Genomic DNA, 144,179 nt, shown 5'->3' with positions numbered 1-144,179 from the left:
GAAAGCGAGGGCAGAGAACTACCAGGTGACCCATAGAAGCACATAATTCAATTTCCCACCAAAATTCAAACTTCCCACCAGGGGCAGCATGGCACTTTCCCACCAAAAACGGCCATCTTGGATAATGGTACTCGCGTCATCAGCTGACGTCATGGCTGCCATCTTCGATGACGTCATGTGCTGTTGCCAAGTGTACAGGCCTCCATCTTGGATGACATCATCGCCGCCATCTTGGATACATCTGGCAACAATGCACTCTGCCCTAAAAAAAAACCTACCCTACTACTCCCGAGTGCCTCCCAGTTGAGTTCGCCCCAAAGGATGAAGCTGGCCTCCCATATCGACAGGCGTCTTTTGTCAAATCACGACGAGCATGGAACTTGGCACACCATTCCACATTATTTTTTGATAGTGATGCTACCTTATACACTCTTTTCCTTCTCGAATGGATGTCTACCAGTGAAGAAAAGAATAACAGCATGTTGATCCTGTTTGGACACATTTGGTTATAACAGCATGACAGTTCATTTCTCCGCATTTATTACACACTCGTCAGAAAGACACGAATGTCACAATAATCCCTTGCCTATATGTTAGTTCTTATATACCCACTTTGGAGTCGCATTACATTGCATATGCGTTGCAGCAACGCTCTTACGTGGAAACCTGTTGATCGCCCCTTGTACTAAAATACTTAAAAAGTATCCCTGGAAAACCTCCGAAATACTGTCGATGGAGTTCTGATTCGCTAAGTACTCATGAGGGTAAACTTCACTGGTTGCTATAGCGTTCAGTAAATGTCCTTCCAGTTACACCATGTTAAGGTCGCACACCCAAAACATATTATTTAGAACTAGGCCGTGTGCTCCTAGTGATACAAATCTTATACTTGTTGTAGATATTAGAAATATCATCGGACCAATCTTCTTACGGAAGACAACAATGGCAATAATGAATTGACAGATTTAGTAATATAAATAATTAACTTTTATCGATTTAGATTCTAATTATTTTAGTCTCTCAGATCCCCCACCTATTTACCCGATATTGATACCACACTCTCGTAAAGTTGATCTCGACCCGAGGCTAACAGACTCGAGGAAGTAATCGCCGCCCGTTTTTGGCCGACGAGGGGAGGACCGGTGGTGGTGCAAAGTTGCTGCTCTTCTCACTTTGAGCCAATGTTAGGAATTAATTTTATTAATTAATTACAACCACCTCAGCTGTGTTGTTACACATTTATTGTGTAACGACGGGTTTCGTTTTAGAACTTTTTCAATTTGCCGCATTGTGTTAAACACTAGATATAAATGGTCTGGTTATCGTAGGTAATGTTAAACTCCAGATCCAGAAACAAACATTATTCCTATCACCTCGCGGAAGTATGGAGAACAGACACGCCATGCTGCATACATTAGTCGCTAGATCAAGATCAAGGTTAAGAATCAAACTAACTTCCCATGAACGAGGACTTGTGACTCTGCTCATTTTGACCCGTCACTTACACTGAGGTGACAAAAGTCGTGTGACAGCGATACGCACGTGTACAAATGGCGGTAGTATCGCTTGCACAGGGTATAAAAGGGCGATGCATTGGTGGAGCTATCATTTTTACTCAGGTGATTCATGTGCAAATCTTTCCGACGTGACTGTAGCCACACGACGGGAATTATCGGAGTTTGAACGCGTAATGGTAGTTGGAGCTAGACGCATACGACATTCCATTTCGGAAATCGGTAGGAAATTCAATATTCCGCGACCCACAGTCTCAAGAGTGTGCCGAGAATACCAAATTTCATGCACTACCTCTCACAACGGACAATGCAATGGCAAACGGCCTTCACTTAGCGACCAAGAGCGGCGCCGTTTGCGTAGAGTTGTCAGTGCTAAACACAAGCAACACTCAGTAAAAAAGCCGCAGAAATCAATGCGATACGTACGACGAACATATCTATTTGTAGTCTGGTGAAATGTAGCAGAGCTATAGCAGAAGACGGCCGATGCGAGTGCCTTTGCTATCAGCACGACATCGTCTGCAGCACCTCTCCTGGGCTCGTGACAAATGGAAAACCGTAGCCTGGTCAGATAAGTCCCGATTTCGGTTGGTAAGAGCGAGTGATAGGGTTCTAATGTGGTGCAGACCCCACAGAGTCATGGACCCAAGTCATCAACATGGCAGTGTGTAAGCTGAAGGTGGCTCCATAATGGTGTGGGCTGTTTATATGGAATTGACTAGGTCCTCTGGTCCAGCCGAACCGTTCATTAACTGGAAATGGTTATTTTCGGGTGCTTGGAGACCATCGGGCAACCATTCATGGACTACATGTTCCCAAACAAAGATGGAAGTTTTATTAATGACAATGCGCTATGTCACTGGGCCGCAATTTTTGTGATTCGTTTGAAGAACGTTCTGGCCAGTTCGAGCCAATGATTTGGCCATCCAGATCGTTTGGCATGAATCTCATCGAACATTTACGGGACATAGGCGAGAGATCAGTCCGTGCACAAAATCTTTCATCGGCAAACTTTCGCGACTATGGGCGGCTATAGAGTCAGCATGGCTCAATATTTCCGCAGGGAACGTCCAATGACTTGTTGTGTCCATGCCACGTGGAGTTGCTGCCCTACTCCAGGCAGAAGGAGGTCCAACACGATATTAGCAGGTATTCCATGACTTTTGTCGCCTCAGTGTATACACAGTGGAGTTCTGGCCAAACGAATTCAGCGATCGCTCAGCAAGAAAGGAATTCGTGGTACGCCGCATCAAAGCAATCAGACGTCTGAGGACACTATTACAGGCAGCTCATATTTGACGTAACAAAAACTGTTAGTGACTAAACGACCCCAGATTTTTTTTAAAGTAATGCGTCTTTGGATTGGTCGGATGTCTTCCTCCATCTCTTTTTATCTAGTAATAACATACCGTCTGAATCCGACACTCCCATAATTACAGGGTGTTACAAAAAGGTACGGCCAAACTTTCAGGAAACATTCCTCACACGCAAAGAAAGAAAATATGTTATGTGGACATGTGTCCAGAAACGCTTACTTTCCATGTTAGAGCTCATTTTATTACTTCTCTTCAAATTACATTAACCATGGAACAGCAACAAAACGTACCAGCGTGACTTCAAACACTTTGTTACAGGAAATGCTCAAAATATCCTCCTTTAGCGAGGATACATGCATCCACCCTCCGTCGCATGGAATCCCTGATGCGCTGATGCAGCCCTGGAGAATGGCGTATTGTGTCAAAGCCGTCAACAATACGAGCACGAAGAGTCTCTACATTTGGTACCGGGGTTGCGTAGACAAGAGCTTTCAAATGCCCCCATAAATGAAAGTCAAGAGGGTTGAGAAGCGTACCAACACTTCGACTGCAATGTGCAGGAGCTCCATCGTGCATGAACCACATGTTGTGTCGTACTTGTAAAGGCACATGTTCTAGCAGCACAGGTAGAGTATCCCGTATGAAATCATGATAACGTGCTCCATTGAGCGTAGGTGGAAGAACATGGGGCCCAATCAAGAGATCACCAACAATGCCTGCCCAAACGTTCACAGAAAATCTGTGTTGATGACGTGATTGCACAATTGCGTGCGGATTCTCGTCAGCCCACACATGTTGATTGTGAAAATTTACAATTTGATCACGTTGGAATGAAGCCTCATCCGTAAAGAGAACATTTGCTCTGAAATGAGGATTGACACATTGTTGGATGAACCATTCGCAGAAGTGTACCCGTGGAGGCCAATCAGCTGCTGATAGTGCCTGCACACGCTGTACATGGTACGGAAACAACTGGTTCTCCCGTATCACTCTCCATACAGTGACGTGGTCAACGTTACCTTGTACAGCAGCAACTTCTCTGACGCTGACATTAGGGCTATCGTCAACTGCACGAAGAATTGCCTCGTCCATTGCAGGTGTCCTCGTCGTTCTAGGTCTTCCCCAGTCGCGAGTCATAGGCTGGAATGTTCCGTGCTCCCTAAGACGCCGATCAATTGCTTCTAACGTCTTCCTGTCGGGACACCTTCGTTCTGAAAATCTGTCTCGATACAAACGTACCGCGCCACGGCTATTGCCCCGTGCTAATCCATACATCAAATGGGCATCTGCCAACTCCGCATTTGTAAACATTGCACTGACTGCAAAACCACGTTCGTGATGAACACTAATCTGTTGATGCTACGTACTGATGTGCTTGATGCGTATTGTAGAGCAATGAGTCGCATGTCAACACAAGCACTGAAGTCAACATTACCTTCTTTCAATTGGGCCAACTGGCGGTGAATCGAGGAAGTACAGTACATACTGACGAAACTAAAATGAACTCTAACATGGAAATTAAGCGTTTCCGGACATATGTCCACGTAACATCTTTTCTTTATTTGTGTGTGAGGAATGTTTCTTGAAAGTTTGGCCGCACCTTTTTGTAATACTCTGTATACTTAGTAGTACTGTCTGCAACGACAGTTTGCTCTGTACTGTTGCTCCCTGTTACATGGAAACGGTTCCTTGATGTCTTAGCAGAAGTCCCACTAACTTATCCTTATATTTGTTGAGAGTTTCTATTTACAGTACTTTTTCCTGTCCTGTTATTATTAGTAGTTTTTCACTTCGTGCGTAATCTGCTGAGTTTGCTTCTTCTTCTTATTCTTTAAATTTCCCATATAATGTTAAGCTCCTTACATATAGCTTCATGCGCCTTTTTCTTCAACTTTAGTCAATATTTGAACGCATACGACTCTTTCCCATGAAATAAAGCATTCGTCAATTTATTTATGATATATTCCTTGATTTACGCATTTTATATTATTTTCAAGAATGAATAATTGCTCACTTTTTCCATTGTGTGTTTGCAAGCGCTCACGCCTTGACCAGGACAGCGTGCGGAGTTCCCGTACTGTTCCAAACGCTTACTGGTCAAGCATGAGACTGACCTTGACTTTGGATCCAGTAAGTAGCTACATTGATGACGACAGATACTCCATTGCGAAATAGAAACTGGCTTCCTGATATGGTAGATGCGACATTTCAGTTCTCAGCGCCGTTTGCAGTTCACTCCTGCAAAATGAGTAAATACTGTTGCTTACTTTTTTGTTTCATTCATTAATTTAAATGTAAAAACGACGTAATACAAGCTTGGAATTTGTTCGCCCTACGAATTTAATTTTTAAATTTAATATACACACTGAACATGAGTAATCTGCTTACCGAAAAACACAAATGTGAATAACTGGGAGTCTGCAGTACTGATTATCACGCGAATTAAAAGCGGAGCAAGTGTGCGAAAATTTCCCGTTAATTTTTAATTCTTCACTTCAGTAACATTACATAACATTCTCTACACAGCAAGGGCAATCTGCTTTAACTAACCTCATATAGCTCCACATTGAAAATAATGTTAGTTACGCGCAGTCTCAATGAAGTCTGTAAATTTCAGAACAATTATATATTATAAATTCTATAAATTACTTGTCGTGCAGTTATAACTGCTTAATCAAGACAATATTTGTTTTATAAATTTAAACGCCTTTTTCTTGCTACTGTTTGTTTACACTCCAGATGGTTTCACTTTTTATGTTGAAGGCTTTTCTGTGGACCCTTTTAATTAGTTTTATACACGTCGAAACGCGGATGGAATATAAATAAATACTATATTTCAAAAAGAAAAAGACGTCCGAAGTTGTAAAAAAAATATTTATATACTTCCATCGAAAAATGGCCTTGTCAAGACATTTGTTTCAACAGAACTTATGCTGTAACTGCCCATTTGGATGTTCGCATTGCTATCTTACCTTATACATTTCAGATGGTATTTATACACAGTTTATCGTCTTCAGCTAATAAGGATTTTTTATATTCTTGTACTTTCTATTAAACGAACTGCTATATTAATTTACTTTTTTTTCACTTGTTATAAGGTTTTAGTATCTGTAAAAAATGTGCCTGCTTTTGAGGTATTATACAGTGTTGCTTGAGTTGGGGTTTGAAAAGTTTTGAGTGTTTTAGTTGTTCGTTTAATTCGATTTTATTGTTGGCGGTGGTTTTCATGGAACCACAACTCTACAAAGTGTATTCACAACGTGCACTGTTTCAGTGTTTACTACAGTGACCATACAGCTTTACAGTATCAATGTTTGCAGGTGCAAAATGAATGTTAAGAAAGTAGTAAAATTTCGATCTGGGAGGCCAGCTTCTTCCATTACGGACAACGACAAGAAGTTGGTTAATGATGCGACTGGGGCATACCAGCGCATAGCCAAAGGATCTCATAACCATCTTCGATAGCATGCAGCACTTTATCCGATAGGAGTTAGGCTACCGTCGCGTCTGCAGCCAGTGGATACCACGGGGGTTGAATGCCAAACAAAAAGCAAACTGGATGGCTGTTTGCCTACACCATTTGACGCGTTTGATTGTTGGAAGGCAACACGTTCCCTGAGCATATTGCTGCAAGCGATGAAAGCCGGTGCCACCATGGGGAACCGGAGTCGAAAGCGTCGACGATGCAGTGGTGTCATCCATCGGTCCCTCGTCCCAAGAAGTTCAAGAGCAAGCAGTCTGCTGGAAAGGAAATGCTCATGTTGTTCTTTGATTACTGGGGCCAGTTCCTTACTGATTTCAAGGAACCTGGTGTCTCCATCAGTGGCGAATGGTATTGCACAACGGTGGAGAAATTGTGGTGTGCAATTAAGGTGAAGCATCCGGGGAAAATGCGACAGTGGGTGCTGCTGCTTCATGACAACGCACTCCTCGTATCGCCAATGTCGCAATGCAGAAGTTACAACACAAGTGGGAGACACTCGAGTACCCGCCCTATAGTCCTGATCTGTTCCCATGCGATTATCACGCCTTCAGTCCGTAAAAGGCCTTTGGAGGGTCAACGATCGTGTCGGACGATGATGTGCAGCATGTAGTTGCAGGCTTCTTCATACAGTGGAACACTGTGTTTTACCAAACGGATATGTTCAACCTGGTGCGTCGGTGGAATGTTTACCTCAATGCGCACGGCGATTTTGCCTGATTGGCATACCGATTCAGGACCGTACTGTCTTCGAACAGAAACTTTTTGATCGCTCCTTTTAAAACCGAGTGAACATCCCAACTTGTCTGGTTTTAAGGGTAGCTGTCATACGTCATGTTTAACACCTGTCAGGTGCACAATTTGCTGCCTTTCTGGCTACGGATTGCCATGCACGAAGGCTGTACCAGCCAAATGTTTCAATTGTCGACGCTGGGGTCATTCGGCACGAGATCGTAGAGAATGAATGAATGTAGACGTGCTACATACGCCGCGAGAACAAGAGTAGCTTGTATATTGTGTACTCTGTTGTGTGAACCTGATGTTCATTTCCTTTTGTACTGTACATTCTTTTATTGTTTGGAGAGTAGCAGAATACACAAGATGACGGCAGAAACACGTGCCACTGATGCGGGTGATTCTGTTACCTACCGCTACGACAGAGCTATTGTTTGGTTACAAGCTGCTCTTGAAGAGAAAGCTGGTGAAGTACTACATACACAAGCACCAGGCAGAGGTACTAGCGAAGAGTGTGAATATGCTTAAAATGATACAGGCTGCGAAGGCACATAACGTAGCTTTAAAGGAGGAAAAAAAGACCGAAAAGGAGACGAAACACAATTAATGGTATTCTGCAAAAGAGTCGTGAGGAAGAATGCGATGGCTTGTGGATGATACATGCTGATATATATTCCTGACATGGTCAGTCTGGAGGCGATCGGCAATGCATGGTAACTGAAGAAAACTTCACAAGCTAAGATCGCTGTAACATAATTTTCTTGTATGACTGTTGAGACAGGGCTATGCTGCCATCATAGAATCTTATGCTTTTACATTTTTACAACATTGACAGATGATATGTTGTAAAAATGTAAAAGCATAAGATCCGATCATGGCACTGTTGAAACTGGTCATCCAATAAAACGCTTTTCAGCGGTCTTGGCTTGTGAAGTTTCCTTCAGTTACAAAACACGCTGTTTGGCTAGGAATCAAAAGTTGTGAAGGTCCACGTAAGTTTATTTGCGACGCGAAGTATGGGACACTGGGTACAGTTGAAACACAGGACGGTTGAAACAAAGCTAATATCTCTGGAACTGTTATTCAGGGTGTGAGGGGCCTAAGGGGCATCCTGCACTGGGATGCCATGGCATCTCTGCTGGCATCTCTGCTGGCAGCACGCGGTCTGCTGGTGCGGCTGCCAGCAGGGACACCACAGGGGGGACTCCTTCAGTCTGCACTCAGTGTCGAAATGGACGATGGACGTATAGGAGCTAGTAGCTGTGCTTTGTGTGCGTCGTCGACAGAGAAAGAGAATGTAGAGAAAGAAGAATTTCTGGGTACACCCCTTGCTCGCTGTGTGCGATGCTAACTATAGCTTTACTTTCGTAGACGTCGAAGCTTATGGAAAAAGTAATGATTCAGCAATTTTCAAAGACAGTTTGTTTTACAAGAAACTAATATTCCCTGAATATACCTTAAGCTTCACCACTGACAGAAAAACATTCAGCTGTTTTTCCTTATGTGTTGGTAGGAGATGAGGCTTTTGGCATGAGTGAAAATTTGATGTGTCCATATGGTGGAAATAATCTTAGTTACGAGAAGAAGATCTTCAATTAAAGATTATCCAGGGCTAGGCGTTATGTGGAAAATCTTTCATCGTCCACTAAAAGTGGGCATTGATTTTGCGCAAGATATAGTTAAAGCTTGTTGTGCTTTGCATAATTTTGTACGTGCAGGAGATGTATTCGTCTACGAAGACTCACTTGAAGTAATTGGTTTTGAGAACAATGAATATGCAGGCCATTAGGCAGAAGCGGTCGATCTGCACTTGCAGTGAGAGACAAATTTTCAGAGTATTTTGTTAATTGTGATCCCCTCAAGTGGCAAAGTACTTACGTTCAGTAAACTTTAGTAATGAAAAATAAAATGTTTTTGAAGCACTTACCGAGTTCTTTCTTCACTTCCAAAGACGATTCTTTTCCTCCGAAAATATCAGCAACTTGTTCCCAACACGTTTTCTTCAGTTCACAGTTCGAATAATCCACGGATGATGTGTCCCAAATTGCTGGTCTCGCCTGAATTTCACATATCGTATCGAAACTATCCATGGTGGCACACATGCAAAACTGCAACAAAACTGAGCACAGGTGAACGGCAGGTCGTCCGGGTGCGGCAGCTCCCATAAGCCGCCTTGTAGTGGTGGGCAGGAAATCGCGTATCTGTTAGAAATCGCAGTGACTGAGAAGTCACAGATATCACAGTAGCAACTTTACAGAATCTAACTGCGATTTCAGTCACAGTTAGCAGTCGCAAGTACTATTTCACATTCAAAGACGTGAGCCATCTATTGGTCGAATTTAGCACTGCTTTCTGCGATTTCAGTGACAAGTCGCAACTAAGAGTCGCAAGTAGCAACTAAAAAGCGCGGTTAACAGTGGCATCTGTTGGCCGAAGTTCGTACTACGTCCATCTCTGCGGTACGCTATGGAGTCTAACTGCGATTTTCGTGACAAGTCGCAACTAAGAGTCGCAAGTAGCAACTAAAATGCGCGGTTAACAGTGGCATCTGTTGGCCAAAGTTCGTACTACGTCCATCTCTGCGGTACGCTATGGAGTCTAACTGCGATTTCCGTGACAAGTCGCAACTAAGAGTCGCAAGTAGCAACTAGAAAGCGCGGTTAACAGTGCCATCTGTGGGTCAAAGTTCGTACTACGCCCATCTCTGCGGTACGCTATGGAGTCTAACTGCGATTTCCGTGACAAGTCGCAACTAAGAGTCGCAAGTAGCAACTAAAAAGCGCAGTTAGCACTGCCATCTGTTGAGCAAAGTTCATACTACGCTATTCGCTACCGAGTCAAACTGCGATTTCTGCGACAAATCGCAACTAAGAGTCGCAAGTAGCAACTAAAAAGCGCAGTTAACATACTTTTCCTAGTGTCATCTGTTGACCGACGTACGTACCTCGTTATGAGAGCCTTGTGCCTCACGAGATCGATGTGCTGTGTGTGCATATGAAGGGCTTATTTCAATAGTGGTACAAGTCCATTTTTGTTAATTTTGAGATATAACACTGCAGAACTCAGACATCTGTATAAGTGTAGAGAAATGAAAACAGTCATATGAATGCCTCACTTTTGTTCCGACACAGTTCAAGACTCGGGAGAAAAGTTTTACACCTGGTGTTCTACATGGCAACTTCACACACAAGAACTTTTTGCCGACACTACTACCACCTACATAAGTAAGCTTTTCCTGTGTCACTTTCAAGTAATGCACTTAAGCTATTCCTGATTTAACTGGAAGATCTGTACTTCCCACTTTCATATCAACAGCCTCAAAATGCATATTGTAGACTTCGGGATATGTTACAGGTCAGTGTCACACCAAGATTGTGGAGAAAGGGGGGGGGGGGGGGGGGGCACATCGGTATCCAACAAGTGTTTACCAATAAATAAGTGGCGGAAAATTACGGGTATAGGACGGCTTAACATGTGGAAAATGAGATTTTTATTATTCAGTCAATGTATTTAACATTTATTATTCCTTTAAAATCGCACAACAACTTCAATAAAACACTTTAATCAGTCACACACTTATTTCATAATTATTTCACTTTTAAGCTGCAAATCCTCTAAGAGCTGTCTTGAATCTTCACGAGTCTCTCTCAACAGCCTTGATGTGGATAGATATGTACAGCAACCAGTAATCAGTCAGAACTGCGTCAGCAAAAACACAAGGATTATTAAACAATTTTTGCTGTCACTAATTACTAGCAATATAATTGACAGAGTAGATTGCTAATATTTGCTATATCACATTTGCTAATATTTGCTATATCACATTCGCAAGAACGATCTCACTGAAGTAATTAAGTCCATCAAAACGTTTAGAAACTAACCTCTCGCCTGACGAAAACGGTCTAAAGACTGGCAATTTCTTCAGATTTGTTGACAATGATATTTTGAATTATCACTTTACTGAGTGACTGAAATGTAGTTCAGGTACCTATGAACATAACAATATGTTAGAAGTCATTTTCTAAACACGAACTATTACGGTACTGTGCGGCTACTTACATATTAATTACGCTATTAATATTTTCAAAGTTGTTTCTTTAATACAAAATTAAAGCCAACGGAAGAATAAACGTAAAACATACTTACCAATGACAGGTTTGTTGAGATGCAATTTTCTGTGTGGACAGATGTAACTTTTTCATACGGTGGTATGTCGCAGAAATCGCAGGAGTCACAGAAATCGCAGAAGTAGCAGAAGTCACAGAAATCGCAGAAGTAGCAGAAATCGCAGAAGTCGCAGAAGTAGCAGAAGTCGCAGAAATCGCGGAAGTAGCAGAAATAGCAGTGGCGGAGGGATACGCGACTTAGATTCCTTAACTGCGACTCTTAACTGCGACAAATCACAGTTAAGAATAACAGATACTGAAAAGTAGCATTCACAGAAATCACTGATATCGGAAAATCGCAGTTTAGCCCATCACGACCGCCTTGTGTTTCATTGGCAGCGCCGCCAGCCTGGCAGCGTTGCCAACAGAGGCTTGGAGCGGCGGGTCTGTTGGCAGCGCTGCCAGCGTCAAGCGGATGCCAGGTGCGGGAGGCCCCATTGAGCCCAGTGTATTGTATCGGGCGTCTCTGCCAGCAGAGATGCCGTGGCATCCCAGTGCGGCAGGGCCCTAATGGAAGAAAAGAGCGGACGACAATTCCGAACACGAATCTCAGTGTTGCGCTGCTCCCCGTGCATTGCCGTCGCGTAGAGGAGGCCGTATTGTTTTTCTACTCAGAAAAGTAAGTATATACACAATATTAGCATAAAAGCTAATGTTGTGTATTTTGTTTAAGTCAAAGTACTGAGGGTGTGTTTGTGCCTTTAATGAAGCTTGTAGAATTCGAAATAATGACTAGTTTTAATGCGTTATTATTACTACTGTTCCTATAAACTCTCTTGTTTCAGAGATGGGGTTGGGGACGGTTGAAACAATTTTTGTGGGTACGGTTGAAACAGTAAATATATTATTTCGTTTTGTTTTGTAGATGCCGAGGGTTGGGTGAGGAAGACTTCCAGAGGGCAGGTTGATTTGTCGAAGTATAAGGATGCATATGAAGAGGTGAAAGCAGGAAACTCACTACGTAAAGCAGCGGACAAGCATGAAATAAACCACTGTTCTCTACTCCGGTATACACGAAAGCGAGACGCAACTGGCCAGGACGATGAAGGTATGGGATACAGAGCCCTTTAAAGAAGGACAAGAACAAGAACTATCAAAATATTTGATGCGATGTGCTGATATATATTTTGGTCTGTCTAAAAAAGAGGTGAGAAAATTAACTTACGAACTTAGAATTAAGTATAATTTATCACGACCTCCAGCTTGGGACGACAACGAAATGGCTGGTGAGGAATGGTTTCGGATGTTTATGAGAAGAAACCCTTAACTGTCCGTACGTGCTGCGCAAGCTACAAGCCTATCAAGGGCGACTAGCTTTAATAAAACTAACGTCGATGCTTTCTATGACAATTTGGCCATTGTCATGGACCATCATAACTTTGAACCCCAATACATATATAACACCTATGAAACAGGCATAACCACTGTTCATAAACCAGACGGAGTTGTAGCCAGACGCGGTGCTCGTCAAGTAGGTTCAGTAACTTCAGCTGAAAGGGGTAGTTTAGTGACAGTAACCTTTGCAGCAAACGCCATTGGCAATGTTATTCCTCCATTCTTCGTTTTTCCACGAGTGCGTTATCAAGACCATTTTGTTAGGGGTGGGCCAGTACGGTCTGCTGGAACTGCAAATCCCTCTGGTCGGATGCAGGATGAATCATATATGAATTTCCTGGAACACTTCAAGAAGCACACGAATGTATCTCCGTCTCATAAAGTGTTACTCATACTTGATAACCACTCCTAACACACTCATATTGAGGCACTGGATTTTTGCAAGAACAATGGCATTGTCTTACTGTCTTTCCCTCCCCATTGTTCTCACAAACTCCAGCCACTCGACCGGTCTGCATATGGCCCTTTCAAGAAGGCTGTAAACTCGACCTCTTATGCGTGGACGCGAAACCATCCAGGAAAAACAATGTCAATCTACGACATTCCGGGGATTGTAGCATCTGCTATGCCCCTCGCTCTGACATCTTCCAACATTCAAGCCGGCTTTCGCAAAACGGGAATTTACCCATATAATTGGCAGCTGTTTAGTGAGCTCGATTTTGCTCCTGCATTTGTAACGGATAGACCCAATCCTGGAAATACAGTTGAGTCTGCAGTTGTTCCTGTAATTAATGAAAATCCACCTGAAGATGAAACACCACCATTAGGCTACAGGCCTTCTCTTTTAACTGAGGAACTAGGCCTAGTAGCACAGACAACAGTTCAACAACAGGCTATTAATAGCTCACCAGTTCCATCAACCCAGCAAGAAAACGTTGATGAACGTCAAGAAACTTCGAATAGACCTAAAACACCTACAATGCGCAGCAGCATTAGGCCTATCAATCAGGAAACTTCACTGAGATCCTCTACAAGCACACAAGCAATTTCTAATGATGCTATTTTATTTACACCGGAAGCAGTGCGGCCTTTACCGAAGGCACCCCCGAGGAAATGTAATAGGCCAAAAGGGCGAAAAACTAGAAAGTCAACAATTTACACCGACACGCCAGAGAAAGAGGAGATAAGAATAGAACATGAAGCAAGGTTGAAACGGAGAAGAGCTAAGCAAGTGAAGAAAAGATTGAATGGAAGAAAAGGAAAAAAAATTTCAAAACGAAGAAAAAATAATACTCAGCAGGAAATGTCATCAGAAGAAGAAGACTGCTACTGTGTTGTTTGCTTATCGCCATATTCAGAGAGCAGACCCGGAGAAAAGTGGATTCAGTGTATTACTTGTAATCAGTGGGCTCACGAAGAATGCACAGAAGGTGGACTTAGCTATGTTTGCCACAATTGTGACTCTGAATATTCAGATTGACCCCAAGCAAAAATTTTATTCTGTAAGTTTATTTGTTTGAAGAAATATTTCCTTTTAGTTTTTTCGTAATGTTCATTACTTGTCAAATGTTATTTGGAAATGTCTTTATAGATATTAAAACCTTGAAGACTGATTAATTTTATCATATAGTGCCATAATTATGCATATCACTAGAATTAGCCTACTTTTAAATAAAACAAGTTGCAATATTAGTCTATATTTTGTGTTATTTGCACGTGTTTCAACTGACCCCAACCACCGAGGAAAAATGTTTGTAAGGCTAGCTGACAAGGCTGGATTGGTTCAGAAATGTGTGCCTGAGCAACAGGGTAACTTTGACGACACTTTCAATGTTACAGGTAATAACGGCAAGAAAACACTCCGCGTTGTTGTTCTTAAACGGACAGTAAGTCTCGGGAGTCTGTTGCGGAAGGAGATAGATGCTATTGTTACTTCGTCGCAAAGGGTCTATTATCGTGAAAGCGGAACCACATAAATTGCACACGGAATCACTAAGAGTCAGAGCACAAGGTACATTGTTGAAAAGCACAAGGAAGTTGGTTGTAGAATGGGGAAGGTGCACCAAGTCATGGCGTTACAAGGTGTAGTCAATCTGTAAGTAACTGTGGAATAAGAGAAGTAACTGGAGCTACCGACCAGTATATTGGATGCGGTAGTACTATAAGTAGTTGTAGCGTAAGCATAATTTCAGGAATATATATTTTAAGAAAACGTAAGGGAAACTGTTGTTTCGAAGGCGGAGTTCTTGATGATATATCAAAACAGTTGGTTAAAAAGGCTCGTGACAGAATAAGAAAAACTGAAATTGGTGACAGCTGATAAGGACAAAAACGGATATAGCACAGCTGTGTTTCTTATAGCAACTGGCACCTGTGCTTAAGGTGTAAAGTTGTCATCCTCCGGACCTACCTTTGCAACCCATCGAATGGTTTGACGCCGTAACCAAGAAGAAGGGACCGAAACCAATCCACCGATACACGTAATTAAATTATAGCAAGTAGAACGAGAAAGATCATGACCATATTAGAGAGCAAAACATAGATGTAAATGGAAACAAGTAAGGTAATTCAATCTCGTGATGTAAACCGAGACTGTACAGTATAAACTTGTGTAAATACAATCTATGAAAAATGAAGGTGTTCTAGGGTGACGCCAGAGTAAAACTATGAACGTACTTTTTTTTTAAGAAGAGTTCCCCACAGTCGTTTAATAAACAAAATAAGAGCATATGGACTATCAGACCAATTGTGTGATTGGATTGAAGAGTTCCTAGATAACAGAACGTAGCATGTCATTCTCAATGGAGAGAAGTCTTCCGAAGTAAGAACGATTTCAGGTGTGCCACAGGGGAGTGTCGTAGGACCGTTGCTATTCACAATATATATAAATGACCTTGTGGATAACATCGGATTCTCCCATACGACTGCGCCGCCTGCAGATCATACAGAACAAGGTGCTACGAATCATCAGCAATGCTCCACGCTACACACGCACCGTGGATCTTCACCATGAATACCGCCTTGATACCCTCAAGGAAGTATTCAAGAAACACGCCACACGACTATACAGGAACTCGAGACACTCGAACAATCCTTTCATCCTCACTCTGGGAAACTACGATCACAACCACAGGTGGAAACACAAGCGGCCAAAGACACTGCTAGCTAGGGCATAACCACCTATGGTAAACTAACATACGCAAACAGCGACAAACGCCGGTAAGCCCCTGCATATCAGCAACACTGACTGGCAACTACCAGCTGCTATTAGAGCCAACCAATAGGCCACAGCAGGGGCACCGTCGAGCTCGCCCACAGACGCACGAACAATCTGCCAACACTCCCTCACACTGTGCCTCCGGTATATGACCTATCGGACACAAGACCGATAACAAACCTAACTGTTGCAGGCTGCAGGACGCTGAACGAGGACTCTGTACCAGCACCCAGCGCCAGCCGCCGAGCAGCACAAACGCACAACGTCAAGGTATCGACATGCATGATACCCAATACTAACAAAGCCTATCCTTACACAACCTATCGCAGGCAGCAAGACAACCGCTACTGCTCTTGCCGCCCGACCTAACTTTCGCAGAGGTTTTTTTCCCTTGGCTCTTGCTTTGGCACTTTTTTTCCTCTGCCCTTCAAACCGCTACCCTTCGTCAGATTTCGACTAATCTATCTCCATATGAGCGCGTATTAATGGTTAATCCTAACCAGACGTACGCAGACATCGCAGTACCCACATCCTGCGACACCTCACTTTAGTGAATACTAACCCTTATGCAGAGATGGCAGTAGACCTTTTGTGTTGGCCATCATGCCGGTGTGGGCGTGGAGGGGCTCCACCTCTTTAAAAAAAAAAGGATAACATCGGAAGTTCACTGAGGCTTTTTGCGGATGATGCTGTTGTATTTCGAGAGGTTGTAACAATGGAAAATAGTACTGAAATGCAGGAGGATCTGCAATGAATTGACGCATGGTGCAGGGAATGGCAATTGAATCTCAGTGTAGACAAGTATAAAGTGCTGCGAATACATAGAAAGAAAGATCCTCTATCATTTAGCTACAATATAGGAGGTCAGCAACTGGAAGCAGTTAATTTCATAAATTATCTGGGAGTAGGCATTAGAAGTGATTTAAAATGCAATGACCATACAAAATTAGTCGTCGGTAAAGCAGATGCCAGACTGAGATTCATTGGAAGAATCCTAAGGAAATGCAATCCGAAAACAAAGGAAGTAGGTTACAGTACACTTAGAGCCCACACAGAGGCATACCGACAATCTCTCTTTCCACGAACAATAAGAGACTGGAATAGAAGGGAAAACCGATAGAGGTACTCAAAGTACCCTCCGCCACACACCGTCAGGTGGCTTGCGGAGTATGGATGTAGATGTAGATGTAGAGGACTCGTGCATTCGCAGTTGCACATATAAATTTTTAACAAACAGAGAGAATCATATCCGGCTCATATCGTGTGTCACAGTCGTTACCAGAGGCACAAGAAAAGTGTCAGTGTTGCAGAAGGCAAGGCGCAGCTCATAACAAATTTCCACACAGACCCGAGCTGTAATCAAGCAGTGAAAACGGTGCAGTATGGCACCACCCAGTGTGTTATTCAGCGAGCCTTGCGATGCGGAGCCATAACATGTAAGCTCCGAGCTCGGCCGCCCCATGGCGTCCTATCACTGACGGGAAATGTGAAGACAAGTTGAAGGCAGTAATCACGCTGTACCCTGTAGAAATTCGATGGAAAGATCTGGGTTTCCGGATTGCCTATAGAATTATACCTGCCAAGTGAGACGCGAATGCGGAAGGATATGAACTCCTTTTACAGCTTTATACACTGCATACAGTTGAGGAACAGTTAGGAGACAATAAGTATTTGTGTCAGCATTACAGTGCACCCTGTCATACAGGGTGACTCCAATGGACCACCTCTGGGATGGCTTTCTAGAACGTCGACCTCGCTCCAGACCTCAGTGCCCAACATCACTACGTTCTCTGGTTGCAGCTGTTGAGAGCTGCCATTTTTCCACAGACATTCAAAAACGTCATTCAAAGCGTCGCCAGCAGAATACAAGCCGTTAGAAAGATAAAGGGTGAACACACGCCATATTAACGTCCACAGTAGATGTCCAGATAGATCAGATCAGATGGTGTAGTTGGTTAGAAATGAATCAAGGGTAGTACGATCATAAGAGATACCAAACGAAAATTTGAGGCTAGACTGACGGTATCTTGATAGGGATGACACAGCATTTTACCCTAAAAGCCAAGTCATCAGTGTGATATCGACCTGATCTTCATCGTCCCATCCAGCGCGCTGTGCGCAGCTCACAGCTAGACGAAAGAGACCACTTTTGAATCTCCGCCGGCTCGCTGCGGGTGAGCTTGCTCTTCCATTGCTCACTGCCTCCGACTGGACGCGCCACACGTACACGCCACCAGAGGGCGCAAAATTAACACTACCTCACTGCTTGCTACCCTGATTCGCCTGCGCGTCTTTCTAAGCAACAGAGTTCTGCGCAGACAGTCAGTGATTCTACAGACTTACCAACCTTAGTACGAAAGGCTACAGTGAGTAAAATTACATTGATTTAGCGAAACACTACCGTGCCTTATAAGCTATCAGTGACTCATACACTGAAGAGCCAAAGAAACTGGTACATACTCTTGTAGGGCCCACGTGAGCACACAGAAGTGCCATTACACAACGTGGCATGGACTCGACTAATGTCTGAAATAGTGCTGGAGGGATTGACAACATGAATCCTGCAGGGCTTCTCATAAATCCGTTGGAGTACTAGGGGGTGGAAATCTCTTCCGAACAGCATGTTGCAAAGCATCCCAGATGCGCTCAATAATGTTGATGTCTGGGGAGTTTGGTGGCCAGCGGAAGTGTTTAAACACAGAAGAGTGTTCCTGGAGACTGCACGTGTGGAGTGTCGCATTGTCCTGCCGAAATTGCCTAAATCCGTCGGAATGCACAATGAACATGAATCGATACAGATGATCAACAGGATACTTACGTATGTGTCACCTGTCAGAGTCGTATCTAGACGTATCAGGGGTCCCATATCACTCCTCCTGCACACGCTTCACACCATTACAGAGCCTCCACCAGCTTCAAAAATGGTTCAAATGGCTCTGAGCACTATGCGACTTAACTTCTGAGGTCATTAGTCGCCTAGAACTTAGAACTACTTAAACCTCACTAACCTAAGGACATCACACACATCCATGCCCGAGGCAGGATTCGAACCTGCGAGCGTAGCGGTGGCTCGGTTCCAGACTGTAGCGCCTAGAACCGCACGGCCACTCTGGCCGGCCTGCACCAGCTTGAACAGTCCCCTGTTGACATGCAGTGTCCATGGGTTCATGAGTTTCTCTCCATACCCGTACATGTCCATCCGCTCGATACAATCTGAAACGAGACTCGTTCGACCAGGCAACATATTTCCAGTCATCAAGAGTCCAATGCCGATGTTGACGGGCCCAGGCGAGGCGTGAGTCTTTGTGTCGTGCAGTCATCAAGGGCAAACGTGTGGGCCTTCGACTCCGAAAGCCCATATCGATGATGTTTCGTTGAATGGTTCGCACGCTGATAGTTGTTGATGGCCCTGCATTGAAATCTGCAGCAATTTGCGGAAGGGTTGCACCTTGTCACGTTGAACGATTCTCTTCAGTCGTCGTTGGTACCTTTCGTGCAGGGTCTTTTTCTGGCCGCAGCGATGTCGGAGATTTGATGTTTTACACTCGTGAAATGGTCGTACGGGAAAGTCCCCACTTCATCGCTACCTCGGAGATGCTGTGTCCGATCGCTCTTGCGCCGATTATAACACCACGTACAAACTCACTTAAATCTTGATAACCTACCATTGTAGCTGCAGTAACCGATCTAACAACTGCGCCAGATGCCTGTTGTCTCATATAGCCGTTGCCGACAGCAGCGCCTTATTCTGCCTGTTTAAATATCTCTGTATTTGAATACGCATGCCTATAACAATTCCTTTGGCGCTTCAATGTTATAACAGTATCACCATTCAAGACTATTTGTTTCTGTTAAGAACTTTGGGAGTTCACAACTGATTGGCACTGAATTTTTTTGTGATCACCGGAACTGTTTACTGAAAAAAAAAAAACTAATACAGATTGTATGACAAATATTCGCCACTGTCTATTCACTTTCGCCACCGTTTTGACAGCTTCCGTATTTGTGCAACAAACCATTCTTTGGGGATATCCCAGTGTCACTGGTGGACAACTGCATGAAAATAGTTGCTAGGAGCCAGATCTAGCAAACATGGAGCACGTGGCGGCTCAGCAAACCCTAGTTCAGGCATAGGCGCAATGATCTGGCAACTGGCACGTGGCTGCGCATTATCGCATTTGTGCAAAGTTCCATTGCCCCCTTTCCTGCAGCGGCGTTGGTGCAGTGAACTGCAGTACCGAATACTGCTGATGAATCGCATTGAGAGGGAGTCAGTCCATCAGCAGAATCTCTTCCTGATCCCAGAACACAGTTGTCATTTGTTTCTGCATAAATGTTGCGTCCATGACTTCTTAGGACGATGACTCCCAATATGCTTCCACTCCCTAGACTGTCATTCCTTTTCTGGAATCTCGTGAAAGAACCATGACTCATCAGTGGTGACCCAACACTCAAAGAACTCTGTTGGATCTGCACTGTTATGCTGCATAAACTGTTACCATATCTCCACAAACTTCCGTTTCAGCCCAGTGGTGAGGAAATGGGCACCCACTGGGCACGCACCTTCTTCATCTTCAAATCCTCGTGGATGATGTTGTCGAGGGTTGCCCATGACAGACTTGTTGCCTTCTCTAAATCATCAAACGTGATTCGCCTGTGCTTTATTATCAAGTCATTCACACTCTGGGTATTGTTTGGTTTGTGTGCAATTCTCTGGACGTCCATAGGTTTTGTGTCCTTCAACACAGTCCCTGCAGTGTCTTAACTTTGATATCCAAAGAATCTGTGCTGTTTCCCAATGTATCGCTACTAACCTGCTGTGGATGTCTGAAGCAGTCACTCCTTCCCTCTAAAGAAACCACATTCTCCACTGCTGCCCAAGCTTGTCTGCTTATATGTCATCTTATCAATGTCCTCCAGCGTGCTCGCAATCCGGAACAAGTGCTACTGCAATGCGCCACCTTTGGGAAGCAGAATACCATCTGGTAGCAGTAGATAGAACTCCAGCCTATCTTTAAACATACGTTGACACACATTTCAAACTGCTGCCTTGCAAGAGTTGTATCGGGAGTACCAGTCAATACTGAACGAAGTAAATACATAACTCAGCACCACAGAAGAACCTACAGCTATACAAAGTTACGTATATCTCTGTAATTATGAGTCCATAATGTAATTAAGTTTATTAACGTGCTACCTTTTTGTAGACGTCTGTCTTTATCTGGCCACCTCAACAACCGACGCACCAAACAATACACATAGAAGTAATTTCATGCCTTTTGCAATGAAGTGTGTTGGGACCCTTGCTGTTTATTTTATAAGTTAATGATCCAGCAGATAATGCTGATCGTAACCTCAGACCTTTTGTAGATATGCAGTCATCCACAGTGGAGCAATTATATTACATTATTTTCATAAATATCTAGTCATATCATTTTAAATGTTTCAGCTATGCGTTCTTGGTGAAACTTTGTATTTTGTTCAAATTAAACGAAACACCTGTTTTGCTTTGTTTCACAAATCTTTATTTTCGTACGATCTATGTTTCGGTTTGTAAGCCAATTTACTCTAGAACAACTGATTATAATAATAGCATCCAAACAAAGATAAAAACATGTCATCTTCTTCACATATCGCTTCTTGACTTAAACTATAACATGCAATCAGACCTTTGTATGATTTTAAAGTGGTATTAAGATTAGCAAATTGCTTCAAATATTCAGAAACTTAGAACTTCGCGCTTCACCAAGCACAGAAAAGCACTGTTCTATGAATACAACATCGACGAGTCACAACTTGAAACAGTCAACTCATACAAGTAACCTGGTGTAATAACTTGTGGTCACATGAAATAGAATGATCGCATGACCTCAGTCAATGTTAAAGTAGGTAGCATACAGCGGAGAGACAAAAATATGAAAAGACTGAAAATATAAGACATTACCTTGCCTAAATACGGTGTAGAAATGAAAATGAAATGATCGTATGGGATTTATTGGTTGGGATACCACCTTTGGGGTTCGGCCGCCGTATTGCAAGTCTTTTTAGTTGACGACACTTTGGGGACTTGCATGTCAATTAAATTCAATTCGATTTATTTGCGTCCTTGTAGTACATCATCAAAATGAGATAAGACTTTTCAATAAACATTACAATTTAAAATACATGTACATGAAAATTTATAATTAAATTTACTTGTCCCTTAGACATTACAATTTTAATAGAACTATAAGAACATTAACATAAAAATATACAAGTAGGATAACAACGTACAACAAGAAAAAAGCTACTGATTCTCACATCAAAGAATATTTCCATTCTTACATTAACACTGTTTCACACTTTCATAGAAACAGCAAGTATTTAAATGTGAGCAATTACACATATTTATTATGTCAGGGATATATTAACTGTGCTTTTATTGTCAACGATTCATAAACTCTTCAATACTGTAAAAACTATTGCTCAATAACATGTTTTTTAATTCTCTTTTAAATATGTGCAGTTTTGGTATTATTTTTAGTTCTTTGGGGAGAGTATTGTAGAGGATTTTGGGTTGGTATAGTACACTTTTTTGATACACAGTTGTTTTATGAATTTCTCTGTGGAAATCATTCCTATTCCTTGTTTCTTAGTTGTGAATGTCTCTGTTTAATGTAGAAAATTCCTCGTGTTCTTTTAAGGAACATATGCTTTCATATATGTATAAGGGTGGTAGTGTCATGATTTTTAATTCTTTGAAAGCATGCCTACAAGAGTCTCTACATCCTATACCTTTTATTATTCTGACTGCCTTCTTTTGTAGTCTAAATGAATGACAAACTGCCTATTGGCTTCTGTCTCGGGTTCTTCGGCCGACGTTCATCTAACGATTTTTCTGACGTTTCGCCAGCACGAGTGGCTGGCATTATCAAAGCTTCACCCTCCATTGCCGGTGGTGAACTGGAGGCCAGCTCGCGGCCGCAGACTATATGTACCTGGCGCGCCAACGTCCGAGGGCTTCTCCGCGGTCATTTCCGGTGCGGTTCTCCTCTTGCTACCTGCGACGGTCGTTCGATGCAGTACGGGAAGCCAGGATCCGTTTACCTTAAGGCTTTCCTCTTTCTTGTTGAAACTGTTCGCGTGTTTTTGGATTTCTACAGCTTCTCTGAACAAGCGCGTGTGATAGTGCTTCTCTACAGCCAGAACTTCCGTGTCGGCGAATTTTATTACGTGGTCGGTCTCATTCAGTGCGTGCTCTGCCACGGCCGATTTTCCACCTGCCCCAAACTGCAATGTCGCTTATGCTCTTTGATCCTGGTGTTAATGGATCGTCCAGTCATTCCGACATAAACTTTTCCGCATGTGCAAGGTATACGGTATATTCCCGACATTGCAAGTGGGTCTCTTTTCTCCTTCGCCGATCTAAGACACTCTTTGATCTTCCTTGTCGGTTTGAAAATCGTCTTTACGCCGTGTTTGCGCAATATACGGCCGATTCTGCCCGCCACTCTGGGAATGTATGGCAGAAAGGCCGTACCCGACATTTCTTTTTCTGGTTCCTTACTTCGCCGAGTACTGTTACATTTCTAATGTGATTTGTGGAGTAGTGTACTACTCCACAAATCACATTAGAAATGTAACAGCGCCAAACACTCGGCGAATTTCTAATGTGATTTGTGGAGTAGTGTACTACTCCACAAATCACATTAGAAATGTAACAGAGCCAAACACTCGGCGAAGTAAGGAACCAGAAAAAGAAATGTCGGGTACGGCCTTTCTGCCATACATTCCCAGAGTGGCGGGCAGAATCGGCCGTATATTGCGCAAACACGGCGTAAAGACGATTTTCAAACCGACAAGGAAGATCAAAGAGTGTCTTAGATCGGCGAAGGAGAAAAGAGACCCACTTGCAATGTCGGGAATATACCGTATACCTTGCACATGCGGAAAAGTTTATGTCGGAATGACTGGACGATCCATTAACACCAGGATCAAAGAGCATAAGCGACATTGCAGGTTGGGGCAGGTGGAAAATCGGCCGTGGCAGAGCACGCACTGAATGAGACCGACCACGTAATAAAATTCGCCGACACGGAAGTTCTGGCTGTAGAGAAGCACTATCACACGCGCTTGTTCAGAGAAGCTGTAGAAATCCAAAAACACGCGAACAGTTTCAACAAGAAAGAGGAAAGCCTTAAGGTAAACGGATCCTGGCTTCCCGTACTGCATCGAACGACCGTCGCAGGTAGCAAGAGGAGAACCGCACCGGAAATGACCGCGGAGAAGCCCTCGGACGTTGGCGCGCCAGGTACATATAGTCTGCGGCCGCGAGCTGGCCTCCAGTTCACCACCGGCAATGGAGGGTGAAGCTTTGATAATGCCAGCCACTCGTGCTGGCGAAACGTCAGAAAAATCGTTAGATGAACGTCGGCCGAAGAACCCGAGACAGAAGCCAATAGGCAGTTTGTCAACAAGTGGCCACAAAAGCCTTAACAATTTTGTATCTAAATGAATGTTTTGTTAGACTGATGTTCCCCCAAAACTGTACACCATATCTTAATAAACTGTGCATGAATGAGAAATAAACACATAACACTGTTTTAATATTACATGAGCTTTTAAGCATTCTAAGTATATAACATGCTTTTCCCATCTTAAGTGTTCATCAACCATACTCCCAAGAATTTAGTGTATGATGCTTGTTCAATCTTACACTTGCCCAGTTCTACTGTAAGGTTAGTTTTTATTTTATTTGTAATATGTCTGAAGTTGATCCACATTGTTTTTTTGGCATTCACAATGAGTCTGTTTTCATTAAACCATCTGTCTGCTTCGTCTGTTGCTAATGTGACTTTTTCCTGTAAGTCAGCTTCATTATTTGCCTTAACAAACAAACTTGTATCATCAGCAAACAGTACTGCCTCTGCTTCAGATAGGTGACTTGGTAGGTCATTGATAAATATTATAAACAGTAATGGCCCTAATATAGATCCCTGGGGTACTCCATACAAAACTCTCTCGAATCTTGATGAATATGTCCTATCTGCATGGCTTATCTCCAACTTCTGATACCTGTCCGACAGATATGAAGGACTCACAACAGCCAGTCGCTGCCAGGAATCGAACCCGGGCCCCCTTGTTTGGTAGGCGGTAACGGTACCGCTGCGCTATGGAGGCGGACACACGATGTAGAAAAACTGTTGGCACTCAAAACAGCTTCCAGTCGTCTCGGAGTGGAGTAATGCAAGTCCTGTATGGTTTTCAAGAGAATCTTATACCATTCTTCCTGCAAAATAGTGGCAAGTTCGGGTAATGATGGTGGATGACAGCGATCACGCACCTTCTCTCCAAAGCAGACAAAAAGGCTCAATAATATTGAGATCTGGTGACTAGTGGCAAGGGAGATGCGACATTTCATTATCGTACACACAGAATCAGCCCTGGACGATGCGAGATATGTGAACAGGGACACTGTCGTCTTGGATTGCATCATCACCGTTGGTGAATAAACAGTGTACCATGCGATGGACCTGACCAGCCAAAATGGTCACATAATCCCTGGCAGGAATGTGACCTTGCAAAGTAACCATGGGTCCATGGAATACCACCGCATGGCTGCCCAAATCATAATGGAATGCCAGCCATGTTTCACTCTTGGGACGTAAACTCGGTCAAAAGTTGGAAACAGTGTGAAACAAAATTCGTACGTCCAAGTGATATCCTACCATTGTTCCACAGTCCCGGTTTCTTGACTTAGACACCAAGTTATCCTGTTACGGGTAATTGCAGCACTGATGAGTGGGTTTGGAATTCTTATTCGCCCTGTATTTACCCGCTTGTAGAGCTTTTTCCGTCTTGTTATGTGCTGTAGGGTTCGCGAGTACGACTTTCAGCTCTGCCGTGATTTTTGCAGTTGTTGGCCTCTACAATGACAATCTGTCACTATCATTCAACACACATTTTCGTCCATGTTGTGACTTGGCGGATAATGTTTCTCTGCTTTCCTTGTATGCGGTATAAATCTTCGATGCGGTGCCTCTTCGAAACACCAAACACTTCGTTGCCCTTGGTTACGGAAGCACCCACCATACGAGCTCCAACAGTTTGCCTACTCGTTCTAATGCACTGAGGTCCGACATAATGCACTCACAACTACACAGAAGAACTTTCTGACCACGATGTGTTGAGCACATGGCACAGGGGCTGTTCATGGCCAAATACAACAGGGCAATCTGCAGTCTTGGCTAGCCTCTGAGTCATGTATTTATATCAGTGTTTCCGCATTTTTGTCCACCCCCTGTACTTCTTTCATTGGTAGGATACTGGATAAAGGAGGACTATACAAATGGTCACAGGTTTGTTTGAGGCAAGGGAAGCGTCACGGAAAACCTTGAAATAACTGAGCTTACAGACGACTGAAGGGAGACCGTGGCTATCCCACCAAAGGCTACTTACGAAATTTTAGGAACCGCTGTTAAGGGAGCTCTAAAGCCCGCTAGGTCTCGCCGCCGTACAAGACCACGAGGACAAAATGGTTCAAATGGCTCTGAGCACTATGGGACTTAACTTCTGAGGTCATCAGTCCCTAGAAGTTAGAACTACTTAAACCTAACTAACCTAAGGACATCACACACATCCATGCCCGAGGCCGGATTCGAACCTGCGACCGTAGCGGTCGCGCGATCCCAGACTGTAGCGCCTTGAACCGCTCGGCCACCCTGGCCGGCTTCCACGAGGACAAGATAAGACTAATTACACTGCACGAAGGGGCGTTTAAGCAGTCATTCTTCCTTTGTTCCGTACTTGGACGGCGAGGGAATAAATCTGAATATGTGATAGAATGCTGATACTCCTTAACATGAATTTCACAGTGGTTTGCACAGTATGAACGTAGATGTAGACTTAAACAATTACGAGCTGCACAGTAAAGTGCCTCTCCCCATGAACCATGGACCTTGCCGTTGGTGGGGAGGCTTGCGTGCCTCAGCGATACAGATAGCCGTACCGTAGGTGCAACCACAACGGAGGGGTATCTGTTGAGAGGCCAGACAAAAGTGTGGTTCCTGGAGAGGGGCAGCAGCCTTTTCAGTAGTTGCAAGGGCAACAGTCCGGATGATTGACTGATCTGGCCTTGTAACAATACCCAAAACGGCCTTGCTGTGCTGGTACTGCGAACGGCTGAAAGCAAGGGGAAACTATGGCCGTAATTTTGCCCGAGGGCATGCAGCTTTAATGTATGATTAAATGACGACGGCGTCCTCTTGGGTAAAATATTCTGGAGGTAAAATAGTTCCCCATTCGGATCTCCGGGCGGGGACTACTCAAGAAGATGTCGTTATCAGGAGAAAGAAAACTGGCGTTCTACGGATCGGAGCGTGGAATGTCAGATCCCTTAATCGGGCAGGTAGGTTAGAAAATTTAAAAAGGGAAATGGATAGGTTAAAGTTAGATATAGTGGGAATTAGTGAAGTTCGGTGGCAGGAGGAACAAGACTTCTGTTCAGGTGACTACAGGGTTATAAACACAAAATCAAATAGGGCTAAAGCAGGAGTAGGTTTAATAATGAATAGGAAAATAGGAATGCGGGTAAGCTACTACAAACAGCATAGTGAACGCATTATTGTTGCCAAGATAGATACGAAGCCCACACCTACTACAGTAGTACAAGTTTATATGCCAACTAGCTCTGCAGATGACGAAGAAATTGAAGAAATGTATGATGAAATTAAAGAAATTATTCACATAGTGAAGGGTGACGAAAATTTGATAGTCATGGGTGACTGGAATTCGATAGTAGGAAAAGGGAGAGAAGGAAACGTAGTAGGTGAATATGGATTGGGGCTAAGAAATGAAAGAGGAAGCCGACTGGTAGAATTTTCACAGAGCACAACTTAATCATAGCTAACACTTGGCTTAAGAATCATGAAAGAAGGTTGTATACATGGAAGAACCCTGGAGATACTAAAAGGTATCAGATAGATTATATAATGGTAAGACAGAGATTTATGAACCAGGTTTTAAATTGTAAGACATTTCCAGGGGCAGATGTGGGCTCTGACCACAATCTATTGGTTATGACCTGTAGATTAAAACTGAAGAAACTGCAAAAAGGTGGGAACTTAAGGAGATGGGACCTGGATAAACTGACTAAACCAGAGGTTGTACAGAGTTTCAGTGAGAGCATAAGGGAACAATTGACAGGAATGGGGGAAAGAAATACAGTAGAAGAAGAATGGGTAGCTTTGAGGGATGAAGTGGTGAAGGCAGCAGAGGATCAAGTAGGTAAAAAGACTAGGGCTAGTAGAAATCCTTGGGTGACAGAAGAAATACTGAATTTAATTGATGAAAGGAGAAAATATAAAAATGCAGTAAATGAAGCAGGCAAAAAGGAATACAAACGTCTCAAAAATAAGATCGACAGGAAGTGCAAAATGGCTAATTCAGGCATGGCTAGAGGACAAATGTAAGGATGTAGAGGCTTATCTCACTAGGGGTAAGATAGATACTGCCTACAGGAAAATTAGAGAGACCTTTGGAGATAAGAGAACCACTTGTATGAACATCAGAGCTCAGATGGAAACCCAGTTCTAGGAAAGCAGAAAGGTGGAAGGAGTATATAGAGGGTCTATACAAGGGCGATGTACTTGAGGACAATATTATGGAAATGGAAGAGGATGTAGATCAAGATGAAATGGGAGATACGATACTGCGTGAAGAGTTTGACAGAGCACTGAAAGACCTCAGTCGAACAAGGCCCCCGGAGTAGACAACATCCCATTGGAACTACTGACGGCCTTGGGAGAGCCAGTCCTGACAAAACTCTACCATCTGGTGAGCAAGATGTATGAAACAGGCGAAATACCCTCAGACTTCAAGAAGAATATAATAATTCCAATCCCAAAGAAAGCAGGTGTTGACAGATGTGAAAATTACCGAACAATCAGTTTAATAAGCCACAGCTGCAAAATACTAACACGAATTCTTTACAGACGAATGGAAAAACTAGTAGAAGCCGATCTCGGGGAAGATCAGTTTGGATTCCGTAGAAATACTGGAACACGTGAGGCAATACTAACCTTACGACTTATCTTAGAAGAAAGATTAAGGAAAGGCAAACCTACGTTTCTAGCGTTTGTAGACTTAGAGAAAGCTTTTGACAATGTTGACTGGAATACTCTGTTTCAAATTCTAAAGGTGGCAGGGGTAAAATACAGGGAGCGAAAGGCTATTTACAATTTGTTCAGAAACCAGATGGCAGTTGCAAGAGTCGAGGGACATGAAAGGGAAGCAGTGGTTGGGAAGGGAGTAAGACAGGGTTGTAGCCTTTCCCCGATGTTATTTAATCTGTATATTGAGCAAGTAGTAAAGGAAACAAAAGAAAAATTTGGAGTAGGTATTAAAATCCATGGAGAAGAAATAAAAACTTTGAGGTTCGCCGATGACATTGTAATTCTGTCGGACTCAGCATAGGACTTGGAAGAGCAGTTGAATGGAATGGATAGCGTCTTGAAAGGAGGATATAAGATGAACATCAACAAAAGTAAAACGAGGATAATGGAATGTAGTCGAATTAAGTCGGGTGGTGCTGAGGGAATTAGATTAGGAAATGAGACACTTAAAGTAGTAAAGGAGTTTTGCTATTTGTGGAGCAAAATAATTGATGATGGTCGAAGTAGAGAGGATATGAAATGTAGACTGGCAATGGCAAGGAAATCGTTTCTGAAGAAGAGAAATTTGTTAACATCGAGTATAGATTTAAGTGTCAGGAAGTCATTTCTGAAAGTATTTGTATGGAGTGTAGCCATGTATGGAAGTGAAACATGGACGATAAATAGTTTGGACGAGAAGAGAATATAAGCTTTCGAAATGTGGTGCTACAGAAGAATGCTGAGGATTAGATGGGTAGATCACATAACTAATGAGGAAGTATTGAATAGGATTGGGGAGAAGAGAAGTTTGTGGCACAACTTGACCAGAAGAAGGGATCGGTTGGTAGGACATGTTCTGAGGCATCAAGGGATCACCAATTTAGTATTGGAGGGCAGCGTGGAGGGTAAAAATCGTAGAGGGAGACCAAGAGATGAATACACTAAACAGATTCAGAAGGATGTAGGTTGCAGTAGGTACTGGGAGATGAAGAAGCTTGCACAGGGTAGAGTAGCATGGAGAGCTGCATCAATCCAATCTCAGGACTAAAGACCACAACAACAACAACAACAACAACAACAGTAAAGTGACATCGCTCTTTCAAACATCAGACCCGAGAGAATATCACGCTCTTCCTGTAGCGCGGATATCTTTCGTTTTCGAACATCGGAGCATGCTTAAATAATTATATACCAAAAGACCCGCGCATGTCCTAGGGAATTTAGAAACGTATAAACAACTTTCGTGAAACTTCCAGTGAAAATTTTAATTGTTTAGTAGGTTGATTTGGAGAAGGAGACCAAACAGCGAGGTCATCGGTCCTATCGGATTAGGGAAGGATGGGGAAGGAAGTCTGCAGTGCGCATTTAAAGGGATCATCCCGGCATTTGCCTGAAGTGATTTAGGGAAATCACGGAAAACCTAAATCAGGATAGCCGGATGAGAATTTGAATCGTCGTCCTCCCCTATGCGAGTCCAGTGTGCTAACCATTGTACCACCCCGCTCGGTAAAATTTAATTATAGATACCCAGTACCTATAAACGAGCTCAGGACAAAACACATTCAGGCAATAAACTAACATTAAACTATACAGTGTTTTTAACGCTGACGACGATAAACTTTACTGGTTTAAACTTTACATTTTGGAAAGGAAACACTGACAACGATAGACGCTACAAGTTTAAGCTTTTCGTTTTGAACAAAAGAGGAAGCGAAGCAGCCATATGCCAGACGCAGAAAATCATGGACACTTTCACTACGTGATAATGCGAAGTTTGCGGAAGACGAAGACTATACTCTGCCTTGTTTTAAAAGATGAGTTCTGTGCGACAGTATAGTGTATGACATTCAATTTGGTATTTACTTTGATTTTACAAGAAACTCTTTGTGTACCCATGATTAAATTAAAATTTTCGATGGACCAGATGTAAATTGGACTTTAAATATTTGGTAATAAAGTCATTTTAAATTCAAGGAAAAATGACTTCCCTTAGAAGGCGTAGAGAACCACAGACAACTATGATAGATGCCTCGGCGCCCTTGCCATTACGTTTTCATAATAACAAGAGATGTTAATGTGCTAAAATTTTTTTTTTCTGCGGCCAATCACGATATATTTTCAAGCAAGTCTAAGCGTTTACAAAGCTTCTCCTTCAATCTTTCCCACCCTATCTCTTTTTCACTCCTACTCTGTCTTCACTAGAAATTATAATTCGCTGAAGCTTATGAAAATAAAATGTAACAACGAACAGTAACTGAAATAACTAAAAACACTTAGAAGGTTTCGACTTGTAGAATAACCAAACGACAACAGTGCGAAATTCGGAAGGGTTGTGTATTATCGTCAGAAAGGTGAAGATCTGTTTCATTTCAGTTATATTTCAATTTCTTACTTTTGGTATTTCTCGCCAGAGAGACTGCAGACTGGCAGCAGTTAAGTTTCTCCGATGCTGAATGCGGTACATTTGACCCTCACCTTCGGCAGCGAAAATTACTCTAGGAATGCGTTACAGCGTAACCTGTCTTAGAACAGGACGTTCGCCTTGTCAGCAGCCTGTGCTATCGTGCGGGCCGCTAGCTGCCAACGCTTCTGTGGCACGAACGCCTGCCAAATACAGGAGCGGGCGTGCTTGCCATCTCAAACCGTCCGTATGCTTCGGACGTTGCGGAACTTAGTCTGCCGTCCTGTTTCGCAATAATGTCCATGTTTCTGCCTCTACGCAGCATTCATACTACAAAAATCCTATGGTCGGTGTTCCCCGGCTAAGTTAACTGTCAGCGCAGCCGTTGCAGGGACTAAACGTGAGAATGTTAGTCGCCTCAATACATTATTTAACATCCGCCAGGTGAAACGAGGGAGAACCACTGGAAAAAGTGACGATGTGCATCTAGTACACGGCATGATGATTTTTTATTTGTTCGGTCTGACGTTGTTCGTTGTGCACTTCCAGCCTTCCAGATTCATTTAATCGAACGTACTCATACTAGAACTGAATGACCCAAGTTGCTGTTGCATATGCAAGCTGAAAAAGACATCTAGTTTCCCTGTCAACACTGCTTCCATTGCATTCTTAGCTGTTCCTGAATACCGCGCGTTCTGCACAAAAATCATTGAAAACATATCTTGTCAGTCTATCTATTTAACAATCAGTCCACCTAATTTTCAACATTCGTCTGCCACACCATATCTCAAACGCTTCCATTCTCTTCTTTTCCGATTTCCCCACTGTACATGTTTCACAATTATACAATGCTGTGCTCCAAACGTACATTCTTAGAAATTTCTTACTCAATTTAAGGTCGATGTTCGATACTAAGTAGATTTTTTTTTTTTTTTGGATAGGAATGACCTCTTCGCCTGTGCTGGTCTGCTTTTTATTTCCCCCTCACTTCGTCCGTCATGTGTTATTTTGCTTGCGAAGTAGCAGAAATCATATGCTTCGCTTCCTTTGTGGTCTTCAATTTTGATGTTAAGGTTCACTCTAATTTAATTTCTCCTTCTCCTCATTACTTTCGTCTTTGTTCGGTTTACCTTCAACCCATATTCTATACTCTTTAGGCTGTGCATTTCATTCGACGGGTCTTATAGTTCTTGTTCACTTTCACTGAGGATAGCAATATCGCAGCGAATGTTATCACTGATATCCTTTCACCTGGAATTTTAATCCCTCTTTCGAAACTTTCGTTTATTTCCACCATTGCTTTCTCGACGTATGTATTGAATAGTAGGAGCGAAAGACTGCATCCCTGTCTTACATTTTTTTAATCCGAACACTTTGTCCTAGTCTCCCATTCTTATTTTTCTCTGTTGGTACTTATACACATTGTATATAACTCAGATACTTATACACATTGTATATAACTCACCTTTCCGTATAACTTATTCCTATATTCCTAACAATTTCGAACATCTTGGGTCATTTTACACTGTCTAATGTTTTTTCTAGGTCAAGATAAAACGTAAGGATCATTCATAGGCTGTGCCATATGCCTGTTCCGACTGGCCGAGTGCTGCATACGAGACAGTATGAGGAATGGCCTATGATGGTGGGACATGTGATGAGCATGCCGCCAATGCCTCCAGCTGTTATTGTTTTCTAGGTCGACAAGTCTTCATTTTTCTTAACTCTTGTTCCTAGTAGTAAGTTAGTTAATTGTTCCACAGATCATTTGAACGATTATTTTATCGAAATGATATGGAACGAGTCAGGTTGCGGGATATGTAGAGATGACTGATATTAACATTAATAAATACATTATTTTTATGTCTAGTCGTGTAACTACACTAAAAAAAAGTTTTTTCTGGCTACCGGTTTTTAGATGGTAATTCGTCCATGGAATAGGAGAAGCTGTCCATAAGAAATGATTTTAGGTTAGATTTAAAACTTCCTTTGGAACCTGTCATACATTTTACGTTTTTGGGCAAATGATAAAAAATTTTTGTTGCTGCATATGGGACTCCTTTCTTAGCCACTGACGGCTTTAGTGGGTAATAAAGGTCGTTTCTTCTTCTATATTCCGTTCATCATAAGAACAACCCTGATGTAAACAAACACAAACGCAGTCATTGGTCAGAAGCAGTAGCACACGTACACCGGTGTTGATACGCTCTTGGAAGTAATCAGGCGTATTATTACTAAGTTAGATCAAATGAAACTTTAAGAAACTCAAATGTATCAACAGTCATCAACGTTTTTCTTAATCACGCTTTAGATAGGTAGTTTTTATTTCAAAAATCGAGAACAATCGCAGACTCTGTACTATTGTGCTTTGATTGTCGCGCCATTAATGCGTAGTATGAAAACGGTTGAGGATGCTTATTGTTCCTTAGTAATACACGCGCGTGGAACACGGTTAAAATGAGCCGAGAAATAGGTTGTTCTTAATGTTTGTCATGAATTTCATGACTTTAAAGAGATGATCGGCTTTGAAGTTTTCCCAGGATTGTATTACAAACAATTGAAACAAACATTCGTCGTGGGCGTTTAGCGGAATCGGTAACATAATGCATAGATGACTTCTGACAGTTCATGTTTTGTTGGTTCAAATCTCGTTTGAGTAATTTTATTTCTCGCTTGGTTTGAAATACCTTCCTCTCGTAGTTGTAAATTTCATGATCATTTTCTATGAATAATGCACGTCTTCTTGTTGCTAATTACATATTGCACGCGAAATTCCTGTTTTTATTTCAAATATAAATTCTTAATTATCATTGTTTTGTGAAAGACTTAATAAAAGTTGTTTAAATTAAGAAAACATAACAATTTAATTTTTTAAGGCAAAATGAAAAACCAATACTCTTTATTTGGACTATGTGCATCGTTTTATACCATGGATGTAGATAAGTGTGGTAGAAACATGAAAAACAATCATTCTCACAGCATCGAGCACACCACCATATAAATGCTGCATTTTTACGTTTTCCACTGTACCATTACGATATGTGAACCCAACAGAACTGACCTGGAGCCAATTTAAGGGATTTGATCCGAGAAGTAACGACACTGTTAAGCCGCCAGACGTACTGTAACTAACGCACGCAGTTTTTTCACGTGTCACTGCCGAACATTTGCAAGATATAGATCGGTTCGTCATAAGAGGAGAAAATGCGGTTTCTGGTTGGCTTCGTAGATTCTGTTGTGGATAAGCTCATTATCAATGTAGCAGATGGCACTTCCAGAACTAAAATGTACTTTCTCGGATTCAGATAAGAAAGGAGCTAAGAGATTACCAGACAGCTGACAGTAATTAATACCTTCAGTGGCTTCAGTATTCAACCGTACGGTGAAATCCCTGTAATATGCATTAACATCACACACGGCTTGCTCGGAAAAACTACCCAGTGTTAGAAATTCACTCATTTTTGTAATTAGAATACTATATCGGATGAGAACGAGAGCATTCTATGCTTTCCGACTGGCCTCCGAAAAAGCTCGCGGTATTTCATTCTCTTTAAAAATTAAATGAGATTCGAAGCTATATTGCTGCTTTGCTCGTCTCTTTTTACACCTGAATTGCAACTGCTCACATCATTGCAGGTTAGCAACGTCAGACCTGCCTGTGTGGTGCCTTTTTTTTCCCCTAAAGCCAAACTGATCGTCATGTAACAGGATCTCAGTTTTATTTTCTATTGTCTATTCTTCTTGCCAACAACTTTGATGTGTAAGCTGTTAAGCTGATTGCACGACAGTTTTCGCTCTTCTTTGCCCTCGCTATCTTATGGACCGTGTGGACGATATTTTTGCCGAAAGTCTGACGGTATTTCTACAGCGTCATATATTCTAACAACTAAGCCGAGTAGTCGATTGGTTGCCACTTCCCCTAATTCTGAGGGAATTTATCCATCGCTTCTGCCTAATTTCATCACAAGTCTACCAGTGCTCTGTTAAACGCTGACTCTATAGTGCATCCGCTCTCTTCCATTTTGACTCCTGTTTTTCCTTCACGCTCGTCATGACACAAGTCCTCCCACTCATACAGTGGCCCTCAACGTGCTCTTTCTACTTATTTGCTCCCTCCTTTGTGTTTGGTGATGGAATTCCCACTGCGTTCTTAATGTTGACACCCTTGTTTTTAATTTCACCTAAGGTTGTTTTGGCTTTTTTAGACGTTGACTCAGTCCTTCCGATAACCATGTCTTTTTCGATTTCTTCACATTTTTCTTGCCGGCTTTTCGTTTCCTTTCCCTGCTCTTTCTGTTTATTCCAGTTCTAAGTGACTTCTCTGTTGTATTTCTGTCTTCCCTAATCGATGTTCTGTTTCCCTCTGTCGCCGTAAGCTTAAGTATTTTTTAGTTACCTAAGTTTTTTTCGCAGTTACCTTAGTTATACTTATATTTGTCTGTCCAGTTTCTGTGATTGCAGTGTTTATTTATATCCAATCCCCTTCACCTGAAATGCCTACCATCGTATTTACTACCACACTGTCTACAGCTTCAGAGAACTTCAACACAAAAATTTTCGTTTGATAAAAACAAAATAAAATAAATATTTCTCACTTGCCTTTATCAAAAATAATGAACTATTAAAACACTGAGATGGAAGTTAAAATTTCAGACCTCGGAAACATATCTGTTTGTTTCAGATGTCTATGTGCAAAGACAACCAAGCAACACACTCCCCCCGTTTCTTGTCTTTCTCTGGCCAAGTCTAAGATACTCCCCAGAATAACAGTCGCGCAATACTGTGAATGGAATCCCGTCTTTTCGGCTTGCTTTCATGTTTCCTTACAAGTAACACGCTATAATACGTCCACCCCATTTGTCAACAATTGTTTTAAAATATTTGCTTTCTAATATCGAGCAGTTATAAAGAATAATCCGCGACACAACTAAGCCGACTGTTACAGACTACCTCAATACTTTTTTTTTTTTAATGTAACAGCGGTGTGGTTTAAGATTTCAGTAAAATTGTTTTCACGTAATCTGAATTGCTAGCGATTTGTTGGTTGAGACAATGGCTTTGAAAGACACGAGAGCTTGTATTGTAGACAGAAGGGTTCTTACCGCATTAATAGCTAACACAAAGAAGAGGGCCAACTGACGGGATGCGTACAGCAAAAGCTCTTCGTCGGGCAAAAATTTTCGTCGCTTTCACACGTTGCCCGGTTACTGGACGCGTGAGAAAAGCTGGAACACCATATTGATTGTCGCTTCTATACATAATTTCGAATTCGAACGGTTTCCTAGTTGCTATAGATAAATTTGTCATACTTTGTCGTCATCGTCACAGGTGGATATTGGCAGGTCATGCCAAGAGGGATGTAAAAACACATTTCCTTGGATTCATTACGACAAAAGAATTGGACAAAGCGTTCTGTAGTGTATGTAAAAACGCATTTGATTTCAGTATAGTCCTTCCGTTGGCAGCTGTTACTTCCGCAGACAGAGAATCGTGTAACGCATTTGTTGGAAATGGATTTTCCCAGTGGCAAAGGCAGTTGAACGCTTCAGAGTTCGTGAATAATGTACACGTCACCGTTCGTCCGTAACTGCTCTGGCAACTACGAAATAAGGTACCAATGATCCCTTGTCTCAACACCTAAATTAGAATATATGAAAAATGCCTGCAAGGTAATTTTAAAGATAATAACGTCAGTCCAATTTTTAAGTCAACAAGGAATAGAAATTCGTGGTCACAACGATGAAGCATCAACTATTCATCAGTTTCTTCTGCTTAGAGCAGAAGATGCTCCTAACTTGAAATCTTGGCTACAGCAAACTTCATATAAGTGGGTTTCTCACAATATATTGAATGAAATTGTCTCGTTACTGTCTAGCTATATACAGGAAAACAGTGTGAAATCTATTAAGAAGGCACTATATTTTTCTCCTAGTGCAAATGAGACTTCGGACATGCCAGTGAAGGAACACTCCGTCTGTTTGAGATATGTCGACAAAAATCTTCATGGTGAAGAAGTTTTTACGGGTTTCTATAAAGTAGCTTCAACATGTTCTAGGACATTGTTTGAAGTTGTCCGGCATGTCATTAGGCGTTTATCCCTCGACGTAAAATACTGTCGTGGCCAATGCGCGAGCAAAGCTAGTGGACGTTTAACAGGACTACAAAGTAGGACTACTCAGTTGGAGCCGAGAGCTATATTAGTTCACTGTTCGGCACGTAATTTGAATATGGTAGTACAAAATGCTATGCAAGGTATTAGTTACGTGCGAGACTTTCTGGTGATTTTTCGTGAATTAATATCTTTTGTAAGAAATTTGCCAAAGACCCCCTAGCGGTGTTTCAATCGCTACAAGAAGACAACGAAGATAGTGTTGTAAAAAGCGTCCACAGACCGACTTTGCGACCATCAAATCCATCAGCTTGGAGGGAAGTGGTTCAAGATAGGAGGTGGCCAACTAGAAACATAGTGTGACACGAAACTATATGCAAGTCTGAAGGCAACGGTGTATTCAGTTTGTGCTGTAAGTAAACCACAGTTGACTCCGATGTGTATTCATAACTATATAAGGAAAAGTGAAAAAGTGTAAAAATAGGTGCTCGAGTTTATTTTGAATTTGACGATAACACTGGAATCCATTAGTCCAGCTTTTTGGGAACATAGGGATAAAATAAGAAAACCAAATACTGAAAACTCTACACTAACCATCAAACTTCTAGCAAGGTACAATCTGGTATTACGTGATCTAATAAATAAACAAAGTAAGTTTTACACGCAAAAATACCTTAGCCCTTCAATTTAAACTGTCCTGGCTCGTGCAGTTGAAAAAGAAATTATTAATGACATTAACACTGCCTCATTACATTCTATTATTATACATGCAACATAGGATATTACAAAAAGAGATCAATTAACTCCTTTAAGATATGATACAGTGGAAAGCCTTGTAACGTGAAGATAAATGAAAGCTTTTTAAGATTTCGTGAAACAAAAGATCAAAGTGCGTTAGGAACAGAAAAAGAAATACTAAGTAGAAGAGATGAAAAGGGACTTTGTAACCAAATGCTGAGGTCAGGGTTATGACGGTTATGTCTATATGTCAGGCATACACAAAGCTATCAAAACGAGAGTTCAACAAAGACAAAAGACTGTATGTATGTGCATTGTGCAGTGCGTACATTAAGTCCAGCACTTACCAATGCTACGTATGGAATTAAAGAAATCAGGTCCTTTTACGAAGCTGTAGAAATGTTGTATCATTTCGTCAGTAATAAAATTAAGGGGTGGGAACTTTGGTATCTTTCGTGTACCTTAAAAACGCTTGATCCAACACGTTCGTCTTCGAGAGACTAGTCTGTAAAAGCCCTTCGTTATGCTCACGTCCATTAGGCCACTTAAGGCTCTGTAAAAAAATAATATTGACATCTAAGTAAAGGGAAGAAAGAGAGCAAGCTATTGTTTTGAAAAACCATTAGAGAAATGTGATTTCATTTTTCAGATAGCGCTGCAATCAGAGCTTTGCTGTTTAGCATCTCAAATTATGCAACCGGAAAATGTAGAGCTTGATAAAGCGTGTTGTATTGTTCAGATGTAGCTGACAATTTATCTAGCTACAGACACAGTTTTTAAAAAGCAATGTCATCGGTTGCATCTTTGGCAAAGAAATGGAACATGTTAATGGCTGTTTGCATATCATTGTTGCCAAGTAAAAGAGCAAATCTGGTGGTATGCATAACGTTAACCATTTCTTCAAAATTATTTTCCCAAAATTTATAAATTCTGCTTCCAACGAAGAGAGTCACATTGCAGTAATAATTTGTGGCGACGTCATTTATCCACTGCGCCAAAAACAGCGGGTGAAAGCTGCAGCTGATAGATATTTATCTTTGCCGTAGTCGGCTTGGTTTACGAGTTGTTTATTCTTGTTAGTTTTTGATCTGTGCTTGAAAAATAAAATGTTTTCTCATCTCATGAAAAAGCTGTTACTTCATAAAATATAAAGGCTCCCATAGTGATGACCCCGAAAAATCGTAGCAGAAGCATAAAGAAAATATATATACCGACGAGAATAATGAATTCAGAGACAAAAGCATGGGGCAGTGGAATCAAGATTGAAGACTACAGTCTGTTCGACCAAGGATCGCGGTCCACGCCCTTTGATTCGCCACAAAACGGAACGACAGATGTTAGCGCAAAAGATGGGAGTACCTACGCGCGACACGGAAATGTTAAGCTTTCCGCGTTCTGGCCGACGCGCCCCCAGCTTTGGTTTACGCAGGCTGAATGCATATTTCGGCAGCGTGGGGTGTCTAACAACATTGACAAATTTAATATAGTGGTTTCACATCCAAATTTAGAAGTGATAGAGCAAGTAGAAGAAACCTTGTCGCAACAAAATTACTTTGTGCTAAAGGAAGCTCTCATACGTTGTCACCAGATTTGCGACTGCAAAAAATTTTCGCATATGAAGATTTGGGCGACAAGACTCCGTCACAAGTACTCAAAGCCTTGCGTACATTAGCCGGCCCGGAACTCCTACCTGAAGAGTCTTTACGTCTAATATGGCTTCGTAAACATCCTGCCAACATCCGTGCCGTCATTGCAGCAGAAACAGACTTACCATTGCAAGTCTTAGCAAAAAAGGCAGACACCATCGCAAACACCTTAACCGAAGTATCTGCGTGTTCCAAATTCAACTACAGCCAGGATAGAGGCCCAAGAACGTGTAGTGTGATGGAATCTGACGTCAGTGAGCCAGGAACATGCAATAATACTTCCCAACAGCAGTGCTCATCGACCAAACCCACCCTACAGCAACTGGCAGCGCAAGTGGCAAAACTCAACGTGCAAGTAACTTCACACCACCAGCAGCTACGAAGTCGCAGTTGGAAAAGACGAAGAAATGCTACCCAACAGGATTTGACAGATCAATGGTGCTGGTACCACAGACGCTTCGGTAACACTGCCCGTCAATGTATTCAACCCTGCAGCTACCCAAACTTAAAAGCGGGCGTTAAAGGGCGCTAACGTTCGTCAACAACAACATAGGCGCCCGAGTCATAGCGTGATTCAAAGAGGTAAAAACGCAACGGTATCTGCAGTCAACCAATCACACCGATTGTTCGTGTTGGACCTCTCTTCAGGTGAGAAGTTTCTGATTGACACAGGTTCAGAAGTCAGTGTTTATCCGAGAAAGAGAGGTGATATACTCACGACAACAACGCAATATGTGCTGACTGCGGCAAACAATTCCAGAATATCTACCTATGGTGAGAAACAGTTGGCATTACATCTGAATTCCAACTTCCATCCAAAATGGACTTATGTGGTTGCTGATGTGCCGAGTCCTATAATTGGAGCGGACTTTTTACAGAACTACCGACTTATGCCCGACCTGGTTAACCGTCGTTTGGTGACAGTTCCCACAGAAGGGATATTGCCTACTGCGTCTTCCGCGTCGGTTCAAGTGCAGTGCGATGTGCCCGTGTCTTTCTCAGGAAGATTTCCGGCTCCTCTATCGCGTCATCCGCGTCGGGATATTGTGATACGATTTCATACTCGCAACTAAGCGGGGCGCGCACACGTGTGCGTCACGCAAGAAGACACCCGACAGTCGTAACGATTCGTATGCTGTAAGCAATATCAGAGCACTGTCGGAGGAATCACTTTTTCGTAAACTGCTTCAAGACTTTCCAGCACTTACCGAACCCGTCAACGCAACCAGGAAATGCAGACACAATACTCAACACCACATCAGCACAAGGTCAACCCGTTGCCTTCCGCCAGCGGCGTCTGCCTCCAGAGAAGCTGCTCGCGGCGCGAGCTGAGTTCGACAGACTTCTAAAAACAGGTATTGTAAGTAGGTCTGATAGTTCATGGGCATCTCCAATTCACATGGTCCGTAAAAAAGACAATTCATGGAGAGTATGTGGAGACTACAGGGCACTTAATGCCCGCACAATTCCCGACCGCTACCCAGTACCCAATGTGACTGATTTTAACAGTACGATTAGCAATGCCAAAATATCTAGTGTGATTAATTGCGCCAAAACACTTTCCCAGATTCCCATGGCTCCATATGACATTAAAAAAACAGCAGTTATCACACCATTCGGTTTGTCTGAGTACAATTTTATGCCATTTGGCCTCAGAAACGCTGCCCAAACACGGCAAAGATTCAGGCATGAGGTGCTTCGAGAATTACCATTCGTATTTTGTTATATGGATGACATTTTAGTATTCTCTGGTTCTGTATATCAGCATGTCGAACATCTGCGATAGCTTTTCCGCCGTCTGACAGAGTATGGCATAATTATTAACGAAACAAAGTGCACGTTTGGAAAACGCAAGGTTAAGTTCCTGGGATATTTGGTTTCAGCAGCAGGCCTGTCACCTTTGCCTGAGCGGGTTGAAGCAGTACAACAGATGCCCCTTCCCACAACTTACAAAGGACTTCGCAGATTTTTAGGCATGCTCAACTATTACAGACGTCACTTACCTAAATTAGCTGCCGCCCAAGAGCCACTCACAATGTTACTTGCAGGTAAAAATACAACAGGAAATCGTAAAATTCCATGGAGTCCAGATGCTGAAGCAGCTTTCCATGACTTAAAGAAATGTCTTTCTCGGGCAACACTACTGGGACATCCAAGATTGAGCGCTCCTTACTGCTCATGGTTGATGCGAGCCAAACAGCAGTGGGTGCAGCGCTACAGCAAGAAGTTGATGGTAGATGGCAGCCGCTCGCATTTTTCTCTAAAAACCTGACTCGACAGCAGCAAAAATGGAGTGCTATTGACCGTGAGTTGCTTGCTATTTACTTAGCCATAAAGCATTTTCGCACGTCTGTCGAAGGGAGGCACTTTGCAATTTTTACCGATCACAAGCCGTTAGTAGCTATATTTCAACGAGACACAGAGCTCAATTCACCACGTCAGTGCAGGCAAGTCGAGTACATTGCACAGTTCACAACTGACGTGCGTCACATTTCAGGAAAAGACAACCTGGTCGCAGATTGCCTGTCTAGGAATTGTGCCAGTTTAAATTCAATTCGTTGGACCGAGTTAGCGTCTAAACAACGAGAAGATCCTTTCTTGCGCCGTCTAATAGAGGAACAGAAACTGCGCTGCAGCTCAGACGTGTGTCTGTCCCAAATGTTCCAGACGGAATTTGGTGTGATGTAGCAAAAGGAAAGGAGCGACCTTACATACCAGAACAATATCGTCGCGAGAGTTATAGTGCACTACATAACCTATCACATCCAGGAGTACGAGCTACAGCCAAGTTAGTTTCCTCCAAAGTAGTGTGGCCTGGAATACAAAAAGATTGTCGTGCATGGGCGCGTGCATGCCTAACATGCCAGCGTAATAAAATCAGCAGACATGTCTTTGCGCCTATTGCTGACTTCCCGACGCCATCTGCAAGATTTTCACATATACATGCGGACATTGTGGGCCCGCTATCATGCTCTTCAGAACAACGCTATTTGCTCACAATCATTGATCGTTTTACCAGGTGGCCAGAAGTAGTTGTAATACAAGACATTTCTGCGGAGTCGGTTGCAAAAGCACTGTTGCATTCATGGTTCTCCAGGTTTGACGTTCTGCAAAGCATAACAACAGATCGCGGAAGGCAGTTTGAAAGCCAACTTTTCAAGCTGTGCGGGTGCAACCACCTACGCACCACAAGCTATCATCCATCTAATAATGGAATGGTGGAACGACTACACCGCACGCTCAAAGCTGCATTAATGTGTAGTTCCACTTCATGGCCTGAAGCACTACCGCTGGTCCTACTCGGATTGAGAACGACCGTGAAGGAGGACTTACAGTGCTCTTCCGCAGAATTGGTTTATGGCGAGCAATTGAGGGTTCCTGGAGAATTTATCGTTCCAGCATCTACACAGCCGTTCGCCCCTGAGCTATGCACGCAGTTAGAATGAGAAACATCAAACCCACAAACCCTGTCAGACATGGAGACCGGAGAGTGTTTGTGCATAAAGACCTGCAAGCAACGTCCCACGTGTGGCTTAGGGATGATACGGTGCGCCCGCCGCTTGTTTCGCCTTACTCTGGACCATACAGGGTAATCACAAGAGGAAGCCACAGCTTCAAAATCGATAAGGATGGTAAAGAAGAGACAGTCTCAATTGAGCGGCTTAAACCTCCTTACACCGAAAAGGGTACACTCCTTCCTCGGTCTGCAAAATCACTCTCAAACGTGGAGGCCAAAGAAACAGCAGATAGTCTCGCCGAGCCCTCGGTTTCAGAAGAGGACAACGAAGCAGCAAGTGCAGAACAGGAGCAGCCATTGCCTGCACCAGGTGTTTTCACGAGAGCTGGTAGAAAAATCAAGTGCAAGTTTCCCCACATACCTGGTGCACCCGGTTTCAAAAGGAGGGGGGCTGATGTGGCGACGTCATTTATCCACTGCGCCAAAAAGCTGCAGCTGATAGATATTTATCTTTGCCGTAGTCGGCTTGGTTACGAGTTGTTTATTCTTGTTAGTTTTTGATCTGTGCTTGAAAAATAAAATGTTTTCTCATCTCATGAAAAAGCTGTTACTTCATAAAATATAAAGGCTGCCATAAATTCTTCAAAATGAATATGAGGAGGATTTATCCAGTACATTCCCAGACCAAAAAAGCTGTGAGAAAAGAAATAGCCTCATTAGCCTCGGTAGTTGAGTACCAAAATACCGTAAAGCAGGGTGACTTTGAACGGCGAGGCGACTTTGAACAGTAATTTAGCATCTTTTTAAAGTAAATGCTGACCTCTGTTGTGTAAATGTGGAACTAAGAGCAGAATCATTAAATATTGCCAAAAGTCGATACCTTCAGATGTTATGACAGTCAATATGAAATAACATTGTATACCAACGCCAGACAATAAAATAATTTTCTGGAAATGTAAGTTCCTTCGCAACAACAAAAACATTTGCCTATTATTATAAGCATTTTTTAGTTTAGAATTTGAAATGAGTTTTTATGGGGAAGGGTAACACTTGCATGAACATTTACATAAATCATAAACACCGGCACGGTAGCTCAGCGTGTTCGGTCAGATGGTTTGCTACCCTCTGTAATAAACGAACTGAGTGAACGGATCAACGAAGAACCTGAACGGGTGCCATCGGACGTCTGGATCGAACGAATTGAACTAACATTTTGGAACAAAATGAGATCTACCAGAAAAAAAGGAAAGATGCCCTCTGTAATAAAAAAACTGAGTTAATGGATCAACGATGAACTTAAAGAAGCGTCATTGGACGTCCGCCACGAACAAATACAACGAACAGCAATGAACAAAATAGGTGACTTGAACAGCGCCTTCCGTATTCTTTGACACATCAGCTCCATGGAAAATATTGTTTAGTGAAGTTTCCTTCAAAGGAAAGTGTAAAATATTATGTTGGACATGTTCTCACTGAGATGAAATTACACTTCTGAGGAAATGGCATTCCAAGGTGGAATCAGGTGAAGTTTACACAAAGATAATTTTTGTAGGATTCTACCTGATTCTAAGGTAGATAGAAGGGGAAGGCTTCAGTTTGAGTTTAAATTTGATGTGTATGACATCTGCTAGAGTGGACACACTTTCCTGGCAGCGTCGTTCCTTGTAGAGTGTTTACAAATGTATTTCTTTAAAAATGTGATAACTTTTTTCATTCCTTTTATTAAAGTCATACAGACTGTTCTGAAAAGATATGTTTTTAAATAATTTTCTCATTTCATAAGTAGCTCAGCACTTGTGGTGTCACCGCCAGACACCACACTTGCTAGGTGGTAGCTTTTAAATCGCCCGCGGTCCATTAGTATACGACGGACCCGCGTGTCGCCACTGTCAGTGAGAGCAGACCGAGCGCCGCCACACGGAAGGTCTAGAGAGACTTACTAGCACTCGACCCCAGTTGTACAGCCGACGTTGCTAGCCATGGTTCACTGAGAATTATGCTCTCAATTGCCGAGACGATAGTTAGCATAGCCTTCAGCTAAGTCAATTGCTACGACCTAGCAAGGCGCCGTCACCAAGTTATATTGAGATGATAATACTGTATCAACAAGACCAATGTTCACCAATTGTGGATTAAAGTTAAGTATTCCAGCAGCTACATACTTTTCTTTATAGCATTCATTACGTTTCCTGTTTCAGACCTCACGCCAGCCTGCGTGAGCTTATAGTGTGCATTTCGGCCTTCTCTAGCTATACAGCAGCACTCATTTCCATTACGGTATTAGCAAAATTAAGCTGTAATCATAGAAGCAGTTTCAGATGATTAAAGAAAACTCATAAAAAATACTCAATTTTTTCTGAATATGTTACTTTGGAAATTATATTTATATAAAAAATACCATACTGTTTCATATGATGTTGTTGTTGTTGTGGTCTTAGTCCTGAGACTGGTTTGATGCAGCTCTCCATGCTACTCTATCCTGTGCAAGCTTCTTCATCTCCCAATACGTACTGCAGGCTACATCCTTCTGAATCTGTTAAGTGTATTCATCTCTCGGTCTCCCTCTATGATTTTTACCCTCCACAATGCCCTCCAATACTAAATTGGTGATCCCTTGACGCCTCAGAACATGTCCTACCAACCGATCCCTTCTTCTGGTCAAGTTGTGCCACAAACTCCTCTTCTCCCCAATCCTATTCAGTACTTCCTCATTAATTACGTGATCTACCCATCTAATCATCAGCATTCTTCTGTAGCACCACATTTCAAAGGCTTCTATTCTCTTCTTGCCCAAACTATTTATCGTCCATGTTTCACTTCCATACATGGCTACACTCCATACAAATACTTTCAGAAACGACTTCCTGACATTTAAATCTATACTCGATGTTAACAAATTTCTCATCTTCAGAAACGCTTTCCTTGTTATTGCCAGTCTACATTTTAAATCCTCTCTACTTCGACCATCTACAGTTATTTTGCTCCCCAAATAGCAAAACTCCCTTACTACTTTGTCTCATTTCCTAATCTACACACCTGGAAATGGAAAAAAGAACACATTGACACCGGTGTGTCAAACCCACCATACTTGCTCCGGACACTGCGAGAGGGCTGTACAAGCAATGATCACACGCACGGCACAGCAGACACACCAGGAACCGCGGTGTTGGCCGTCGAATGGCGCTAGCTGCGCATCATTTGTGCACCGCCGCCGTCAGTGTCAGCCAGTTTGCCGTGGCATACGGAGCTCCATCGCAGTCTTTAACACTGGTAGCATGCCGCGACAGCGTGGACGTGAACCGTATGTGCAGTTGACGGACTTTGAGCGAGGGCGTATAGTGGGCATGCGGGAGGCCGGGTGGACGTACCGCCGAATTGCTCAACACGTGGGGCATGAGGTCTCCACAGTACATCAATGTTGTCGCCAGTGATCGGCGGAAGGTGCACGTGCCCATCGACCTGGGACCGGACCGCAGCGATGCACGGATGCACGCCAAGACCGTAGGATCCTACGCAGTGCCTTAGGGGACTGCACCGCCACTTCCCAGCAAATTAGGGACACTGTTGCTCCTGGGGTATCGGCGAGGACCATTCGCAACTGTCTCCATGAAGCTGGGCTACGGTCCCGCACACCGTTAGGCCGTCTTCCGCTCACACCCCAACATCGTGCAGCCCGCCTCCAGTGGTGTCGCGACAGGCGTGAATGGAGGGACGAATGGAGATGTGTCGTCTTCAGCGATGAGAGTCGCTTCTGCCTTGGTGCCAATGATGGTCGTATGCGTGTTTGGCGCCGTGCAGGTGAGCGCCACAATCAGGACTGCATACGACCGAGGCACACAGGGCCAACACCCGGCATCATGGTGTGGGGAGCGATCTCCTACACTGGCCGTACACCACTGGTGATCGTCGAGGGGACACTGAATAGTGCACAGTACATCCAAACCGTCATCAAACCCATCGTTCTACCATTCCTAGACCGGCAAGGGAACTTGCTGTTCCAACAGGACAATGCACGTCCGCATGTATCCCGTGCCACAAAACGTGCTCTAGAAGGTGTAAGTCAACTACCCTGGCCAGCAAGATCTCCGGATCTGTCCCCCATTGAGCATGTTTGGGACTGGATGAAGCGTCGTCTTACGGTCTGCACGTCCAGCACGAACGCTGGTCCAACTGAGGCGCCAGGTGGAAATGGCATGGCAAGCCGTTCCACAGGACTACATCCAGCATCTCTACGATCGTCTCCATGGGAGAATAGCAGCCTGCATTGCTGCGAAAGGTGGATATACACTGTACTAGTGCCGACATTGTGCATGCTCTGTTGCCTGTGTCTATGTGCCTGTGGTTCTGTCAGTGTGATCATGTGATGTATCTGACCCCAGGAATGTGTCAATAAAGTATCCCCTTCCTGGGACAATGAATTCACGGTGTTCTTATTTCAATTTCCAGGAGTGTAATTCCCTCAGCATCACCTGATTTAATTCGACTACATTCCATTCTCCTCGTTTTGCTTTTGTTGATGTTCATCTTATATCCTCCCTTCAAGACACTGTCCATTCCGTTCAACTGCTCTTCCAAGTCCTTTGCTGTCTCTGACAGAATTACAATCTCATCGGCGAACCTCAAAGTTTTTACTTCTTCTCCATGGATTTTAATACCTACTCCGAGTTTTTCCTTTACTGCTTGCTCAATATACAGATTGAATAACATTGGGGAGGGGCTACAACCCTATCTCACTCCCTTCCCAACCACTGCTTCCCTTTCATGTCCCTCAACTCTTACAACTGCCATCTGGTTTCTGTACAAATTGTAAATAGCCTTTCGCTCCCTTTATTTTACCCCTGCCACTATCAGAATTTGAAAGAGATTATTCCAGTCAACATTGTCAAAAGCTTTCTCCAAGTCTACAAATGCTAGAAACGTAGATTTGCCTTTTCTTAATCTAGCTTCTAAGATAAGTCGTAGGGTCAGTATTGCCTCACGTGTTCCCATATTTCTACGGAATCCAAACAGATCTTCCCCGAGGTTGGCTTCTACCAGTTTTTCCATTTGTTTGTACAGAATTCGTGTTAGTGTTTTGCAGCCGTGACTTATTAAACTGACAGTTCGGTAATTTTCACATCTGTCAACACCTGCTTGGTTTGGGATTGGAATTATTATATTTTTCTTGAAGTCTGAGGGTATATCGCCTGTTTCATACATCTTGCTCACCAGATGGTAGAGTTTTGTCAGGACTGGCTCTCCCAAGGCTGTCAGCAGTTCTAATGGAATGTTGTCCACTCCTGGGGCCTTGTTTCGACTTAGGTCTTTCAGTGCTCTATCAAATTCTTCACGCCGTATCATATCTCCCATTTCATCTTCATCTACTTCCTCTTCCATTTCCATAATATTGTCCTCAAGAACATTGCCCTTGTATAGTCCCTCTATATACTCCTTCCACCTTTCTGCTTTCTCTTCTTTGCTTAGAACTGGGTTTCCATCTGAACCCTTGATATTCATACCAGTGGTTCTCTTTTCTCCAAAGGTCTCTTTAATTTTCCTGTAGGCAGTATCTATCTTAACCCTAGTGAGGTAACCCTCTACATCTTTACATTTGTCCTCTAGCCATGCCTGCTTAGCCATTTTACACTTCCTGTCGACCTCATTTTTGGGACGTTTCTATTCTTTTTTGCCTGCTTCATTTACTGCATTTTTATATTTTCTCCTTTCATCAATTAAATTCAGTATTTCTTCTGTCACCCAAGGATTTCTACTAGCCCTAGTCTTTTTACCTACTTGATCCTCTGCTGCCTTCACCACTTCATCCCTCAAAGCTATCCATTCTTCTTCTACTGTATTTCTTTCCCCCATTCTTGTCAATTGTTCCTTTATGCTCTTCCTGAAACTCTCTACAACCTCTGGTTCTTTCAGTTTATCCAGGTCCCATCTCCTCAAATTCCCACCTTTTTGCAGTTTCTTCAGTTTTAATCTACAGTTCATAACCAATGATTGTGGTCAGAGTCCACATCTGTCCCTGGAAATGTCTTAGAATTTACAACCTGGTTCCTAAATCTCTGTCTTACCATTATATAATCTATCTGATATCTTCTAGTATCTCCAGGGTTCTTCCATGTATACAACCTTCTTTCATGATTCTTGAACCAAGTGTTAGCTATGATTAAGTTATGCTGGGCACAAAATTCTACCAGGCGGCTTCCTCTTTCATTTCTTAGCCCCAATCCATATTCACCTATTATGTTTCCTTCTCTCCCTTTTCCTACTCTCGCATTCCAATCACCCATGACTATTAAATATTCATCTCCCTTCACTATCTGAATAATTTCTTTTATCTCATCATACATTTCATCAATTTCTTCGTCATCTGCATTGCTAGTTGGCATATAAACTTGTATTACTGTTGTAGGCGTGGGCTTCGTGTCTATCTTGGCAACAATAATGCGTTCACTATGTTGTTTGTAGTAGCTTACCCGCACTCCTCTTTTTTATTCATTATTAAACCTACTCCTGCATTACCCCTATTTGATTTTGTATTTATAACCCTGTATTCACATGACCAAAAGTCTTGTTCCTCCTGCCACCGAACTTCGCTAATTCCCACTATATCTAACTTCAACCTATCCATTTCCCTTTTTAAATTTTCTAATCTACCTGCCCGATTAAGGGATCTGACATTCCACGCTCCGATCCGTAGAACGCCAGTTTTCTTTCTCCTGATAACGACGTCCTCTTGAGTAGTCCCCGCCCGGAGATCCGAATGGGGGACTATTTTACCTCCAGAATATTTTACCCAAGAGGACGCCATCATCATGTATCCATACAGTAAAGCTGCATGCCCTCGGGAAAAATTATGGCCGTAGTTTCCCCTTGCTTTCAGCCGTTCGCAGTACCAGCACAGCAAGGCCGTTTTGGTTAATGTTACAAGGCCAGATCAGTCAATCATCCAGACTGTTGCCCCTGCAACTACTGAAAAGGCTGCTGCCCCTCTTCAGGAACCATACGTTTGTCTGGCCTCTCAACAGATACCCCTCCGTTGTGGTTGCACCTACGGTATAGCTATCTGTGTCACTGAGGCATGCTAGCCTCCCCACCATCGGCAAGGTCTATGGTTCATATGATAGGGGTGTCATTTAACATTAATTGACATGACCCCCACAAAATAGGCAAATGTTTCCATGTTCAAAGTAACCCCCACTCAGGGGATGAAACTAAACAGTACAAAATTTTAAAAAAATAAACTAAGCATGGGGGATAAAAATGTATAATGTGCCTTATCATCATAAGTAACACGTCTTGCAACTTCCCAAAAAGTTTCTTGTCAATGCCTTGAGCAGTTTGTTTAATTTACAAAAATGAATTTAAAACATTCAAAGTCACCCCACTTTACGGTATTAGTAACGGTGAATTCAATTGTAGCTTTAGCGTTCCAAATTAATGCACAAAATTTTACCTTTTTTTAATATCTCTGTTGCTGTTTCTTCAGCTGAACATTTATTTTCAAAGCTCATACTTAAAAAAGAACTATCTGTAGAATTCTATGACCCAACCATTGATGTCAGTGAAATCATCAATACCTTTCACCACAGAAGTAAGTTACCGGTACGCTGCAGGGTCCAATTTCACTAGAGTTCAAGGTGAGTTTCTATAGGTACAAATCAGTCAAATAACAGATAGAACTATAGATCTGTTCTTATTGATAATGACTGTCAATCATTATAATGTTTTTCATTTTAATAAAATTTATCAGTATTAATAATTTTTGTTGAATACTTTGAATACAATAAATGAATGATATCTTTGTTTATATTACATGGGATTTTACAAAACAGTCAATTAAATATGTATGTCTGACCGGTGTAATGAAAGTTATGTTAGTTATACATTTTATGTTGGGGTGGGGGGTCAAGATCTTTATTTTTGCACACGGGTTCGTATCGTGTACCCACCTCTGGGTTAGTGGCATCGCCCAGTTACATTTGAACCCGAGTTTGATCTCATTTCTGTTGCTTTTAAGTCAGCTGTCTTACTGACTGAGCTAGGGCAGTCTCAATGTATGCTTAGAGTACCAGTAGGCTATATTTTACTTTATCATAGCACAGATCTTTGTGACACAGGCAGTGTCCATAAGAGATGTAAAGGAAAGATAATCATTTTAAAAATATTGAGGCTCCCCAGAAAACATATAGCACTTTCCGCCATTGATAGTTACCCACAGAAATTTTGGGAAGTCGATGACCAAGTTCATATCCCACTTCGTCCCACGCTGGTTATTCCAGGAGTTTTTTTTCAGTTACATCCTGTTCCTCATATTTACTAAACTGTGAACTGAATCTGTGTCTGCTCCTGGCACATCTTACAATCACATATCTGTTTCCAGAATCACTGCCTCACCATGATCTAAACGAGCTGAAATCTTCCCTTATCTTTAGCCTGTTCCCAAGCGTGCCTCCTCCTCTTGCGATTTTTGAACAATAATTCTATTTATTCTTTTATATGCAATGCAAAATACATATTTATCAGTGCAGATTTGACTGGGCATAGACACATCTCAGTCAGCAGAGGAATAACCATTATATCTTACCATAGGTGGATGGTGTGGTGTCACATGGCTGTCAATCAACAGCTAGCAGCTTATATTTCTGCATCTCCATCTCCATCTGCATCTCCATGTAACCACACCTTTATGAAGGACAGTCGGAGCATCCTAATGCACTCTCTGACCAATGTTTCGATCTTAATTACTCTCCTGGTAAAACCAATGCCTGACAGTCAGCACTGCACTATTCATCTTGCCCCAGCAGATGTTTGCTGTCTTCTGATGTTCATGCGACTTCTTTTGTCTGTATTATTTTATGCTGTTGAAGCAGCCACCAAGTCATATTTGGTGATATGGGTAAGATAGCAGGAATGCAGCTGAATGTTCATGGACCATCCAACTTGGAACAGAAACTGAGGATGTCATAAAATGACAGTAGACACTGGGAGAAATATAGGAAAAAGTCCAAAAACTGAGCAGAAAACAGACTTGACATGCATTGAGAATACAAAGTCAGAATGTCATATGTGAAAAAGTGTGCAAACCACTTAGAACGGCGTCAAATGAATTCCTAAATGCTGCTGCTTGAGAGTTTTGTTCTTTCTCTCCCATTCTCATTCCTCAGGACACTGAATTGCCCATTGTATGGTCTTACCATTAGTGGAGTCAGTTTGTGATGTCCCCCAATGAACAATTGATGCTGAGTAACCGCAGTCTGCCAGACTGGGTTGCAGGCAGTGGTATGTACTTTTTGTTAAGGTAAGCAGTTACAATAGAATTAAGATGTCGTTTTTAAATATCTAATTTGATGAATTTCAAGATCATCAGGTCATAAGACTCAGAGTTCAAATGCCCCAGGAGATGGCTTTCAGTTAATAATAGAACTAAGTTTGTAAGCTGTTACGAGTGTGAACTTCATACATATTTTTTATCTTTTTTGTGGCTGAAAAGCTTCTCTCAGCAGAAGTACTGGATGCTGAAATATCAAAATAAGAACAAAGAGTTTTACAATTTCATCATACACAGTCTGGAGGCCATTTGACAATAAACTTCAACAAATCATCAACACTTTTGTGGCACATTTCTCCAGGAATATATGCAATCACTCACTCTGGTATTAAACAAAAAATATGATTCATTGCAGCCTATCAGTGATTGTAATGCAAGTTCAGGGTAACATTTTTTATGATGTTCAAAATTATGCACATAAGTTAAAACAAAAGTGTGTCCAAGTATCTAACTGAATCCATCTCGTCCATTATAATTATCCAGGCTGTTATGCCGTGGTCGGTTGATGAATTCTGTGGTGATTCCCAACGTTTCATCTCTGACTGCGGGAGACATCTTCAAGGGGTCCGTACCTTGATGGAAGGTCCAACACACACACTGGCTCGCTACTGACTGCCGCTAAATTCAGTGTCCGCGCGCCCCCGCGCCGCGGCGTGACGTCACGTGTTTTGAAAACGTCAGTGCAATTGGCCGCTGTCCGTCGCCGTCGATCGCCGTTGCCATCACCCAGTAGTGGACGAGTGGTACACATCTTCTTTAACACCGGCATCCATATACCGTTTAATTTGACGCCCTCCTCCTTTCGGTTGAAATTATTTGGGTGTTTAGCGATTTCGATTGCATCCCTGTAGAGCCTTTCGTAGTATCCGCTCGTGGCCACTAGTACTTGCGTCTCCTCGAAACGAATATTGTGGTTCCCTGGCTGGAAAGCATGCTCCGCAACAGCTGATCGTTCCGTTTCTCCTCTTCTACAATTTCCCTTGTGCTCTTCCAAACGTTTAGAAACAGTTCTTTTGGTGGTACCCACATAAACATCACCACAGCTGCATGGGATCCTATACACTCCAGATTTTTCCAATGGTTTGCGAGCGTCCTTGGCAGGCCTAAGGTATTCCTGTATCTTCCTGGTGGGCTTGTAAATTACGGTAATATTCCACTTCGTCAAGATCCTCCCTATTCTTTCCGTTACATTTTTAACAAACGGCAGGAAAACCTTAGATTTTGCAGTAGCCTGTACGTCAGTATGATTTCTGCGTGGCTGCCTCAACGCATGTTTTATTTCGGCGGACGAATATCCGTTCTTCGTTAGTGCATTGTGGAGATGTTCCATCTCAGCGTCGAGCAACTCAGGTTCACAAATATTTCTAGCTCTGTCCGCTAACGTCTTGATAACACCCCGCTTAAGTTGTGGGTGGTGGTTCGAATCCCGGTGCAAATAACGGTCCGTGTGCGTGGGTTTGCGGTACACTGAGTGGCCCAAACTACCATTTTCGTTTCTAAACACAAGCACATCAAGGAAATGTAGTTTGCCGTCTACCTCCTCCTCCATTGTAAACTGAATTCTTGAGTTTATACTGTTCAGATGTTCGTGGAACCGGCTTAGTTCCTCCCTACCATGTCACCACAACACAAACGTGTCATCCACGTATCGGAACCATACATTTGGTTTCTTGCTGGCGGTACCTAAGGCCTGTTCTTCGAATTTCTCCATAAAGAAGTTTGCAATTACGGGACTTAGGGGGCTTCCCATAGCCACGCCATCCGTTTGCTCATAAAACTGTTCATTCCACTTGAAGTATGTGGTCGTCAAACAACACTTAAACAGCTCTAAAATATCGGCAGGAAAAATTCGATCCAGCTGTTCCAATACATCATTAAGTGGAACCATGGTAAACAGCGATACCACATCGAAGCTGACCAATATGTGCTCCGGCTGGACCACTATGCCATTCAATCTGCTGATGAAATGTGTCGAATTCTTTATATACGAGTCCGAACGGCCCACATGTGGTTTTAACAGCGTAGTCAAAAACTTGGCTAACGAGTAGGTGGGCGAACCAATGGCACTTAGTATCGGTCTTAACGGAACATTTTCTTTATGAATTTTGGGCAATCCATAAAGCCTCGGTGGTAGCGCAACCGAACTGCAGAGACCTTTCTGTACACTCTCGTCAATGGAGGACTTTTTTATTAACCGCGACACAGTTCTGAGAATGTTGTTAGTGGGGTCCTTATTCAGCTTCCAATATGCTTGCGGATCCAGTAGATCCGTAATTTTTCTCTGATAGTCGGCCACATCCATAACCACCGTTGCGCTTCCTTTGTCAGCTGGGAGAACCAAAATACTATCGTCGTCATTCAGGAGTTTTAAAGCTCTTCTCTCACCCACAGTTATATTACTTTTCGGCGGTTTTGCATTAGCTAATATTCTCACTGTTTCTATACGGATTTCTTCAGCTGTTACAGAATCTACACTGCGAATTCCTGCTTCTACATTGGCTATAATTTCTTCCGTGGGCACAAAACGCGGACTAACAGCAAAATTTCCTCCCTTGGCAAGCACAGATGTCTCATCGTCAGATAACGAACGTTTGGACAAATTGATAACGGTCCGGGAAACGTCTAAATGCCGAACAGTCTGATTAGGTAGCAAATTATCAAACTTCTTCTTCTGTCTACTAGACGTCGTCAACATACGCTTCCCCATGGTATCATGCAGTAGTCTATCAATTTTATCCCAGTCACCGCTGCACAGTTTATTACTGATCGTAATATGGAGAGACATTAACTTACAGTTTGTGCTTGCCAAGTCCCGTCGGGTCTGCTGAATGCGCTCTCGTAGAAAGGCCTCCTCAGTCCGTTTGAAAATGCGTTGTGCCTTTCCCGAATAGAACAGTCGCTTTATCTTCAGAAACTTCGGTATAACGCCGACTGCTCTGCAATGAGACAGGAATGTGAGGGAACACAAAACCTGCACTCTCTTCTTCTGGAGTCCTTCCAGGCGTCGCACTTCTCTTGACATCTCCTCCCCTTAGAGGCGTCTGATACTAAAATGTAAACTTTCACGGCCGGAAATATCATGTCCATTATAATTATCCGGGTATATGGATGCTGGTATTAAAGAAGATGTGTACCACTCGTCCACTACTGGGTGATGGCAACGGCGATCGACGGCGACGGACAGCGGCCAATTGCACTGACGTTTTCAAAACACGTGACGTCACGCCGCGGCGCGGGGGCGCGCGGACACGGAATTTAGCGGCAGTCAGTAGCGAGCCAGTGTGTGTGTTGGACCTTCCATCAAGCTACGGACCCCCTTGAAGATGTCTCCCGCAGTCGGAGACGAAACGTTGGGAATCGCCACAGAATTCATCAACCGACCACGGCATAACAGCCCGGATAATTATAATGGACATGATATTTCCGGCCGTGAAAGTTTACATTTTAGTATGAATCCATCTTGTAATTACCACATCACTGCATATCAAATTTCACAGTAGATTCTTCCAAAGTTTTTCACCAAATTGATTGCAGTATTATTCCTAGAAAATTTAATTACTGCTTCAAAAAAATAAGTGTGTCTAAGTACCTAACTGAATCCATCTTGTAATTACCACATCGCTGCATATCAAATTTCACAGTAGATTCATCCAAAGTTTTTTACCAAATTGATTGTGGTATTATTCCTTGGACATTTAATTACTGGTTCACCCATATACTGACTGTGAATGACTCTTTCCCATAATATTTCAAATTATCACACTGAAGATGCCTTGCAAAGAATAAAAGCAAAACTCATATGGTGCAAGAACTATGTTCTATTTAATTGTGACTTGACATCTGTAACCATCACGCTTGGTTTTCAACATTTACTCAAATTCATTAATTTTGTCACACTTTAGCCAGTATCATAAGTTCTGTTTTGAAATATATCAAATAAGCCAGCAGTGACAGGAAAAAATATCTAGAATGAAATTTAAACTGACATCTTGATTTCAAATACCTGCAGTATTATATTTTCACCAATCACAGACCTCCACTGCATACTGCACACTTTAGGCAGCCATTTCTTTACTTTTTGTTCTAGAGCCAAGTATATTTTTGTTGGCCAGTAAGAAAAGGCTGCATGACTATTCAAAGTGAGGAGAAAAATTTTATGTTCTTAGATTATTGATAAAGCTTGAGACAGCACTGAGTTCAGTCTTCGAGCAAAACAGTGCACGAGCTCTGCAGTAGGAAACATTCAGTTTTGACTGCAGTCCATTCAATGATTAGACGACTGCAGTTCCATCATATCCCTGAGCAAGTTCATGAATTTTAGTAACCTTTAATGGATGACACTAAAAGCTGTGTCTCAGCAAAGTAGTGATGAGACACCTGAGCAATTACACTCACCGTTGCTTCATCCAGAACAATCAAGGGAAAATTGGATTCTCTTTTCTCCTCTCTTATTTTATTCATGAATGTGTTTGAAATCTGGGCAGGCAAGTCATTTTGTATTAAATTTGACACATCTGTAAACACAGAAGATTATATTAAATAATGTTTCAACTTTTCATCACACTCACTGAAAAGTAGTATGTGTTCAGCATAATTGTGCTAGTTCAGATTTTGCTTATTAGGACATGCTGATAGCCACTCATTTTTGTTGTAAAGTTGTTGAAATCTATATTCAAGATTTCTGATTATGATGCATGATTCAATTGTAGGTCTGCCCATCCGTATTATGTTCTTCTTCTTTTGGAAAATGCAGGCAGCAAAGTTGTGAAGCGGAGACGAACATACTGGCACCCCACTCTTCTGATTTCCATGATTTTTGTCTCTCAATGATACAATACACCACAGGCCCAGTTGCTTACCTTCCTGCCAACTGTAGCCCACCTACGCATCGTTTACTATAAACTTTTAAGGCTGTTTATAGCATTGAGATAACATAAAAATATACAGGGTGTTAGGGGTGATGGAGGATGATGTAGTGAACAACGTTGCACAGTATTTACTTCATTTTGCAGTTAGTAACTACAGATATTAGGAGGAGTATGTTTTGAGATTGGTTAGTACTTCCAAGTACATGTGCCAAGAGCAAGCAATTAATGTTTATTTTCCCCTGGGCAGCAGGCCATATCTGAAATGTGGATGCGTGGGCACAAAACAGTTAGTCTATTCTGACAGCCAGAGTCCACTTACTGGTGCAGTTTCAACCGTATAGAAAACAACAGATATGAAATTATATGATGTGTTTGCAGGAAGACTGTTTTACTCGAGGAAAAACAACTAACACACTGCAGTGAATACATATTAACGTAGGGGATCACAATATCTGCACTTATGCCCCTAACACCCTGTACGTAATTAGTCATTTGTCTTATCCATTAGTACATTTCCTATAGCCCTAGAAAATAAATTATAACTTTTAGTTATTACCTCGACTAAGGTCCACAGCTGGTGGCTGGTTGTAGCAGCCTGCCTAGCCACCCCTCACAGAGCTCCAGATGCGGCTTGTATAGCCAATTCAGATATCAGTCCTTACCTGAATCATAACTCAGAGAATGTGAACTTATGAATTTTGCTGACAATCGTGAAAAATCAGATGGGCTAATCCAGAAATATTGTATAATTTTGCATTTGTCAGACCATGTAATGATGCTTTTAAACTTCAATGTTTGTATTAGTTTCAACATTGTTTCCAGTTTATGCTAGTTAAGCAGTGCTTAGATTGCATCCATGGAATACACACCATTGGTTACATGGTACCAAATGCTTTTGATCATTCTTCGAAAAATCCCAAGACAGTGGCCGACGTGGTGTATTTGAACTCGACCATGTTTGCACAGTGGTCTCACGCTGTTTCAAGTCATGGTGCCAACCACTACCCCTAGAAAGTTCCCTACAGGTTTGCATACCAGATTTTCTCGAAAAAATCTGTGAATTCATCCAGGTGTCCATTCACTGCATTCCTGAGCCACCAAGAAAGCTGCATATTAATTGCAGGTTCATTTGTTTGAAATGGAAAGGCATTTAACCCTCAATCTTAAATATCTCAGGTTCCCAATCAGGACCTAGGGAATGTTGCTCAGCTGTCAGTCAGTCCTCAAACAGGACACTCTTTTCAGGTATAAACCACACACGTCTGTATTCTGTGACTTTAGGGAAACTATCATGATATCAAAGCATGGCTTAGTTCAGAGCACCAGCACTAAAGTATTACCTTGTTCCTTGGCATGACTTCAGATTTTAGTACAGAAGCTTAAGATTCATAGTAATCTGACCCACCTATTGCTCACTAGGATCATAAATGCTACACATGACTTACATATGCACTTGACATTTCATCTCTTCACATCCATACTAATACATTGTTTTTGCCATGTATACAACAATAAATACATGCCAATCACTACTATGAGAGGACTTCAAAAAGTAAATTACACATTATTGTTGTAGGCTTCATAACTTTTATTGAATAGTGCACTGCACTTCAAATTAACACAGATACATGACACTATTTTTCAACAGGATCACCAAGACTGTGTAAACAGCAGTCAGGATATTCTACGAATCGTTTCGTTATGCAATGACAGATGCCTGCTCCTTAGTAACAGAGTCATTTGAGAACCTCATTGTCCTGATTATTCAATAATCTATGATTGCTGTGAATCAGTTCCTCAGTTGCCTGGGGATTTTCATGTGTGGTTGATGTTAATAGCCTTCCTTCCTGATCAACATTACCCTCGTCTCTGCTGCCTTGGTCAAATTGTTGGCTCTGTTTCAGTATGGCTGGGTACAGCATTTCATTTAGTCCATAATCTGCCAGAATTTCACAGAGAATTTGTGTGCAATTTAGTTGTCTTGTCCAAAATAATGGTAGTCTTCTGCATGCTTCAAGTTTGGAATACATTTCCAGTTGCTATGTCATTTCACTCCCACACTGTGATGCACTGGATAACTGTACCACAGAGGAACTGTGTCTGCAGAAAACTCAAAACATGCACTATCTTCTGATAAAATGCCTTCCTTGTTGCACAATGGTCTTAGCATGAGATGATATGTACCTCCTGAAGTTATCTCATAAATGTAATATGTACAAAATGCTGGGTATTTGCAATCTCCACAATTATTTATACATCTACTACTATAAACTGATCTACTGAGAGATGTATCATCTCAGGCTGTGGATGTTAAATACCCACACGTTGAGCTTCCCATCATAATGTAGGCATTTAGATCATCCTTATTCTTGCTGTCATCCAACAGGCAATCATCCCTGTCCAAGTGAGATATCAGTAGCTGCTGCTGACACTGACTCATCGAGAAACTTGCTCTCACAACTGTCTAATGTGATCAACATTTTCCTCTGTGGACAGATCAACATTGACTTCTATATATTCTATACTTTTGAAGAGCACCTGAGAGTGTTTCTGCATGACACTGTGATCTCTCTAAGATTCTCAGCCTTATATGAATGGCTCCGCTGTTATGGGTGCTTGCTTCCAATAGTCAGTTTATCAGCTTTTCCCCCCACAATTTGAGTAGCACTTTATACCACATACTAGCTTGTTTTTCTTGGTCTGTGGCTTCTGCGTCAACAATGGTGGTGTAGGGTGTCATGTGAGCACACTCATAATGGCCTCTGGTACTAAAAACTCTTCAAGTACAGATGGAAGACTACTTAGCCATGAGCAGTTCCAACATGTCTGTCAGATTTCCCTTCTTCAGTCAGATGTGTGGAACAATCATTGCACCCGCAGATGGTAAACTGGCCTCATCTGGAACTCTTGTTCCATCTAATACAAGATTACCTTTTAGCTCCCATGGCTCATCTGTAACATTTTTGCTTGCCCTCTGTACACTACTGCTTGCATTCCATTTGTCTGGATCTTTAAACAAGTTAGTCACAGTTTTTGTGGTCCAGTCCATGACCATTGCTCTGCCCAATAATTGCAATTACTAGAACGTTGCTTCTCCTGTTGCTCAGTGATACAAAGAACTGTTTTTCTATGCATTTATTTTTTGCTCAAAATGTGGGAATCTGTTAGAGCCCTTTAATGGGTACCTCAGCCAATTTACTGACACACTCCACCAGTTTGTAGTTTTTTATTTCTATTAGAAATTTATTTATGAATGATTATGTTTTAAAGAGTTATATTTATGTATTAAGTATCCATTTCTTCAAATCACTGATATAGAACATGGCATATTTTACACTTAAATATGCAATTTTAAATACATGATAAAGTACAGTAAAATAATTCTAAGTATGTAATATAATACAGTAAAATAGTGAAACAGAACATCTTACAGTAATAATACAATCTATTATGCAATTCAATAGATACCAAATCAATTTCAGATACATAATAAGAATGGGGAAACAATTTAATATGTGCTAGCAGATATTCACTTACAGTATAATAACATAAACATCGCAAATGAGTTTTGGGAGCAATTTTGAATTTTTGGGTATTTTTCATTGTCTTGATATGTTGGGAAAGTTTATTGTTACATTTTACCCCAGCTTGCAGTGTTCCATTTTTTCTAAGAGTTGTTTGCATACTCACTGTGCAGTGTCAATTTTTGCCATGTGTTTTATACAAGTAGTTTCAAAGTCTTCCCATAAAGTGTCTAGAGATGATATATCATATCATGGAGAACAACTTTTATTGGAGACAAAATTCTTCCTTGAAGTCCCAGGTTCTTGTTCACCGAATAGCGAGTCATATCTGTATCTGAACTACTGTTATGGCCTGAGAAGTCTGAATCTGACTCTGGATGAACTAGTTACTTTACCTGTTTTCTCTTTTTCTGGCACTGCTGCTGTAAAATCTAGTGCATGTCATTTTGTTTCTATAGCACACACTTTTCTTCCTTTGGCATGTCTTTTGTTTCCAGCAGCAAGCTTTTCTTTTCCCATGGATTCTTGTTCCATTTATTCTTTATTGGGTATTGACATTAGAAGCACAGATTACAATGCTTATTCAGAATTTTCCTCTAAATCTCTATTTTAGGCAGTGGAATTATATCTTAAGGTGAAATAATCTCACACCGTGTGGACTGTGTGAGAGTCTTCACATTGTTGGGGCCGTGGAGATTTACGACAAACACCTGTGGGACCTCGTCTAATTTCGTCCTTTCTGACAAAAGTGCCATGTTGCTTTTGGGGACCAACTGGAACAATTACTTCCTTGTGAAAGTGAAGCTCAAATGCTTTAGTGTCAATGAATAGCTTGTCAGTTCTTTTCAAACCCTACATTAAAAATGTTCAAGTGAAACAGCAGAAAAGTTATATGTAAATGGTATGGGTGTCAGCACAGGAAAGGAGACAGGGTGTATGTGCTTTAGGGGGAGGGGGTCAACGTACATCCCCTGCCCCCCTCCTGCTGAATATTTTTTTAAAAGCAATTTCAATTTTTTAAGTATTAGTTGACAAAAAATGACACTTTTGAATGAATATATTCAAGATTAGCTAATTACATATACTAAGAGCTCTTGTGCAGGAAAAATTAATAGTTTGCAGGATTTACCAACATCCCAGTAAATCAAATCCACTTATATTATTCACTGAAACAATGTTTCAAGTTTTAATGCAGTGTGTTGGTACAACTATCAGTGATGAAGGAGGGGGTAGATGAGCGCAAATCTGCATGGTTTTGCTGTAAGTCTGTAGGCGGGTGGTCAGGAGGCAGATAGCTAACAATCAGATACCATGTGACAACTCTCAAAGAAAAAAGCGTAAGCAGTTGTCTGACGGTGCAGATCCAAGTGAATTGCTGTTGCTTGAAGAATTTTATATGCAGGAGTATTTTGAAATGGCTGTCAAAGAGGTTAGATATAAAAAAACTTGAATTGACCAACTGGGCTCTAAGAAACAGGTTTCCTCGGCAAAAGTGTCATTGGAGAACAAAGGAGATGATGTGGTTGCTCCATACCCAGAAATTGATGTTCATTCTTTGCAAGCAGAACTTTAACTCTTTCACTTACAATACAATGTAAAATGCCTGAAAGACACAAAAGACTTTTGGATTCTATGAAAAAAGAAGTTCAAGAATTATTTGCTAATGTTGAAGCCTTGGAAAGACTTACACTTGTGTGCCCAGCCTTATGGCATAAAGCCCAACGCAATTTTACTATTCTGTGACAACTGAAGAACCAACTGTATTCAACAGTGATATAGCAGAAGCTCAGTCACACAACAGTTTGCAGTGTGCACAAGTTGCTATTGGATAAAACAGATTTAAGAAATGTTACTAGAATAATTAGATGAAATTTGATAACAGAAGAAAATTTATTTGAATCACTGTAGAATGAACTTCGTTAGATTATTTTACTTTATACTCTTGAAATAGCATTTAATTATAGTTACTGACTTTTTAACTGCTTATATTTTTTATTCTTACTTCTCATGATTTTCTTTTTGGGGTTTTAAATGTATTTTTCATGTGTGAAGAAAACTAAATAAAAATGTATATGTGATACTGTTTATTTACATTTCCAGAAAGAATCAACTAGAATTTAATTTGAAAATTATTCAATTTGAAATAGTTTTCACATCTATTTAGGGCACAATAATCATGCCCACACAGTCAATAAATTAAAATGCTAATATTTTATAATTTTTTTTATACAGTAATCACAAAATGTTTCAATTCAGGCTTAAATTTGCAGTTTTAAGTGCCATGGAAGTATGTTGTCTGAGGCATCCAAAATTCTCCAGAAGTTGGTTTTAGATCCCAATTTTTTCAATTTTTTTTTGAGGTGGTCTCTCATTTAGACCCTTTTGTAATCTATAACCTATCTAATGAGTCATCATGCCTCAATAATATAGTGCTAGTGATGCCTGTGGTAAGTAGTAAAAACAGACTTATCTCATTTTCTCGTCTCTGAAGCAAACTGGGTCAAACTTCTATGGAACAATAAGTTACAACAAGACAAACCACCTGGTGATCACCTCCTGAGTTGATGTGAGTCACTTCAAAAACTTAGTGCAGGTTTACTGCAATCTACCCTATAACTATGATTACTTACATTCAGCTTTCAAAAATCCTTTTTCATCTGCATTCCCATAAGTTGTTGAGAATTGTGTTTGTAAATAACATTTTTCAACTTTACCAAAACACAATGATAACTTTTAATACAGCTGTTGTGTGTACAGTTCAAATGGTTCAAATGGCTCTGAGCACTATGGGACTCAACTGCTGAGGTCATAAGTCCCCTAGAACTTAGAACTACTTAAACATAACTAACCTAAGGACAACGCACACATCCATGCCCGAGGCAGGATTCGAACCTGCGACCGTAGCGGCCACGTGGTTCCAGACTGTAGCGCCAGAACCGCTCGGCCACCAGTGTGTGTACAGTCCCAATTGGCATTCAATTGTTCTCAAGTTAGTTTGATGCCAAATTTGATTTTTTTTTATCTTCTCCCTTCTCTCTCTCTCTCTCTCTCTCTCTCTCTCTCTCTCTCTCTCTCTCTCTCTGTGTGTGTGTGTGTGTGTGTGTGTGTGTGTGTGTGTGTGTGTGTGTGTGTGTGTGAAAAAGTGTGTTGTGGCACAGTGTGGTGTAGTCTTTTATAATCTATTTCCTTCTTCTAATGTCTTCTGTATGTGGAAGTTTTCTTGTACTGTAAGTTTCTGGTATAGGCAGTGGTTGGATTTTAATATGTGTAGTATATGGCAATTTTAACATTAATTTTCTTTCAAATAGTAACAGTCACAAAAAACTGGAATCATTGTTTTCAGCTTTCAGTCTACTCCCGGCAGTTTCAATCCCAACAAGACTATATGCACACAGCAAGACCTTGATAAATTACAATGATGTAAAAATCACAATTACAGTGATGTAAAAACACAAGCCATAACAAATGGTTTTTCTGATCATGAAGGTCAATTGACAACCTTAAAACTAATCAGTAGAAAAACTGTAAATGATCACAGCCAGGTTAAACAAGTCAGAGTAATAAATGTGGAATCTACTAGCTTGTTTAGAAATGCTTTACATCATGACCAATGGGAGGAAGTGCACCAGGCAGTGCAATGAGTGAGAAATTCAATTCATTTGTGGACTTATTTCTGAAACATTTTGAAGCCTGCTTACCCCAAAGAGAGATTAAAATGAAATCAACCTGTTGTGGAAGGACAGAGTGGATAATAGCTGGCATCAAAATTATCATGTGCTAAAAAGAAAGACCTGTATATAGAACATATTACACTATTTATGTAGCCAATCAGTGAAAACTGGGACATTTCCAGACAGACTGAAACATGCAGTAGTAATGCCCATCCACAAAAATGGTTCAAGGTATGTACTACCCAAGTATCAGCCCATCTCTTTGCTGCCAAATGTTCTCAAAGGTGTTTGAGAGAGTAGTTTATAATAGGATTTATGGCCATATGACACAAAATGGCTTACTGTCATCTACACAGTTTGGCTTTCAGAAGGATTCTCCACAGAGAAAGTTATATTTAGCCTAACAGATGAAACTCTAGATGAATTAGAAGGTATCCAGTGGGGATCTTTTGTGACCTTGCTAAAGCTTTCAACTGTGTAGATCACAACACATTGCTAAAAAAAAAAAAGATTCCACACTATGGCATCAAAGACGAAATTTTGACATGGCTAGAATCTAATCTACATGACAAGAAGCAAAGAATTCTCTTCATGGAGGCAGGTGTAAGAGTAAACTCAGACTGGGAAAAAATAAAATGAGTCCCCCCCCCCCCCCCAGGGCTTGAACCTTGGGCCACCAATTTTCCCGATCTACATTAATGATCTACCAGTTACAATTAAAGACAGAGCAAAAATAGTCATGTTTGTGGATGATAAGAGTAGTGTGATCAAGGGTCCCAACTCCACAATGCTGGATACAAATGGTTCAGAGCAAAAGCCTAACCTAAATTTACGAAAACTAACATTATACAGTTTCAGATAGAAAATAAAATAACTCCGAGTTCCTGAAATGGAGATCAACAACCAAAAAATTTAAGAATGATTAATGGAAAATCTCATATAAAGATGTGAAACAAATACTAACAAAGAGATAGAGGGGCTGGCCAGAACTTACCTCAGCTCAGTACAGCCGATAGATACACAAAACAGAACAGAAAATTTACATTCCTAGCTTTCGGAACTTTGTTCTTTCATCAGGGAGGAGAGAGGGGAAAAAAGGGAAGAAGGGAAAGTGGATTCAGTTACTCACAACCCAGGTTATGAAGCAACAGGGAAAGGTAAACAGGGAGGGTAGCTACCGATACCGCTCCACTGTGGTTCCACCTATGGTATGGCTCCTATATTGTTGAGGCATGCAAGCCAACCCATCTCAGCAAATCCATGGTTCATGGGGGACTTAATTCATATACAACATATGTTGCAAATTTCTGAGATGATATGGCACTTTCAAATTCATATACTTACATTAACTAGCGCTATCAGTTGATTTCCTTTGCCTATACAGCTACCAGTATAGCCAAATTATCATTTTTAATCATAATATTCCTGAATGGACTGCTGTTGAGGATAGAGAGATAGTGAGACTGTTGGTAGTTGAGACCAACATTGTTGTGAAACTTTGATATCTCTTGATATATTTCTGTTGCAATTTTTTTCCAAACCTAAATTTCATCTCGACAATTTGTTGTACGTTGCTAGGTTTTCCAAATCTTGTGATACATCTCTCCTTTACAGTTAACAGTTAAGAACTGTTGTCACACAGTCAAAAGCTGCCTTCACATCTGGAACACGTACCAGCAGTCGAAGCTGTAATACTTTATTGCACATTTGTTTAAAACACCCTTGTTTAAAAAATGAGTATGACTTTTTAATAAGCATTCTGCAAGCATGCAGCTAGAATGCAATATTTTTCTATTCATGTATTTTCTGTAATATGGTATGTACTAATCATTACAGAAATGGTTATATGACTTGTATGGTTGAAATCCCATATAAGTAAGAAACTTTGTTACATAATTAATCACAAAGCAACAAATCAGGAGGAAAAATATATTTCATGACTTTAGAATCACTCATTAAATTGATTTTCATTGTACATAAAAGTATTCAGAATAGTATAGTTTGTTATGTGATATAAAATCTCCATATTATGCTCAGTATTTAAAACATATGTTTTAATTTATAGCTTAACACAGCTTATGCCTCAAGGATTATTATTTACTTTGTTACTAAGTACTCAATATTTTACAAGAAGATAGAACAAAAAGTTGTAGACAGACAAACTTAGTCGGGTAAAAAAACTTATGTTTTCTGTAAACTAAGAGCTGTCAGTTTAAAGACTCTTCATTGTTTATTCATTCACATTCACATTTATCCATATTCCACATGTCCTTTGGCTTAACACAGTCTTCAGGCTTCCTGCCATTAATGCAGTTACACTGACAGTCACTTGCACTGTATTCCTGAAACCGTGGAGTGATATAAAGCATTAATACTGCCCATTCATATCAACATAAAGAATAGATCAACATACTGCTAATTTAAAAGTTAATTAGTTGCATGTCCCACAGATTATGTTCATGACACCACACAATAATTTGAATGTCTCAATTAGTTTACAATAATAATAATAATAATAATAATAATAATACACATTTTCAGTTTATCTTTATCTTAGGCTGCATCTGAGACAGTTTTACAATTACAGTAAGTTTAATTATTGGTTAATCAAAACACAAACACAAAATTTCTATTTAAATCATTTTAATTTACTGAAATGTGAACTCATGATGAAGCAATTAATTATTAGACAATGAATTATCAAGTAGAATATTACTTTGATTTGCTGTGAACAATATTGGATCAAGAGAGATCATGAGACTGAACACTCATCTATTACAGTCACTGGCTACCAGCACCAAGACGATAGTTTTGCACCTATCTAAGCTTCCATCAGCCTAACTTCACTTTCAGTTCTCATCCTCCCTTCAAGGTGACAATATCAGAGTTCAGTCCTGCACACACATCATGACAGACACATAAAGTGGTCAAAAACTTCTTATCCGAGATCCTCATTGCAAAGTACTCAGGCTTTCCCTTGCCACACTTTCTCTACACATGAAACTTGGCTCAGTATGTAAAGCAGTTCATGGCACCAAAAGACATTTCCTTCCACTATCAAGAGCATGTGTCCTCGCAGGTACTAGCCGAGATTTAAGATCCCAAGCTTCATGTAAAAAGTGTCTTCCATTCCTCTGAACCTTGCCCAGGCCAATTCTCCCATGAGAGACACATCAGTGCAGCACATCATGTGGGAAAAAAATTGTGTTTCTGCTGAAGAATGCTCAGTGACCAGTTAGTGACTTTCTTCTGTGTCCCAAACTCTTGTGCAACACATGTAAAATGTTTATTTTGTGGATGCATCACCACTAAGGATGCTATTAATACTGTGCGTCTTGGTGCCATTATTTTATTAAATGTTATCACATCAGCAAGTGACTTTCACTAAGAACTATTAAGTTTTGAGACTGTTTCTGTGGTCCCTGGAGTAATTTAGTTAGTTGAATGAACCTGTGCTTTGTCACACATCTCTTTTGAACATTATTTATTAAACCATCATCAATGTACCTATTCTCATGTCCTCAGCTGTAGCTGATTTTCTGTGATTATTTAATTAAGTCAGGTAGGGACACATTCCTACAATGGTGACATGACAATAAACTCGGATGACTCAGTTTTCAAATTTGGCGTATTGCTGGCTGCCTTGGTCCTAGCTGCCCCATTAGGCTTGTGTCCAGACCTGTTCTCACACTCATTCTTCATGAGCAACCTCTGTTTCGGTGCTACAAACTCTGTAGTACTGGGCTACTATTTTGTACTTCATGTGATGGAACTGTTTCATGCCATGGGCCATAATTTGTGCTTTGCACCACAAGCTATCTCACTTTTGTGCATTTCATGTGTTTGCCACTGTGCCACCTAATGACCATGGCCTCTGCCACTGGCCTGACCAAAACCTTGCCACCCAGTTGCCACTCCAGCACCCTCTGATGTTGTTGTCAACTAACCGCACTACTTACAGAAGTGCAACACTGCAACATCGACTTGTCCATGAAAGTCGGGGCAGCCCAGCTCCCAGCACTGATCCAGACAGATGCCCACACTGGCCTCTGCATCTGCTGCCAATGCCATCCCACCTAGTCTCACCACTCCGACAACCAAGACCCTTCCGGCCACCACCACTTTGTCTGGCTGTGGCATGGTTTACCCACCACCCTTCAATCCCTAGGACCCTCATCTGTGGTTTTCTATGGTAGAGGCCATCTTCATTGGCTCCAGCTTCACCTTGATGGCACCCATTTCACAACAGTTCAAGCCGACATATGCAATGGAGGTCCCTGATGTCATTTTGTTACCTGCAACTGCCCACCACTACAAGACACTTGGGCGCCACCTCATAAGGCAACTCAAGTCCTCCAAAATGCATCCCAATCTGGTCCTTTCCCTGAAGCAGTGAGACGGCCGGCAAAGCTCCCCATTCCTGTGCCATTTACAAAGCCTGACCGAGTCCCACAAGATCTCCTATGGCTTCCTGTATAACATCTGGCTGGCTTGCCATCTGGCCCCAAATAAAAAGTGTGGCATCACATGCTGATCTCTCCCTCACTGCCACTGCCAGCCTCAGTCACAGGGCACACGAGACAGTGGCCTCCATGCCCGTTACCACCACCACCACCACGTACTGACTACACTCCCATCCAGCACTGCCAGCCAACAATTACACTGACAGCTGGCTCACCACGAGTTCACATTTTTAGCTTATCATGCCACTCCTCTCCCTGCTGGCCCACACCACAATACCCAGCAGCCCAGGATATATGATTTCCTTGTTCACCTTAGTGCGGGCTTGGCAACACTGTAGGGTAGGGTTCTGTTTCTCACCTAGACTTTTACTACCCATGAGTGCACAGCCCTAACCACTGATGCAATTATGGCTGCCACCACTGAAACTCCAGCTGTTCCAGCAATACCCCTTGTGATGTGGTCGGTTTCTGTTGATACTGAGGGAGCTTCAAACTGTACCGCTGCAACTGCAAAGAGCCCTGCTCTTGGGCCCGAAAGCCCAACAGCTGTTAACATTAGGCACACGCAGCTGCTGCGCAGTCTCTCAGTGCCTGTTCGTCAGTGATTTCACTCAGCTATGCCATTCCTGATCAACAACGGCTGAGACCTGTCTATCTTCTTGTGTCGGCTCATACAGGCCCCTGGCATTACATCAGTGATCCTTCTGATGGTGGTGAACAACTCTACAAATCTACTATCACCACCTATGGCGTGTACCATTGCATCTGCAACCTTGACCTGCAATGGGACCTCCCCAACCACATTATGAGAATGGATCTCATTGGGCAGTAATGCCTGCTCTCTGATGTTGGCTGGAAACTTACTGACAGCTGTACTAGGAGATCAACTAAGAGCACCATCCAATTTGCTATCTTCTTCAGTATGAAGCAGGCGACTGGCATACTCTGGCCCATATGTTGACTTCCTGGCATAGTTTCCTGGTTTCAAACTTCTGTCCAGTGTACCTTAGTAGGTCTGTCATTCAGCTGCCCATTGTGTAGATATCACACCTGTACAGTCTGTCTTCTGCTGGCTACAATCTCAAGTTCATCAAGGTGAAGTTTCACAAGCTGACTGCCGCCACCATGCTCCACCCTTTGAAGAGCCCATGGGTGTCTGCCCTTCACTTTCTCAAGATGAATGTCTTCTGGCACTCCTCCAGCAATTACTGTGTGCTAAACTCTCTTACCATTCCTGGCTGGTACCCTGTGCCATTCCTACAATAATGTACAAGCTGGAGCTATAATCTTCAGTACAATCAACTACAGTAGAGCTTTCACCTAGATTCTTGTCACACCCAAGGACATCCCGAATATTGTCATCATCATGTCATTCCACTTGTATGAGAGTGGCTTTATTACCTTCAGCCTCCGAGGTTGTCCTGGTGTTTCACCTACTTGAATGAAATCTTCATTTTCTCAGTGACACTTGAAGAACACTGCAAACACCTTCACATGATCTTTGAATGCCTCCAGGATGCTGGCATCATTGTCAACACTGCAAAGCTTGTTTTCTGTGTCAAGAAAGAGATACTCCTGGGTCATACCATGTCCGCTGCCAACTCTCATTCCCAGCCCAACCTTCCTTGATTTCCCACACCTTGCGACAGTCAAGTACCTCCATCGTTTCTGCAGCTTGCTCAACTTCTGCCACTGCTAAATGAGGAATTCCACTGCTATGCATGAGCCACTCACCACTGTCCTTTATAGCATCAAAACAAAGGGGAACAAACTGATACCATGGACACTACAAATGAAGACAGCTTCACTGCCACCAAGTGCAACTTGGTGGACACTACCCTGCCTGCTCATCCCACTCCATCCCCCTGGCCCACTTGTCATCAGACTGATGCAAGTGAGGCAGCCATCAGTGCTGTCCTGCAGAAGCATGTTAGTGGTACTTGGTATCCACTCAAATTTTTTCAGTTGCTAGCTCTCTGCCACTCAACAGCACTGGAACACAAATGGCAGAGAGCTCCTCACCATCTACAAGGCAATCAAATACTTTTGGCTGTTGGTAGAGTCCCATTCTTCACCAACCACAAACCTGTAATGTTTTCCCTCTCAAAAGATATTGACCAGTGCTCCCCACATAAATCCAAGCAATAGTCATTCATCTTAGAGTTTACTGCTGACATATGTCATGTTGCCGTAATTGACATCATCACCACCAACTATCTCAGCTGCAGCTGCACTGTCGCTTCATCTCTGGACTATGAGGCCCTCAGCACTGGCCAGGAGCACAAACTGGAACTCACTCACCTCTGCCTGGTTGCTGCTTTGGGCCTCCACTTCATTGTACTTTGGTCCATGGCTCCGACAGCAATACATGGTGTGAAGTATCCACTGGCTCACTGCACCTGTTCCTGCCCACTGCCTTCCACAAGGCTTCAATTGACTTTTATATAATCTGGTTCAAAGCAGCATGCATGCACACTTCCACCACTCTGCTCTGGTACATATTGGCCTTCATATCACTCACAAAGCTGACCTGGAGATTTCAGCTACTGACATTGTTTATGTGCCAGTCACTCATAGTGCCAGACCACTTCCTGAAGCTCACCAATCTGCCTCTCTCCTGCAACCCATCTGCCTCCCTCCAGTAAATGACAAACTCATAGAACATTCACTCACAGTGACCTCACCTCATACACCCATGACATGCTGTGCTTCAATGTTCACCATTTTGCCCACACTACTCCCCCCCCCCCCCCCCCCCCCCACCAGCTCCTGAGGCAATACTCCAAGAAATTCACCCTACATCTTCAAGACACACCTATCTGTGTCTCAATCAAATCAATAGCCTGAGGCCTACATGCTGCCTGACCTCACACCACTCAGCCCAACCACCATCCTCAACATTCTACAGCCACCCACCAACGATAAAGCCAGCATCAGTGTCAACACCATTTGCAGTACCCCTGCTGCCGACCTGCAGTGATGCCATCCTACTGCACCACTGCCTTGGACATGGCAGCAATTCCATCAGATTATGCCGGTACTGCTCCCAACTCTGTCCCCAATCCACCAGCCACTAACAATGCAGGCATAAACATCATCGATGTCCAGGGCACTCCCACCCCTGTCCCTCTACCTCTCCTGAAGCCATTTCACCTATGCTATATGCTGACTACACCCCTGATGCCACACTGCCAACCTTGCTACATATGTCACTCTCTTAGTGGCATTATTTCATACTTTTGCAGTGCTCTAGCCCAGACCTGCCAGCCACTGTCCTAAATCTCAGAGTGCCCGATGTGTGCATTTTGCACTGTCAAATGTAGCCTCTAAGTTGTCAGCCACTCCACGTAGTGACCTGGCAGTGCCACACTGTTCCTGCATCTACCATCCCGCACTGCCAACATTACCCAGCACCTGCTTGCTGCATGTGCAGCTCCTGAAATAGGCTGCTCTTCATTCATTTTCCTTTCACCTCCTTGCTCTAGTAGACCTGGCTCAGCACCCCACAACCCACGCACCACCAGATGATATATCACTCATGCACTCACTAGCTCCTCCCTGTCATGCAGTGCCCCTGCACTACTGAATGCCAACTACCTGCCTAACTCATGCCTGTCGTCCTGAAGTCAGTTGGCAGCCCTGAGCCTCACCATTGGTAAAACACACCTTTCTGCTAGGACCAGCCTCCATCACTGCCACTTTGTTCCTCCTCCATGTACCATTCTTGTGGGAGTAGGAACTGTGTGATGGCCCTCCACCGCACATTGGTCTAAGCAACCCAGCCTCATTCCGTTTGTGCCTAACTCACTAGTGCCATCTGCTAATGCAGCACCTCTGCCTACCTCAACCCAAAGCTCTCAGTTCTGTTGTGTAACTGGACAACCGTCTACTATGGTGGTGGCTATGGGGACCAAGACTATAGCTCCACAACTAGCTAGACTTCTATTGGCCTAACCTCACTCTGAGTTCTCATCTTCCCATCAAGGTGACAACATCCGAGTTCGATCCCACACGCACAACATGATGGACATGCCATGTGGCTGTGCCCTTCATATCTGAGGTGCTCATTGCCAAATACTGAAAATCATCCGTGCCATGCAGTCTCTACCCATGCAATGCAGGTTGGTATGTAATGCAGTGCATCACACTACAAGACATTCCCTCCAGCTGGCAAGTGCATGTGGCTATGCAGGTACTAACCAAGATTTAACATCCCACCCATCATGGGTGGTACACTCATATCAAAAAATTGTGTTCCATTTCCTTGAATCTTGCCATGACCATTTCTTCCATGAGAGACATTACCAGTTCCATGCCTTGTATCAGCAAAAATCATCTCTGTGCTAGTGAATATTCAGCAACCAGTTACTGACTTTGTTCTGTGTCCCACACTCAAGTGGAACATGAGTAGAGCATTTATTTTCCTGGCAAATTGTCACTAAGGATGCTATTATTACTCTACCTCATGGTGCTGCTCTTTTATTTCATTTTATTTTCTCAGCAAGTGACTTTTGCTAAGAAATATTAATTTCCGATACCATTTCAGTGCTCCCTACAGTAACTGAGTTAGCTGAATAAACCTGTTGTTTGTCTTAAACCTATTGTGAATATAACTCACTGTGCTAGTGCTCAACATGCTAGTTCTCACATCCACGATCTAAGTTTTTTTTGTGATTATTTAAGTACATTCCTACATGCTCTTTTGCGAAACAATGTTGTATTACTTCCACCTGTTGTGCAATTAGTTGTCAATCTATTACATCCTACAGTTCTTCAATGTGGGACATGTTTTAGTGATTGTTTGCCCAGTGGAGTTGGCAGTTGTATTCATGAGCATATCTGTCACAAGGAAGGTATGTAAGGGATTTGTTTTGCTGGAAGAGAATACATTTTATATATGATGCTAGAGCAGACTGTGTAATGTTCTGATGCATCCTAGACTGTTCAGTTTTCCTTCAACAAACCCCAGAAGTGTAGAGTTATTATAGACTATCGTTCCCCAGCTTATGTTACTCACAATTAACCCATCACTGCCTATTACACCTTAGTCTGTCTTTTCGATACCACACTTACAAATAACCATTACAAATTCAAAGGCAGAATCTACTCATCATCATCATCATATTCTTCTTCTACTACTACTACAGTTTCCAGCCCCTGGTTGGGTTTGTTTGTAACATAAGCCTCTCCATCTTGTCCTGTCCTCCCACCACCAATCTCTCTCTCCATTCTTCTTTCAATTGTGGAAAACCTTGTGGAAACCCTTACACTGTAAGACCTGGAGGAGCACTCAAGACATCACTTCCACAAATTATCAAACTTCTTGACAATGTACTCCTGCCTTGGAGCACCACTGCCCATCATCACCAATTCCACCCACAGAGAACCCCCTTATCAACCCTTCGTAGCAGCCAGACCCTGCATGTTGACCTTGTCAGTTTGCCACATCCTCCAAAACTCCCTTCCAGCATTCCATGAAATAGAGAATTCAGACAAACCCGAAACATTGTTGTTAACATTTCCACCAATCTCACAGAAGATTCAACCCTATAGAAAAGCCTCACCTATAGGCCTGCACACATTTTTAACCACATTGGGCTTGTCAAAGGACTACTTTCCTTCTCTCAATCACTAAAGTTGAAACGCCCATTTCTGCAAATCCCTCCAACCAGTCAATCTAATATCAGCATTTAACCTTGCCTCTCCCAGTTAGTACCACCATCCAATTGTCACGCCGATCTCATTGTCACCTAACCACCCCCTATTCACCTTCCAGGAATTCTTTGCCTCCAGATAGGCCTCACTGTACTACCCCAGGTCTCTCTGTAAGAATACTAACTTCTTATTAGAAGAAAGGACAGCCATTTACAGCCTCAAAACAGATCCTGATGTAATCATCCTCCCTGCAGAAAAAGGCTCCACCACTGTCATGATGAATCACAGTGATTACCATGGAGAACACTTCTGCCAACTGTCTGAGTCCTTTACCTATGTGGTCATCCATAGTAATCCCATTCCAGAAATCCACCATAATAACCAAATAACCTCTAATCCTGAGTGAAAGCCTTTGGCTCATTCCAGAATCTCTCCCCTGAGTCTATCTGCTTTCTCACCCACAACGATCCCCCCCCTGCCCCCCCCCCCCCTCACACACCAATCTTTTACATGCTTCCCATAGTCCACAGACCTAACAGTCCTGGATGCCTCAATGTAGTCAGTTACTGTGCTCTTGCTGAGAGGATTTCCACTCTTGTTAACCAGCACCTCCTACCAACTCCCCAAAGCTTAGCTTCTTTCATCAAAGATACTGCCAACTTCCTTCATTAACCCTCAATCATCCCCACACCATTACTACCTGGATCCCTACTGATCACTGTTGATGCCACCACCTTGTACACCAACACTGCTCATGCCCTATTTCTCCTGCTGTCCATCTGACTCCAAACCCAGAGCCACAGTCCTCATACATCTTACCAACTATATTTGCATGCACAGCTACTACTCCTTTGGGGGGAGGTTTGTAAACAAATCTGCAGCACAGCCATTGGCATCTGCTTGGCACCTTCCTATGCTAACCTATTTATGGATCATCTAGAGAGAACCTTCCTAGCCTCCTGAAATTCCAAACCCCTTGTCTGGTCCAGGTTCGTTGATGATATCTTCATGGTCTGAACTTGGGGTTGAAGGCACACTACCCTCATTCCTCCACATCCTTAGCACCTTCTCTCCCATCCACATCACGTGGTCCTCCTCAAACCTACGTGTCACTTTACTGGTTGTTGACCTCAAGCTTTCTGACAGCTCTATCTACATGTCTATCCATATTAAACCTACTAAGCACCAACAGTACCTAGATTTTTGATTTGACAGCTATCACCCCTTCCACAACAAAAACTCACTCTCATACAGCCTGGCCATCTGCACATGGGGTATCTGCAGTGATGAGATTTCCCTTGCCCAGTGGCTAAAGGTCTCACATCAAACACAAATTTCTCGTGCCATATCCTCATTTATACCTAATCCTCCCACCATCCCCAAGAATCAGCTAGGAAGGAGTACCCCACCCCCCCTCCTCAGCACCCAGTATGACTCTGTACTGGAACAACTGAACCATATCATCCTCAAGGGTTTTGATTATCTATGACCATGCCGGGAAATGAGGGCATCCTACCCCAGATCCTTTCCACTCCTTCCAAAGTAATACTAGTAGACTTCTCTTGGCCAGGAATGCTTGTTTTGACTGTACTAATCTGCTTTTTATGTCTTCCTTGCTCTGTCCATCATGGTTTATTTTGCTGCCTAGGTAACTTCTTTACCTTCATCTGCTTCACGATTGCCAACCCTTCGGTTATGTTTCTCGCTGTTGTCGGTTCTTCTACTTCTCGTTACTTTCACCTTTTTTTCAGTTTACTCTCAATTCGTATTCTGTCTGTTCATTCCATTCAGCAAATTGTGTAATTCTCCTCCACTTTCACTGAGGATAGTAACGTCATCAGCGAACTATACCATTGATATCCTTTCCCCTTGAATTTTAATTCCACTTTTGAACCTTTCTTTTATTTGTGCCATTGCTTCTTTGATGTACAGATTAAACTGTAGTGACAAGATTACATCCATATCTTACACCCTTTTAAATCTGAAGACTTCATTCTAAGTCTTCCAATCTTATTGTTCCCTCTTGGCTGTTGTACACATTATACATCTTTCCCTACAGCCTGCCCCAATTTGTCTCAGAATTTTTAACATATTGCACCATTTTGCATTGTGGAATGCTTTTTCCAAGTCGATAAATCCTATGAAGAGGTCTTGATTTTTCTTTTGTCTTCCATTATCAACTGCAATGTCAGAATTGCCTCTCTGGTGCCTTTACCTTTCCTAAAACCAAACTGATTGTCATCTAACACATCCTCAATTTTCTTTCCCATTCTTCTGTATGTTATTCTTGTCAGCAACTTGGACTCATGAGCTGTTACGCTAGCTGTATGATGATTCTCACTTCTTGTTGACTCTTGCAATGTTTGGAATTGTGCGGATGATGTTTTTCCGGAAGTCAGATGGTATATTGCCAGAGTCATACACTCTACACACCAAGGTGAATGGTTGTTTTGTTGCCACTACCCCCAGTGATTTTAGACATTCTGATGGGGTGTTATCTGCCCAGTCTGCCTTATTCGATATTAAGTCTTCCAAAGCTCTTTTAATTCTGATTCTCTTCTATCTCAACTCCTGTTTTTTCTTCTATCACATCATCAGACAAGTTTTCTCCCTCATAGAGGCCTTCAATATACTCTTTCCACCTACCTGCTCTCTTCTCTTCATTTAACAGTGGAATTCCTATTGCACTCTTAATGGTACAACCCTTGCTTTTAAATTCATCATAGCTTGTTTTGACTTTTCTATATGCTGGGTCAGTCCTTCTGACAACCATTTCTTTTTCAATTTCTTCACATTTTTCATGCAGCCATTTTGCCTTAGCTTCCCTGTACTTCCTATTTATTTCATTCCTAAGTGACATGTATTTTGAAATTCCTGAATTTCCCTGAACATTTTTGTACTTCCTTCTTTCGTTGGTCAACTGAGTATTTCTCCTGTTACCCCTGGTTTCTTCACAGTTACCTTCTTTGTACCTATGTTTTTGTTTTCACCTTCTGTGATTGCCCTTTTTAGAGAAGCCCAGTCCTCTTCAACTGAGCTGTCTACTGAACTATTCCTTATCACAGTATTTGTGGCCTCAGAGAACTTCAAGAATATCACTTCATTCCTGAGTACTTATATATCCCATTTCTTTGTGCACTGATTCTTCCTAATTAGTCTCTTAAACTTCAGTCTACTCTTCATCACCATTAAATTATGATCTGAGTATACATCTGCTCCTGAATATGCATTACAATCCAGTATCTTATTTCAGAATCCCTGCCTGACCATGATGTAATGTAACCGAAGTCTTCCCATATCTTCTGGCCTTTTCCATGTGTGCCTCCTCTTCTTGTGATTCTTGAACAGAATATTTGCTCTTACTAGCTGAAATATGCTGCATAACTCAGTCTTTCTCCTCTTTCATTGCTATCAGCAAGCTGATATTTTCCCATATTCCTTTGTTCTACTGCTTCTCCTACAACCACATTCCAATCCTCCATAACTATTAGATTTCCATCTTCCTTTACATACTGAATGACGTATTGAATGTCTTCATACACATTCTCTATCTCATTATCTTCAGCTTGTGATGTCAGCATGTGTATCTGAACTATCATTGCCATGCTGTTGATTCTGATGAGAACAACCCTATCACTGAACTGTTCACCATAACTCACTCTATTTCCTACATTCCTGATTATAATGAATCCTATTCCCAATATCCCATTTTCTGCTCCTAATGATATTACTCTACACTCATCTGACCAGAAATCATTGTCTTCTTTCCATTTCACTTCACTGACCCCACTATATCAAGATCAAGCCTTATCATTTTCCTTTTCAGATTTCATAGCTTTTCTACCTTGTTCAAACTTGTGACATTCCATACCCTGACTTGTAGAATATTATCCTTCCATTTGTTACTCAATGTTTTTCTCATGGGTACCTCCCCATTGTCAGTCCCCTCCTGGAGATCTGAATGGAGATATAATCATGACACTTTTTCAATTACAGGCCACTTGTCTTGTGGATTCACATTGTGTGTCTTTAATGCAGTGGTTTCCATTGCCTTCAGCATCCTCATGTTTTTGATCACTGCTGATTCTCCCACCTTTAAGGGCACAGAGCAAGAGAATGCCCCAGACCTCTGTTCTCTCCTACACCAAGTGTCATATCGCTGTGGAGGATCCAGGTGAAGACCCTGTCACAGGCTTACCCTATCCCACCAGAGGCACAGCCACAGGTGAAAGTAGCCATATCATACAAGTTGCATCTGAAAAGTTTGCTGAATAGTCCCAGATGTTAGTTACAATGATGTGCCCATGCATAAGCACTGAGAAACATGTCAACAAGTGCTCTATCATGTAAATCACCAAAGTGATGCTGTGATGTATATTGCAGCAAAGCTAACAGTTTGTGTGAAGACTTGTGTAATTCAAAATGGAGTGCAAAATGCAGCAAAGTCTTAACTGAAGTTTTGCTTCAAATTAGGGAATACAGTGAGGGAGACTCATGGAATGTTAGTCTAAGTTATGGTGTTGAAGCACTGAGTAAAAAGTGTGCTTCAGTAGTTTAAACAGTTTAGAGAAGAAAAGGTGTCAAGGGTGAGCTGCGTTTGAGTCGACCATCAACAAGCACAATCCCAGACAACATCACTGAATGTGACAGATGCTTGCAGATGATCAGCAGCTTTCTGTGAAAATGATAATAAAAGGTGTTGAAGATAAGCCAAAACAGCGTAAGAATTATTATTCATAAACATTTGAATATGTGCCTGATTTGTACCACAAACATTGATAGATGAGGAAGAGCAAACTCAAATGGAAACATCTAGGACTGATCTGGGAAAACATCATTCCTCATCCTCCAATTGATGACAGTGCAAGATCTTGTGGCCAACTCTGGTGATACCAAATCAGCTGCATTTGTACAATGTGGGCCAGATGCTGACAGACTTATCCATCCCATTTCAAAGACCACAGTAGCTGACATCACTTCCATGCTCCAAGAGCTCAGTGCTTGGAGGCAACAGTGACCATGTGTGCGTGAGTTGTATATGTATGTGTGTTTGTACATGTGATGAAGGATTTCATTCAATAACTGTTGAACTGTCTATTTTTAAATGTCCCTATCTTCTGCTCAACACCTCTTCTATGTGATGAATAGTATTCAATCGAATTCTTATTCTTATTCCATCCCAGAATTTGAAAAGAAAGAATGAGATGTACTGGCACTGAGTAAATGAAACATTCACATACAACTCCAGATTTCTGATGATAATGCCACTGAGTACAATATTATAACATTTTGGTAGTTGCCAACCTTCCCATGTTGACTTTTCCCTGTTCTGCATGCCTGCTAACATGTCTGTTTAAACATTTATTCACTGCAGGAATGTATAATCAGTTTATCAGTCCTTCACTTCCCACAATTATTACACCAGTTTCACTCCCAAGAAGATTATCATGCCACCTCTGTAACTCTATTATAGCCAGTCCTTCTGCAAAGTCAAGTGACTGTATGTCTTCTCTTCAAAACTACCCTGGTCTGAAATGCATCAAGCAAAACTCTCCATCGAAGCTATAATTTCTTTTGGCCATTTCATTAGATTGAGTCCATTCTACCAGCTGTTTGCATACATCATACAAAATAAGATTTCTGATTTCCTGGTAATTTCGTTATTTCCTACACTCCTCCTCAACCTACTTTCCAATATATGGCTTATATCCTTGTGTGTATGTTGTAAAAGTTGTTCTGCACATGAATAAAGGAAAAATAAATATTGTTCTATTCCAACAATATTAGGAAAAGGAAAAATTTCTACTCACTGTAAAGATGACATATTGAATTGAAAACATGCACAATGAAAACACTGTTACACATTATGGCTTTTGGCCAAAGACCTCTTCAGCAAAGAGAGCACACACACAAAACATACACACATCACACAAACAAGCACACCTCATGCACACAAAACCACTTACTACCAACAGCTCCACCCAGAATATACAAAGGGCATTCAAAAAGTTTTTCACAGTCTATAATTTTTGTATTTTTTGCAGGAGGAGAATGAAATTTTTTGTGAACATACTTGGAACATTTAGCTATAAGTTGTTATATACAAGTATTTTCTTTTATTTACAGGTGAGCCATAATGGACTGTGAAGTAGACGTCAGGTTGCGACAACGGTCGGTGATGGAGTTCCTCTTCAAGACCAGCGATGACTCTGCCACATCGATTAACAGGACGTTGCTCCCTATTTACGGGGAGGACACAGTGAATCACAGCAATATCCAGTGGTGGTTGAAGAGTTTTAAAGAAGATGATTTCTCTGTACTGGACAATCCATGATGGGGCAGACCATTGACAGCATGACAGATGTGTGATGACACGACAGCTTGTTGAAATGACACATTTGTCATTGGGTAATGTGGTATCACTGGTACAGTCACTAGGGTACAGAAAAATCTGTGCACATTGGGTGCCTAGATTATTGAAAAGAGAAATGAAAACGATGAGGAAGAATGTGTGCGAGGGTCTCAGAGAGACCTTTACTGAAGAGTGAAAATGGTGTTTTGATGGCATCATTACCCAGGATGCAATACGGTTGTTTTTGTCCAAACCTGAGAGCAAACCCCAATCCATGGAGTGGCATCTTCCAGGTTCCGCTCTGAAGAAGAAACCAAGACTTTCACAAACAGCAGGCCAAAAGGTGAGGGCCTCCTTCTTCTGGGATCAGTGTTGTGTCATTTTCATTGGCATTTTGGAACCTGGCTCCACAATTAATCGGGACCGTTACTGTTTGTCATTGGACAAGCTGCAATGTGCCATGAAGACCCACAGGCCACAGCTTCAGTGTCAGCTGAACAGGCTACACCATGACAATGCCAAACCCCATACAGTCCTTATGGCACAGGAGAAAATCAGGAAAATGGCTTGGACAATTGTTCCTCATCCTCCCTTCAGTCCAGACTTGACTCCAACTGATTTTTACCTCTTTGGTCATCCGAAGGCGCACTTGCACGTTAAAACATTTACAGTGAATAAGACATTATTTCCTGTGTCAAACAATGGTGTAAAAGTCAATCCCTAGAATTTTACCGAAGTGCATTTACATCATGGAAAGAACTTTGGGCCAGATGTGTCACAGCTGATGGAGGCTACATTGACTAGGCTCAATGTATAGCTAAATGTTCCAAGTATGTTCACAAAAAATTCTCCTCCTGCAAAAAATAAAAAAAATTAGAGATGATTGTGCAAAACTTTTTGAACACCCTTTGTAACTATCGCATGAATAACAATCTGGAATGGGGCAAGGAAGGGGAAGGGGTAGCAGGGAAGAGGTGGGGACAAAAAGAGCACTGTCTGGCAGGGCATGCAGGGACTAGATGGCAGCCTGACAAGAACTGCAGGTGCAGCTGGAGTGGGGCAGAGAAGGGGGAGGGGGAGGGGTAGCAGGGAAGGGGTGGGGGCAGAAAAGAGCACTATTTGGCAGGGCATGCAGGGACTAGATGGCAGCCTGACAAAAATTATAGTTGCAGCACCGGGAGGTGGGGTGTTTGACAGAAACAGGGAGCAGAAAAGGAGAGAATCAGGGAAGGGGTAAGGACAGGTGAGTGCATTTACCGAGGGTGGCAAACAGTGAGGGTGTAAGGATGTGAAAAGGGAGGATGTGGTGGGACAGAGGGACAGAAACCATTCAGTGGAGGGAGTTGGGATAGTAGAACACTGTAGGTTGAGACCAGGATAATTTCAGGAGTGGAGCATGTGTTGTACGGGTAATTCTGATTTGTGCAGTTCAGAAAAGCTGGTGGTGGATGGGAGGATACAGATGGCCCAGGTTGTGAAGCAGCCTTTGAAATAAAAAATGTTATGTTTAGCTGCATGTTGAGCCACAGATTGGTCTATTTTGCTCTTGGCCACAGTTTGGTGGTGGATGTTCCAACTTGATACCTGGTTTGTTGTTTTTGTTGTTGTCATCAGTCCTGAGACTGGTTTGATGCAGCTCTCCTTGCTACTGTATCCTGTGCAAGCTTCTTCGTCTCCCAGTACTTACTGCAACCTACATCCTTCTGAATCTGCTTAGTGTATTCATCTCTTGGTCTCCCTCTATGATTTTTACCCTCCACACTGCCCTCCAATGCTAAATTTGTGATCCCTTGATGCCTCAGAACATGTCCTGCCAACCAGTCCCTTCTTCTTGTCAAGTTGTGCCACAAACTCCTCTTCTCCCCAATTCTATTCAATACCTCCTCATTAGTTATGTGATCTACCCATCTAATCTTCAGCATTCTTCTGTAGCACCACATTTCAAAAGCTTCTATTCTCTTCTTGTCCAAACTATTTATCGTCCATGTTTCACTTCCATACATGGCTACACTCCATAAAAATACTTTCAGAAACGACATCCTGACACTTAAATCTATAGTCGAAGTTAACAAATCTCTCTTCTTCAGAAACGCTTACCTTGCCATTGCCAGTCTACATTTCATATCCTCTCTACTTCGACCATCATCAGTTATTTTACTCCCCAAATAGCAAAACTCCTTTACTACTTTATGTGTCTCATTTCCTAATCTAATTCCCTCAGCATCACCTGACTTAATTTGACTAGATTCCATTATCCTCGTTTTGCTTTTGTTTATGTTCATCTTATATCCTCCTTTTCAAGACACTGTCCATTCCGCTCAAATGCTCTTCCAAGTCCTTTGCTGTCTCTGATAGAAATACGTCATTGGCAAACCTCAAAGTTTTTATTTCTTCTCCATGGATTTTAATACCTAATCCAAATTTTTCTATTGTTTCCTTTACTGCTTGCTCAATATACAGATTGAATAACATCAGGGAGAGGCTACAACCCTGTCTCACTCCCTTCCCAACCACTGCTTCCCTTTTCATGCCCCTCCACTCTTATAACTGCCATCCGGTTTCTATACAAATTGTAAATAGCCTTTTGCTCCCAGTATTTTACCCCTGCCACCTTTAGAATTTGAAAGAGAGGATTCCAGTCAACATTGTCAAAAGCTTTCTGTAAGTCTACAAATGCTAGAAATGTAGGTTTGCTTTCCTTAATCTATTTTCTAAGATAAGTCGTAGGATCAGTATTGCCTCATGTGTTCCAATATTTATACGGAATCCAAGCTGATCTTCACCGAGGTCGGCTTCTACCAGTTTTTCCATTCGTCTGTAAAGAATTCATGTTAGTGTTTTGCGGCTGTGACTTATTAAACTGATAGTTCAGTAATTTTCACATCTGTCAACACCTGCTTTCTTTGGTATTGGAATTATTACATTCTTCTTGAAGTCTGACGGTATTTCGGCTTGTCTCATACATCTTGCTCACTAGATGGTAGAGCTTTCTCAGGACTGGCTCTCCCAAGGCCGTCAGTAGTTCTAATGGAATGTTGTCTACTCCCGGGGCCTTGTTTCTACTCATGTCTTTCAGTGCTCTGTCAAACTCTTCACGCAGTATCGTATCTCCCATTTCATCTTCATCTACATCCTCTTCCATTTCCATAATATTGTCCTCAAGTACATCGCCCTTGTATAGACCCTCTATATACTGCTTCCACCTTTCTGCTTTCCCTTCTTTGCTAAGAACTGGGTTTCCATCAAAGCTCTTGATATTCATGCAAGTGGTTCTCCTTTCTCCAAAGGTCTCTTTAATTTTCCTGTAGGCAGTATCTATCTTACCCCTAGTGAGATAAGCCTCTACATCCTTACATTTGTCCTCTAGCCATACCTGCTTAGCCATTTTGTACTTCCTGTCGATCTCATTTTTGGGACGATTGTATTCCTTTTTGCCTGCTTCATTTATTGCGTTTTTATATTTTCTCCTTTCATCAATTACATTCAATATTTCTTCTGTTACCCAAGGATTTCTACTAGCCCTCATCTTTTTACCTACTTGATTCTCTGCTGCCTTCACTACTTCATCCCTCAAAGCTACCCATTCTTCTTCTACTGTATTTCTTCCCCCCCAGTCCTGTCAATTGTTCCCTTATGCTCTCACTGAAACTCTGTACAACCTCTGGTTTAGTCAGTTTATCCAGGTCCCATCTCCTTAAATTCCCACCTTTTTGCAGTTTCTACAGTTCATAGCCAATAGATTGTGGCCAGAGTCCACATCTGTCCCCGGAAATGTCTTACAATTTAAAACCTGGTTCCTAAATCTCTGTCTTACCATTATATAATCTATCTGATACCTTCTAGTATCTCCAGGATTCTTCCATGTATACAACCTTCTTTTATGATTCTTGAACCAAGTGTTGGCTATGATTAAGTTATGCTCTGTGCAAAATTCTACCAGGCGGCTTCCTCTTTCATTTCTCTCCCCCAATCCATATTCACCCACTATGTTTCCTTCTCTCCCTTTTCCTACTCTCGAATTCCAGTCACCCATGACTATTAAATTTTCGTCCGCCTTCAATACCTGAATATTTGAGACCTGGTTTGTAGTCCCACAACATCGGTGCTTTCACAGGTGTCCTGGCCCCCAATTTACCTTTTCCTTTTTCCAGTCATTTGCATTTGTTGATGCCAAATTGATACGTTACTGATTTCAGAGCCAAATGGCTCAAAGTCATTTGGCTCTGAATTTAATAACACATAATGTTGACATCAATCCATACAGCTGAGTGGAAAAAGGAAAAGAAAAAGAGGGGAATATAAAAACATTAATTTTCCCTCCATTAATGGTAAAGCAGCTTTAACAGAGTGGTCACAATGATAAGACCCATATCACACAGGAATACACAGAAGAAGGGTGCAGTATATTGCCAGGAGGTTGAGAGCATTAGCTGTTTGGAGAACAGTTGGTAAGGCAATGGAGACATTGCTTGATGCTTATCAGATCAGGGTAATATTGAAAGAGAAGAGGTAAATTCATTTGATTTTTAATAGTACTGACCATAATGGAGTTACTCTTCTGTCTTCCATCACAATGGAAATCACAAGATCGTTCTGTGCGTACTCTTTACAGCTACCTACTCCAGTCCCATCACTAGTTGAATCTGCTCCATCAAAGGGCATCACATTTGAGATGATCCTTGGAGCTGCAACAATTGTCACTGATTACTTATTCACCCTCTTCTCCTCATATCATAATTATCACAATTTTCAAATTATGATTTTTCTTTTAATTTTACATAATTTCTTTCCTTAGCTGCTGTTTCTCTACAATTTCATTTTACTTTCATTCTTTCTGTTGCTCCACATTTCCATATAATTTGTGCTTCTGTTGTTCACTGCCCTTGTCTTTTCTCTAACTTTATTCACCGCCCTTCCTGCTGCTTTGAACTTTTAAGGTTTTTAATCTCATTTGTTGCTAATTTCATTTTCCACTCATCCTATCCTGTTTTTTTTTTTTTTTTTTCCTTTTAGACTGTGTCATAGACAAATCCTCATCTCCCATTACTCTCATTCTCTCCAAATTTTTCTCTTTTGTAACATGTAGGCATCTTTGATTCAGAAAGCTTGTGTTTCTTATTATTCTCAGTTCTGCTTACTGCTGCTGCATGATGGTAAATATAATACCTTTTCTGTATAAGTTTCATTATAATTCCATTATATAGTTTAATCTTCTCACATACACTTTAATTCATTATTTTTATTTCAGTCTTGTCCTCTGTGAACTCAGGAAACTTGCATTTTCTTAAGTTCTTACTTTATAATGAGCCATTCTGAAGTTGTTACATCAATTGTGTGTACTAATTTCCATTATTAATATTCATATCTTTGACTTTCTGCATACAATATAGATTACACAAGGTACTTATATGTCATTTTTTATTAGTGTTTTCAACATCAAAACAATAAAAGCCTTGAAAGGACAGATTGTCTGTATCTATGTTTAAAACTGATATGCCAATCTTGATTAAACATGTACACAATGTAATGAGATGAGTCAGGAAGCTAATACAATAAATCATTAATAAATTTTGCTATGCTCTTCCCTTTTTTTGTTTGCATCTATCAGAAAAAGAGTTTTCAGCATAGTACAACAGAGCATTCTTCTACATATCATACTGGTCCAAGAAAATGTGAACAGTAAAATGACTAGTACAATTTAATGAAATTTTCATAATTTCCCTCACCTGTAAGTCATTGCAGTCACCGGGCATTACCGTACAACCACATTTGCAGGAGACATGTTCTTCTATTTGCACGTACCCACAAGTTACATAACCAGTGTTTCGTTCGTTACGTCTTACCTGGAAGTTCCACAATAAAATATTATGAAAACAATTTTAATTTATTAAATATGATGGAACCATGGCTTCTCTCTCTCTCTCTCTCTCTCTCTCTCTCTCTCTCTCTGTGTGTGTGTGTGTGTGTGTGTGTGTGTGTGTGTGTGTGTGTGTGTTGTTGTTTCTTTTCTTGTTTATATGTCTAATATATTTTAAATTAATAAATAAAAATTCCAAAAGACTTTCATTCTCCCATCCTCTCTGTCCCTCTTTAAAATACAAAACACTACATTTTTTCACATGACCAAGGTTATGTAGGCTCCATATACAGGATGAATCATGTAAAATGTAACACCCCTTTCATTTCATGAATGGTTCAAGATATCGAAACAAGGTTTTCGGCAAATGATAGTACGCAAAGGGGCATTTACCTTGGAATGTGATAAGAAGCCCTAACTTCTGTGTCAAGTGAGGTATTGAAGCAAGTGTGATATTTTAAATAGAATGATATACTATACTTAATGACATTGAAAGCTCTTGAAAAGACAAGTACAGTGATAATCCTTGTTAATGTAGAGGCTGAAACTCTTCACAAAAGAATCCAAGAAAAATTCTCAAATTTAAAGGTAAGTCAGCTGGAATTGTGTTGTAAATATGCTCATGCCAATCCACATTGTAGTACCCAGCCTTTTGACTATTTACTTGTCTGCACTGCAGAACTAGCAGAAACTGTCATCTATCAGCAGGTCATTTCTGTTTCAACATTCCTTGCATGCAGCCATCTACACCAATGAGAAAAAGTTAGACATGCAGGTTTTATACAGGAAATGGTGGCACAAGATGTATTTACAAGGAACGTGGAATCAACCACAGGAGTATCATTCACAACTTGCATCAACATCAATTCCATTTGTAGCATCAGTCACCATATCAGGCACTCCTCAGGATGTAATTTCAAAAGTTGCATAGAATTTTGCTGGTTTGCTCTGCACCAGTTGCAAAATGACGCTATGTTTTTACAACGTGTGCTCTTTACTGATGAAACAACTTTTACAAACCATGGTAATGTACAACAACAAAATGACCATAAAGTGTAAACCTATGGTTGGGCCTCATAGGAAATTCCATTTTCAGGCCTTTCTTCATCTCAGGAATGTTAACTGGAAATATGTATAAACACTTTCTTACAGACATTCCATCTGTTCTTCTACAAGATAACCACTGGATAAGCAGTGGTGTATATGGTTCCAACATGATGGCTGCTCAGCTCACTCTTCCCAAGCTGCAATGCAAATACTAAATGTAAAGATTCCTGACCATTGGATAGGATGGAATGGCTGACCAGGTCTGTTGACTTGACACCTCTCAATTTCTTTTTATGGAGAGCAACTATGCCATATGATATATGCCATCAAATCACCACAGCATGAAATTCCATGTCATTCATTTTACTTTCATATGTTCATCTATCTCTCAAACAGTGATTGTAAATGTGCATTGCAGTTGATAATAAACAGTTTGAGAACATATTTAAAAAAAGTATAAAATTGCCTTTCATTAAGAAAAGTATTTATTTTGTGGATGACATGTCATCAGTCATTCTGAGTAAACTGTTTATTTAAATTGTATCCAATCTAGTTACAATTTCAAGTAGTATTTACACACCCATTTGTCCAACAGCAGGTGGTTTACTTCAGGAAGTATTCAGGTGTTTCCAGGAAAAGACAGGTCAAGTATTTTTTCCTGAATCTAAATAAGTTATCACAGCAGTTTATTTTTTCCCTGGATTAGGGCTGTTTATCATGAGGAAGCATGAATGAATGATATTTCTGTTTTAGCTTTGACAAGTAAGCAGAAACGGGGAGGGTTTAAATGGAAAACTGCCTGATGAAACACTAGTTGTCTCCACAAAAACCTGGAGACACAAGCACAATTGAAATACTTTTCTCAAGTCCCAGCTGAGGCATAAGAAGCTATCATTTGCTGTAGTTCCATACACAAAAATCATAGATGACCCTGTAACCGTGTCACACAAGAAATGAGGTTTCATCTTAGTAGCCTAGATTTGTCTTGCTGCATTTAACTACAGTGCCTCACATGAGAGCTCTTTTGGCAGTCTTTAAACTGCAGGAGCTGACTCCTTTCCAGTTTTAGTACATTTCTCAGATACTTTTGTTAAGAGTTTCAATCTCAACATTAACAAACATTGTATCGCTGTGCTAATCTTTTTAAGCATTTAAGAATGCTGTTAAAGAGAGTATACCATTTTATTTAAAAAATCATACTTGCTTCAATATGTTGATCACCACAGGAGTTAAAACACTTTATTACATAACAAAGTACATGCCCCTTACATACTATCATTTGCTAAAACCCTCATTTCTATACCTGGAACTATTCACTAAATAAAAGGGGATTTACATAAAGTTCAAAGTTTTCGGAAAATGGTAGAACTTTGATTGCACCAAGAAGGGCCCATTGCAGTTATGATTGCTCAGATACAATAAACAGTTATCACCAACATTGTGCTGGCTGGACACATAACGCTCGGATTGCAGTTTTGCAGGTGGCCTGACATGGAGATTATATCAGTTGGTGTGAGTTGTGGGAGAAAGAGGTGAGAAGCAGGAGGATGGATCAAGGATGGTAGGTAGTGGCTTAGAGGGAGGCAACAGATGTGCAGAACTGGAATGAAGGAAGGGCCGGTGGCAGGTGCCAGGGCTAGGTATGTGAGACATGGGCGTTGGAGTCTGTCAGGTGGGGTGCACAATGAAGTTAGCATGGACTGGGAGGAGGTGGTATGATAGAGGTAGGGGAAACTGTTGGGCAGGCGGTATGGGGACAGTATGTTAGCAGAGATAGAGACCAGGAGAATTACAGGAGTGAAGGATGTGTTGCAAGGATAACTCCCATAATCCTCCTGGTCCCAATCACCACCAGTCTACTGGCCAACAACCTTTGCCAAACAGTTTTCTGTTCAGAACATTTTTAGAACACTGTCCTTGGGAAAACACAGTGGTTGATAAAATTATATAAAAATTATTCCAATAACACAGTCTAGATACATTTACGACTTGCTGATGAGTTTTGGTCTCCTATAAGCCCATTACCAGACCTTTCTTTTTTAATCTCGTAACAAGAGTGTTACATTTTATAAGTTGTCAAAGAATGAATACAATCATAAAAGTAAAATAACCTAAAATAAATCATTGTATACCCTTGGTGACAACAGGAACCAGTTCTACAGAGCAGGCTACTCTGAAGAGACGTGTTTGGGCACAACAAATAGACTCTCACAATTATAGTTTTTGGCCATTAAGGCCTTCGTCAACAATAGACAAGACATATGCATGCACTCGCGCACGCCCACGCCCACACACACACACACACACACACACACACACACACTCTCTCTCTCTCTCTCTCTCTCTCTCTCTCTCTCTCTCTCTCTCTCTCTCTCTCATGCAAACACAACTCACACACACGACTGCAGTCTCAGGCAACTCAGGCAACTGAAACCACACTGCGAGCTGCAGCAACACTATGATGGGAGTGGCGACTGTGTGGGGGTAAGGAGGAGGCTGGAGGGGGGAGGGATAGTATGGTGGGGGTGGTGGACAGCAAAGTGCTGCAGTTAGACTGAGGGCAGAGGAGAGGGGGTGGGGGGGGGGGGGGGGGGAGGGGAAGAAGTGTAAAAGGAGAGAAATAAAAAGACTGGGTGTGGTGGTGGAATGACGGCTGTTTAGTGCTAGATTGGGAACAGGGAAGGGACTGGATAGGTGAGGACAGTGACTAATGAAGGTTGAGGCCAGGAGGGCTACGGGAATGTAAGATGTATTGCTGGGAAAGTTCCCACCTGCGCGGCTGAGAAAGGCTGGTGCTGGTGGGACGGATCCAAATGGCACAGGCAGTCATTGATATGAAGGATATCATGTTTGGCAGCGTGTTCAGCAACAGAGTGGTCCACTTTTTTCTTGGCTACAGTTTGTCAGAGCCATTCCTGCGGACAGACAGCTAGTTGGTTGTCATGCCTACATAGAATGCAGCACAGTGGTTGCAGCTTAGCTTGTAGACCACCGGCTTTTGATGGGATAGATGATGTTAGTGGCCAGACTGGAATAGGTGGTAGTGGGAGGATGTATGGGACAGGTCTTGCATCTTGGTCTATTACAGGGGTATGAGCCATGAGGTAAGTGATTGGGAGCAGGGGTTGTGTAAGGATGGACATGTATATTGTGTAGGTTTGGTGGACAGGGGAATACTAGTGTGGGAGGGGTGGGAAGGATAGTGGGCAGGACATTTCTCATTTCAGGGCATGACGAGAGGTAATCAGAACCCTGCCAGAGAATGTAATTCAGTTGCTCCAGTCCTGGGTGGTCCTGAGTTACGAGGGGAGTGCTCCTCTGTGGCCAGATGGTGGGACTTTGGGAGGTGGTGGGAGACTGGAAAGATAAGGCACAGGAGATTTTATACAATGTTGGGAGGATAGTTACAGTCCGTGTCTGCCCCGATAGATGAGTGGTCAGCGTGACTGATAGCCATCCTATGGGCTCGGGTTCGATTCCTGGCTGGGTCGGAGATTTTCTCTGCTCAGGAACTGGGTGTTGTGTTGTCTTCATCATCATTTCATCCCTGGCAAGCAGGTCACCCAATGTGGCGTTGAATGTAATGAGAACTGCACCAAGGCGCCGGACCTGCCCCACAATGGGCCTTCCAGCAAATGACGCCAAACGCTCATTTTCATTACAGTCAGTGAAGGCTTCAGTGAGACTCTCGGTATATTTCAAGAGGGGCTGCTCATCACTGCAGATGCAACAACCATGGGTGGCTAGGTTGTACAGAAGTGACTTCTTGGTATGGAATGGCTGGCTGCTGTCAAAGTGGAAGTATTGTTGGTGGTTAGTAGGTTCGGTATGGACAACCAGCAATGCATCCACAGCTGCCACACTTCCCTACTTCCCCCCCCCCCCCCCCTCCCCCAATTCTCTGTCCACCATCCCCACCATACTATCCCTCCCCCTCCCTGCCCCAGCCTCCTCCTTTCCCCCAACCCATCGCCACTCCCATCATACACTGGTGCTACTGCTCGCAGTGTGGTTTCAGTTGCCTGAAACAGTCATGTGTGTGAGTTGCCTTTGCGTGCGTGTGTGTGTGTGTGTGTGTGTGTGTGTGTGTGTGTGTGTGTGTGTGTATGTATGTATGTATGTCTCTTGTTGACAAAGCCCATTGGCCAAAAGCTTTCAAGTGTGAAAATCTTTTAGTTGTGCCCATCTGCGACTCAGCATCTTTGCTATATGGTGAGTAGCAACTTTCCTTCTCAGAATTTTGTTACATTCCATTCTGGATTTTCCATTGTTTGAATACATAGTTTGTGAAGCATTCACACAAACATATTTCCCACCCCACAAGGATGTGCATTTGCAGTGCCCTACACTTCATGTCCTTCTTGTGATATATACTGAAGCTGCACTGTTCGTCTTTGGCACGCCAGTGTAAAAAGGGACAAGAAGTCAGCTAAGTTGCAAAATCTGTGCAAGTCAACCATTTATGTACTTATAGTTATGTATATAAGATGACTCCTGGTGTTTTCTTTGTCTTTGAGCTAAATCACATGCATCACACAAATTCATTTTGAAAACTTATGTTCAAAAACTTTACGTACAACTTATGCATGTTTTTTCATCTTGACTTTATCAAAACTCATGTGGGTGTCATTATATACTGTGTCATATTTGTCAGTTGTAAACATTACCTATGCTTTTCAGGGATGTGATATATTGTGTAGTATTATAACATCGATTGTAAACTTTAACTGTGATTTTCACAAACCTTGACCACAATATCCTCATTCACAACTAACAGTTCTCAAATTTCAATACCAGAGAAGGAAAGTTGGTACTCACCATATAGCAGAGACGCAGAGTAATGATAGGCACAACAAAAAGGTTCACACAATTATAGCTTTTTGGCCATTAAGGCCATTGTCAGCAGTAGACACACATATACACACACACACACACACAGACACACACACACACACACACACAAACACACACACACACACACACACACACACACACACACACACACACCCGCACAAACACACACTCACGCAAATGCAACTTGCACACACATCTGCAGTCTCAGAGAGCTGAAACCTGCAGATTCCAACACACCCAGACAACATTGTGAAAACCATCAATGTTACCCTGTTTGAGCTTTTGAAGTACCTATATATGCCATACAGCTTGAATAATGTGGCCCACACATAGCAGTGATTCATTGATGGACACCTCTCTGCCTCCCCCACTGCTACATGTATTTAGACATTTTGATCTACTCCAGTACCCTCTAAGACCACTCAGTTCATTTAGAGCAGGTCTTAGACACCTTCTGTAAAGGAGAGACTATCATTAATGAGGCTAAATCCCAACTTGAACAATTTAAGGTCACGTTTCTGGGCCGCATCTTGAATGGGGGTGGCATCTGCTCCATGGCAGAACATATAGGTACAGTCCAGAATCTTCGTCTACTGGAAACATATCATGACTTATGTCATTTCCTTGGTACACTAAGCTTTTACTACCACATCTTACCACAAATGGCTGCTTCACATGCATTGCTGACAAACACACAAGCCAAAAAGGACAAACACAGCAAGAGGAAGGTCACATGGCTAGCAAGCATGAAAGAAACATTCCTGACCTCCAAAGAATCACTAGTCAGTGCTATCACATTAGGCCATTCCACCTCAGATATGTGACTCACCCTTACAACAGACACTGGCAAATTGTCAATGATGTACTGCAGCCACTAGATTCATCTACAAGAATCTTACATTTCCCCTGTCTAAATGGTCTGCGTTCAATCAAGAGCTGCTTGTGATCTACACTGCCATTAAACATTTTTGAGAGGACATAGAAGGGCACAACATAACAGTTTACACTGACCATAAGCCATTTGTGACCCAATTTAAAATCAGCCTCAAGACATCAGCCCCTGCCTTTTCCACCACCTAGACCTTGTTTTGCAGTACACTACTGACATCCGCCACATTGAAGGGGCAGATTCCCTTTTGCAGATCAGTGCAATTTTGTTACAGTATAACTGTGAACTTATGGCCACAGAGCACGCCAACAACCCTTGCATAGTGAACTCTTAACAGATATGACAGCCAATCTTTGAATAAAATGCTGAATCTTACCCAGTACAGAGCCAACATTGCTGTGTGACATGTCCCAAAACAGAGTATGCCCCCATAGTGCCACTCAGTATCTGTCGGGGAATGTTCAACAGACTACAAAACTTGAGCCACCCAGAAATCAGAACATCATAATACCACCATCATGATGGGTTACAGTGACATGGGGTTAAGCAAGACTGCAGGCACTGGGCACAGTGTTGCCTACCTTGTCAATGAAGCAAAACCTGCTGATATGCCCAGCTACAGCCAAGACACTTTCTGATACCCAAAGCATTTTTCAAACATGTACGTGTCGACATTGCAGGATATCTTCCTCAATCTGAAGGCATCTGTTACCAGCTTTCAGCCATTGATAGATCCCTGAGATGCGGTCAAGGCAGTACCCATCCATGATATACAGTAGAAACAACAGAGCACCCATTTATAGAGTCATGGATCATGCATTTTGTAATCTCAGAATGGGTCACCACAGACCAGGCCCACAGTTTGAATCATCCCTCTTCACAGACCTATACTGCCTGTGTGACATCAGTCACACGTGCGCCACCTCTTACTATCTCCAGAGCAACAGCTTGGACAAGAAGTGGCACAGGACTGTGAACACGGCCCTAATGTGCCATGGTGGGTCCTGCTATGAAGCACTGACGTGGGTGTTCCTTGGCATTCGGACAACACATAGAGACAACATCCATGTGTCACTTGCCACAGTCCTATATAGCAAAGCCCTATCGCTTCTGGTAGACTTCATACGACTTAGGTTTGATATAGTGCACACTGACCTTCTTACTAAAGGCATTATTATGTTACACCACATTGCATTCCAAAACGTAATAGACACATCAAAACTGTAAAATAAGCAGGTAACAAAATACCCTTCATGTAGAACAGTGTTAGAAGATGTGATCCTGCTGCAGCTAGAGTCAGGCTGACAACACACGAACGAACTTCTAGATGCAAGAGGCTGCCACTAGGTGGCGCTACATACTTAGTATGAAAAATTTACAAAGACATGCAGTTACAAATATGCCTGTATCATAGTAATATGCGAATGCATAAAAAAATGCAAGAGGATTTAATTCATAAAAATATAAAATAACTGTGGGACAGAGCTGCCTGGATATAACCACAAATCTTGCAAGGGAAAAAAATTTGGTCGACCTCATTACAAAAAACCACAATGATTATTTACCTATTATTGTAGGATTACAGCATTCCTTCATGAAGGACATATTCCAATTTTTATAATATTGCAGCAAATTCATTGGTACAATACACTAAACAATAAATAAAATATCTGATAAAATGTCAGCCACATACACTAATAGTGTGTCTGAACGTATGAAATAAAATAAGAGCTGAGACCTGTTGCATATTATAAGATGTTGAAAAATATAAATTACATAACACTTTTTATTGGTAATATCACATAGGGATAACTATATACTTTCTGATTATAAACCAGATATCAGGCTTCATGTTGTATCTAGTTGCGACCTCGACTTGCAGCTAGCATCATTTTTTTCATTGAAAGGCAATGCTCATATGTTTATGCAGTGTTTATAGTCACGTACATAAACATTTTTTAATAAAAGATTTTCATTAAAGTTTGTAAAAATTCTTGTTGTTGTTGTTGTTGTTGTTGTTGTGGTCTTCAGTCCTGAGACTGGTTTGATGCAGCTCTCCATGCTACTCTATCCTGTGCAAGCTTCTTCATCTCCCAGTACCTACTGCAACCTACATCCTTCTGAATCTGCTTAGTGTATTCATCTCTTGGTCTCCCTCTACGATTTTTACCCTCCACGCTGCCCTCCAATGCTAAATTTGTGATCCCTTGATGCCTCAAAACATGTCCTACCAACCAATCCCTTCTTCTAGTCAAGTTGTGCCACAGACTTCTCTTCTCCCCAATCCTATTCAAAACCTCCTCATTAGTTATGTGATCTACCCATCTAATCTTCAGCATTCTTCTGTAGCACCATATTTCAAAAGCTTCTATTCTCTTCTTGTCCAAACTGGTTATCGCCCATGTTTCACTTCCATACATGGCTACACTCCATACACATACTTTCAGAAACGACATCCTGACACTTAAATCTAAACTCGATGTTAACAAATTTCTCTTCTTCAGAAACGATTTTCTTGCCATTGCCAGTCTACATTTTATATCCTCTCTACTTCGACCATCATCAGTTATTTTACTCCCTAAATAGCAAAACTCCTTTACTACTGTAAGTGTCTCATTTCCTAATCTAATACCATCAGCATCACCCGATTTAATTTGACTACATTCCATTATCCTCGTTTTGCTTTTGTTGATGTTCATATAATATCCTCCTTTCAAGACACTGTCCATTCCGCTCAACTGCTCTTCCAAGTCCTTTGCTGTCTCTGACAGAATTACAATGTCATCGGCGAACCTCAAAGTTTTTACTTCTTCTCCATGAATTTTAATACCTACTCCAAATTTTTCTTTTGTTTCCTTTACTGCTTGCTCAATATACAGATTGAATAACATCGGGGAGAGGCTACAACCCTGTCTCACTCCTTTCCCAACCACTGCTTCCCTTTCATGCCCCTCGACTCTTATAACTGCCATCTGGTTTCTGTACAAATTGTAAATAGCCTTTCACTCCCTGTATTTTACCCCTGCCACCTTCAGAATTTGAAAGAGAGTATTCCAGTTAACGTTGTCAAAAGCTTTCTCTAAGTCTACAAATGCTAGAAACGTAGGTTTGCCTTTTCTTAATCTTTCTTCTAAGATAAGTCGTAAGGTTAGTATTGCCTCACGTGTTCCAACATTTCTACGGAAACCAAACTGATCTTCCCCGAGGTCCACTTCTACCAGTTTTTCCATTCGTCTGTAAAGAATTTGGGTTAGTATTTTGCAGCTGTGACTTATTAAACTGATAGTTCGGTAATTTTCACATCTGTCAACACCTGCTTTCTTTGGGATTGGAATTATTATATTCTTCTTGAAGTCTGTGGGTATTTCGCCTGTCTCATACATCTTGCTCACCAGATGGTAGAGTTTTGTCATGACTGGCTCTCCCAAGGCCATCAGTAGTTCTAATGGAATGTTGTCTACTCCTGGGGCCTTGTTTCGACTCAGGTCTTTCAGTGCTCTGTCAAACTCTTCACGCAGTATCTTATCTCCCATTTCATCTTCATCTACATCCTCTTCCATTTCCATAATATTGTCCTCAAGTACATCGCCCTTGTATAAACCCTCTATATACTCCTTCCACCTTTCTGCCTTCCCTTCTTTGCTTAGAACTGGGTTGCAATCTGAGCTCTTGATATTCATACAAGTGGTTCTCTTCTCTCCAAAGGTCTCTTTAATTTTCCTGTAGGCAGTATCTATCTTACCCCTAGTGAGACAAGCCTCTACATCCTTACATTTGTCCTCTAGCCTTCCCTGTTTAGCCATTTTGCACTTCCTGTCGATCTCATTTTTGAGACGTTTGTATTCCTTTTTGCCTGCTTCATTTACTGCATTTTTATATTTTCTCCTTTCATCAATTAAATTCAATATTTCTTCTGTTACCCAAGGATTTCTATTAGCCCTCGTCTTTTTACCTACTTGATCCTCTGCTGCCTTCACTACTTCATCCCTCAGAGCTACCCATTCTTCTTCTACTGTATTTCTTTCCCCCATTCCTGTCAATTGTTCCCTTATGCTCTCCCTGAAACTCTGTACAACCTCTGGTTCTTTCAGTTTATCCAGGTCCCATCTTCTTAAATTCCTGCCTTTTTGCAGTTTCTTCAGTTTCAATCTGCAGTTCATAACCAATAGATTGTGGTCAGAATCCACATATGCCCCTGGAAATGTCTTACAATTTAAAACCTGGTTCCTAAATCTCTGTCTTACCATTATATAATCTATCTGATACCTTTTAGTATCTCCAGGATTCTTCCAGGTATACAACCTTCTTTCAAATTCTTATGATACATTGATGTGAATAGTGTACACACACTTTTCCGTGCTGCTCAGTACTATGCTGTATTAACTTCCCGTGATGTGTGGTAATGTGCTGTCTTATGACTTATAATATATTTAACTTCCTGGCAGATTAAAACTGTGTGCCAGACCGAGACTTGAACTCGGATCCTTTGCCTTTTGCGGGCAAGTGCTCTACCAACTGAGCTACCCAAGCACGACTCACACTTAATTCTTTAAACCTACCTGTGTTGTTTTTTAATGTTTTTGCTTTTTTCAGTTATAACACTTTTATTCTGTAACTCTATCTTATATGTAGGAGTTAGAATATAGTTTTGGGAATTTTAGGTGATTCTGGTAATTAGTCACGCAAATATCCTCCAATTCACATGCTCTACAAAAAGCCTCATGCAAAGCATGCCATAGTGTTTAAAGGGTGACAACAACACAGTCTGTGAGGAACATTCTCTCACAGCATGTAAACAGCTTTTATTTTCGAGGAGCAGTTCCCGTTAGCTAGATCTCTGTGTTGACATACACAGGTGTACCAAAACATTGACTACTGTCCCCTGCGAGACTAACTCCCACACGGTCATGTTGCAGGCATGTGACACAGTAAGGATCAAGGGAGTGGAGATGAAAGGGGAATCATGCTAGTAATGATATGGTCCTCAATCAGGGAATGCACTGATGTAAGTGACTTTGATAAAGAGCAGACTGTCAAGGTCCAGCACCTGGGAATGAACATCTCAGAAATGGGATAGATAATCAGCTGTTTCTGTGCTATGGTCACAGCAGCTATGAAAATGGCTGGAGGACAGTGTTAGCCCAAGTTGGTGATAATGTGTGAAAACTTCATCACAGAACGTGGAAGTCAGAGGCTTGTCCACTCTGTAAAGCAAGATAGGCAGCAGTCTGTGGTAGATCTGATGACGAAGTACAGTGACTGTGTGTTCCCACATTGATCCAATGATATCCTTAGCCACATCTGCGGTAGTCACAGGATCATCACTATTGGATTGTGTATCAATGCAAACATTTTGCCTGATCAGATGAGTCATATTTCTTATTACTCTGGTCTGATGGTTGTGCCTGGATATGCCATCATTTGGGCAGATGCCTGCTCGGGACATGCACCATGCCATAGATGAAGGCCAAAGGGGCAATTTTATGCTGCAATGGATATTTTCCTGGGCTTCCAGGAGACCTGTGATAGTAATCAAAGGCAGTGGACTGTATATATGAATATTCTCACACTCCACTTCCATCCTTTCAAGCTTGTGTCTTCCTTGACAGCAATGACATGTTCAAGCAGAATAAACTGTCTGTATCACAAGGTCAGAATCATGTTAAAGACATTGAGAAGCATGGTAATGACTCATGTTGAAGTCTGCACCATCAAATTTGCCTGATCTGAACGTGGTGGAACACATCTGGAATGCTATCAAGTTCCAGTTCTGCATTCACAAACCACCAGCCCGTAATTTACAGGAATCGTATCACCTGTGGATAAGCATCTGTTGCCACATACCTGCAGAAATGCCAAGGACTCGTCAGATTCATGCTATGCAGAACTGCTGCTGTATTGTGTTGCAAAGGTGGTCCAACATGCTATTAAGCTTGTGGTAATAATGTATAAGCTCATCAGTTTAGTTCTTCACTTGTTCCACATGTTTTAGTATCTTCATCATTATGCGATTGGCACAGTGTTGTGTTATTTATGGTCGATACCTGTTATCTGATGCCATAAACTGAAGGTAAGACTCAAGATTCCAGAAGCAAGATAAATTTGCCATCTACAATTTTGAAAAGCGAGGCCAGGCTTGTGAAATATAGAGCATAACATTTCAGGAGCTTTGTAGTAGCATAAAGAAAGTATATAGTGAGAAATAATGCTATAAATTTTGGGGTTGCTTATGATGTACAAAATATAACCCATAATTTACTTACTGCAATTGGTGTCATTTTTTTCTTTCTTGGAATACATGTCATGCCCGACATACAATGTCCAGCACATCTTTTCACAGTTACTTTTGAAGGTAAATACTGAAAATATTTAGAAAAATGTCAAAAAAATTGACAAAGATTTAAGCATATTTCATTTTATATCTGTTCTCATAAATGTAATTCAACTTACATATATAAATACTTGAAATATCTGTGCCAGTTAATTTTTACATGGAGTGTAGTGTACTGTTTACTTACAGTGTATGATTTATCTTCTGATAAAATATCAATAATTACATCCTTTGGTTTTCCACACATATTCTTTATGGTAACATCACTTAAGTCTTTCATATGAGTTTTAGCAGAACAGTGTGCTGCACCTAGAACACAATTATAAAATATGGTTGGTATGAAATTTTGGTTTGGAGAGAGCTAAAATTGAATGTACAGAGCAGATAAACCAAACATGTAACTAAAAATTCAAGTTACAACCATCTTAATAACAGTCATGGGGATGCAGGAGAGCATATACTATGTACATGGTAATGAACATATGAATGAACAAAAGATGTAAAAAAAATGGTAGCTTTCAGAACCAGGGGTCACTTCAGTTCATAAAAGGAGTGATTATATATATGCAATATGATATCAAGAATTAAAAATGCAGATTTTAGGTATGTGATTGGAGCCAACAAAATAGCGTAGAGAGAATTCCATGGGCATGGGAGAAGAGGGAGTGAGTAGTGGTGCATATGGAGTAGGAGAGAGGCAATGGCTAACATGACTGATGGCGCATGAAGCAGGCATGTTTGTTGCACCTACAATTCGTCAAACTTTTCCATCTACTTACAGAAAAGGGTTTATCAAGCTGAGGGAGGAAAATCACTCAACAATAAATGAATAGAAATGTATACCTGTTATTAGATGTAATAAACTGAAGGTAAGAATACCAAGTGTAGTGACAGATAGCTAGCTCCTGCTGGTCACAATGACAGCATAACCATCGCAGAAAGCAGGAAGTAGATGTTTCACTGTTATGCTAACCTTTCTGACTCCAGTACACAGGTATGACAAACTGTTTGGAATCAGTGGTATTATCAAAACACGGGATGCCTTCATCACTACAACAGGGAGACAATATGACACCTGGGATGTCTGCACAACATGCTGGATCATGGTCTGTATTAATAGCCCTCTCCCAGGCCAGGATATCAACTCAGTGACTGCTGTAGACTGAGTTACTGCGTGTGTGTTCCTGAGAAGCATCATCACTCAATCACCATTCAATGGCACAGCCATCAACATCAGTTAGCAATAGTTCTATAGGATTGCTTGTCACATGGTCCTTCATGGAGCACCAATGGGCCCAAGGGCCAAATTGGGAATCTACTGGCAGATAACCTGCTTAGAGACTCCGCCAGACGACCACTGGGGAATGGAGTTTGCTTGCTGGATGACTTCAACTTCACTGCAAATCACTGCTATTCACTGGATACTCATGAAGTATGACTGGGGCACCAACACTGATTCAACATTAGCTGTCATCAAGCTGTCTGCCTAGTGAGAATGCTCTGCTCCTTAGACAATGTCCTGCTACAACAGTGGCTGGAATCCTGGCAATGTATGCCACTGATGACCTTGGATTCTGCAGACACTTTTCCCACAACACTTGTGCCTGAAGCATTGGTGTACACTGTATGAGACCAACAGATGAGTCTGTTGGCAATATCGGCAATGCTGAACTTGCTCCTACTCCCCACTGAGTGAATCTGCACAGTCAAAGTGAAGAAGCTGGAATAGCCATGGTGACAAGCTGACACCTGCTCCCCCATCGTCTGACAGGGCTGACACTGCCTAACACAGATGACACTGTCACAGTTTAGTGTCAGAAAAGCTAGCGGGAGCAACACTAAAGCCAGGAGACCTGGAGTAACTTTGTTTCTGGCACGCGATATCACATAACAGCAGTGTGTGATGTAATTATTATTGATTACTGAAACATTTAACAAGTACTGAGCGAGGTGGCCCAGTGGTTAGCACAGTGGACTTACATCCAGGAGGACGATGTTTCAAACCTACATCCGGCCAGCCTGATTTAGATTTTCTGTGATTTACCTAAATTTCTTCAGGCAAATGCTGGGATGGTTCCTTTAACAGGGCATGGCCGACTTCCTTCCCCATTCTTCCCTAATCCTATGGGACCAATGACCTTGCTGTTTGGTTCCCTTCCCCCCCAAAAATTTAACAAGTAACAGAAAGAATGTGCAAGATATATGAGCTGCTTTTGTTTGTGGTATGATATAATGGTAATAGAGAGATTTCAGAACCAGTTTTGAAACTGTAAGACATTTCCAGGGGCACATATGGACTCTGGCCACAATTTATTGGTTATGTACTGTAGATTAAAACTAAAGAAATTGCAAAAAGAGAGTAAATGAAGGAGATGGGTCCTGGATAAGTTAAAAGATACAGAAGCTGTTGGGAGTTCCAGAGGGAGAATTATGCAACAGCTAACCAGAATAAGGGGAAGGAATACAGTAGAAGAGGAATGAGTAGCTTTTAGAGGTTAAATGGTGAAGGCAGAAGAGGATCATGTAGGCAAAGAGACAAGACCTAATAGAAATCCTTGGATAATACAGGAGATACAGAATTTAATTGATGAAAGGAGAAAATATAAAAATGCAGTAAATGAAGCAGGGGAAAGGGAATACAAACGTTTAAAAAAATGAGATGAATAGGAAGTGGAAAATTGCTAAGCAGGAATGGCTAGAAGAAAAATATAGGATTTAGAAGCAGATTTCACTAGGGGCAAGATGGATAGCAACTACAGGAAAATTAAAGAGGCACTGGGAGAAAAGAGAACCACCTGTGCGAATATCAAGAACTCAGATGGTAAACCAGTCATAAATGAAGAAGGGAAAGTTGAAAGTTGGAACGAGTATATAGTGGCTCTATACAAGGGAGATGTACTTGAGGGCAATATTACAGAAGTGGAAGAGGATGTAGAACAAGACGAGGTGGCAGATATGATATTGCAAGAAGAATCTGACAGAGCACTGAAAGACTTAATAGTCAAAAAATGGCCTTGGAAGTAGATGACATTCTGCCCAATCTACTGACAGCCTTGGGAAAGCAAGCCATTACAAAACTGTTCCATCGGGTGTGCAGTATGTATGAGACAGGTTAAATACCCTCAGATTTCAAGAAGAATACAATAATTCAAATTCCAAAGAAAGCAGGTGCTGACAGGGTGAACATTACAACCATCAGTTTAAAAATTCCTCTTTTGTCTTCAATCTTCCCCTCAACTATCAGTTTAAGAATAATGATACCTTTCATTTCATATCATGTGCCTTAAGTAAGCTTGTTTCCTATGTTTCATTGTGGTTAGCAGTTAGCAGTCTCCTTTTACTATTCTCAAGATCTCTTCATTTGTTTTCCTTGCTGTACATGGAATTTTAAGAATTCTTCAATATAATCACATCTTGAATGCTTCCAACTTGTTCACAGTGTTCACTTTCAAAGTCCAACTTTCCACACCATACAAAACCACTGACCACACATAAATAGTTAAAAAGCTATGGTTGCAAAATAAGAACTCAAATTCTTTAAGGAATAATGGAAAAACTGGTAGAAGGTGACCTTGGGGAAAATGAGTCTGGATTCTGGAGAAATGTAGGAGCACATGAGGCAATTATGACCCTACAACTTATCTTAGAAGATAGGTTAAGGAAAAGCGAACATAAGTTTATAGCTTTTGTAGACACAGAGAAAGCTTTTGACAGTGCTGACTGGAATACACTCTTTGAAATTCTGAAGGTAGTAGGAGTAAAATTAAGGGACTGAAAGGCTCTTTACAGCTTGTACAGAAACCACTTAGCAATTATAAGAGTCGAGAGACATGAAAATAAAGCAATGGTTGAAAAGGGAATGATACAATGTTGCAGCCTACACCCAGTGTCATTCAATCTGTACATTGCAGCAAAGGAAATCAAAGAGAAATTTGGAGTAGAAATTAAAATTCATGGAGAAGAAATAAAAATTTTGAGGTTTGCTGATGACATTGCACTTTTCTTAGAGGCAGAAAAGGACTTGGAAGTGCCGTTGCATTGCTCTCTTGCCAGACAAATGCATTTCACTCAGTATGTGTTTATCTACAGCTCTGTGCTTTGCTTGACACCTATCATGCAGTAATCTTGGTTTCTTTAGAAGTATCTTGAAAGGAGTATATAAGATGAACATCAACTTAAGTGAAACAAGGATAATGGAATGTAGTTGAATTAAATCTGGTGAGGCTGAGTGAATTAGATTAGGAAACAAGACACTTTAAAAGTACTAGATGAGTTTTGTTAGCTGTGCAGCAAAGTGACTGATGATGGCCAAAATATAGAGGATATAAAATGTAAAGTGGCAACGGCAAAAAAGCATTTCTGAAGTAGAGAAATTTGTAAACACTGAATATAGATTTAAATGTTAGGCAATTCTTTTCTGGAAGTGTATGAAGTGTAGTCATGCATGGAAGTGAAGCATGGAGAATAAACAGTTTAGAGAAGAAGAGAATGGAAGCTTTTTTAATCTGGTGCTACAGAAGAATGCTGAAGATTAGATGGGTAGATTGTATAACTAGTGAGGAAGTATTGAATAGAATTGGGGATGGAAGGAATTTGTGGCACATCCTGACTGGAAGAAGGGATCAGTTGATATGATGTGCTCTGAGACATCAAGAGACTGACAGAGAAGGTTGAGAAGGCAAGCCTTGCTCATGGAGTTTCAATGGCGCTCACTATTTGCAGCATTGTCCCCTTTGCTTCTGAGTTGAGTGGAAGCACAGGACCAGAGACTGCAAAACATCTGTGACAAGCTAGGCTGCAAATTTCTGGACTTGCACCATAGGGTTGAGAACTGTAGGGTCCACCTAAATAGGTCAGGTGTGCACTACACATCTGAGGGTGCTAATCAGGTAGCTGACATCGTGTGGAGTGCACACACGGGTTATTTAGCTTAGGCAACTCTCCATCCAACCCACATAACGATAGGTTAGCAAATGCAGAAGTATCAGTGTAAGTTCAAAAGAAATGCCTCTCATGGGTGAGAATATAAAAAAACCTAACAGTAAACTGCTGAAGCATTCACAATAAAGCACCAGAGTTTGATGTGCTCATGAAAAGCAGTGAAGCTCATGTAATACTAGGTACAGAAAGCTGGTTGAAACCTGAAATTGATGGCAGTGAGATTTTTGGGGAAAATTTAAGTGTATATCAAAAGGATGGGCAAATGGGAAATGTAGGTGGTGTATTTGCTGCCGTAGACAATAACCTCATATCCCCCGAGGTAGAAATTGAAGCTGCTTGTGAGATTGTTTCGGCAAGACTCAGTATCAGGTCAAGCATAAAATGATAACTGGATCCTCGTTCTGCCCACCAGACTCATCTCCTGATGTAACCCACAACTTTAGAGAAAACATCAGTTCACTTGTATTTAAGTTCCCCAATCATACTGTACCATCAGTGGAGAGTTTTATCATCAAACAATTAATTAGGAATATTACAGTTTTGTTAGTGGAGAGTGTGATACGACATCCTGTGAAATTTTACTAATTGCCTTCTCTGAAGATTACCTAGAAGAGATAGGAACCCCACTCATGATGGAAATATATTGGATCTAATGGCAACAAATAGACCCAACCTCTTTCAGGATGTCCACAATAAAAATGATGTTAGTACTCATGATGCAGTTGGGGCAACAATGATTACAAAGTACAACTAAAACAAGCAGAAAGATCTATATGTTCAGTAAACTAGTTAAAAATTCAGTAGGGTCATATCTCAATGAGGAACTTGAAAGTTTAAGCACAGGGTAGGACCATACAGAGGAACTTTGGTTCAGCCTTAAAACAATAGTTGAATATGCATTAGACAGCTATGTACTCAGTAGAACAGTTCGTAATGGGAGGGAACCTCCATGTTTGACAATCACTGTAAAGATACTTCTAAAGAAACCAAGATTACTGCATGATAGGTGTCAAACAAAGCACAGAGCTACAGATAAACACATACTGAGTGAAATTCATTTGGCTGACAAGAGAGCAATGCATGATTCCTCCAATGGAAAGATGAATGAAATAAGTATTAGTGCCAGTGGTGTTGAGAAACAAGTGAAATCATTAAAATTGCACAAAGCTCCAGGGACCGATGGAATCCCTGTCATATTCTATACTGTATTTGCAGCCGAGTTAGGTCCCTTTCTCATTGCAATGTATCATAGATCCCTTGAACAAAAAACCTGCCCAGCTCTTGGAAAAATGCAGAGGCAACACCTGTCTACAGAAAGGGTAGTAGAAGTGATACACAAAACTACCATCCAATATCCTTGACATCAATTTGTTGTAGAATCTTAGAACCTATTCTGAGCCCAAACAGCTGGCCGTAGTGGCCGAGCGGTTCTAGGTGCTACAGTCTAGAACCACGAAACAGCTACGGTTGCAGGTTCGAATTCTGCCTCGGGCATGGATGTATGTGATGTCCTTATGTTAGTTAGGTTTAAGTAGTTCTAAGTTCTAGGGGACTGATGACCTCAGAAGTTAAGTCCCATAGTGCTCAGAGCCATTTTTTTTTTTTTAAGCACAAACATGAGGTATCTTGAACAGAATAACCACCTCAATGCCAACCAGCGTGGATTTCAAAAACATCGCTCATGCGAAACCCAACCTGCAATTTTCTCACATGTCATACTGAAAACTTTGGATCAAGACAGTCAGGTAGATGCCTTATTTCTTGATTTTCAAATATCATTTGACTCAGTACCACACCTACAATTATTGTCAAAAGTAGAAAAATAGATCATATGGAGTATCAAGTAAAATTTGTGAGTGGATTGAGAACTTTTTGACAGGGAGGACACAACTTGTTATCTTGGATGTAGAGTCGTCATCAGATGCAGAAGTAACTTCGGGTAGGCCTCATGGAAGTGTGTTGGGGCCATCGCTGTTCATGCTATATATTACTGACATTGCAGACAATATTAATAGTAACCTCAGGCTTTCTTGCAGATGACACAGTTATTTATAATTAAGTTCCATCTGAAAGATGCTGCATAAATATTCAGTCAAATCTTGATAAGATTTCAAAGTGGTGCAGATATTGGCAACATACATTAAATGTTCAGAAATGTAAAATTTTGGGCTCCACAAAACAAAAAACTGTAGGATCTTATGAGTATAATATCAATGAGTCACTGTTGGAATCAGCCAACTCGTACAAATACCTGGGTGTAACACTTTGTAGGGATATAAAATGGAATGACCACATAGGTTCAGCCATGGGTAAAGCAGGTAGTAGACTTTGGTTTCTTTGCTTAAGAATCACTCGTGTGACCAGTTATAGAATGTTGCTCATGTGTGTGGGACCCATATCAGATATGGCTAACAAGGGATGTTGAATGTGTATAGAGAAGGGCAGCACAAATGGTCACACGTTTGTTTAATCCATGGTAGAGTGTCACAGAGATGCTGAATGAACTGAAATGGAAGGCTCTTAAAGACAGATGTAAAATGTTGCTGTTGTTGTGGTCTTCAGTCCTGAGACTGGTTTGATGCAGCTCTCCATGCTACTCTATCCTTTGCAAGCTTCTTCATCTCCCAGTACCTACTGCAACCTACATCCTTCTGAATCTGCTTAGTGTATTCATCTCTTGGTCTCCCTCTACGATTTTTACCCTTCACGCTGACCTCCAATACTAAATTGGTGATCCCTCGATGTCTCAGAACATGTCCTACCAACCAATCCCTTCTTCTAGTCAAGTTGTGCCACAAGCTCCTCTTCTCCCCAATTGTATTCAATACCTCCTCATAGTTATGTGATCTACCCATCTAATCTTCAGCATTCTTCTGTAGCACCACATTTCAAAAGCTTCTATTCTCTTCTTGTCTAAACTATTTATTGTCCACATTTCACTTCCATACATGGCTACACTCCATACAAATACTTTCAGTAACTACTTCCTAACATTTAAATCTATACTCGATGTTAACAAGTTTTTCTTCTTCAGAAACGATTTCCTTGCCATTGCCAGTCTACATTTTATATCCCCTCTACTTCTACCATCATCAGTTATTTTACTCCCCAAATAGCAAAACTCCTTTACTACTTTAAGTGTCTCATTTCCTAATCTAATTCTCTCAGCATCACCCGATTTAATTCGACTACAGTCCATTATCCTCGTTTTGCTTTTGTTGATGTTCATCTTATACCCTCCTATCAAGACACTGTCCATTCCCTTTAACTGCTCTTCCAAGTCCTTTGCTGTCTCTGACAGAATTACAATCTCATCGGCGAACCTCAAGGTTTTTATTTCTTCTCCATGGATTTTAATACCTACTCTGAATTTTTCTATTGTTTCCTTTATCGCTTGCTCAATATACAGATTAAACAACATCGGGGATAGGCTACAACCCTGTCTCACTCCCTTCCCAACCACTGATTCCCTTTTCATGCCCCTCCACTCTTATAACTGCCATCTGCTTTCCGTACAAATTGTAAATAGCCTTTCGCTCCCTTTATTTTACCCCTGCCACCTTCAGAATTTGAAAGAGGGTATTCCAATCAACATTGTCAAAAGCTTTCTCCAAGTCTACAAATGCTAGAAACGTAGGTTTGCCTTTCCTTAATCTTTCTTCTAAGATAAGTCATAGGGTTAGTATTGCCTCACGCGTTCCAACATTTCTACAGAATCCAAACTGATCTTCTCCGAGGTCAGCTTCTATCAGTTTTTCCATTCATCTGTAAATAATTTTGCAGCTGTGGCTTATTAAACTGATAGTTCGGTAATTTTCACACCTGTCAACACCTGCTTTCTTTGGGATTGGAATTATTATATTCTTCTTGAAGTCTGACTGTATTTCGCCTGTCTCATACATCTTGCTCACCAGATGGTAGAGTTTTGTCAGGACCGGCTCTCCCAAGGCTGTCAGTAGTTCTAATGGAATGTTGTCTACTCCGGGGGCCTTGTTACGACTCACGCCTTTCAGTGCTCTGTCAAACTCTTTACGCAGTATCGTATCTCCCATTTCATCTTGATCTACCTCCTCTTCCATTTCCATAATATTGTACTCAAGTACGTCGCCCTTGTATAGACCCTCTGTATACTCCTTCCACCTTTCTGCTTTCCCTTCTTTGCTTAGAACTGGGTTTCCATCAAAGCTGTTGATATTCATGCAAGTGGTTCGCCTTTCTCCAAAGGTCTCTCTAATTTCCCTGTAAGCAGTACCTATCTTACCCCTAGTGAGGTAAGCCTCTACATCCTTACATTTGTCCTCTAGCCATACCTGCTTAGCCATTTTGCACTTCCTGTCGATCTCATTTTTGAGTCGTTTGTATTCCTTTTTGCCTGCTTCATTTACTGCATTTTTATACTTTCTCCTTTCATCAATTAAATTCAATATTTCTTCTGTTACCCAAGGGTTTCTACTAGCCCTCGTCTTTTTACCTACTTGATCCTCTGCTGCCTTCACTATTTCATCCCCCAAAGCTACCCATTCTTCTTCTACTGTATTTCTTCCCCCCCCCCCCCCCCCCCCTCCAGTCCTGTCAATTGTTCCCTTATGCTCTCACTGAAACACTGTACAACCTCTGGTTCTTTCAGTTTATCCAGGTCCCACCTCCTTAAATTCCCACCTTTTTGCAGTTTCTTCAGTTTTAATCTACAGTTCATAACCAATAGATTGTGGTCAGAGTCCACATCTGCCCCTGGAAATGTCTTACAATTTAAAACCTGGTTCCTAAATCTCTGTCTTACCATTATATAATCTATCTGATACCTTTTAGTATCTCCAGGGTTCTTCCATGTATACAACCTTCTTTCATGATTCTTGAACCAAGTGTTGGCTATGATTAAGTTATGCTCTGCGCAAAATTCTACCAGGCGGCTTCCTCTTTCATTTCTCAGCCCCAATCCATATTCACCTACTATGTATCCTTCTCTCCCTTTTCCTACAGACGATTTCCAGTCACCCATGACTATTAAATTTTCGTCTCCCTTCAATACCTGAATAATTTCTTTTATCTCATCACACATTTCATCAATTTCTTCATCATCTGCAGAGCTAGTTGGCATATAAACTTGTACTACTGTAGTAGACGTGGGCTTTGTGTCTATCTTGGCCACAATAATGCGTTCACTATGTTGTTTGTAGTAGCTTACCCGTACTCCTATTTTTTTATTCATTATTAAACCTACACCTGCATTACCCCTATTTGATTTTGTATTTATAACCCTTTATTCACCCGACCAAAAGTCTTGTTCCTCCTGCCACCGAACTTCACTAATTCCCACTATATCTAACTTTAACCTATCCATTTCCCTTTTTAAATTTTCTAACCTACCTGCCCGATTAAGGGATCTGACATTCCACACTCCGATCCATAGAACGCCAGTTTTCTTTCTCCTGATAATGACGTCCTCTTGAGTAGTCCCCGCCCGGAGATCCAAATGGGGGACTATTTTACCTCTGGAATATTATACCCAAGAGGACGCCGTCGTCATTTAATCATACATTAAAGCTGCATGCCCTCGGGAAAAATTACGGCCATAGTTTCCCCTTGCTTTCAGCCATTCGCAGTACCAGCACAGCAAGGCCGTTTTGGTTATTGTTACAAGGCCAGATCAGTCAATCATCCGGACTGTTGCCCTTGCAACTACTGAAAAGGCCGCTGCCCCTCTCCAGGAACCACACTTTTGTCTGGCCTCTCAACAGATACCCCTCCGTTGTGGTTGCACCTATGGTACGGCTATCTGTATCGTTGAGGCACGCAAGCCTCCCCACCATCGGCAAGGTCCATGGTTCACTGGGAGGAGATGTAAAATATCCCAAGAAATTCTCTAAATAAAGTTTCAGGAACCAGCTTCAAATGATTACTCTAGGAATACACTACTACCCCTTATGTATCACTTGCATAGGGATCATGAGGATAAGGTTAGAATAATTACTGCACATACAGAGGCATTCAAACAGTCATTCTTCCCATGCTCCATACGTGAATGGAACAGGAAGAAACCCATATAACTTGTACAGTGGGATGTACGCTCTTCCATGCACCTCATGGTGGTTTGCAGAGTATAGATGTTGATCAGCAATATGGTGAGCCCTATAGTAAGTGATGCAGGCATTATGAGTTTGCAGTCAGTACCAGACAGTCTGTCAGGAACATCATTACATGGCTGTACAGATGTTATGTTTCATTTGATTTTAAGCACTTCATGTCTGTCAGAAAATTCCAGAACTATTGAGATAATGGGAATACTCTACACCTGAAGACCTTCATTTCTCGCCGGCCGAAGTGGCCGTGCGGTTAAAGGCGCTGCAGTCTGGAACCGCAAGACCGCTATGGTCGCAGGTTCGAATTCTGCCTCGGGCATGGATGTTTGTGATGTCCTTAGGTTAGTTAGGTTTAACTAGTTCTAAGTTCTAGGGGACTAATGACCTCAGCAGTTGTGTCCCATAGTGCTCAGAGCCTTCATTTCTCAGTTTGTCCTCTCACTTCCTTCATAGTGGCCACTCGCGTGCAAACTAGATTTTGTATGTTGGTACCTTGAAGGAAGTGTTGCAGAAATAAGGTATACAACTGTGACAATATGCTCACCGTACAAAGAGTTTAGGGATGCATCCTTGGTGAACTGCTGGTCGACCAAGAAGAAGGAATGCATCAAACATGAAATCATCTGATCACCTCAATATTTAAAATTACTGTCAAATTCTTTGAGGATCTGGTCAAAAAGAACCAGTTCCTTGATCTGTGTAGTGATGCTTCTGCCATATGAAGCTCCCACCACTGATTGGTATATGTGGCAATGATATTGAATCCTTTAAAAATATTCTGCAAGAATTCTGATTCATGCTGAGTGAAAGAGTATGACTGAAAGAAGATGCAGACCTGATCACCAATACAACACTTTACAGAAGAGAAACAATTCCAAAGAAGAGCCCATCTAAGCTTAACAACAGTCATGAATAGGGAAATCTGTGGGCATTCACCACATCAGTCACCCAAAACCCTTCATTGACTAGCATAGTATTAGACCATAGGAATTCATAGCATATAGTACAATTATGTTAAGCAGGAAATTTTTTAATATTTTTCCTTCCAATCTCTATTACAAATCTTGTGTTTGTTGAATATTGACATATATTTACAACCCACGTAAATAGATGATGTGTGGTAGCGAGCAGTAAAATGTAGGGTTCTAATTAATGTGTCTACTTGTTAGAATGTACCAGGAAGGAATGCCAGCCATTGCTATAAAGAATGATGCAGAAGACATGCTAGCTTACTTGGTATAGCAGCAATTGTAAAGCATCTAACATTGAGCTGGAAGTGACAGTGGGGTGAACCATCTGATTGCTGTAGGTAATACTGATGAAGATCTTTTGTCTACAGCGAACAGGTTTTCATTTTGTTTTCATGTGTTGTAGATATCTGTGTAGTGCATTTTCAGGGTGTTCAGTTCTGATATAGGAAAGATCCATGCCACCACTGCATGGACCCATACCTTGAGAGTCGAAATTTTGTTTTGTGTACTGTGATGCCAGGGAGCATTGGCATTTATCATATGTAATAGAAATGAGTTTTACTTCTATTGTAGGAGGAGAGAGTATGCAGTATTGTAAGTAAGGAGATGCGGCCTACGAGAAGAAATGATACACCAATGTCCATATCTGCTTTAATCCAGGAACAGTTGACCCTTTTGCACAACAGCATAGATTAAGAAATTTCCTAATGAGATTTTTAACACATGTTCTATTTAGGTTTCTCCACAATAACATCTGAACCAAAGACAAAGCACCAACAAGGTAGAAGAAGAAGATGTGCATTTTTCTGTCTTTAACCACATAACTTTCATTTACAGGCCCAAGCTACAATTTTAATTTTACTGGTAATTATCCAAAATATGTGAATGTGTGGATATGTACATGTCTTAGGTAGCCATGACTTAGTTAAGGACATAGCTGTAGAATTAGTAATAGTGATTTTGTTTATGTTAGTTCTTGTGTCTCACGTCATGTTGTTGTCTAGTTGTGGAGAATCTAAATGAATAGCTGTAGTATTGTGCAGGTCCAGCCAGACAGCACTGCAACAAGAGCAGCAGTCTGAAATGTGCCCTAATCAGGTTTTACATGGTGGCAGTGACCAGACAATGGATGGAGCCCAGATGTGTGCTGACGCCAAGCTGGCGTAAATACAAGTGGCGGAAGGGACAGTGCCTTTGGTGGCTGACTAATCAAGGCCACCTGGCAAACTGCTTGCTTTTAAGGGCAGTACATCTCAATTTCTGGTATTGAGGCACAATGCTGGGATTACGCCATTGTCTTTCTCCCTTTGGAGAGTATCATAATATCCAGGTTGCAGCTCTGGGCTTTCCAGGGAATCCACATATTTTTCTGTATGAGACGCCTGCAATACTTACTTCCAATGACAGTTCCTTAGATGGGGTACACAGATGTGGACCCCACCCTACTTAATTTCATATGCTATTGCTCATGAGTTCTCAGCAGTTCTCTGTCTCAGTACAGACGTGTTAACCCCACAGATATTGCTGGACTGGGTGAGACCCAGTGTGCTGAGAGGACAGGGACCAGATGATAATCCTAATGTCTGTGCCAGCTGCCACAATTGATGGACGCAGTTGCGCAACTGCTACTGCTGTACATGATAGTGGTGTCCTAGGATGTGCTGCCCATGACTGTCCAACCCTTTGCACCTAATTCAACAGCAATGGAGATGATAGGCCTCCTTACTCCAACACCACATACAGCAGTGCACAGCCCTCTGATTCACCACACTGTGAAAAGAAACACCAACCTAAGTGTAGTGAACCATACTCTTTTGTGTGACCATGTGACAATGTCATGCACCTCTAATGTCTTTGATATACCCAACAAAAGTCTCAATGTACATTACAACTTTTGTTGTTTTCTTTACAGTAGGCTCTGCACAACTGCACAATGTCTCCTTTAACAAGAAAAGTAAAATCATTTTAGATATGTTATTCATAAATGTGCACATTAGGACATGGAAATTCTCATGTCTGTAACAAGAATCTTGCCAAAGTCAACTCTAACCAGCTGCCATGATTGATACAATGTGACCATTTCATATCTACTTGTACATTATAAACCAACAACTTACTTTAGTATGGTGTTGTTTGCTGTCTGTTTTGAAGTAACATGTCTTTACAATGCTAGTTTAATACTGTCTTATTTACCTAAATTATATATGTGCACAACATCAGTCAACCTAATAGCCACACTTGTGATATTTCACTGTTACATGCTAGATAACTTGCATATCATTTACAAGCCCAAAACTTAACTCTCCATGGTGTAACTTGTATCACATTTTCTCAGTAATGCACTTAATACAAACCTGTTTTGTTCCCCTCTGACTTCATTTTCCAAGACTTGTTGTTCATCATGTTTGTAGTAACCAATTTAATGGTCAACTCATCCTTTATACCTATCATTCCAGTGCATGAGATTATATGCATCACATCTTTGAGTAATCAATAGGTCTTACAGATTATCAGAAAGTTTGTCCGTTGCTCTTCTGCTTGAAAGAAGCAGAAATTGTAACTTAATTAAACAAGAATAGCTTGGACTGTAAAGTTGTAGGAACAGAACTTCTGCCACTTTTGCAAAACAGTAAACATACAGTGAGGGCAGAGTTCTAGCTGATTAACTCTGTATTGAATTGTAACTCTAATCAATTATTAATTGACTAGCAGCAATTCCTTGTTATGTTGGTACTGCTGTACTTGTTAGGTCTGCTGGTGCAAGATACTGTGTACCATCAACATTAGACCAGTTTACACTTATTCCAATTGAGTGCAGGAGAGGGATATTCTGTAGTTGAATGTAGAGTGTTTATTCTCCTTCCGTCCCTGTAATACCATTCCATGCTACATGTCTCAGTGTTTTATGTGGGTTCCACAACCAGTCATGGATGGCTACAAGCCTTCAGACTTGCCTCCTTCCATTTATACAGGTGTGCATACTATCAAACTGTCAATTTAAACTTGTAGAAGCCTACTTCTGGGAATATCAGTTGGGATTTCAGAAAAATGTAGGAACAAGTGAGGCAGTTCTGACCCTACAACTTCTCTTAGAGGATAGGTCAGAAAAAGCTTTTGACAATGTTGACTGAAATACTCTCTTTGAAATGCTGAAGGTAGTAGAGATAAAACACAGGGAGTGAAAGGCTATTTACAACTTGTACAAAAACAAGATAGCAGTTACAACAGTCAAGGAGAATGAAATAGAAGCACTGACTGAGAAGGAAGTGAGACAGGTTTGTAGTCTATCCCTGAAGTTGTTCAGTCTGTACATTGGGCGATCTGTAAAGAGACCAAGGAAAAATTTGGAGAAGGAATTAAATTTCAGAAAGAAGAAATAAAAACTTACAGATTTGCCAATGAAATTGTAAATCCATTTGAGACAGCAAAGGACTTGGCCAAGTAATTGAATGGAATGTACATTGTCTTGGAAGGAGGATATGAGATGAACATCAACAAAAGCTAAATAAGGATAATGGAATTTAATTAACTTAAATCAGGTGATGCTGACAGAATTAGATTAGGAACTGAGATGCTAAAAGTAACACAAGAGTTTTGATGTTTAGGCAGTAAAATAATTGATGAAAGCTAAAGTAGAGAGGATGTAAAATGTAGAATGGCAATGGCAAGAAAACTATTTCTTAAGAACAGAACTTTGTTAATATCAAATATAGATTTAAGTGTGAGGAGCTCTTTTCTGAAAGTATTTGTGTGGACTGTGGTGTCACCGCCAGACACCACACTTGCTAGGTGGTAGCTTTAAATCGGCCGCGGTCCATTAGTACATGTCGGACCCGCGTGTCGCCACTGTCAGTGATCGCAGACCGAGCGTCACCACAAGGCAGGTCTCGAGAGATGGACTAGCACTCACCCCAGTTGTACGGACGACTTTGCTAGCGAATACACTGATGAAGCCTCGCTCCTTTGCCGAGCAGATAGTTAGAATAGCCTTCAGCTAAGTCCATGGCTACGACCTAGCAAGGCGCCATTAGCCTTACATAGCAATTGATACTAATCGTATAAAGCATGTCTCATCAAGAACGATGTATACAACAAGGATGGATTAAAGTTAAGTATTCCAAAAGCCACGTACTTTTCTTTATAGCATTCATTATGTATCCTGTTTCAGACCTCATGCCATCCTTCGTGTGTTTATAGCGTGCATTGCGGTCCCCTCAAATCACACTGTGTCGGCACTTCTGTCGACACATCATGGACTGTAGCTTTATACAAAAGTGAAACATGGGCAATAAACAGTTCAGACAAAAGGAATATGGCAGATTTTTGAAATGTGGTGTTACAGAACAAGGCTGAAGATTAGATGGATAGATCATATATCTAACAAGGAGGTACTGAATAGAATTACAGAGAAAAGAAATTTGTGTGTAAGTTGACTAAATACAGGGCTTGGTGATGATGATCGGTTTGTGAGGCATTCAACTGTGCAGTCAACAGCACTCTTACAAAGTCCCAATTTTTACACAGTCCAATTTTTCACAGTCCAATTTAGCCACTGTCTGTATGATGATGATGATGATGATAATGAAATGATGAGAACAACACAAACTCCCAGTCGCTGGGCAGAGAAAATCCCCAAACTGGCCGGAATTGAACCCGGGACCCCGTGATCAAGAGGCAGCAACACTAGCCACTAGACCACGAACTGTCCACTATGGACAAACAGTAGATACTGTTATTCTGAAGAAGGTTGGATTATCCTGACTGAAACCTAGGTAAATTCTAGGTAAACGGTGTAACTGAGACTGTTCATATTTAAAATTAAATACAGGGATTGGTTAATGGGGCACATTTTGAGACATTAAGGGATGACTGATTTAATGTTGAATGGGGGGAGGGAGGGATAAAAACTGTAGTATTCAGAGATTTAGATGCTTACACAGGTTAGACTATCAAGGAGGGCTGCATCTCAACCATTCTTAAGACTGAAAAACACAACAACAACAACATCTAAAATTTATAGAAAGGCAAAGCAAGTAATTTGTTTGCTAATAATATGAGTGTTATTTTCAATAAATTGTATCACACTTTTATTGTGTGCCATGTGTGGTGGAAGAGCAATTCCAGCTGGTGGTAGGCAGTTGGCTGTTAATTTTTCTGTAAAGAAATTCTAAAGTAATTGTTGTGAAGATGAAATCTATTCTCCTTTAGAAAATTATTTTGGAGGTAAAATACAAAACATAGAAGTAAAAAACTTTGTTAAAATGATTTTATAACTGATATTATTTGCATCAGCCACTTCAGTTTATAAAGATAATTGCAGCATTCATCAGCCCTGAAGAAAACAATGAAGCCATGATATAATGAGATAAGCATTAGATTGGGAAAAAGTGAACATGTCCTCTGTATGATTTGTAATGATATGACATACACCTTGGAAGGTTACAAGCCATCTGGATTGACTCTTTCCATTTATACTAAATTTATCTGCCCCTTGTCACGACTGGTGATAGGCAGGATGCTTCAGTTGCTTTTACTTAGTCTCATTACATTGACTTATTACGGGGAAATGTATTTGAGAAAATTTTTGTGGTTGTCAGTAAAGGGGCTAATACTTCCAGTCTGTGAATAAGTGAGAAATGCATGGCCTGCACACTGCTCTGAATGCAGTAGGGGTGTCATGGGCACTCCAAGCTTTGTGCTGACTTGCATGTGTCAAGTGGCCACCAGTGACGGCTCACGGAGCCTACCAGTCCTTTTCAGTAAGTTGAGGTTAGTGGCATGTCTCGTCGCTTCAGATGGCTGAAGGCAACAGTTTCAAGTGCTTGCTGTGCCATCACAATTTATGATGGAAAATTACAAGTTGTGGAAAATTCAGAGGTATAAAACTACTCTTTGATTTGTCCCTTGCTGGCTGTCATCAGACAGGAATTTCTATTACAAACTAGCAAGGGAGATGTGCTCTGATTGGCCCGTGACATGACATTCCGGGGTGGAGATTTGTTAAATGTGGCATTGACACATTATTGGTGGAAAAGAGTAACATTTTTCAAGATTGACATTTATGGTCAGATTGGTACAAACTGTGAGATGGTCAAAGAAAAATGGACACTCTTGGTTTGATGATGGATGGAGACAGGTCACTGGTATGAGATATTGTGGCACTTGGAGTTGTCAAGTCCTGACGAATGAGATTCTGACTATCCACTATGAACCCACCACAGCTCCACTGAACCCATTTCATGCCTTAGTATCATTTGATGTGGTATTCTGGTATTCACCCAACCACTGGAGTTTCTACATTAATCATTGGATTGGATTGGATTAATGATTTAATGTGCAGCTAGGATATGGGAGCCATCCCTCCATTTGCCTACCTTGTTAGATGTCATCAAGAATTAACTTCCTTTCTTCATAGAATGCTGATACTAATACTTTGGAATTGGTCAATGTAATAAATAATCTGTATATGTTTCACTTGCACTGTTATTTGAAGGAGCATGTAGTTCCCTTCAATTGACTGATTTATTCTATTGATTGAATGGATATTTGTGTAACAGGATTATTGCAATTTTACACCTTATGATTCTACAGGGTGAGTCACTAACTATTGCCACCTAGAATAACTCCAAAAGTATTATAGTAGCTGAAAAGTCTGTGGGACAAATGTTGCATGGGACAACAGGGGCCATAATATGATCGTGTTTTGTTGCTAGGTGGGGTCGCGTCAGATATGTGAAGGTCAACTTTGTTTTTTTTTATTTTTTTAATGGTATGCTATAGTTTGGTACTTACTTTCTGATAGTGGCTATTGAGATGAATCCAATGATGTGTAACAGTAAGGTCTTTGAATGTTAACAAAGGTCAAGAAGGTGGCATGAATGTTCATTTACAGAAGGTATTCAAAGTGATGACCATTGGCATCAATGCAGTGTTTCAATCTTCTTATCATGGACTGAGAAGTATTCCTTATCACTTTGGCACTTATCAAAGTGCATGCTCAGATAATTCTCTCTCTATATCGTGCAAATAGTAAATATTCACTGAATATGGCATATCCACCTAATGTGCCATTGACGTGTAAACACCATTCGATGGTTTCGCAATACAACACTAATAGGAACGGTAAGACTAGTATCGTCAAATCAAGTAAATGTGAAAGACATATTCCTTCAAAGAAAGAGTCGATATGCTTCTCATTTAAGGGGAATGCCAATGAAATTCAGTGAGAGCTAGAGACTTATATGCTGAACGATATCCTCAACGTACTCACCCTACATGTCGTACATTTAAATATGTGTATGATAAACTGAAAACAACTGGATCTTTAACACATCAGAAACATATCCTGCAAAGGAAAGTTCAAATGGCTCTGAGCACTATGGGACTCAACTGCTGAGGTCATTAGTCCCCTAGAACTTAGAACTAGTTAAACCTAACTAACCTAAGGACATCACAAACATCCATGCCCGAGGCAGGATTCGAACCTGCGACCTTAGCGGTCTTGCGGCTCCAGACTGCAGCACTTTTAACCGCATGGCCACTTCGGCCCACAAAGGAAAGTTACTAATGAGGAAACAGAAATTGGTATTCTTGCCACTGTGGTTTTGATTCACCATAAATATCATCCTTACACCAGTCTCCACCAAGAATTCGCATTGAATTCTCCAATGGGCTCAACTTCAGATTCAGAGGGATGACACATTTATTAATGTGATTTTATTTACTGACGAGGCTACATTCATGAACCACGGAAATGTTAATTTGCATAACACACATTATTGGGCAACTGAAAATCCATGTTGGCTGCAGCAAGTTGCACACCAATAACTGTGGTCTGTAAATGTATGGTGTGGTATTCTTGACGACAGAATTATAGGCCCATATTTCATCGAAGGAAGTCTTAATGGTATGAAGTACATCACATTTGTGCAAGAAACATTAGGTCTGTTATTGGAAGAAATACCTTTAGGAACAAGGAACACAATGTGGTATCAACATGATAGGTGTACGGCGCGTTTCTTGCTGATGGCTAGAAATGAGTTGCAGAGACAATTCTCAAATCATTGGATTGGACGTGGAGGAGATGTCATGGCTGGCTCGTTTGCCAGACTTGATGCCTTTGGATTTTTTCCTGTGGTGATTCATAAAAGACATTGTTTATAAAGACATTCCAACTACACCTGAAGGTATGTGAGAGAGAACTGTCAAAGCATGTGCTTCGGTAAGTGCCGATGTGATAAGGAATACCCCTCAATCCATGATAAGAATATTGCAGCACTGCATTGATACCAATGGTCATCAGTTCAAAAACCTTCTGTGAATGGATGTTTATGCCACCTTTGTTGACCTTCAAAGACCTTATTGTTACACATCATTGGATTCGTCTCGATAGCCGCTATCAGAAAATAAGTAACAAACTATAGTATCCCATTTTAAAAAACAAAGTTGCCCTTCATATCTCTGAAGTGACCCCGCCTAACAACAAAAAACCAACATTGAATTATGGTCCCCTTTGACCCATTCAACTTTTGTCCCACAAACTTTTCAGCTCCTATTGTTCTTTTGGAGTTATTCCTGGTGGCAATAGTTAGTGACTCACCCTTTATATTAGGGCACTTCAAGATAGTGATTCCATTGTGTAATGTGCAGTTAACATGGCTTCTTGGGGAAGTGTTATGGAGTCTGGGTAGGTCCACTACTTTGATAGGTTTCACAATCTCACACACCACGTGATACTGCAAGCTGAATATTGAAGATGTGTCATTGAAATATAAACTTCAGTTATTTGTTACATTGTAATATGAGAAAGGTGGAAGGAGTATATAGAGGGTCTATACAAGGGCAATGTACTTGAGGACAATATTATGGAAATGGAAGAGGAGGTAGATCAGGATGAAATGGGAGATATGATACTGTGTGAAGAGTTTGACAGAGCACTGATAGACCTGAGTCGAAACAAGGCCCCGGGAGTAAACAACATTCCATTAGAACTACTGATAGCCTTGGGAGAGCCAGTCCTGACAAAACTCTACCATCTGGTGAGCAAGATGTATGAGACAGGCGAAATACACTCAGACTTCAAGAAGAATATAATAATTCCAATCCCAAAGAAAGCAGGTGTTGACAGATGTGAAAATTACAGAACTATCAGTTTAATAAGTCACGGCTGCAAAATACTAAAGCGAATTCTTTACAGATGAATGGAAAAACTAGTAAAGCCAACCTAGGGGAAGATCAGTTTGGATTCCATAGAAATGTTGGAACACGTGAGGCAATACTGACCCTACGACTTATCTTAGAAGCGAGATTAAGGAAAGGCAAACCTATGTTTCTAGCATTTTTAGACTTAGAGAAAACTTCTGACAATGTTGACTGGAACTCTCTCTTTCAAATTCTGAAGGTGGCACGGGTAAAATACAGGGAGCGAAAGGCTATTTACAATTTGTACAGGAACCAGATGGCAGTTATAAGAGTCGAGACATGAAAGGGAAGCAGTGGTTGGGAAGGGAGTGAGACAGGGTTGTAGCCTCTCCCCAATGTTATTCAATCTTTATATTGAGAAAGCTGTGAAGGAAACAAAAGAAAAATTTGGAGTAGGTATTAAAATCCATGGAGAAGAAATAAAAACTTCGAGGTTCGCCGATGACATTGTAATTCTGTCAGAGACAGCAAAAGGACATGGAAGAGCAGTTGAACAGAATGGATAGTGTCTTGAAAGGAGAATATAAGATGAACATCAACAAAAGCAAAACTAAGATAATGGAATGTAGTTGAATTAAGTTGGGTGATGCTGAGGGAATTAGATTAGGAAATGAGACACTTAAAGTAGTAAAGGAGTTTTGCTATTTGGGGAGCAAAATAACTGATGATGGTCAAAGTAGAGAAGATATAAAATGTAGACTGGCAATGGCAAGGAAAGCGTTTTTGAAAAAGAGAAATTTGTTAACACCGAGTATAGATTTAAGTGTCAGGAAGTCGCTTCTGAAAGTATTTGCATGGAGTGTAGCCATTTATGGAAGTGAAACATGGACGATAAATAGTTTAGACAAGAAGAGAATAGATGCTTTTGAAATGTGGTGTTACAGAAGAATGCTGAAGATTAGATGGGTAGATCACAAAACTAATGAGGCGGTATTGAATAGGATTGGGGAGAAGAGAAGTTTGTGGCACAACTTGACTAGAAGAAGGGATCAGTTGGTAGGACATGTTCTGAGGCATCAAGGGATCACCAATTTAGTACTGGAGAGCAGCGTGGAGGGTAAAAATCGTAGAGGGAGACCAAGAGATGAATACACCAAGCAGATTCAGAAGGGTGTAGGTTGCAGTAGGTACTGGGAGATGAAGAAGCTTGCACAGGATAGAGTAGCATGGAGAGCTGCATCAAACCAGTCTCAGGACTGAAAATCACAACAACAGCAATGACAACAACAACATGAGGTGTGTCACAGATTTAATTCAAACTGACAATTTTCAATGCAAATGTATCCTGTTGCCCTCATGTGCCATTATCAAACACAACAGAATATATTATTGATCTTCTGCCTTGATTACTGGTTTTTACAGCTGCTGTAGAAGATGGGCATGCAAAAAATTTACATCAGAAGCTATTTATTAAACCTTGGCTTTAGAAGAAATGGCTCATGACAAATTTGGTCAATTTGTATTTTGCCTAACTGGACTAGTGGAGTATGTGGCTTGGAAGACATGGAAAAGAACCAGAGTTTCAGATGATCATTCAACTGCTGGATGCAGGTTAAAACTTGGTATGCACTGGAAGTTAAGCATGCATTAATAGCTGACTGGTTACTGTTTGAGCTATGTGTTGACATCTCAACTGCACTATGAGAAACAATTCTGAATGAGCTGTGTGTGGCGCATACAGAAATTGTTAAAATGAAGGGCATTGCTTGTTCCTTAATTTACAGATCTGGTATAAAAGCTGCTGAACATTTTTTTCTGTTTAGGTACCAATATGTCTACTATGCAGAAATGTAGAAATTAGCTTCTAATAGATCCAAGCAGAGGGAGAGCTGGGAATCACTCAAAAGACTGATGATAAAAAGAATATGATGTCTACTGTATATATTGTTATGCAGCTCAATTTAGTTGAGAATAAAAAAGCATTGAGCTATAATTACTTCAAGTAGTGCACTGGGTTTACTCTTACACTGTAGCAAGAAATGAAACAATTAAATAAAGAAAAAAAGAGGTTGACTTCATCAGTACATAGACAGCTGAAAGTGTCTATGTAAAGTTATATGAATTTGTAGTTTTAAGTATTAGATAAAAGCAGATGATAGTGGCTTTTTTAAAAAAAGCTATTGTATTTACATGATTTATCCACTAGTATATATAAATTAATCTAGAAGTAATTTTCTTTGTATGAGTGTCAGTAGAGCAGCACTAGTAATGATATATTGTTAGTATACTTTACAGAAGTAGCCCACAGTGACTGCTTCATCCTGTTAATATACATTATGAATGAATGACTCTCATTACTGAAGCAAAAGTCGTAACAGAGAATTATACAGGAATCTACAAGACTTCATTAGGTATTAGAAAATCATTCCAAAGATTCACCAAGGCTGTTAGTGCAAGAACTTGACACTATTAAAGATTACCTAGTAGGCTAAATTACATCTGTAAATTGACAAATAGTATTGATATGCTATAATGTGACAATAATACCAATCAATAGTGAAATTAGTTGGTTATATATTCATACTGTGCTAACACATTAATACAATATTATACTGCATTGTGTTTTTCTATATTACTTGTCATTCTTCGTCTGTTATATGATCCAGCAAATTCAAACAAAAATCAATGTGTCGCTTCTCCTATCCATTTCAGAAATTGTTAGGAAATTCATTATTTTGAGATTTGCTTTGTCAAGAGAGTGCCAAGAATACCAAATTTCTGCCATTAACTCTCACCAGATGCAACACACTGGCCAACGGCATTCCTTAATGACCATGAGCAGCAGTGTTTGCATAGAATTGTTGGTGCTAACAGACAAGCAACTCTGTGTCAAATAACCACACAAATCCAAGTGGGATGCATGATGAATGTATACATTAGGGTACTGTGGCAAAATTTGGTATTAATGGGCTACGGCAGAAGGCAACTAAAGCAAGTGCCTTTACTAACAGCGTGACATTACTGTAGCACCTCTCCTGGACTCTTGAGTGTATTGGTTGGACCCTAGTTGACTGGAAAACCATGGCCTGGTCAAGTCCTGATTTCAGTTGGCAAGAGTGGATGGTCAGATCTGAGTGTGGTGCAGACACCCCAAAGCCATGTACCCATGTTGTCACCAATATGCTGTGCAATCTGGGGGTGGCTCAATAATGGTTTGGGCTGTATTTACATGGAATGGACTGGTTCCTCTGTTGCAACTGAACCAATCATTGACTGAAAATGTTTATGTTCAGCTACTTGGAGGCCATCTGCAGCCATTCATAGGCTTCTTGTTCCCAAACAATGTTGGAATTTTTATGGATGACAATGTGCCATGTCACCAGACCACAACTGGTTTGAAGAATATTCTGGACATTCAAGCTAATGATATGGCTACACAGATTGCCACAAATCTTGCAGCAGCAACACTTTTGCAATTACAGATGGCTACAGAGGTAGCATGGCTCAATATTTTTGCAGGAGATTTCCAACAACTTGTTGAGACCATGCTGCTGCACTACGTCACACGAAAGGAGGTCCAACATAATATTAAGAGGTATCCCACGACTTTTATCACCTCAGTATATTATTATTTTTTCTTTTTTACTCCTTGTTGTATTTTTTGGCTCCATTGTTTTATTTTACAAACTATGCCTTCTCTCTCTCTCTCTCTCTCTCTCTCTCTCTCTCTCTCTTTTCCCATTGATGCTCACATTATGGTGTCACCTCTACTCTTGCCTTATGTCTCACAGATACTTCTTGATCTCTTTTCAGTTTCTGGTTTTTCTTATTTTCAGACCTCATCTTTATTATCATTTGGTTATTAATATCTCTCTCATATTATTCTGCTATGCCCATCTTGACCTGTGGTTTTGTGCAGCCTTGTTGCTTAAGTGTCTTATCTCCTTGTCCCTTGTACATATGTATATGTCGATCAGTATGTATCTATTAAACTGAGGATCTAGAAACGACTTCGTTCCACTATAGCTCTCAGTGGTTCACAACCCCACAACAGGCCACAGCAGTCCACCCACCCCACCACTGCGCCACTCCAAACCCAGGGGTTACTGTGTGGTTCGGCCCCCAGAGCCCCCCCCCCCCCCCCCCCCTCTTCCCGTGAATGTCCCATGCCAGACAAGTGTAGCCCCAAATGTTTGCGTGGTAGAGTAATTATAGTATACACATATGTGGAAATGGTGTTTCTGCAGAAATCGGCAACACAGTGTAACTGAGGTGGAATAAGGCAAACCAGCCAGCATTCTCCAAGGTAGATGGAAAACTGCCTTAAGGGGAGCCGGAGGTGCCTATGCTGCCCACATTAAAATCACTAAGTTTGAGGAACATTTATGAATAAACTACAAAATAGAAAAATTTGAATTTTTTTTTTTACATATAGAGTGGTTTAGTATTGCAGTTATGACAGAGAGATTTTGGAGTATCTTTTCTAGTTTCCTTCCAATTATTTTTTTTTATTAATGACCCAAATTTTTTTACAAATAATTGCTTTATAATTAAACTGAAATGAAACTACTGAACATATTGCCAAATGGCTGTGTTACAATGTAAGTTTGACCACTAGGAGTGCTGTATAAAAATTTCATCTCTCTAGCTTGGGTGGATTTTGAGAAAATGTTCCTTATATTCGAAAAATTCTAATTTACGGGAAATGGCTATCAAAGTTTTTCAATAAATTCCTGCACTATAGGACGGATTATCAGGGTCTTCTTCTTCATCCTCCAAAAGCTTCCTCTTCTGTCTTCTTTTCTGGCCTGTTGTTCCATCATACTTCATATGCCTTTCTCTTCTTTCTGCTCCTCTTATCTTTTCTCTGTCAATATTTCTTAGTGCTCGTACAGTGTTCACCCCACTGCCTTCAGAACTTCACACTGTTCCCTTGGTTGTAGGTTGCTATTGCATCATAAATGCCAAAGTGCAGTGTTTTTATGCTTACAAACACCCTTTTAGGAATCACTTTCCAAATCAAATTGTTTACGCTCTCATTAGGATTCTGCGTCTTTCCGTGTAGTCATTTGTGTAACAATTCTGGCTGTGCTAAGTCATGAAAAATTGGTTTTATTGCATTTATCAAAGCTGCTGGCAAACCATGTTTGTGATCATAGTCCTTTTTTGCATTATATTTGGACCAGGAATCTTTTGGGCACAGGCTGTGTTGAGGGTATTCATTGGAAAAGGCAGTATGAAGGAACAATGCCCACACTGCTTTCCGCATGTCACTAACATTACTAGTATTTTGCCTTATAGCATACTCATGGTATCTCTGTAGACGTTCAATCACCTCATCAGTAAGCCTGCCTCTCCCTCCTATTGTCTTTCCATCACTGAGGTTACTTGAACCCAAAGTTTGTCTGAGCCTTCGAAGCCGTGCACCCATACGCTTTTGAACATTCCAACTTTTCAACTGCAAATTCATTTCCATATGGTTTCAGTTCCTCTATAGTCTTGAAACCTTTGGAGTCACCATCCCCAAGGTAGTATTTGTACCTAACGTTGTATCTGGGAACTGAACGTTCAAAAATTTGTTTCACTCCATCCACTTCCATTGCTCCACTTGATCCACTAAAATTTGCCTCACAGCTTCCACTGTGCTCTCCTTTGATTTTATTTTTGCTCCTACAATGTTTTGATAATATTGCAACATCTATCACTTTTGCACTATCACCACAAGTAGCAGTTACAACCTCATTCAGGGATTTATGACCCCCCTTTTGCCAGGAACCATCTCATGCCACTACCAAATACCTAGAACCACCGTTCATTTCTACAGATTCCTCCACTGCTTCCTTCATGGTTTTCAAAGTCACATCTTCAACAGAGGATCCTACCAGTTCACAGTAGTACCCAAATTTGCTTGGATGCGATGGCAAGTTCATAATACCACAAAACAGTTTACCAGCAGAGCCTTTTCCAATGGATCAAAGACCATACACAAGTCGAACATTCACATCAAACACTCTAGATCGTCCATTTTCACCAAAGAGACTGGCATGTGAATTGTAGAAAGTCACTTGATACTTGCAACATGCACAGATTATCTTCATCTCACAAGCTAAACCAAAGTGCTTTGTTATCTCTAGTCCCACTCCTACACTTGAACACATTTTGCACAGAACACTTTCTTTCAGCACAGAAGATAATAATCCAATATTCAGTACTTCATTAATATCATCACTGTCACTAACATATTCACGAAATCTGTCACTTCCACCAGTCAGCTTCATGCTAGAAGATGTCACAGGGCTATGGCCGGCCATGTGTTGCTTAGCAGAAGAACGCACTGTTTCAGTAATTGTAGTATCGCAACTTGGTATTAGTGTTAATTTTCTTTTCCCTACGTTCTTCCTCTTCTTATATACACGGTTACTAAAACGTGGCATCGTAACGAGAACAACGCTTTACACAAGAAGTATAATACTACCAACAACAGGCGCAACACTGAACTAATTCGAAACGGTAAACAGAAAAGAGACGATGTTCCACGCTCTTAGTGCTTCATTTGTCACAGAAAACAATGTAGCCAACCCTTGCACACTCGCTGTATGCATAACATAAGGCGCTGTATGCGTAACAGGCTGAGAAAATCCCAAGCAGTTTGCCAGAAAGTCACGAGAGGGTGTTAGACGCATTCAGCGGCCGCCCATTTCCTCTGCAGGTGTGGGGGAAAATGGTAATAACTCCACTTCTAGGGCGAGTAGAACAATAATTCAAAGTTTACATTAAAGAGGAATGTTCCAATTAATTCTCAGTAGCAAAAAACAAAAAAACAAAACAAAAATCGTAATTTTTTGGATTTGACCACCTCCGGCTCCCCTTAAAAACCATCCACAAGCTGGCCGGCACACCGGATCTTGACACTAATCCACCGGGAAGCAGAGCATTAGAGCACTTGGCTCGAGTGGGCTCCTTGCCCCTTTGTCTTTTGCATTCCATAAACTAAAAATACTGACTTTCCCATCCATGTGGATACCAAAAATAATAATTTCATTAGTCAAAGGCACCACATTACTAGAAAAAATGCCGATGTTCATTCCACAAGAAATAAGGTCAGCTGAGAAGTATAAGCAAAACAGGTTCACGATATGCAGGTGTACAGCTGGTAAAGAGTTGTCTACAGGACAGTATGAAAAAAAAAAATGCAGGAAACATGTAAAAGATTACTCAATGGAAGAAGAATTTTATAATGTAGAGGAGTATACAGGCAAAGAATGAGGAATGCTGTTATCACTTGTATGTATTTATTGTAATCCATTGAAAATATTGTAGTATGGAGTATGTAAATAACTTACAGTATGTTGCTTTCTATTGTAATAGGTAGGTTAAGTATTTTAAGATATTAGGTTAAGTTGACCTGTCCTTTATTGCAAGTACACATTCCATACATATGTTCATAGGAATGGTGGTAACAGAATAATATCATCTACAGTTTATCCATGAATAGAGTTGAGATTTATTTCAGGTGTGAAGAAAAAGGCACGCGATATGGCTCTGAGCACTATGGGACTCAACTGCTGAGGTCATTAGTCCCCTAGAACTTAGAACTAGTTAAACCTAACTAACCTAAGGACATCACAAACATCCATGCCCGAGGCAGGATTCGAACCTGCGACCGTAGCGGTCTTGCGGTTCCAGACTGCAGCGCCTTTAACCGCACGGCCACTTCGGCCGGCAAGGCACGTGATATCTGAACTGTACTGTTCTATGCCTACATACAAATTGTACCTAGGATTAGTTACTGAAGGATAAAATGTAATGATTGTACAGCATCAATCACCAAAAGTCCCCACCTGGGGATGTTCAGCTGCTGAGCTGGAAGTCTTTTCAGTTGACACGACTCCAGGTGACTTGCACACTGATGATGATGAGGACAACACAGCACCTAGTCCCAAGTGGAAAAAATCTCCAACCCAGCTGGGAATCGAACACAGACCAATTGCATGGGAGCCAGACAAGCTGACCACTCAGTTAAGGGGGTGGACAATGTCTTTATGTTATTAAAAATAGAAAATGAGCTACAACTGCAAATAAATTATGTGTACTTGTATTTAACTTAGTACATCTAATGATGTGCTTAGGAACTGCACCTTAAAGGTATCTTTACAACAGATTTTACTTTATCTCATAGCAGTTACAATGTCAATGTTAGCAACCATTACAGAAAGAATTATCTTAATACGATGAGAGAATGTCACAATGTTTTCTGAAAGCAGGTAAATACCACAGTCAGCCTAGAACAGTTGAGAATATTGAAAACATATTCGGTATTGTGTTAAATGATATCTACGCTAATAGAGAAGTAACAGATTAACACATTCCAACAACAGCAGATCAATTACTTTTATTTCTATTGCTTCTAGGCCAATTACGAAATTATTATGACAACATAATGCAGGTCATAGGAGAGCTAGAGCTTACCTGTATCTGTAAATTCAGGTGTTTCAGCATACTGCAACAGACAAAAAATTAATGTGGCTTTCTGTTGCTGTGTTTAAAGTTATATGTTTTGTTTGTTAATCTCAGGCAATGTACCATAATGAAATGTAATGTATATTAGTTGACAACTAGGCAAAAGATTTTGAGCCCTGTGAATTATATTGAAAATAGTTTTGTCTTGCTCTGTTATTTACTGTATTGATTGCTGCTGTGCCTGCAGTCTTCATTCAGGCATCACTCAGTTGTATGTGTTGCCACCTAGATGGTGCTTCTAAACTGGGATCTGTTTATGCTTTCTGTCACAAGACCTCTTTAGATTTCATGCCACCTGCTGCAAGTTATGTCAGCCACTGCAGCTGGTGCTGATAGCTGGAACTGCTTTCCTCTTCTGCAAAGTAGAATGTATATGGACATCATTTTGTTTGTCATGGATCATCAGGGATATGCATCAAATTTGGCCAGTTGCGGTTCAGCAGTTCACACAGTCCCTGTCACAGTTAATCGCCAGCACCAACTCTACAGTTATTGCCTGCTGACACAGATCATCAGTTGCTGCCATTATAGCCAGCTGCTATGAAAGACTGATCATCTTTCTATGAAAGACTGATCATCTCACAGCAACCACTGAGTATTTAAGCGATATTCTCATTCAGAGCCAGACTTATAAACTATTAGAACTGAACTTCTATAGATTAGATAGTGCTCTTTCAGTGTGTGACATTGGCTTAGCACACTGACTACAGAGCCAAGTAGCATTCCTCACGCAAAGCTGAGTTTTTCATTCTGTATAAACTATTTTAATAAATGCTATTTAGTGTTTATCACTGCATTACCCATATTATGTATGTTTTAGATGTAACACTGGAAACAAGTTGGAATATGAGCAATATAAGGAAAAGATAGGTTGCTACTCACTGTAAAGATGACACATTGAGTTGCAGACAGGCACAATGAAAATACAATTACACATTTAGCTTTCACCCAAAGCTTTCATCAGAAAAGGAAACACACACAAGACATTCATTCACACAAGCAAGATATCTCATGCACACATGAGAGCTGTCTCCATCAGCTTGTACCAGAATGCCATTCCATTCTGAGCTGCTGGAGATGACAGTCATATATGCATAAGGTATGTTTCCTTATGTGAATGAAAGCGTATGTGTTTTCTTTTCTGATGAAAGCTTTGGCCAAAAGCTAAATATCTAACTCTCTTTTTGTTGTGCATGTTAGCAACTCAATGCATCATCTTTACAGTGAGTAGCAATATCTCTTTTCCATATATTTTAGGTACATCACTCTGTAAGCACACCAGTTGCCAGCATATTAGCCAGATTACTTGCACAACAACTAGTTTTCTGTAATAGAAATTTCACTTCCTGCTACCATGGATGTTGGGCATCTGACTTGTTTTGATGAATAAAGCAGTTGTAAGCTCCTATGAATGATTTATACACTCCAGGATGTCTCAATAAATGTTATATTAGTACTTAAAATCTTCAGAAAATTGCAATTTTTAAGGACTGAGATAAAAAAGATAAAAAGCCACATCATGCCCTTGTAACTTTTTACTCAAATACAACAGAATGATTTAGTGCCACATTTGTGCTAGAAGACAGCACTGAAATTTTAAATTCCCAAAAGTATACACAAGAGCCAGTTTAAAGATAAACACTGTGATTAGAAAGTGATAAAAAATTGAAAAATCAATCTTTTGAAAAGCACTAAAAGTAACTCAACCAGTTTTCCATAAACACATGATTATTTAATAAGAAAATGTTTAAATCCATACTAGATATCTTTTAGTATACCTGTAAGGCAAGCTTCATTTGCTCAAGCTTCAGAATCTTAGTGGTTACCACTCTTATTCCCTTCTCATTTGTTATTGTGCTGTCAGTTTGGAATTTACTGTAGGAAATATGGTACTCAGAATAGTAGTTACATATCATAACAACTAACAGGTCATACGTTTCCATACACATATATTTTATTGTCCTACAAGATACAAAGCATGTTGTCAAGAACATTGATCAGAGTGAACTAAATGCAGGTCCAGAGAGGTTACTTGAGCTACCTCAGGGCAGTGAAACTGTTCCAGGTGACTCCAGGGAGTTACGTCCCCATATTTTGCATTTATATAAGTTTTTCTTGAAGCTAACAGATAAATGAAACACACACACACACACACACACACATTGCAGCTTTATGGATGTGTGTGAGTGTGCTGGGTGGAGGGGGTGAGGGGAACAACTAAAGGAGGTGAAGGGAGGAGTGTGGAAAAGTTCATGATGGATAGGGAAAGGCAGGCATCAGTGGCTCAGGATAAGAATTTGCCACTGGTGAGTCCAACTTGGAACATGCAAGGGAAGCTGCTTGTGGTACACAGTGAAGTGACCTAAGGGAAACCTCTCTCAAATAAATACATTCTTGTTTAAAATGAACTACTATTATTTCAGTTCACCTGCATTAAAACATATTGCTAAAACACAGGGAGAATAGTATGGATATTTAATGTGTAGCTGAATGTAAGATGTTAAACCATAATTTTACTCTACATTTCCTGAGGAAGAAAGATGGTCACTGTAATGAGGCACTGATCCCTCACTACCAGGACAAAAGTGGAGTCATAACAATGAAACAAGAAATTTACTCTAACCTTGAGATGCAAAAAAATTAATGTTCACCACACCCAATTGTAAAATACGTCCCCCCTTAGATCGCAACTGGCCTCATCACTCATGGAATTTGTATGATATAAGAATAAAACTCAATAGTGTCAATCTAAAAGTAAAAGATTACTTTTAAAGTAAGCATCACACACAAAATTTCTGGGACCAATTGTACCTTACACATAAAAAGGTCTGAACATATCATAATACTTTCACAAGTAAAGCACTACAGCATGCCTTGCACACTGAGTAACTAATCAATTCAGCATAGCAGCTCATGCACTAGAATAATATTCACTGCTTACGTCCATTCCATAATTAGTTTAAGATTAAAAGAAGGATAAGAATCACAGAAATTGATTTTTTCTTTTGAAAAATTAAAACCAGATTTTAGTGCTTATTCCTCCAGCTTCCTGAAAGAAATCTGCAGCCAGTGTGCACCTTCTACAAGATTAGAAAATGAACTAAAAACTGAAAAGTTGTACATAAATAAAGAGTACTTTCCAAGAGTCCTTCTTGTGCAAATCTCTCTATCTACAGCTATTAAATGCAGGAAAGCTTTCGAAAGCTAGCTTGAGGTATGTTGTTTTCTGGCCTGATAAAACACAGTTGATTTGTTATCTAAAATAATACACGCAGAAGAATGACCATAAAAGTAGAGAAAGGTGTTTTCAGAAGCCCCGTGAGTGGAGTTGTCAAAGCATATTACACCTTCAAGTAGTATCATAAGCTTTTTCAAAGGCATAAAAAAAGATGTGACAAGCCACTGTGTGGGCACCGAGCTGAGAGGGATGCCAGGAGTGACACAACTGTAAGATTTCTATACAAGATGTATCATAATTAGTAGCTGCCACTTGTCGCACCAAGCTGAGAGGCATGTGCAAGTTCAAGGATTGGATACTGTGCATATCAAGTCACTTACGTGGAAAAACATTCTCAAACCAGCTCTTCCCCCACAAGCCCTTGGTTGATCGCATCATACATGACATGCTGAACTCAGTTTTCAAATGCTCCTTTACAAAGGAAAATCCAGGAATATTCCCCCAGTTTAATTCTCATATCATTGTAAAGATGAGTGAAATAGATATTAATCTCAGTGGCATTGAAAAACAGCTGAAATCATTAAAACTGAACAATGCTTCAGGCCCAAAAGGAATCTCTATCAGTTTCTATGCGGAATATGCAGCTGAGTTACCTCCTCTTTTAACCATAACATATCATACATCCCTCGAACAAAAAGCCATGCCCAGTGGCTGGAAGAAAACACAGGACACACTTCTCTACAAGAAGGACAGCAGAAGTGATCCACAAAACACCTGTCCAATGTTCTTGACATCTATTTATTGTAAAATCATAGTACATATTCTGAGCTCCAACATAATTATAATCTCAAACAGAATGACCTCCCTCATGGGAACCAGCATGAGTTCTGAAACACTGATCATGTGGCACCCAACTCGTGCTTTTTTTTCACGTGACATCCTGAAAGCCGGGGACCAAGGTAGTCAGGTAGATGCAGTACTTCTTGACTTCATAAAAGCATTTGACTCTGTAGCACACTACATTTGTTATTGAAAGTACAGTCATATGGGATATCAAGCAAAGTTTGTGACTATATTGAGGATTTTTTAGTAGGGAGGATACAGCATGTTATCTTGTTGTCTTGGATGGAGAGTCATTGACAGATGCAGAAGTAACTTTTGATGTGCTCCGTAGAAGAGTGTCGGGACCCATTCTGTATGGTTGCTGCTATTGGCCTTGAAGGCAATATTAATAGTAGCCTCAGACTTTTCATAAGTGATGCCATTGTCTACAACGAAACATTTTCTGAAAAGCCATGTACAAACATTCAGACAGGTTTTGATAAGATTTCAAAGTGTTACAAGAATTGGTAACTTGCTTTAAATGTTCAGAAACGCAAAATTTTGTACTTCACAAATTGAAAAAACATAGTACCTAATGACTACATGATCAATGAGTCACTGAAAGTTTATTCAGTAGGTTTCAAGAAGCAACTTTAGGTAATGACTCTAGGAATATACTATAGCACTCCTACAAATAACTCCTGCAGGTATTGGGAAGATAAGATTAGTCTAATTACAGAGAACAATATGGTATTCAAGCAATTATTTATCCCATGTTCCATAAGTCAATGGAGCAGGAAAATGTCTTAATGGCAGGTATGATCAGAAGTATCCTCTGCCATACACTTCACAGTGATTTGCAGATTTTGAACATAGATGTAGACATGATCTGCATATGAATACTTCTAGTAAAATGCTACTTACACAGCTCTTTGACAGAAATATCCAATCTGGACAAAGGACTATCCAGCTATGGTCATTTTCAATATTCATTTAGTATTCATATTATATTCCGGGGGATAGAGCTGTAAGTTAGGGTAAATTAAGTTGCAGTTGAAACAGCTACTACGAATGTGTTATCTTGCTGGTTGGACACAATCTTTAGCATGAACATATCTCATTCAATATTCTCCATCACATCAGAAATATCCTCATAAGTAAAATGAACACACATTATCAACACAGGAAATTAAAATGGAATGTTGAAGCTGTGTTATGCTTATCAGGGCATTACTTAGAAATTACAGAAAATAAATGGATAAATCTAGACAGATACAAGGTAATATCAACTCTAAAGGTAACATCAATTGTAGAGCTACTATGTAATGTCCACAAACACAAAAAATAAACTCCATGCAGTTGTATTCTAGTATTATTATCTGCAGTTTTTTTCTTGAATAATTTTTTGACAATGTGGGAAGTTGATTGTTCTCATAGTTCGTCAGACATTAGAATTGTAGAGGCTCTCCACACAGACATTTTATACACACATCATTTAACAGCAGTTGTTCACTTGCAGTATTATTGCCAAGAGGTTTACACATATTAGAAAACTAATTAAAATGACAGTAATATGCAAGGTGATTTTATACCTGTGGACAATATTGTGCATAGCACAAAGTCCAAAAACAGACAGCAAAAATGACGATAGTACTCTGCATGGCTTCAGTAAATATGTGTTGGTCACTCTGATTGAAGTTCTTGCTTTTACTTCACAAAAAAAAAGGAAACAGGAAACCACTAACTTGATATAAATATCAGAAATGACCACAAGGATGCAGGATGGATACGGTCTGCTGATAACTTAAACCAATAAGAAGGATTACCACAGATTGTGTAATTTAAAAATTGTGAAATATCTTTCATCATTTCGACAGACCTAAAAAAATTAAAAAAATATATTTTTCTAAAATAAACTAAAGTTACATAATACTGACCTTAATTTAAGAAGGTACAAGCAAACTTTATGTTTGATCATACTATTGTAATTTACATTCCCCACTTTATTTGATGATTTAGCAATCAAATGCTTCTGCAATGAAATATAAATATAATTTTTTAATGTCCTGAGCTGAAACCAAAGTATTGTGAATACTGTTCCTAAACCATATCTTGCTGGATTATACATTTGGGAAATTATAAACTGACAACTTACCAATTTGTTCTCTAAGGAAATGGATTCTGGATCCAATGTCATGACACTAATTACCTAAAGATATTTATCTATTGATACCCTTTATGTACATAAAAACTCACTGTCCGCATTTTACAGAAGTTTCTTGATCTCTTATCAGCTCTCAATTTGTGTGCAAACTAAAAGACAAAATTTTGTATTGTGGAATGATTTTAATATAAACTTTAGGTTACTGACAGTGCTTCTTTGTCTTTGTTATACAAAAGGCCTACATGAAACAAGTGACATACATTTCCTTCACATATGCAAGCATGTTTTGAAAATCAGAGATAATCTCAGAGATCTGCAATTAAATGTGTGTTTTAGATGTAGATACTACATGAGACATTTTTCTAAAAACCCAAATGCTTTTCAGGGAAGTCGATAAGTGGGAACTGAGTGGTGAATCTCACATTGCTTGGAATATACTGTAAAATGAAGAAGTCAAACTTAATTTCTAATTTTTAAATGGGAAATAGTGCAAGTTTATTGAATTGAGTTCTCAGATATGAATGATTGGTGTCTCAGTGATTGTTTTTTGTGCTGATTCAATTAAAAACTCATTCTGGCTATGTGTCACGCAAGCTCAACAGAAGTGAAGGCCAATTGTTGGTGCTAAATGAAGTAAGTTGCATTTCCTCCCTATTATACCATATCTCATGTTATAACAGTGCAGCAGATCTAGCAGGTAATATAACTGCATGGAAGGGACTAAAATCAGTTTGAATTGGAGGGAATATGTTGTCATAACTACTGAATGGCAGTGCAACAATTTCACATCCATCAAATGTTATTGTAGACTTCAGCAATGTGCAATTAATGTACTTGAATTAATGTACCACTTGATAATGTAGCTTTAACAAAAAATAGCTGTGATCCCGACAGTCATGTCTGAGACAACTTAGAGCAATTTTTGTGCCTCCATTTTCACATGGTGTACCTGCTCTACCACATGCCTGTCTATAACTGTCATCAATTTGTCTCATATTTAACAGACTCAAATACTTCTGTTGCTAGATTTGTTTCTCTGTCCTAATTTGCCCCCCTGGAACTCATAGCGATATAAATTCCAGGCACTAAAAGCATAAACTACTGACAACAAAGGACAATGCTGATAGCGGGATTACAAAATAATTACATTGCCACAAACGATCGAGTGGAAAAATATGAAATTAAAAAAAGGAAAAATATGAAAATAAAAAAAAAAGTACAAATTGTTATCACATCCTATGTATGCAATCCGTGTGATTTTGCTGCTTGACAGAAACTGACATTGGCATCTATAGTTACACCTGCAAGACTTAAAGGCAGTATATGTCTCTAGTAAGTTTCTCCTTTACAAAACTGAGTCAAGCTCCAAACTGGGTGGCAAATTTTATGTCTTTACCAAGATTTAGGTGCCAAAAATTATGTCATTCATACAGACAAATATTTCACTTTAATAAAATGCAGATTGATAGCTGAATTTATAGGGCAGTTAATATTAATAGGGTTAATTGTGTGCTCACACATGTTCAGTCAAGTTGTTGATTCCATTCTAAGACAATATTTTCATGACTGACCCAGTCATCTTCTTCAGAAACTACAAGCTGTATCATCATGTATACTTGTTGCCTGGACCCCATCTGGACTGGAAACTACTGTTGATGTTGCACCACTACATCTTTTGATTTTCATTTGCGAGTGAGATCTTAATAAATAGAGTGCCGGACTGTAAACTTTGTTTAAATTGAAACCTCCATTCCAGTTTATTAGATTTTCTGATATCTTTATTTTCATAGACACTTTAATTATTCTGTCTTATACAGTTGGTATTCATATCACAATACTGGTCCCATTATATTTCATGTCATAATTATATTTGAGGCAGTGTTCAGTCACAGATGTCTGATTTTTTGTTATAGTCAGGAGTGCAGCTAATGTTTCTTGCACTTCTCATTCACAGTTCCAACAGTCTGCCCCATGTAAGACATATCATATGGAATGCAGTACACATACAGGTTTTGGAGGTCTTGATTGTCTTTAACAACATTAAAAAAAAAAGGATTTTCATCTTTGTTGATGGGGGTAAAATACATTGTATGTCATCTCTCCATAGGAATCTACCAACCTTTCAGGAAACTGGGCCGGCATTAGTCTCAGCCCTTTCTTATGATGTTGATTTTGTTTGCAATACCCACTCAGTCTGTTGATCTGAGGACTCATTCCTTGGGTACACTATTCATGTCTTTTATAATTCTTTGACAAGGCACTCCTTGTATGACAGCATACAGATATATGTACCATGTATTAGAACAATGTTCCTTTGTAACACAGGGTGATGGCTCAAGGCATGAGATACAGGTTAGTGAGTATGTGTTTTCTACTGCAATCTGACTCAAGGATATGTTTATTCTTCTTTTAACTAACACACTGAGGAAACATAGCTGGCATTCTTTTTTTGAGTTTCACCATGCATTTAATATTAAATTAGGTAGATCTTAAATGTTCTATTCTGGCATAACCACAAGCAACAGAACAAACAAGATGCAGAACACAAGAGCAGAGAAGGTCGTGAGGAAACAGCAGCCAGTGGTGCATGGAACTGGACCGCAGCATGCCAAGAGTGACACCTAGAAGAAGTGAATATCAACGCCACTCCTGCTAGCCTCAGCTGCACAGATTAGCACCGGATCACAGACATTAGTTATCAGTGATGGATGTCACCTTGCCTGAACAGTTCACATATCAAGGACTATAAATTATATTACATGTCGCCCCTTGTTTGCAACTACTACATGCAAGTCTCCAAAGTTAAGTATTGTCAATTGCTTTATAGAAATAAAATTACTAACATTATTTGTTTGAATTGTTGTATAGCATTCCAAGAGTGCTGCATCTCGTAGGCACCCTATTAGCGATGAGTAGGCAAGACCCAACATGTTCCATGTGGCCACACAACAAAAGTGTCATCCATGCATTAATAAACCACTGTGATTTGTGAGATCACAATGTACGGATGGTCGGTTTATGATTAAAAGGTTCAGCTAATCCACTGAGCTGGATTCGAGGCTGGTTACTCAAAGTGAATTAATATGTACTCTAATGTTGTTGTGGTCTTCAGTCCAAAGACTTGTTTCTTGCATATCTCTGTGCTAGTTTATCCTGTGCAAGCCTCTTTATCTCTGGAAAACAATTTCAGTCTACATCAATTTGAACATGCTCCCTGTATTCATACATGGATCTCCATGTATAATTTTTACCCTTGCCCCTTCTCCCACATTTCCTTCCATTACCACATTAACTATTCCTTGATGCCTCAGGGCATGTCCTTTCAAACAGTTCCTCCATTTAGTGAAGATGTACCTTCAATTTCTTTCCCCAGTTCAACTCACTAGTTACCCACTACTTTTTCATTATGCCCATCTTATTTCAGCATTATTCTACAGCACTACATTTCAAAAGCTTCTATTCTCTTGTTTTCTGAACTGCTTATTGTCCATATTTCACTTTGATACAAGGCTTTTTCATAAATGATTTTCTTGCTGTTGCCTGTCTGCATTTTATGTAGTCCCTACTTTAGTAATCATAAGTTACTTTCTTTTCCAAATAGAAAAACTCTTCTACTAATTTTAGTATCTCATTTCTTGGATCAAATTTCCTATAGATCTCATGATTTTATGATATTCCGTTACTCTTGTTTTACTTTTGTTTGTATTTATCTTATAATCTCTTTTCAAGACACTGTACAGTCTGTTCAATTGCAAGTCCTTTGTCATATGTGACAGAATTACAGTGTCATTGGCAAACTGAAGAGTTTTTATTTCTTCTCCTTAAACTTTAATTCCCATAGTTTTCTTTACTGTTTGCTCAATGTACAGACTGAATAACATCATGGATAAGCTGCAATCATGTCTCACTCCCTTCTCAACTATTGCTCCACTTTTATGTCCTTTAACATTTATAATTGCAGTATGATTCTGTACAAGCTGTATATAACTTTTCACTCCTTATATTTTATCCACACTACCTCCAAAATTTCAAAGAGTGTAGTCCAGTCAACATTGTCAAAAACTTTCTCTAAATCTACAAATAGTATAATGCATATTTGCCTTTCTGCAATGCTGTGTGGTTCTACTTGTGTAGACCAGTGTGTTCATCCCTTCCAAATGCTTCTCAGTCCAAGTTTCACCTCCATATGACCATCACATCAATTTTCAAAGTGCCATCAATGAAGTTGTGTTTATGCAGTATGTATGAAAATGGATCAGCAGAATTTAGAGAAATATTATGCCATCAAGTTTACTGTTAAACTTGAGGAATCCACAAGTATGAGCTCTGAAAAATTGAAACAGGCCCATGGCAAACATTCTTTATCAAGAGCACAAGTTTTTCACTGGCACAAATCATTTTTGGAAGGCTGAGAACATTTTGAAGATGAACCTCCCTCACTCAGGGAGACTTCGACTTAAAAAGCTAATGAAAACATCAAGCATTTGCATGCTTTTGTGAGATCAGCCAGACTAAGAATAAGGATGATGGGTGACCTATTAAAATACACTTTTACCATACATCAAATTTTGACTGAAGTTTTGCACATGTGAAAGGTTTGTGCCAACAAAATGCTGCTGAAAAAACTCAGAACTGAGCAGAAGGACAATCAAAGAAACGTGTGTTCTTAAGAGGATGCCAATGACCATGAATGGTTCAGTTATGTGATCACAGGTTATGAATCCTCATCCTGAGGCAAAGCAGTGAAGTAAGAAGTGGCACACAGAGACATCTCTTCAACCAAAAAAAGTCCAAATGACCAAATCAAATATCAAAACAACACTGATTTGGTTTTTTGACAGAACAGGTCTCACACATTAAGAATTTGTTCCTCCAGGACAAACTTTCAACCAAGTGATTTACAAAGATGTCCTTGAAAGGCTCAGGAAAATGGTGAATTGAGTGAGACCAGACATTACAGACAAGTGGCCGCTGCATCATGACAATGCCCCATGTCACACAGCCACTTCCATCATGGAATTTTTGAACTCAAAAGGCATTCTTGTTGTTCCGCATGCCCCCGCCCATCCCAGTTCACCCAGTCCTTGTGGCTTTTTTCTTTCCAAGAAATTGAAAAAGTCTTAAAATGATATCATTTTGGGGCTCTAATGAACATTCAAAACATTGTGACGAACATGTTAAAAGCCCTACCAATTGAAGAATTTCAGCATTGTTAGCAGGACTTTGTTGTTTGAAAATAAATAAATAAAACCTTTGGTAGATAAAAATCAGTTTCATTTCTTTTCTCACACAATTTGTACCTTTCTCCTAGTAGTGCATATTTTCAAAGTCTTGCATTTGTACTCTATCCATTCTTCTTTAGCAATTTTGCATTTCCTGTCAATCTCATTGTTCAAAATCCTTCTTGCCCCTTACCTACTTTCTACGTAATTCTTTTGTTTCATTCTTGCCACTTATCCCCTGTCTCATTTTTCAGTGTCAGTATTCCCTTTCACCTGCTTCATTTTTACATTTTCTCCTTTCATCAGTTAAATTTTAGGGACTTTGCACAATAGCAATACTAACCCCTCTAGAGTGAAAGCACAATGAAGCAGCATAACTGAATTTTTAGTCCGGTCTCTGACCTTTATGTGTGTAGATGCATATATCAAGTGACACAATAAATCACATGTATTCTAGAGTGTAAGTGTGATTTGACACCGTTACTGATACTTGGTGCCAACATCAGTACCTTGAGTTTACTCCTCTGACGAGTTTTTGTGACAGTGCAACTTTTGTGCATTTTCTTTGTTTCTTTTTTCTGCATTGTCTAATTTGGTCTGCCTTTTGTGCAACAGCAGCATGGATGCAAGAAAATATTCACAAAATTTTTCGAATTCACTGGACAATTTTTCTTCTATGAGTGTGCAAACTTTAGTGACTTTCAAGTGCCTATCATGACAGACATTGTGCAATGTAAATCTCAACAACATTCATGTCAGTATCCATTATTGGACTACATTAAGAATGAGCTCACATTAAACACAATGAGTTTGAACAATCACTTCTTGGCAAGTTTCCCCTGTCAAATTCATCTCACGATGACTGCCTCATAGTCGCGAATCTCGGAACATCTGTGCCTTACACACTGTGTCAAGATCCATTCACTCTGGTCAGAATGCAATGTCCAACCATATTGCTTCCCACAGCAAGCAAAGTTTAGGCCAATGCCTACTGACCCTGCATAAGTTCCACCAAACATGGGGTTGACCAAATGTCTCCCCTGTGCCAGTCACCATACGTCACACACTGTTGTGTCAAATGGGGTCCACTGCAATCATCAAAAATGGATACAACATGCCTTTTAACAAGGCACACCTATAGTGTGGCCTTCCAATGAAGGACAAACCTCTATAGTTTGCCTCACTGTAGCTATTACTATGTCTCTGCAGGGATCACATCCTGATACAGCTTGAACTACCAGGCTTTAGTACTGAATTGCTGCAACTTTAAAATGAGGATCCTATGATATAACTACTGGAGTTCAACCTCCATGTCAATGCATGGTTCTCCGCAGTGGAGTTAATAATGGAGCATAATAACATCCTTAATGATCAGGTGAAATTTGTGATGCTGATTGCACACCAAAATGGCAACAGCACTTTAATCAATGATATTGTTCTCCACCCTCCAGGTTGTGACAAGTACATCAAAGTGAAACACACCATATTAGAGTGCCTTTCTCTTTAAACAGATACAGATCATCTGTTATGAAGAACTAGGTTTACCAAGACGCCACTGCAATTATGGAGCAGGCTCCGAGTAATTGCAAACTATACTGTACTGTCTGATGCTATGTTATGGTGTCTTTGGCTACTTATGTTTCCACCACACATCTTGTCATCAATCCAGATACGAGAAGTGTGTCCCAATACAGTGAAGTTTGTCAGTGAGAATGATATGTTCAGTCATGGGGCAAACTTCTCGTATCTGGATTGATGACAAGATGTGTGGTGGAAGCATGCACACAACAACAGAATAAACAAGCCATCATTCTTCAAAGATGCCACTCTCCACAGCCAATGGACATGTAGTGCAGCACTGCACACACCACCAGATCTCAACCGGCTACCCATACCAGCACCTTCATTAAGCACAGCTGACCACAGGCAACTATCTCCAACACTCATTCAGTCTGAATCCAACCAGCAGACTACCATGTTCGGCAGCAAAGCACAGTGTGGACCAATTGACAGTGCAACAAGCACTCCATCCAGCATGTGCCATTACTTGTTTCATGCATGTGCCAGCTCAGATCTGCAAGCCATCATTTCATTACCCAAACTGATATACTAGTCCAATGAGGGCACACCAGGCTCTTGCAACATATCCAGCTACCCAACCTCCACATCTCATCTCATGACACTGCCTTGAATATGACACATCCACTCGCCTCACACACATTATATCTTAAGGTTTTCACAACAGTGTAGCAGCACCACCGTTTAAGATAGGAAAAAGCTAGTTTCAGTGCAATATTTCTGAGCGCACAGATTACAACCAGGCATGGCTACACACAGCAGCAGATTGGGTAACAGCGTTCCAGTCCACGGTGGGTTGCTGGTTTGACCCTCTGAGGCTAACGTGATGTGGGGTCCGTGGCCAGCCAGTGGCGGGCCACTCGATGGATCGCTATTGCAGGCAGTCTTGTTGGTTCCCAACACACACCGAAGGCATCTCGAGATGAGGGCTGCAGATTTGGCTGTCAAATCGCAGGCGCTTGTTGTTCAAAAAATGGGTTCAAATGGCTCTGAGTGCTATGGGACTTAACTTCTGAGGTCATCAGTCCCCTAGAAATTAGAACTACTTAAACCTAACTAACCTAAGGACATCACACACATCCATGCTCGAGGCAGGATTTGAACCTGCGACCGTAGCAGTCGCTCGGTTCCAGACTGTAACACCTAGAACCGCTCGGCAACTCCGGCTGGCATGTGCTTGTTGTTGCCACGATCTTAATCACAACGACGAAGAAGCACACAGCGGGCCGCCCTGCAGCTCCCAGTGACCAGCGCTGAGGCAACAGGAATGAAGGCCGCTGAGGCAGCTGCCAGCACATACTGACATCGTTAAAACTCCGTGGCTGTACATGGCTGGCACACCGCAGTACATTACATGGGTCACTGAGGTAGCCCTTCCATGCCAGAGGAACATGGTACTGTAGCTGGGAATAATAAAACACTTGAAGATCATGGCCGAGTTTTAATGCGTCGCATCCTGACAGTTTCCATCCACATCCAACATTCCT

The 144,179-nt window shown here is 40.9% G+C and overlaps 1 protein-coding gene across 1 annotated transcript; it reads right to left on the bottom strand.

Moving 5' to 3' along the window:
- Positions 1-66,542: 66,542 nt before the first annotated feature.
- On the bottom strand, positions 66,543-135,440 carry LOC124607111 (vascular endothelial growth factor A-A-like). Its single transcript, XM_047139308.1, has 6 exons — positions 135,321-135,440; positions 129,678-129,708; positions 100,263-100,384; positions 100,008-100,103; positions 86,824-86,940; positions 66,543-66,969 (listed from the first exon to the last, which is right to left on the bottom strand). The coding sequence occupies exons 1-6, from the start codon at positions 135,387-135,389 to the stop codon at positions 66,862-66,864; spliced, it is 543 nt and encodes a 180-aa protein (XP_046995264.1). The 5' UTR covers positions 135,390-135,440; the 3' UTR covers positions 66,543-66,861.
- Between the last annotated feature and the right edge of the window lie 8,739 nt (positions 135,441-144,179).

The sequence above is a fragment of the Schistocerca americana genome, chromosome 3 (assembly GCF_021461395.2).
Source record: "Schistocerca americana isolate TAMUIC-IGC-003095 chromosome 3, iqSchAmer2.1, whole genome shotgun sequence".
Taxonomy (NCBI): domain Eukaryota; kingdom Metazoa; phylum Arthropoda; class Insecta; order Orthoptera; family Acrididae; genus Schistocerca; species Schistocerca americana.
Note: the sequence above shows the minus strand (reverse complement) of the source record. Positions and strands in the feature narration are given on the sequence as shown.

What these genes read in the sequence shown, in the direction of transcription:
- LOC124607111 (XM_047139308.1), bottom strand. Translation starts at nt 135,389, where the DNA reads ATGCAGAGTACTATCGTCATTTTTGCTGTCTGTTTTTGGACTTTGTGC. An exon ending in ATGCACAATATTGTCCACAG is followed by an intron (nt 129,709 to 135,320) that starts GTATAAAATCAC and finishes TGTCTGTTGCAG; the next exon opens with TATGCTGAAACACCTGAATT. An exon ending in ACCTGAATTTACAGATACAG is followed by an intron (nt 100,385 to 129,677) that starts GTAAGCTCTAGC and finishes ATTGTGTTCTAG; the next exon opens with GTGCAGCACACTGTTCTGCT.